The sequence below is a fragment of the Catharus ustulatus genome, chromosome 37 (genome assembly GCF_009819885.2).
Source record: "Catharus ustulatus isolate bCatUst1 chromosome 37, bCatUst1.pri.v2, whole genome shotgun sequence".
Classification (NCBI taxonomy): domain Eukaryota; kingdom Metazoa; phylum Chordata; class Aves; order Passeriformes; family Turdidae; genus Catharus; species Catharus ustulatus.
In genome coordinates, this window is record NC_046257.1 from 542399 (window position 1) to 681478 (window position 139080).

General features: G+C 59.3%; 7 protein-coding genes and 1 long non-coding RNA gene across 14 annotated transcripts in view; 3 read left to right on the plus strand and 5 right to left on the minus strand.

Moving 5' to 3' along the window:
- The window catches only part of LOC117009894 (galactose-3-O-sulfotransferase 4-like), a 2679-nt gene extending 23 nt beyond the window's left edge, over nt 1-2656 (plus strand). The window contains exons 1-3 of the mRNA XM_033084248.1: nt 1-12; nt 165-411; nt 1727-2656. The exon at nt 1-12 is cut by the window's left edge and continues 23 nt beyond it. Of these exons, the coding sequence (XP_032940139.1) occupies nt 1-12; nt 165-411; nt 1727-2512 (1045 nt within the window). The 3' untranslated portion in view covers nt 2513-2656. The remainder of the gene's footprint in view (nt 13-164; nt 412-1726) is intronic.
- A 5268-nt stretch (nt 2657-7924) lies between these two features.
- On the plus strand, nt 7925-21662 carry TRAPPC14 (trafficking protein particle complex subunit 14). Of its 5 annotated transcripts, XM_033084280.2 has the most exons (13): nt 7925-9088; nt 10748-10843; nt 11510-11550; nt 11634-11644; nt 11682-11759; nt 12743-12829; nt 13411-13531; nt 15722-15869; nt 16957-17039; nt 18245-18405; nt 19713-19840; nt 20730-20911; nt 21378-21662. In XM_033084280.2, the coding sequence occupies exons 1-13, from the start codon at nt 8132-8134 to the stop codon at nt 21532-21534; spliced, it is 2250 nt and encodes a 749-aa protein (XP_032940171.1). In that variant the 5' UTR covers nt 7925-8131; the 3' UTR covers nt 21535-21662. The 5 variants fall into 5 exon arrangements, with proteins under 5 accessions (XP_032940171.1, XP_032940167.1, XP_032940169.1 ...); XM_033084276.2 differs by lacking the exons at nt 7925-9088; nt 10748-10843; nt 11510-11550; nt 11634-11644; nt 11682-11759 and adding an exon at nt 11832-11902 and having other exon boundaries at nt 21378-21652; XM_033084278.1 differs by lacking the exons at nt 7925-9088; nt 10748-10843; nt 11510-11550; nt 11634-11644; nt 11682-11759 and adding an exon at nt 12023-12036 and having other exon boundaries at nt 21378-21652.
- A 751-nt stretch (nt 21663-22413) lies between these two features.
- On the minus strand, nt 22414-25001 carry LAMTOR4 (late endosomal/lysosomal adaptor, MAPK and MTOR activator 4). The gene is made up of 4 exons (XM_033084285.1): nt 24895-25001; nt 24519-24599; nt 23492-23609; nt 22414-22638 (listed from the first exon to the last, which is right to left on the minus strand). The coding sequence occupies exons 1-4, from the start codon at nt 24895-24897 to the stop codon at nt 22541-22543; spliced, it is 300 nt and encodes a 99-aa protein (XP_032940176.1). The 5' UTR covers nt 24898-25001; the 3' UTR covers nt 22414-22540.
- A 1082-nt stretch (nt 25002-26083) lies between these two features.
- CHD3 (chromodomain helicase DNA binding protein 3) lies at nt 26084-85807 on the minus strand. Of its 3 annotated transcripts, XM_033084274.1 has the most exons (41): nt 85733-85807; nt 80823-80941; nt 78633-78821; nt 78009-78133; nt 75684-75922; nt 74796-74926; nt 73307-73442; nt 71962-72140; nt 71164-71394; nt 69317-69514; nt 67260-67474; nt 64633-64764; nt 63599-63698; nt 62674-62865; nt 60332-60532; nt 59236-59373; nt 57394-57515; nt 55897-56070; nt 55671-55812; nt 54433-54564; nt 53506-53623; nt 52132-52256; nt 50326-50557; nt 48997-49163; nt 46691-46868; nt 45087-45152; nt 44889-44974; nt 44019-44152; nt 41100-41244; nt 38934-39096; nt 38133-38245; nt 37146-37281; nt 35628-35726; nt 35408-35492; nt 34139-34167; nt 33889-33997; nt 32488-32620; nt 30006-30201; nt 28223-28386; nt 26872-27001; nt 26084-26223 (listed from the first exon to the last, which is right to left on the minus strand). In XM_033084274.1, the coding sequence occupies exons 1-41, from the start codon at nt 85782-85784 to the stop codon at nt 26123-26125; spliced, it is 5856 nt and encodes a 1951-aa protein (XP_032940165.1). In that variant the 5' UTR covers nt 85785-85807; the 3' UTR covers nt 26084-26122. The 3 variants fall into 3 exon arrangements, with proteins under 3 accessions (XP_032940165.1, XP_032940166.1, XP_032940164.1); XM_033084275.1 differs by lacking the exon at nt 34139-34167 and having other exon boundaries at nt 26084-26220; nt 35379-35492; XM_033084273.1 differs by lacking the exon at nt 34139-34167 and having other exon boundaries at nt 35379-35492.
- Nucleotides 85808-97510: 11703 nt separating this feature from the next.
- NAA38 (N-alpha-acetyltransferase 38, NatC auxiliary subunit) lies at nt 97511-100179 on the plus strand. The gene is made up of 4 exons (XM_033084249.1): nt 97511-97515; nt 97700-98045; nt 98925-99102; nt 99993-100179. Exons 1-4 carry the CDS (start codon nt 97511-97513, stop codon nt 100085-100087), a joined length of 624 nt encoding a protein of 207 aa, XP_032940140.1. The 3' UTR covers nt 100088-100179.
- Nucleotides 100180-102280: 2101 nt separating this feature from the next.
- KDM6B (lysine demethylase 6B) lies at nt 102281-122156 on the minus strand. The gene is made up of 17 exons (XM_033084250.2): nt 122127-122156; nt 120973-121098; nt 119288-119476; nt 117928-118109; nt 116330-117049; nt 115632-115758; nt 114774-114879; nt 113435-113640; nt 111921-111985; nt 111060-111128; nt 110079-110227; nt 108773-108887; nt 107249-107436; nt 106047-106188; nt 105118-105244; nt 103529-103699; nt 102281-102549 (listed from the first exon to the last, which is right to left on the minus strand). The coding sequence occupies exons 1-17, from the start codon at nt 122154-122156 to the stop codon at nt 102526-102528; spliced, it is 2736 nt and encodes a 911-aa protein (XP_032940141.1). The 3' UTR covers nt 102281-102525.
- Nucleotides 122157-122326: 170 nt separating this feature from the next.
- LOC117009897 (lysine-specific demethylase 6B-like) lies at nt 122327-125114 on the minus strand. Its single transcript, XM_033084251.1, has 5 exons — nt 125071-125114; nt 123893-124178; nt 122980-123075; nt 122387-122463; nt 122327-122345 (listed from the first exon to the last, which is right to left on the minus strand). Exons 1-5 carry the CDS (start codon nt 125112-125114, stop codon nt 122327-122329), a joined length of 522 nt encoding a protein of 173 aa, XP_032940142.1.
- Nucleotides 125115-127252: 2138 nt separating this feature from the next.
- Nucleotides 127253-139080, minus strand: part of LOC117009955 — a 13584-nt gene continuing 1756 nt past the window's right edge. Inside the window, exons 2-4 of the long non-coding RNA XR_004420567.1 lie at nt 135718-135773; nt 128117-128206; nt 127253-127339 (exon numbers count right to left, since the gene is read on the minus strand). This is a non-coding gene — a long non-coding RNA (uncharacterized LOC117009955). The remainder of the gene's footprint in view (nt 127340-128116; nt 128207-135717; nt 135774-139080) is intronic.

The following is a 139080-nucleotide window of genomic DNA, read 5'->3' on the forward strand; positions in this document are numbered from 1 at the left end:
CGCGATACAGAGGCAAAACACCCGGATTGAGGTGTGATTTAGGGTGCAACTATCGCGATACAGAGGCCCAACACTGGGATTTCAGTAGGATTGGGTGCAGCTATCGCGATACAGACACGCCCTGTCTGGCTCCTATCGCGACACTCAGTCTGTCCCTCCCCCAGCCCGCCCTCGGCCCCGCCGTGCCGGCCCCGCTCCCACGTGGTGTTCCTGAAGACGCACAAGACGGGCGGCAGCAGCCTGGTGAACCTCCTGTCGCGATACGGGGAGTCGCGACGGCTGCGCTTCGCCCTCCCGCACCGGTACCAGTTCGGGTACCCGGCGCCGTTCCGCGCCGAGCGCGTGCGCGGCTTCGGGCCCGGGGCGCGCTTCGACATCCTGTGCCACCACATGCGCTTCCACCTGGCCGAGGTGAGATTTTGGGAAAATTAAAATTTGGGGATTTGGGGAATTTTTGGGATTTTTTTCACATTTTTTTGGGGGATTTTTTGGGGATTTTTTTGGAATTTTGAGTGATTTTTGGGGGATTTTTTAAATCATTTTTTTGAGAATTTTTGAAGATTTTTGGGGGATTTTTGAAGTTTTTTTGATGATTTTTTGAGGATTTGGGGACTTTTTTTGTGGCTTTTTAAAGGATTTTTTGGTGATTTTTAGATTTTTTTGGGGGGATTTTTTGAGGATTTTTTTGCAATTTTGGGGATTTTTGGGAGATTTTTTGAGGATTTTTTGGGTGATTTTTTGAGGATTTTTGGGGGGTTTTGGGGAATTTTTTGAGGATTTCTTGGCAATTTTTGGATGATTTTTTGGGATTTTTTGAGGATTTTTTTGAGGATTTTTGGGGATTTTTTTGGATTTTTTTAAGGATGTTTTGGTGATTTTTAGATGATTTTTGGGGGATTTTTTGAGGATTTTTGGGGATTTTTTTGGATTTTTTTGACGATTTTAGGGGTTTTTGGGGATTTTTTGGGGGTTTGGGTTCTGGCCCGGGGCGCGCTTCGACATCCTGTGCCACCACATGCGCTTCCACCTGGCCGAGGTGAGAACGGGGTGGAAAATCGGGATTTTGGGAAAATTAAATTTTGGGGGATTTTTTTTGGAATTTTGGGGAGTATTTTGGGGGATATTTAAAGGAGTTTTAGGGATTTTTTGAGAATTTTAAATGGTTTTTAGGGGGGTTATTTTGACAAGAAACAGGAAAAAATCTGAAAAAAATTTCTACAAAAAAAAAATAAAAACCAGGAAAAAATCTGAAAAAAAAAAAAAGAATCCCAAAAAAACCTGAAAAAACCCGGAAAAAACTGAAAAAAAGGTCAAAAAAAAGGAAAAAAAATTTTTAAAGGGAAAACCCCCAAAAAGTCCGAAAAAACCCAGGAAAAAATCTGGAAAAAAATCCTAAAAAAAAAAAGGAAAAAAAAAAACCCAAGAAAGCTGAAAAAAATTTTAATAAGCCTTTAAAAAGTAAAAAAAAAGAAACCCTAAAAACTCCCAAAAGATCTGAAAAAAACAGGAAAAAAACTGGAAAAAAACATAAAAGAAGCAAAAAAAAAATCAGAAAAAAAGGGAAAAAATCCCCCAAAATCTGAAAAAAACCAGGAAAAAACCTTAAAAAAATCCAAAAAAACCCCTAAAAAAATCAGAAAAAAACCAGAAAAAAAACCTTTAAAAAACCTTTAAAAAACCCCAAAAAATTCCCAAAATTCTCCTACAACTCCTTCTCCCCCCCCAGGTCCAACGAGTGATGCCCAACGACAGCTTCTACTTCTCCATCGTGCGCGACCCCGGCACTTTGGGCGAATCCGCCTTTTCCTATTTCCGCGCCGCCGCTCCGGCTTTCCGCAACTCCCCCTCCCTGGACGCTTTCCTGGCTTCCCCTTCCAGATTTTTCCGCCCCGGAATCCGCGGGAATCACTACGCCCGGAACCTGCAGTGGTTTGATTTTGGGCTTCCCGAGCCGACAAATCCCGAGGAAATCCCGAAAATTTTGGCGCGCCTGGAGCGCGTTTTCCCGCTGGTGCTGCTGGCCGAGAGCTTCGACGAATCCTTGGTGCTGCTGCGGCACCGCCTGTGCTGGCCCCGCGATTCCGTGGATTTATTCCCTCACAACTCCCGCGGATCCCGCCAGGTTTCCCCCGCTCAGATCCGGCGTCTCCGCGCTTGGAATTCCTTGGATTGGGCTCTTTATTCCCATTTCAACCGCACCTTCTGGCGCCAGGCCGAGGAGTTCGGCTTGGAGCGGTTGAGCCGCGAGGTCGCCGAGATCCGGCGGCGCCGGCGGTTCCTGGCGGGGAAATGTTTGAGGGGAGGGGGTCCAGTCCCAGCTCAAGCCATTCCCGATGGGAATTTGAGGCCGTTCCAACCTCCTGGAGGGGGGAAAATTTTGGGATTCGCGCTCAAGGAAGGGTTGGGAGAGGAGGAGCGCGAGCTCTGCGGGCGTTTGGCGATGCCCGAGCTGCCCTACAAGGATCTGCTGGAGCGGCGCCAGTTCGGGGCTCAGAACGGCACCGCCAGGTGAAATTCCCAAATTTTTTGTGGAATTCCCAGTTTGGGGGGAAAAAAAGGAAAAATCCCCAGGAAATTCTGTTGGGAATTGAGGATTTTGGGGGTGGGAGCGTCCCCTGGGCTTCGGTTTTTTGTTGGAGGAGAGCTGGAAAATTCCGGGGGATTTGGGGGATTTTTCCATGGATTCAATCCTTTTGTACCCCCCAAAAAATTGGGATAGGATTCCCAGAATTTGGGGGATTTTCCTATGGATTCAATCCTATTGTCCCCCCAAAATTGGGATAAGAGCCCCAGAATTCCAGGAATTTGAGGAATTTTTCTTTGGATTTGATCCTTTTATCCCCTCAGAAAATTGGGATAAGAGCCCCAGGATTCCAGGATTTGGGGAATTGTTCCATGGATTTGGTCCTTTTCTACCCCCCAAAAAATTGGGATAGGAGCCCCAGAATTCCAGGAATTTGGGGAATTTTCCTGTGGAATCACTTCAGTGCCTCAGTTTCCCAGGATTCTCTAATTTCTGGAAATTAGGAGATTTTTCCTATGGATTCAATCCTTTTGTACCCCAAAAAAATTGGGATAAGAGCCCCAGAATTCCAGGAATTTGGGGAATTTTTTGCTGGATTCAATCCTTTTATCCCCACAAAAAATTGGAACAGGATCCCCAGAATTTGGGGAATTTGGGGGATTTTTCCATGGATTTGATCCTTTTATTCTCGGAAATATTGGAGTAGGAGCCCCAGAATTCCAGGAATTTGGGGAATTTTTCCATGGATTTGATCCTTTTGTCCCCCCAAAAAATTGGGATAAGAGCCCCAGAATTTGGGGAATTTTTCCTTGGAGTTGATCCTTTTGTACCCCCAAAAAACTGGGATAGCACTCCCAGAATTCCAGGAATTTGGGGAATTTTTCCATGGATTTGATCCTTTTGTCCCCCTGAAAAATTGGGATAGGACTCCCAGAATTCCAGGATTTGGGGGATTTTTCCATGGATTTTATCCTTTTGTCCCCCAAAAAAATTAGGATAAGAGCCCTAGACGTTGGGGAATTTTTCCATGGATTTAATCCTTTTATCCCCACAAAAAATTGGAACAGGATCCCCAGAACTTGGGGAATTTGGGGAATTTTTCCTTGGATTCAATCATTTTATCCCCCCAAAAAACTGGGATAAGAGCCCCAGAATTCCAGGATTTGGGGAATTTTTCCATGGATTTAATCCTTTTATCCCCACAAAAAATTGGAACAGGATCCCCAGAATTTGGGGAATTTTTTCTTGGATTCAATCATTTTATCCCCCCAAAAAATTGGGATAAGAGCCCCAGAACTCCAGGGATTTGGGGGATTTTTACATGGATTTGGTCCTTTTGTACCCCCAAAAAAATTGAGATAGGACTCCCAGAATTCCAGGAATTTGGGGAATTTTCCTGTGGAATCACTCCAGTGCCTCAGTTTCCCAGGATTCTCTAATTTCTGGAAATTAGGAGATTTTTCCTATGGATTCAATCCTTTTGTCCCCCCAAAAAATTGGGATAAGAGCCCCAGAATTCCAGGAATTTGTGAAATTTTCCATGGATTTGGTCCTTTTGTCCCCCCAAGAAATTGGGATAAGAGCCCCAGAATTTGGGGAATTTTTCCATGGTTTTAATCCTTTTGTCCCCACAAAAAATTGGAACAGGATCCCCAGAATTTGGGGAATTTGGGGAATTTTTCCATGGATTCAATCCTTTTGTACCCCAAAAAAATTGGGATAAGAGCCCCAGAATTCCAGGGATTTGGGGGATTTTTCCATGGATTTGGTCCTTTTGTACCCCCAAAAAATTGAGATAGGACTCCCAGAATTTGGGGAATTTTTCCATGGATTTGGTCCTTTTATCTCCCAAAAAATTGAGATCGGACTCCCAGAATTCCAGGAATTTGGGGAATTTTCCTGTGGAATCACTCCAGTGCCTCAGTTTCCCAGGATTCTCTAATTTCTGGGAATTAGGAGATTTTGCTATGGATTCAATCCTTTTGTCCCTCCAAAAAAATTGGGATAAGAGCCCCAGAATTTGGGAGATTTTACCATGGATTTGATCCTTTTGTACCCCCCAAAAAAATTGGGATAAGAGCCCCAGAATTTGGGGGATTTTCCTACGGATTCAATCCTTTTGTACCCCAAAAAAATTGGGATAAGAGTCCCAGAATTCCAGGAATTTGGGGAATTTTTCCTTGGATTCAATCATTTTATCCCCCCAAAAAATTGGAATAGGAGCCCCAGAATTCCAGGGATTTGGGGGATTTTTCCATGGATTTGATCCTTTTGTCCCTCAAAAAAATTAGGATAAGAGCCCTAGACTTTGGGGAATTTTTCCATGGATTCAATCCTTTTGCACCCCAAAAAAATTGGGATAAGAGCCCCAGAATTCCAGGGATTTGGGGGATTTTTCCATGGATTCAATCCTTTTGTCCCCCCAAAAAATTGGGATAGGAGCCCCAGAATTTGGAGAATTTGGGGATTTTTTCCTTGGATTCAATCATTTTATCCCCCCCGAAAAAAATTGGAACAGTATCCCTAGAATTTGGGGAATTTTTCCATGGATTTGATCCTTTTGTCACATAAAAAAATTTGGATAGGAGCCCCAGAATTCCAAGAATTTTGGGGAATTTTCCTGTGGAATCACTCCAGTGCCTCAGTATCTCACAATTGTCTAAATTCCAAGAATTTGGGGAGTTTTCCTGTGGATTCAATCTTTTAAACACCCCCAAAAAATGGATCCCCAGAATTCCAGGAATTTGGGGAATTCTCCTGTGGACTAATCTTGTGCCTTGATTTCTCAAAAATCCTGGGGATTGCAGGAATTTTCCCCCAAAATTCCAGGAATTTGGGGAATTTTCCCTTGGATTTGATCCTTTTATACCCAAAAAAATTGGGATAAGAGCCCCAGAATTCCAGGAATTTTGGGGAATTTTCCTATGGATCCAATCCTTTTATTCTCCCAATAATTGGGATAGTATCCCCAGAATTCCAGGAATTTTGGGGAATTTTCCTGTGGAATCACTCCAGTGCCTCACTTTACCTCTGGAAAGTACAAAACCCCTCCCAAAATTCCAGGAATTTGGGAATTTTGGAAATTTTTCTCATCACGAATCCTTTCCGTGCCTCAGTTTCCCCCACAAAATCATGGTAGAACCCCCAAAATTTCAGGAATTTGGGGAATTTTCCTGTGGAATCACTCCAGTGCCTCAGTTTACCTCTGAAAGGTACGAACCACCCCAAAATTCCAGGAATTTTAGGAATTTTCTCTTCAGGAATCCTCCCTGTTCCCTCAGTTTACCCCCCAAGATCACGGTACAACCCCCAGAATTCCAGGAATTTTGGGAATGTTTTTAATGGAACCACTCCGTGCCTCAGTTTCCCCTCTCCGGGATAGGTACGACCCCTTTATTTTAATTTTTTTTTTGTTTTTTTTCCCTTAAATCCCGGCGGGAATTTCGCGAAATTTCGGAAATTCTCGCTGTGGAATCGCTGCTTTACGTTGTATATAGCTATATATAAACCAATACACGTGCTCTGATTGGCTCTGCCGGATGTCAATCATTTCTCTAAAGCCTCTGATTGGTTCATCGTGCTGTCGATCATAGTTCTAAGCTTTGTTGGCATTTGATTGGTCCAGAGGTAAGGAAGGGCGGGGCGCCGGCGCGATGGTCCCACCTCTGGCTCCCTGCGCATGCGCAGTCACCAGGCCGCACCCGGAAGCGCCGAACGGGCCCGGACCGGAGCCGGGACCCCCCCCCCGGTAGCCCCGGGACCCCCCCGGGACTCCCCCAGGACTCCCCGGGACCCCTCCCCGGTGACCCCGGGATCCTTCACGATCCCCCCCGGTAACCCCCGACCGGAGCTGGGACCCCTCAGGACCCTCCCCGATACACCCGGAGCAGGCCCGGGACCCCTCAGGACCCTCCCGGTAACCCCCGGCCGGAGCTGAGACCCCTCACGACCCTCCCGGGACCCCTCAGGACCCTCCCGGTACCCTCAGACCAGGCCCGGGACCCCTCAGGACCCCCCCGGTACCCCCAGATCCCCCCGGGACCCCTCAGGACCCCCCTGGTACCCTCAGACCAGGCCCGGGACCCCCCGTTATCCTCCCGGTATTCCCAGAATTTTCCTGCGATTGAATCCCCAAAATTTTGGGGATTTCACCCCCGTTATCCTCCCGGTATTCCCGGAATTTCCTCGGGATTTAACCCCAAAATTCCCCCCCAAAAATCCCAAAATTCCCTCGGGATTTAACCTCAAAATTCCCCTAAAATCTCAGAATTCTCCTGGGATTTAAACCCAAAATTTCCCCCAAAATCCCGAAATTCCCTCGGGATTTAACCCCAAAATTCCCCCAAAAATTTCCGATATTCCCTCCATATTTAACCCCAAAATTCCCCCCCAAAATCCAGGAATTCTCCTGGGATTTAACCCCAAAATCCGCCCAAAATTTCCGATATTCCCTCCATATTTAACCCCAAAATTCCCCCCCACAATCCAGGAATTCTCCTGGGATTTAACCCCAAAATTCCCCCCAAATCCCGGATTTTTTTTCGGGATTTAACCTCAAAATTCCCGAATATTCCCTGGATTTAGCCCCCCAAAATTCCCGAAATTCCTTCAGGATTGAACCCCTCAATTCCCAGATATTTTCCCCATTTTCCTTCCTGTTTTCCCCATTTTTTTCCCCATTTTTCCCTCAATTTTTTTCCCCATTTCTTACCCAATTTTCCCTTTTTTCCCCATTTTTTTCTTCATTTTTCCCAAGTTTTTTACTCCTATTTTTCCTGAGTTTTTCCCAAACTTTTCCCAATTTTTCCTGAATTTTTTCCCAAGCTTCTCCTGAATTTTTCCCAAATTTTCCCCAAATTTCCCCCAAACTTTCCCAAATTTTCCCCAAATTTCTCCCAAGTTTTTCCTGATTTTTTTCCCAAACTTTCCCTGAACTGTCCCCAAATTTTTCCCAAACTTTCCCTGAATTTTCCCCGAATTTTTCCCAAACTTTTCCCAGATTTTTCCCAAATTTTTCCCAGATTTTACCTGAATTTTCCCCAAACTTTCCCTGAATTTTCCCCAAACTTTTCCCAAACTTTTCCTGAACTTCCCCAAATTTTCTCCAAATTTTCTCCAAACTTTCCCCAAACTTTCCCTGATTTTTTCCCAAACTTTCCCAAACTTTTCCCAAACTTTCCCTGATTTTTTCCCAAACTTTCCCAAACTTTCCCTGAATTTTTCCCAAACTTCTCCCAAATTTTCCCCAAATTATCCTTGAATTTTTCCCAAACTTTCCCCAAACTTTCCCTGAATTTTTCCCAAACTTTTCCCAAACTTTCCCAAACTTTTCCTGAATTTTTCCCAAACTTCTCCCAAATTTTCCCAAACTTTCCCCAAACTTTCTCTGAATTTTCCCCAAACTTTCCCAAACTTTCCCTGAATTTTTCCCAAACTTTCCCAAACTTTCCCTGAACTGTCCCCAAATTTTCGCCAAACTTTTCCCAAATTTTTCCCGAACTTTCCCTGAATTTCTCTGAAACTTTTCCTGAATTTTTCCCTGATTTTTCCCTGAATTTTCCCCAAATTTTCCCCAATTTTTTCCCGAATTTTCTGGAATTTTCCCCCATGGAATCGCAGTGCGATTACTCCATGTACTTCCCGGCCGTTCCTTTCCCTCCCCGCGAGTTCCTGGCCGGGGAATCCTCGGGGTATCGATCCCTGCCCCGCCGCAACCACCTGTACCTGGGCGAGACCGTGCGCTTCCTGCTGGTCCTGCGCAAAAATCCCGGGAGTTCTGACAGGAATTCTGGGAATTCTGAGAGGAATTCTGGGAGTTCTGACAGGAATTCTGGGAATGCAGAGAGGAATGCTGGGAATGCAGACAGGAATGCTGGGAATGCAGAGAGGAATGCTGGGAATGCAGAAAGGAATGCTGGGAATGCAGAAAGGAATGCTGGGAATGCCGAAAGGAATGCTGGGAATGCAGAGAGGAATGCTGGGAGTTCCAACAGGAATGCTGGGAATGCAGAGAGGAATGCTGGGAATGCAGAGAGGAATGCTGGGATTGCAGAAAGGAATGCTGGGATTGCAGACAGGAATGCTGGGAATGCAGAGAGGAATGCTGGGAGTTCCGACAGAAATGCCGCGAATTCCGACGGAAATGCTGAGAATTTGGACAAAAATTCCCTGAACTTGGACAAAAATCTTGGGAATTTGGATAAAAATCCCCTCAGTTTGGACAGAAGTCTTGGGAATTCCGACAGAAATGCTGAGAATTTGGACAAAAATCTTGGGAATTCGGACAGAAATCTTGGGAATTTGGACAGAAATGCCGGGAATTCGGACAGAAATCTTGGGAATTCCGACAAAAATGTTAGGAATTCTGCCGTGAAAACGCCCTGGATGCAGCTGGCCTCGTCCCTGTCCGCCCTGGCCACGGTGACGAGCGGGGACAGCGCCGGGAGGGCCCGGGAGGAGCAGGAAATCCCCGGGAATTCTTCGGGGAATTCGGAGGAGCCGCCGCTGTTCCGCGAGTGCCGAGCGCTGCTGACGCATTCCCGCGGCGCGCCGGGCCCTGCCGGGGTGAGACGGGGAAAAATCTGAATTTTGGGGATGTTTGGGGTGAAAATCTGAATTTTGAGGATGTTTGGGGTGAAAATCTGAATTTTGGGGTGGGAGGGTTGTGGATTTATGGGATTTTTCTGGGTTTTTCCTGGTTTTGCTGTTTTTTTTCCCATTTTTCCTGGTTTTTTCCTCATATTTTGCGGTTTTTTTTCCCTCATTTTTTCTTGTTTTTTTCCTATTTTTCCTGGGTTTTTTCCTCACTTTTTGGTGTTTTTTTAATGGTTTGTCCTGGGTTTTGTCTAAGATTTTTTTCCTGGGTTTTTTATGGGTTTTTTTCATGGATTTGTCCTGGATTTTTTTTCCTGGTTTTTCCTGGATTTTTTCCTGGTTTTCCCCATTTTTTTCCTGGTTTTTCCCATTTTCCTGGTTTTTTTCCCCATTTTTCCTGTTTTTTTCCCCCATTTTTCCCGTTTTTTCCCATTTTTCTTTGGTTTTTCCTTGGTTTTTCCCATTATTCCCCATTTTTCCTGTTTTGTTCCCCATTTTTCCTGGTTTCTTTCCCCATTTTTCCTGGTTTTTTTCCAATTTTTCTTTGGTTTTTCCCATTATTCCCCATTTTTCCTGGTTTTTGCCCCATTTTACCTGGTTTTTTCCCATTTTTCTTTGGTTTTTCGTGTTTTTTTCCCATTTTTCTTTGGTTTTTCCTTGGTTTTCCCATTTTTCCTCATTTTTCCCATTTTTACCCCCATTTTTCCCAGTTTTTTTCCCCATTTTTCCTGCTTTTTCCCCATTTTTCTCATTTTTGTCCCATTTCTTCCCATTTCTCATTATTTTTGTCCCATTTTCTCCATTTTCCCCATCTCAGCTCCCTGTGGATGACCCCATCGTGTCCCAGGACCATTTTTGTCCCGTTTTTTTCCCATTTTTGTCCCATTTTTTCCCATTTTCTCCATTTTTAACCCCATTTTTTCCCATTTCTGTTGTTTTTTTCCCCATTTCTGCTGTTTTTTCCCCATCCCAACTCCCTGTGGATGACCCCATCGTGTCCCAGGATGAGCTCATTCCCCATTTCTTTCCCATTTTTTCCCATTTTTATCCCATTTTCCCGCTGTTTTTTCCCATTTTTGTCCCATTTTCCCCCCGTTTTTTCCCATTTTTTCCATTTTTAATCCCATTTTTTCCCATTTCTGCTGTTTTTTCCCATTCCCAGCTCCCTGTGGATGACCCCATCGTGTCCCAGGACCAGCTCATTTCCCATTTCTTTCCCATTTTCCCATTTTTACCCCATTGTCCCGCTGTTTTTTCCCATTTTTATCCCATTTTTATCCCATTTTTTCCCATTTTCTCCATTTTTAATCCCATTTTTTCCCATTTCTGATGTTTTTTTCCCAATTTCTGCTGTTTTTTCCCCATCCCAGCTCCCTGTGGATGACCCCATCGTGTCCCAGGACCATTTCTGTCCCATTTTTTCCCATTTTTACCCCATTTTTAATCCCATTTTCTCCATTTTAATCCCATTTTTTCCCATTTCTGATGTTTTTTTTTCCCAATTCTGATGTTTTTTTCCCATTTCTGCTGTTTTTTCCCCAATCAGCTCCCCGTGGATGACCCCATCGTGTCCCAGGACCATTTTTAATCCCATTTTTTCCCATTTCTGATATTTTTTTCCCCAATCAGCTCCCCGTGGATGACCCCATCGTGTCCCAGGACGAGGTGATTTTCCCTCTCACCGTGGCCCTGGATCGGCTCCCGCCCGGCACCGCCAAGGCCAAGGTGGGGACATTTGGGGACAGTTTGGGGACATTTGGGGATACATGGGGACAATCTGGGGAAAGTTGGGGACAACCTGGGGAAAACCTGGGGACAATTTGGGGACACTTGGGGACAATTTGAGGACAGCCTGGGGACACCTGGAGACAGTTGGGGACACCTGGGAAGATTTTGGGGACATCTGGGGACAATCTGGGGACAGCTGGGGACATTTTGGGGACAATCTGGGGACAGTTGGGGACACCTGGACATAATCTGGGGACATTTTGGGGACCTTTGGGGACACCTGGGGACAACCTGGGGACACCTGGGGACACTTTGGGGACAATCTGGGGACAGCTGGGGACATTTGGGGAAGGTTTGGGGACATTTGGGTCACTTTGGGGACTCTGGGGACATCCTGGGGACACCCTGGGGATACCTCTGGACACCTTGGGGACATTTGGGGGCATTGAGGACACTCTGGGGACACCCTGGGGTCACTGGGAATGGGTGGGGACATTGGGGACACTTTTGGGGACACTGGGAACGGGGATGGGGAGGGATTTTGGGGACACTTTGGGGACACTTTGGTGACACTGGGGATGGGGGGATGGAAGGGGAGGGGACCTTGGGGACACTTTTGGGGCCACCTGGGGTGACCTGGAGGCCACCTCTGTGTGTCCCCAGATCGTGGTGACCGTGTGGCAGCGCGACACCGAGCCACCAGAGCTGCAGGAGGGGACAGGGCCAGCACAGGGGACAGGGACAGGGACAGCACAAGGGACAGGGCCAGCACAGGGGACAATGGCAGGGCCAGGACAGGTGACAATGACAGGGACAGGGACAGGGACAGGGCCAGGGGGGTACCTGAGGCTGCTCCAGGGCCGCGCCCCCGGCCAGGTGTTCCGGCAGCAGCACGGCGCCTTCAAGGCTCAAGGTAATGTCCCCAAGTGTCCCCAAAGTGTCACCTCCCCCCCTCTGCCACCCCCAAGTGTCCCTGAGTGTCACCTCCCCACCCCAAGTGTCCCCAAGTGCCACCCCAGGTGTTCCGGCAGCAGCACGGCGCCTTCAAGGCTCAAGGTAATGTCCCCAAGTGTCCCCAAAGTGTCACCTCCCCCTCTCTGCTATCCCTGAGTGTCCCCTGAGTGTCACATCCCCTGTGGTGCCACCCCCAAGTGTCCCCAAGTGTCCCTACGGCGCCTTCAAGGCTCAAGGTGAGGTCTCCAAGTGTCCCCAAGGTGTCACCTCCCCCCCTCTGCCACCCCCAAGTGTCCCTGAGTGTCCCCTGAGTGTCACATCCCCTGTGGTGCCACCCCCAGATGTCCCCTCGGTGCCACCCCAGGTGTCCCCATGGCGCCTTCAAGGCTCAAGGTAATGTCCTCAAGTGTCACCTCAGTGTCACCTCCCCTCCTCTGCTGTCCCCGAGTGTCCCTGAGTGTCCCCTGAGTGTCACCTCCCCACCCCTGAGTGTCCCCAAGTGTCCCCTCAGTGCCACCCCAGGTGTCCCCACGGCACCTTCAAGGCACAAGGTGAGGTCCTAAAGTGTCACCTCAGTGTCACCTCCCCTCCTCTGCTGTCCCCAAGTGTCCCTGATGTCCCCAAGTGTCCCTGCTGTCCCCACAGTGTCCCTGATGTCTCCAATGTCCCCACAATGTCCCTTGATGTCCCCAATGTTCCCACAGTGTCCCCACAGTGTCCCTGCTGTCCCCAATGTCCCTGATGTCCCACAGTGTCCCCACAGTGTCCCCAATGTCCCCAATGTCCTCACAATGTCCCTGATGTCCCACAGTGTCCCTGATGTCCCCAATGTCCCTGATGTCCCCAATGTCCCCAATGTCCCCAAGTGTCCCTGATGTCCCCACAGTGTCCCTGATGTCCCCGATGTCCCCAATGTCCCCAATGTCCCCAATGTCCCCACAGTGTCCACGCTGCTGACGGTGCTGCCACCCCCCCGTGTCCGGTGCCGCCAGGTGACCGTGTCCGGCAAATACCTGACCGTGCTCAAAGGTGACACCTGGGGACAGTGGGGACAAAGGGGGAGACAGGGCAGGGGACAAAGTGGGGGACAGGGTGGGGGGACAAAAGGGGGGAGGGTCACCCCAGTGATGTCCCCCATGTCCCCATTGATGTCCCCAATGTCCCCAGTGCTCAATGGCAGTTCCCAGGAGGAGCTGTCCCTCTGGGACGTTCAGATCCTGCCCAGTGTCCCCAATGTCCCCATGTCCCCAATGTCCCCAATGTCCCCAATGTCCCCATGTCCCCAGTGTCCCCATGTCCCCAGTGTCCCCAATGTCCCCAATGTCCCCATTGATGTCCCCAATGTCCCCAGTGCTCAATGGCAGTTCCCAGGAGGAGCTCTCTCTCTGGGACGTTCAGATCCTGCCCAATGTCCCCAATGTCCCCATGTCCCTGATGGTGTCCCCAGTGTCCCCAATGTCCCCAATGTCCCCATTGATGTCCCCAATGTCCCCAATGTCCCCAATGTCCCCAATGTCCCCAGTGCTCAATGGCAGTTCCCAGGAGGAGCTCTCTCTCTGGGACGTTCAGATCCTGCCCAATGTCCCCATTGATGTCCCCAATGTCCCCAGTGCTCAATGGCAGCTCTCAGGAGGAGCTCTCTCTCTGGGACGTTCAGATCCTGCCCAATTTCAACGCCAGTTACCTGCCCGTGATGCCCGACGGCTCCGTGCTGCTGGTGGATGATGTGTGGTGAGTGAGGGGACACTGGGGACATCTGGGGACATTGGGGACACTGGGGACATTGGGGACACTGGGGACATTGGGGACATTGGGGACACAGGGGACATCAAGGAGATTGGGGAAACTGGGGACATTGGGGACATTTAGGGGATTGGGGACATTGAGGACACTGGAGGGATTGGCAACATCTGGGGACATTGGGGACACTGAGGACATTTTGGGGATTGGGGACACTGGGGGCATTGGGGACACTGGAGGGATTGGCGACATCTGGGGACATTTTGGGGATTGGGGACACTGGGGACATTGGGGACACTGGGGACAGGGGGACATTGAGGGGGATTGGGAACACTGGGGACACTGGAGACAAGGGACACTGGGGACACTGGGGGGGACTGGGGACAGTGGGGACAGAAAGGACACTGGGGACATGTAGGGGATTGGGGACATTGAGGACACTGGAGGAATTGGCGACATCTGGGGACATTGGGGACACTGAGGACATTTTGGGGATTGGGGACATTGGGACACTGGAGACATTGGGGATATGGGGGATGGGGGAGACACTGGAGACATCGAGGAGATTGGGGAAACTGGGGACATTAGGGACACTGGAGGCACTGGGGACATTTAGGGGATTGGGGACATTGAGGGACATTGGGGATACTGGAGGGATTGGCGACATCTGGGGACATTGGGGACACTGGGGACATTTTGGGGATTGGGGACATTGGGGACAATGTGGGAACATTGAGGTCAGGATGGAGACCTTGGGGACAATGTGGGGACCTTGGGAACAATGAGGGGACCTTGGGGACAATGTGGGGACATTGGGGACAATGAGGGAACCTTGGGGACAATGTGGGGACATTGGGGACAATGAGGGAACCTTGGGGACAGAGGACACTGCGGACATTGAGGGACATTGGGGGTACTGGGGACATTTTGGGGATTGGGGACCTTGGGGACAATGTGGGAACCTTGGGGACAGGATGGAGACCTTGGGGACACTGTGGGGACCTTGGGGACAATGAGGGGACCTTGGGGACAATGTGGGGACCTTGGGGACAATGAGGGAACTTTGGGGACAGAGAGGACACTGGGGACATTGAGGGACATTGGGGACACTGGGGACATTTTGGGGATTGGGGACACTGGGAACAATGAGGGAACCTTGGGGACAGGGTGGAGACCTTGGGGACACTGTGAGGACCTTGGGGACAATGTGAGGACCTTGGGGACAATGTGGGGACATTGGGGACAATGAGGGAACCTTGGGGACAGAGAGGACACTAGGGACATTGAGGGACATTGGGGATACTGGGGACATTTTGGGGATTGGGGACATTGGGGACAATGTGGGAACCTTGGGGACAGGGTGAAGACCTTGGGGACAATGTGAGGACCTTGGGGACAATGTGGAGACCTTGGGGACAATGAGAGGACCTTGGGGACAGGGTGGAGACCTTGGGGGCAATGTAGGAACCTTGGGACAATGTGGGGACCTTGGGGACAATGAGGGAACCTTGGGGACAGAGAGGACACTGGGGACACTGTGAGGACCTTGGGGACACTGTGAGGACCTTGGGGACAATGTGGGGACCTTGGGGACAATGTGAGGATCTTGGGGACAATGTGGGGACCTTGGGGACAGAGTGGAGACCTTGGGGACAATGTGAGGACCTTGGGGACACTGTGGGGACCTTGGGGACACTGTGAGGACCTTGGGGAAAATGTGGGAACCTTGGGGACAATGTGGAGACTTTGGGGACAATGTGGGAACCTTGGGGACAGGATGGAGACCTTGGGGACAATGTGGGGACCTTGGGGACATGGTGGAGACATTGGGGACAATGTGAGGACCTTGGGGACACTGTGAGGACCTTGGGGACAATGAGGGGACTGTGGGGACAGTGTGAAGACCTTGGGGACAGAGTGGAGACGTTGGGGACACTGTGAGGACCTTGGGGACACTGTGAGGACCTTGGGGACAATGAGGGGACTGTGGGGACAGTGTGAAGACCTTGGGGACAGAGTGGAGACGTTGGGGACACTGTGAGGACCTTGGGGACACTGTGAGGACCTTGGGGACAATGTGAGGACATTGGGGACAATGTGGGAATGGCACCCATCCCCTGATTGTCCCCACTGTCCCGAGTGTCCCCTGAGTGTCCCCAATGTCCCCAATGTCCCCTGCAGCCACCACTCCGGGGAGGTCCCCGTGGGCGCCTTCTGCCGTGTCCCCGGGTGCCACTCGCGGTGGCCCTGTCCCCTGAGCGCCCTGGAGGAGCAGAACTTCCTGTTCCAGCTGCAGGCGCCAGAGCGGCCACCCCGCGACGCCAAGGAGGTGAGGGGACATCTGGGGACACTTGGGGACACTTGGGGACACCTGGGGACACCTGGGGACACCTGGGGATACCTGGGGACACTTGGGGACGACCGTTGAGGGCCACCAAGGGGACTCGTCCCAGCTTGGTGGCACCAAAAGTGTCCCCAAGTTGGGGTTGGGGACAATCCCTGGGGGTGCCTGAGGGCTTGGGGACACCTGGGTGGCCTTGGGGACACCTGGGGACACCTGGGTGGCTTTGGGGACAACCATTGAGGGCCACCAAGGGGACTCGTCCCAGCTTGGTGGCACCAAAAGTGTCCCCAGGTTGGGGTTGGGGACAATCCCTGGGGGTGCCTGAGGGCTTTGGGGACACTGGGATGGCCTTGGGGACACCTGGAGACACCTAGGGACACTTGGGGACACTTGGGGACAATAATCAGGGGCCACCAAGGGGACTCGTCCCACCTTGGTGGCACCAGAAGTGTCCCCAAGTTGGGGTTGGGGACAATCCCTGGAGGTGCCTGAGGGCGTTGGGACACTGGGATGGCCTTGGGGACACTTGGGGACACCTGGGGACATCTGGGGACACTTGGGGACACCTGAGGACACTTGGGGATAACCATCGAGGGCCACCAAGGGGACTCGTCCCAGCTTGGTGACACCAAAAGTGTCCCCAAGTTGGGGTTGGGGACAATCCCTGGGGGTGCCCGAGGGTCTGGGGACACTTTGGGGACACTAGGATGGCCTTTGGGACACCTGGGGACAACCATCAAGGGCCACCAAGGGGACTCGTCCCAGCTTGGTGGCACCAAAAGTGTCCCCAGGTTGGGGTTGGGGACAATCCCTGGGGGTGCCTGAGGGCTTGGGGACACTGGGATGGCCTTGGGGACACTGGGATGGCCTTGGGGACACTCAGGGGACATTTGGGGACAACAATCAAAGGCCACCAACCCCATCCAACCCCCCCGAGATGCCACCAACCGCCCCTCGGCCGCCACGTCCCCAGGCTTGGTGACAATCCCCGCTGTCCCCGCTGTCCCCGGGGCCGTTGGGGACGCGGTGGCACGGCGGTGGCACCGAGGGTGACAGCGCTGTCCCCAAGCAGGGCCTGGAGGTGCCGCTGGTGGCCGTGGTGCGATGGTCGACGCCCAAGCTGCCCTTCACCGACAGCATCGTCACCCACTACCGGTGAGTGTCACCTCAGTGTCACCTGGTGTCACCTCGATGTCACCTCGGTGTCCCCAAGGCTTCCAGACCTTCCTGTGCTGCCACCGCCTCATTGTCACCTCATTGTCACCTTGTAGTCACCATGTCACCGCTCTGTGGGGCTCCTCTGGGTGTCCCTGTGGTGTCACCCAATGTCACCTCAGTGTCACCTGGTGTCATCTCAGTGTCACCTCAGTATCACCTCGGTGTCCCCAAGGCTCCCAGAACCTCCTGTGGTGCCACCACCTCATTGTCACCTCGTTGTCCCTTCATTGTCACCGTGTCATGACTCTGTGGGGTTCCTCTGGGTGTCCCTTTGGTGTCACCTCTGTGTCACCTGGTGTCACCTCAGTGTCACCTCGGTGTACCCAAGGCTCCCAGAACCTCCTGTGGTGCCGCCACCTCATTGTCACCTCGTTGTCCTGGCATTGTCCCCATGTCCCTCCATTCTCAGAGCCTCTGGAGCACCTCTGGGGCTGTCCCTGCGATGCCACCTCGATGTCCCTGTGATGTCCCCAATGTCCCCATGATGTCCCCAAGCCCTCCAGACCCTCCTGGCTTGTTCTGTGTGTGCCACCACCTCCTGTCCCCTCATTGTCCCAGTGCCACCCCATCCCCAGAACTCTCTGTGCCCTGTCTGGAGCTGTCCCCGTGATGTCACCTCGATGTCCCCATGGTGTCCTTGATGTCCCCATGATGTCCCCAAGCCCTCCAGACCCTCCTGGTTGCCCAGGGCCACCTCTGAATGTGCCACCACCTCCTGTCCCAGTGCCACCACCTCCTGTCCCAGTGCCACATCCCCAGAACTCTCTCATCCCCACGATGCCACCACCGTGTCCCCGATGTCCCCATGATGTCCCCAAACCCCCTGGACCCTCCTGGATGCTCAGGGCCACCTCTGAATGTGCCACCACCTCCTGTCCCCGTGCCACCTCGTCCCCAGAACTCTCTGTACCTTGTCTGGGCTGTCCCTGTGATGCCACCATGATGTCCCCTTGATGTCCCCATGATGTCCCCAAGCCCTCCAGACCCCAAGGCCACCTCTCCATGTGCCACCACCTCCTGTCCCCTCATTGTCCCAGTGCCACCCCATCCCCAGAACTCTCTGTGCCCTCTCTGAGGCTGTCCCCGTGATGTCCCCACGATGTCCCCTCAGTGTCCCCAATGTCCCCACGATGTCCCCGCAGGTTGCCCAGCATCCGGCTGGAGCGGCCGCGCTTTGTCATGACGGCCACCTGCGAGTCGCCGGTGGTGGCCCTGCAGCGCTTCACTGTCACCTACACCCTGCTCAACGACCTGCAGGACTTCCTGGCCGTCAGGCTCGTCTGGACACCCGAGGCCACCGCTGGTGGGGACACTGGGGACACCTGGGACATCTGGGACACTGGGGACACCTGGGGACATCTGGGGACATCTGGGACATTGGGGACATTGGGAGGATTTGGGGACAGTGGAGACATTGGGGACATTGAGGGGATATTGGGATATTGGGGATATTTGGGACATTGGGGACATTGGGGACATTGGGGACACTGGGGACACCTGGGGGGATTTGGGGACATTGGGGACACTGGGGGGATTGGGGACATTGAGGGGATATTGGGATATTGGGGATATTGGGGACATTGGGGACATTGGGGAGATTTGGGACATTGGGGTGTTGGGGACACTGGGGACACTGAGGGGATTTGGGACACTGGGGACACTGGGGATATTGGGGACACTGAGGGGACATTGGGATATTGGGGACATTGGGGACACTGGGGATACCAGGGACACAGGGGACACCTGGGGGGATTTGGAGGACTGGGGACACTGGGGACAGTGGGGACATTGAGGAGATTGGGGACAGTGGGGATGTTGGGGACACCTGGGGACACTGGGGGGATTGGGGACATTGGGGACACTGAGGGGACACTGGGGGGACGTTGAGGGACATTGAGGGGACATTGGGGACATTGGGGACACTGGGGACATTGAGGGGATATTGGGATATTGGGGATATTGGGGACATTGGGGACATTGGGGGGATTGGGGACATTTGAGACATTTGGGATCCCCCCAAAAAATCCCCAAAATAATGGAAAAAATCCCCCCAAAAAAAAAAAAAAAATCCCAAAAAGTCCCCAAAAAGTAAAAAAAAATCCCAAAAAATCCCCCCAAAAAATCCCAAAAAAACCTCCAAAAAATCCCCCAAAAATAAAAAAAGAATCCCCCAAAAATCCCCAAAAAATCCAAAAAAAATCCCAAAAAAATCCCCCAAAAAATCCAAAAAAATTCCCCAAAAAAATCCCAAAAAAATCCCAAAAATCCCCAAAAAATCCAAAAAAAATCCCCAAAATATCCCCAAAATAATGAAAATAAACCCCAAAAAATCAAAAAAATCCCCAAAAAATCCCCCCAAAACCCCAAAAAATCCCAGAAAATCAAAAAAAAAATCCCAGAAAATCCCCAAAAAATCCCAAAAAAATTCCCCAAAAATCCAAAAAAATCTCGAAAAAAATCCCCAAAAAATCTCGAAAAAAATCCCCAAAAAATCCCAAAAAAATCCCAAAAAATCCCAAAAAAATCCCAAAAAAATCCCAACCACCCCCAAAACCAACCAACCAACCAAAAAATAAAATAAAAAATCCCAAACCCCGCTGTTCTCCGCAGGGAAGGCGCGGGGAGCTCTGGATTCCGTCGTTTGCCACACGCCCCTGACCAACCTGGGCTACTCCCGCAAGGGCAGCGCCAGAACCTTCAGGGTGGCCTTCCAGGCCCTCAGGGCCGGGCTCTTCGAGGTCAGTGCCACCCCTGTGTCACCTCAGTGTCACCTTCAGTGTCACCATTGTCACACCAGTGCCACTCCTGTCCCCGTTATTCCCATTTTTATCCCATTCCCAGTATCCCCAGTATGCCCAGTATCCCCTTCCAGGCCCTCAGGGCCGGGCTCTTCGAGGTCAGTGCCACCCCTGTGTCACCCTCAGTGTCACCTGTGTCACCCTCAGTGTCACCTGTGTCACCCTCAGTGTCACCTGTGTCACCCCCATCCCCGTTATTCCCATTTTTATCCCATTCCCAGTATCCCCAGTATGCCCAGTATCCCCTTCCAGGCCCTCAGGGCCGGGCTCTTCGAGGTCAGTGCCACCCCTGTGTCACCCTCAGTGTCACCTGTGTCACCCTCAGTGTCACCTGTGTCACCCCCATCCCCGTTATTCCCGTTTTTATCCCATTCCCAGTATGCCCAGTATGCCCAGTATGCCTGTTCAGTCTGTTCCCAGTGCTCCCAGTGCCACCATTGTCACTCCCAGTGTCACCAGTGCCAACTCAGTGGCTCCCAGTCCCTCCCAGTACATCCCAGTTCCCCCAAATCCCATCCCAGTCCCTCCCAGTTCCCCCAAATCTCCTCCCAGTCTCTCCCAGTCCATCCCAGTCCCTCCCAGTCTCCCCAGATCCCCTCCCAGTCCTTCCCAGTCCCTCCCAGTGCCTCCTAAATCCCCTCCCAGTCCCTCCCAGTCCCCCCAGATCCCCTCCCCGTCCCTCCCAGTACATCCCAGTGCCCCCCAAGCCCATCCCAGTTCCCCCAGATCCCCTCCCAGTCCCTCCCAGTTCCTCCAAATCCCCTCCCAGTCCATCCCAGTCCCCCAGACCCCCTCCCAGTCCCTCCCAGTAAGTCCCAGTGTGTCCCAGCTGTCCCAGCACATGAAGCTGAAGCTCCAGTTCACGGCCAGTGTGACCAGTGCCCCCCCCGAGGCCCGCCCAGTTTCCCGCAAGAGCAGTCCCAGTTCCCCGGCCGTGCGGGAACTGGTGGCCGGGCTGGGCCGCTCCCAGTCCTTCTCCCACCAGCAGCCGGCCAGGAGCCACCTCATGAGGTACTGGGAGCACTGGGAGCCACTGGGAGGGCATTGGGAGGGACTGGGAGGGGATTTGAGGGCACTGGGAGTTACTGGGGGGCACTGGTGGGGACTGGGAGGGAACTGGGAGGCACTGGGATGTGACAAAGTGACACTGGGGGTGACACGGGGCGGTGCCAGCACTGCCTGGGGTGACACAGGGGACACACAGGTGACACTGAGGTGACACAGGGACACTGCAGGGTGACAGTAGGTGACACAGGGACGCTGTAGGTGACACAGGTGACACAGGTGACACACAGGTGACACTGAGGTGACACAGGTGACACTGAGGTCACTGTCCCCAAGTCTGGCAGTGTCATGGAGCGCCGTGCCATCACCCTGGGGTGACACAGGGACACTGTAGGGTGACTGTAGGTGACACAGGGACACTGTAGGTGACACTGAGGTGACACTGAGGTGACACAGGTGTCATTGTCCCCAGGTCTGGCAGTGTCATGGAGCGCCGTGCCATCACCCCCCCCGTGGGGTCCCCCGTGGGACGTCCCCTGTACCTCCCCGCGGGTGACAAAGCCGTGCTGGCCCTGGACAAGATCGCCAAGAGGGAGTGCAAGGTGCTGGTGGTGCCACCTGTCAAGTGACACTGGGGACACTGGGACAGCAAGGGGACACTGGGGACACCATGGGGACATCATGGGGACAGCACCAAGATGGCGCTGGGGTGACACAGACTGTGCTGGGACAGTGGGGACAACTTGGGGACAGCTTGGGGACAGCGTGGGGACACTGTGGGGACAGCTTTGGGACACTGGGGACAGCTTGGGGACACAACTGGGACAGTGGAGATGGCAGGACAGTGGGGACATCTCTGGGACAGTGGGGACAGCTTGGGGACATTGTGGGGACATCGCTGGGGTGGCAGGGACAGCTTGGGGACATTGCCAGGGAGGTGGGGACAGTGGGGACAATGGGGACAGTGCCACCCCCAGTGTCCCCAGAGCCACTTCCAGGACATTGGGGACACTGGGGACAAGGGACCAAGGGGACAAAGCCACCTCCAGTGCCACCTTCAGGACCTTGGGGACAATGGGGACAGGGCCACCCCCGGTGTCCCCATGGGACAGGGACCAAGGGGACACCCCCAGAGCCTTGGGGACAAAGGGGACAGGGCCAGCACTGAAGTGTCCCCAAAGCCAGGTGACAATGGGGGGGTCACTGTCACTGCCACGTGCCATGGAGGGGACCTTGGCGACACCTTGGGGACACCTTGGGGACCTTGGGGACACGGCCTGGAGCCGTGCCCGCGTTTGGGGTTGGGATTTGGGGACATTTGGGGACATTTGGGGAAGTATCCCCGAGCCAAAGTGGGAGTTGGGGACATTGGGGACAAGGGTGGCACCTCTGTCCCTGTTATTTATTGCCAATAAAGAGACCTGGATGTCACCTGGTGTCACCTGGATGTCCCCAGGGGTGACCTGGTGTCACCTGATGTCCCCAAGGAAGTCACAAAGCACCAGAGCCACCCTCAGACACCGTTTATTGTCCCCACGGTGGGGGGGATTTGGGGACACTTTGGGGACAGCAGAAGGCGGCCAGGGGCAGTGCCACCTCCTCTGGGGACAGCTTGGGGACATTTGGGGACATTTGTCACACGGCCACCGGCTCCTGGACGTGGTGGTGGCGCTTGACCACGAAGAGTTTCTGTCCCGAGACGGTGACGAGGAGGGAGTGCTCGCCAAACACCACTGGGGACAAGGGGACAGTGCCACCCCCGTGTCCCCAAGGCCATCAGGGACAGGGGGACAAGGGGACAGTGCCACCCCTGTGTCCCCAGTGCCACCCTCTGTGTCCCAGGGCCATCAGGGACAGGGGGACAAAGGGACAGTGCCACCCCCGTGTCCCCAGGGCCATCAGGGACAGGGGGACAAGGGGACAGGGCCACCCCTGTGTCCCCAAGGCCACCCTGGTGTCCCCAGGGCCATCAGGGATGGGGGGACAAAGGGACAGGGCCACCCTGGTGTCCCCAATGTCCCCAGGGCCATCTGGGATGGGGGGACAACGGGGACAGGGCCACCTCCAGAACCCTGGGGACAGTTCTGGGTGGCCTTGGGGACACCCTGGGAACACTTGGGGACACCTTGGGGACACCCTGGGGACAATTCTGGGGACACTGGAGAGCTCAGAACCCCCTAAAACCCCCTGGGGACCCTTTAGTGCCACTGATGACCTGGGGACACCCTGGGGACACTTGAGGACACCCTGGGGACACCTTGGGGACATCTGGAGAGCTCAGAACCCCCTAAAACCCCCCTGGGGATCCTTTTGGTGTCACTTTGTGACCCTTTAGTGCCACTTTAGTGCCACTTGATGACTTTGGGGACACCCTGGGGACATTTGAGGACACCTTGGGGACACCCTGGGGACAATTCTGGGGACATGGAGAGCTCAGAACCCCAAAATTCCCCCCCGGGGACCCTTTTGGTGCCACTTGGTGACCCTTCAGTGCCACTTTAGTGCCACTGATGACCCTGGGGACACCCTGGGGACCCCCTGGTGCCACTTGGTGGCACTTGGTGGCCCTTGGGGACAGTCCCTCACCCGAGAGGCGGCGGAAGGGCGGCTCGTGGCCGCGGGGCAGCCGCAGCCCCAGCGCCGTGGCCACCAGGCCCTGCAGGACGGTGGCCGTGTGCTCGTCGTTCTCCAGGTCCCCCGAGGACTGAGGGGGGGAATTCGGGATTCAGGGAACCCCAAAATTTGGGAATTGTCACTCAAAGATCCCCCAAAAAATCGGGAGAACACAAAGGGGAAAAATTCCCCCAAAAATCTCCCCCAAAAAATCACCTGAGCTGAGAATCCTCCCCCACACACAAAAAAAAAACAACCCCAAAAAACACCTGAGGATGTTCCCAAAATTCCAAAAATTTTGGGAATTCTCACTCAGAGATCCCTAAAAAAATTGGAAGAACCCATAGGGAAAAAAGTCCCAAAAACATCACCTGGAAATCTCTAAAACTGAGCTGAGAATCCTCCCCCACCAAAAAAAACCCAAAAAATTCCCCAAAATTGTTGGGAATTCTCAGGTGAAAAATCCCCCAAAAAATCAAGAGAACCCAAAGGGAAAAATCCCAAAAAAAATCCCCAAAAAAATCACCTGGAAATCTTAAAAAAACACCTGAGGATGTTCCTGAAAATCCCCAAAATTTTTGGGAATTCTCGTTCAAAGATCCCAAAAAAATCGGGAGAGCTCAGGTGGGGAAAGATCCAAAAAAAACGGCACCAAAATGCAGCAAAATCACCCCAAAAATGACCTGAGCACCCCCAAAACCTCACGGGACCCTCCCCCAAAATTTCTCCTCCCCCTTCCCCAATTTTTTTAGGGACTCCTCCCCAACTTTTCCTCTCCCCTTCCCCAATTTTGGGACCCAACCCCTCCTCCAAATTCTGGGGACCTCCTCCCAATTTTGGGGACCCCTCCTCAGTTTTGGGGACCCCCTCCCAATTTTGGGGACCCCTCCCCAATTCCCCCCTCCTCCTAATTTTGGGGACCCCCCCCCAGTTTTGGGGACCCCCCCCAATTTGGAGACCCCTCCCCATTTTGGGGACCCCTCCCCATTTCCCCCCTCACGGCCAGCACGGCGCCGTCGCTGATGACGAGGTACCCGGCCTGAGCCGGGACCCGCTCCAGGCCTTGCGTCAGCGCCGACGTCTGCAACCAGTACGGACCAGTAAAAACCAGTACGGACCAGTAGAAACCAGTACGGACCACCAGAAACCAGTACGGACCGCTACAAACCAGTGCGGACCAGCATCATCCCAGTAAACAACACCCGGTATCCCCCAGTCTCCCCCAGTCCATCCCAGTCTCTCCCAGTCCATCCCAGTCCCCCCCAGTCCATCCCAGTTCCCCCCAGTCCATCCCAGTCTCTCCCAGTCCCCCCCAGTCCATCCCAGTCCCTCCCAGTCTCTCCCAGTCTCTCCCAGTTCCCCATCCCAGTTCTCACCATAGCGACGCTCCCGCTTCCCTTCCGGTCACGTGGCTTTGTCACATGACTTAACGTGATGCGTCACGCGACCCGCCCTCAGTGCCCGCCCCGCGCTCTCATTGGTTCAGATCTTCTCTCGTCACTGGCCCATTCTCCAATCACAAACTGGTTCAGGATCACGTGTTTAGGGGCGTGGCGAACTCGATGGTTCGGCGGACCGGAAGTGACGCTCAACATCCGACCAGCGTCTCGGTGGTTCCGCCATTAAACCGGAAGTTCCGCTCAGTCCTCCGCCGTTTCTCTCTATGGTTTCCCCGCAGCCGCTCAGTCCTCCAGGCCCCGTCTCTATCGTCCCGCAGTCCTCCAGCTCTCCCCCTACCCGCGCCGCGCGCTCCCAAAACGCCGAAATTTGGGCGAAACGCCCCAAAAAAAACTTTAAAAATTGGGGAACCTCCCCGGGGCGGTGCCCCCGACCCCGGCTCTGGGCAGCGCCTTCCACACAGGTGACCACAACCACAACCTGGGGTGGCCACGACCACGGTAGCCACGACCACCCCCATGGTAGCCACAACTCCCATGGAATGAATCCACGACCATCTCCATGGTAGCCACGAACACCCCCATGGTAGCCACACCCATGTCCCGCCAGTAGCCAAACTCCTGACTCCGGCGACCACCAACCCCAGGTGAGCTTGCCATGGTAGCCACAACCACTCCCACGGTAGCCATGACCGTCCCCACGGTAGCCACACCCACCCCCACCAGTGGCCAAACCCTGACTCCCACTAGCCACCCCCCCACCCTGGTGGCCACGCCGCCCCCCCCGCTCGCCCCGAGGCCAGCGCGGAGCCGGGTGCGGTAGCCAAGGAAGGATCCGGGGTTTATTCGCTGCGGTTAAACAAGTGCCCGAGCCCGGGGGGGGGAGGGGAGGGGCGGGGGGGGCCCCGGGGACACCCCGGGGTGGGGGAGGGGAGGGGGGAACCCCCGAGGGGACCCCGGCCCCCCCCGCCCCGCCCGGGATAAATTCATATTTATATAATTTCATATTTATAATCGCAGTGGTCCTCGCCCCCCGCCCCCCCCCCCCCAAGAAAAAAAAAAAACAACAAAAAAAACCAAAAATCCGCCCCCACCCCCAACTCGGGGGCGCTGCCCCTCCCCCCCAGCCCCGTTTTGGGGTGAAATTCTGGCAATTTGGGGGGGGGGGGAGGGGAGGGGTGGTGGGGGGCCCCCCCCAGGCCCCCCCTCAGTCGTCGATGCAGATCACCTCCCCCCCCCGCGGCTCCTTCTTCTCCAGCGCCTCGGCCTCGCGCTCCCGCTTCACCAGCACCGGGGGCCCGTTGGCTGCTGGGGAGGGGGCACAGGGGGGGTCAGACCCCACCCATGGGACCCCCACCTATGGGAACCCCCCCTGTGACAGCCCCAGGGACCTCTCCCCAAATCACCCCCCCAAAGATCCCCCTGTGACCCCCCCAGGGTCACCCCCTCCCCACCCAATGACACCCTCAGACCCCCCCCCCCACACCCACAGAGCAGAGACCCCCCAGATCCCAAATTTGGGGACCCCCCCCCATGGCTGTCCCATTTTGGGGACCCCCCCTCAATATCCCCAGGTTTTTGGGCCCCCCATGGCTGTCCCTTATTTTGGGGACCCCCCCTCAATATCCCCAGGTTTTTTGCCCCCCCCACAGCTGTCTCCATTTTAGGGACCCCCACCCCAAATGTCCCCATTTTTGGGGACCCCCCCTCAATATCCCCAGGTTTTTGGGACCCCCCACATGGCTGTCCCCTATTTTGGGGACCCCCCCCCCAAATGTCCCCAGGTTTTTGGCCCCCCCCCCAGCTGTCCCCTATTTTGGGGACCCCCCTCAATATCCCCAGGTTTTTGGGACCCCACCTATGGCTGTCCCCTATTTTGGGGACCCCCCCCCCCAGCTGTCCCCTATTTTGGGGACCCCCCCACCCCCCCGTGTCCCCGTTTCTGGGGTCCCTCACCCGAGATGAAGGAGCCTGGTGGCATCTGGCTGTAGTTGGCCCCCCCGGGGGGGGGGAGGGCTCCGGCCGGGGGGGTCCCAAAGGTGCCCCCGTAGCTCGGGGGGGTGGCGTAGGGCCCCGGCGGGAAGGTCTGGGGACAAGGGGACACGGCTGTCACCTCCCACAGGTGGCACCAGGGATAGCCCCGGCGCCAGGGGTGTCCCCAGGGTGTCCTCGGGGTGTCCCCAAGGTGAGGAGTGTCCCCAGGGTGTCCCCAAGGTGGTGGGAGGATGTCACCAACACGGTGGGGATGTCCCCAGAGCACAGCTGGTGTCCCCAAGGGGGTGGGCGATGTCCCCAAGGTCATGAGGGACATCCCACGGTGGCAAGGGACATCTCCAGGTCAGGGTGGCAATGTCCCCAGGACATCAGGGGGTGACAGTGTCCCCGGGGCAAGGCTGAGAGATGTCAGGATGTCACCAGAGCAAGGTGACAATGCCAATGTCTCCAGGGTGGGGGTGACAGGGTGACAATGCAAATGTCCCCAGGGCAGAGTGACAAGGTGAACAGGGTGACAATGCTAATGTCCCCAGGGTGAGGGTGACAAAGTGACAATGTCAATGTCCCCAGGACAGGGTGAACAGGGTGACAATGCCAGTGTCCCCAGGACAGGGTGACAAGGTGATCAGGGTGACAACGGCAATGTCCCCAGGGTGGGGGTGACAGGGTGACAATGACAGTGTCCCCAGGGTGACTCACAGGCAGGGGGGTGGCTCTCGGTGCCCTTGCTGACCAGGCACTGAGGATGCTGTGGTGTCCCCAGGGGAGGGTGACAATGACAATAACAATGTCCCGAGCACAGGGTGACAATGACAATGTCCCCAGGACAGGGTGACAATGCCAATGTCCCCAAGGTGGAGGTGACAAGGTGACAATGGCGATGTCCCCAGGGTGACAGGGTGACACGGTGGCAGTGACTCACGGGCGGGGGGTGGCTCTCGGTGCCCTTGCTGGCCAGGCACTGAGGGTGGCAATGTCCCCAGAGCAGAGTAACAATGGCAATGTCCCCATGGTGACAGGGTGACACGGTGACACTGACAGTGTCCCCAGGGTGACTCACGGGCGGGGGGTGGCTCTCGGTGCCCTTGCTGGCCAGGCACTGAGGGTGGCAATGTCCCCAGAGCAGGGTGACAATAACAATGTCCCCAGGGTGACAGGGTGACACGGTGACAGTGACTCACGGGCGGGGGGTGGCTCTCGGTGCCCTTGCTGGCCAGGCACTGAGGATGCCGTGGTGTCCCCAGCACAGGGTGACAATGGCAATGTCCCCATGGTGACAGGGTGACACGGTGACAAGGTGACAGTGACTCACGGGCGGGGGGTGGCTCTCGGTGCCCTTGCTGGCCAGCCGGCTCAGGATGCTGCGCTCGGACATCTGCAGGCGCGCGGCGATGGGGGGGATGCGGGACAGCGTGGCCGGCAGGCGCGTCACGTCCGCCTTCATGTCGCTGAGCAGCTCCTCCAGCTGGTTCAGCACTGCCGGGGGCACAGAGACACAAAAACAGGGCCGGGGGGGGCCCGTCAGCGCCGGGGGGCCGTCCCGCACCTACTCACAGGTTACTCACAGGTTACTCACAGGTTACTCACAGGTTACTCATGGGTTACTCATGGGTTACTCGCAGGTTGGTCATGGGGGAGGGTGGGAGATACTCACGTGAGAGTGTGGGGTGGGGAGAGGAAGAGCTGGGAGTTACTCAGGGGATACTCAGCGCTTACTCAGGGGTGCATGCTCAGGGGGGAGGGGCTCTGAGTAGGCTGGGAGTACTCAGGGGGTGCTCTGGAGTTACTCTGGGGATGCTCCTGACTTGCTCCAGGTGTGCTCTGGAGTTACTCTGGGGATGCTCCTGACTTGCTCCAGGTGTGCTCCTGACTTACTCAGCATTTACTCCTGACTTACTCCAGGTGTGCCTCACCCACACTGGAGATACTCCAACTCTTTACTCTGAGTATCCAGATACTCCAGAGATACTCCAGGGTTACTCTTTATGCTCCTCAGCTGCCCCAGAGATGCTCCAGGGTTACTCCTGCCTTACTGCAGGCCTGCACACACAGGGCTACTCCGTGGCTACTCCGTGGCTACTCCTCAGACACACTGGAGGTGACTCCAGGTGTTCTCTCCCTTTACTCCAGGTCTGCTCTGGAGTTACTCCAGGAATACTCCAGACTTACTCCCTGTGTATTGTGCAGAGCTACACCGGGTGTAACGACTGGAGGCACCGGGGCTACTCCGGGTTTACTCCTCAGTCCCCCGGGCCTGCTCCTCAGATACTCTGGGTTTACCCCTTGGCCACACTAAAGCTACTCCTGGGATACTCCACAGCCACACCAGAGCTACACTGGGCATCCTCATCCTTTACTCTGGGGTTACTCCTTCCACGGGCCCCAAGGCCTCGGATACTCCTCGCTTACTCTGGAGATACTCCAGGTTTTAAACACTCTGGAGATACTCCAGGTTTTAAACACTCTGGGGATACTCCCTGCTTACTCCAGGGATACTCCTGGCTTTAAATACACCAGGGATACTCTGGGTTTACTCAGCTCATTCCCCCCCGAGTCCTCCAGGCTTTACTCATTAACTACACCAGAGATACTCCAGGCTTACACCAGGGTGCTCCGGCGCTACTCCGGCCTTACTCCCAGCATGCACCGCGCGGCTACTCCGAGGATACTCCCCGACAACACCCCCAGGTGAGGAGGGAGGGAGGCAGGGAAGGAGGGAGAGGGAGCATCAAGACGTAAACTACTCCAGAGATACACACAGGACGGCACTACAGACATACTCCAGCTTTACACCACATCTACTCAGCAGAACCCCGCCCTCAGCGCCAAGCCGCACCCCGCAAACCCCTCAGCGCACCCCCCCTTACTCCGAGCTTACTCCGAGTTTACTCCGACTTTACTCCGACTTTACTCCGACCCCAAAACCCCGCTCCCCGGCGTCCCCCCGCCCCCCAGAAAGCGCACGCAGAGCAAGGATACACCGGGAGGCGGCGGTTGGGAGCAGAACCCCTCTTTAATGGTTGCACACGCGTACAGAGGCGCCGCGAGCTACACGGGGCGTCCGCGCCGGGCGCGCCGGCCCTGCCGCCTCTTACCCTTGTGCAGCACCGCGTTGGCCGGCTTGTTGCCCGCCAGCGACTCCTTGGACAAGTGCTGGTGGCTCTCGGCCAGGCACTCGACCTCGGCGAAGCGCGTGTTGAGGGCCATGGCGGGGTGGCTGGGGTCCTGCGTCATGTTCAGGTAGGCGGCGCGGCGCAGCTGCTCCTCGATCACCAGCGCCTGCTCCAGGAGCTGCGGGGAGCGCGGAGGGTTACAGGGGTCACGGGGGGTAACGGGGGTGGGGGTGCAACAGCTGGAGTTGGGGGGTGGAGGTGGGAGTGGCTGCAACAGCTGGAGGGGGCGGGTGGTGGTGTCACCTAAAGCTCAGAAGATCCAGGTGTTGGTGGGGCTAACACTGAGCTCATCAACATCTGGAGGGGGCAGGTGTTGGGCCCAACCCAGGTATCACCTAAAGCTCAGAGGATCCAGGTGTTTAACATCTGGAGGGTCCAGGTGTTTGTGGGTTCACATTTGACCAAACCCAACATCTGGAGGGGGCAGCTGTTGATGGGCCCAACCCAGGTATCACCTAAAGCTCAGAGGATCCAGTGTTTAACATCTGGAGGGGGCAGGTGTTGGTGTCACCTAAAGCCCAGAGGATCCAGGTGTTGGATGGTCTAACTCTGATCTCATCAACATCTGGAGGGGACAGGTGTTGTGTTCACAATCAAGTGAACCCAACATCTGGTGGGTGCAGGTGTTGGTGTCACCTAAAACTCAGAGGATCCAGGTGTTGGAGGGTCTAACCCTGATCTCATCAACATCTGGAGGGGGCAGGTGTTGGGCCCAACTCAGGTATCACCTAAAGCTCAGAGCATCCAGGTGTTGGAGGGTCTAACCCTGATCTCACCAACATCTGGAAGGTCCAGGTGTTTGTGGGTTCACATTTGAGTGAATCCAACACCTGGAGGGTCCAGGTGTTGCTGGGCCCAACCCAGGTATCACCTAAAGCTCAGAGGATCCAGGTGTTGGTGGGTCTAACTCTGATCTCACTCAACATCTGGAGGGTCCAGGTGTTGGTGGGTTCACATTTGAGTGAATCCAACATCTGGAGGGGCAGGTGTTGGTGGGTGCAGCCCTGATCTCATCAACATCTGGAGGGTCCAGGTGTTGTTGGGCCCAACCCGGCTATCACCTAAAGCTCAGAGGATCCAGGTGTTGGTGGGTCTAACTCTGATCTCATCAACATCTGGAGGGGGCAGGTGTTGTGTTCACAATCAAGTGAACCCAACATCTGGAGGGTCCAGGTGTTTGTGGGTTCACATTTGAGTGAATCCAACAGCTGGAGGGGCAGGTGTTGGTGGGTGCAGCCCTGATCTCATCAACATCTGGAGGGTTCAGGTCTTGTGTTCACAATCAAGTGAACCCAACATCTGGTGGGTCCAGGTGTTGGTGGGGCCCAACCCAGGTATCACCTAAAGCTCAGAGGATCCAGGTGTTTAACATCTGGAGGGGGCAGGTGTTGGTGTCACCAAAAGCTCAGAGGATCCAGGTGTTGGTGGGTCTAACTCTGATCTCACTCAACATCTGGAGGGGGCAGGTGTTGTGTTCACCATCAAGTGACTCCAACATCTGGGGAGTCCAGGTGTTGGTGGGTCCAGGTGTCAGCAAACCCAAAATCTGGAAGGTCCAGGTGTTTGTGGGTGCAACTCTGATCTCATCAACATCTGGATGACACAGATGTCCAGGTGTCCAACCCTGACCTGATCAACATCTGGACATTCCAGGTGCCCAGATGTGACCGCACCCAACACCTGGACAGTCCAGATGTCCAAGCACCCTTGGCCTCCTTCCTGCTCCTCCCACGCGAGCGTGACCCTCGTGCCACCCTCACTGTCACCCCGGTGTCACCCTTGGTGTCACCCCAGTATTACCCTCATTGTCACCTCGATGCCACCCTTGTTACCCCAGTGTGACCCTCATTGTCACCCCAGTGTCACCCTCATTGTCACCCCGATGTTACCCTCATTGTCACCCTAGTGTCACCCTCGTTGTCACCCCAGTGTTACCCTCGTTGTTACCCTGATTGTCACCCCGGTGCCACCCTGATGTCACCCTGATGTCACCCTCATTGCCACCCTCGTCGTCACCCTGATTGTCACCCCGGTGTCGCCCTCATTGTCACCCCAGTGCCACCCTCACTGTCACCCCTGTGTCACCCTCATTGTCACCCCAATGCCACCTTCATTGTCACCCCGGTGTCACCCTCACTGTCAACCTCGTTGTCACCCTGGTGTCATCCTCATTGTCACCCCAGTGTCACCCCAGTGCCACCCTCATTGTCACCCCAGTGTCACCCTCATTGTCACCCCAGTGTCATCCTCATTGTCACCCCAGTGTCACCCTCATTGTGACCCTCATTGTCACCCTCGTTGTCACTCCGGTTCCACCCTGATGTCACCCTCACTGTCACCCCGGTGTCATCCCGGTGTCACCCTCATTGTCACCCGGTGTCCCCGCGGTGCCGCGGGCGCTGACCTTGAAGCGGCGCGCCAGGAATTTGTTCTTCATCTCCAGGAAGTTCCCCTTGGAGGCCTCGCCCTTGAAGGGTTCGTTGATGACCCCGAAGGCGCCGTCGTTCTGGATGTCGGTCCAGCGCGCGTAGCCGTGGCTGAGGGCTAAGGACTGTCACACTGTCACCGTGTCACCATGTGCCATTGTCACACTGTCACCCTGTCACTGTGTCACACTGTCACCCTGTCCCCAACATCCCCCCAGTCCAGCGCGCATAGCCGTGGCTGAGGGCTAAGGACTGTCACTATGTCACACTGTCACCCTGTCACCGTGTGACATTGTCACACTGTCACCGTGTCACTGTGTGACATCATCACTGTGTCACACTGTCACCCAGTCCCCAACATCCCCCCAGTCCAGCGCGCATAGCCGTGGCTGAGGGCTAAGGACTGTCACACTGTCACCGTGTCACTGTGTCCCCAACATCCCCCCAGTTCAGTGCGCCTAGCCATGGCTGAGGGCTAAGGACTGGCACCGTGTCACTGTGTCACCTTGTCACCGTGTGACATTGTCACCATGTCACACTGTCACTGTGTCACACTGTCACCGTGTCACTGTGTGCCATTGTCACTGTGTCACCCTGTCCCCAACATCCCCCCAGTCCAGCGCACGTAGCCGTAGCTGAGGGCTAAGGACTGGCACTGTGTCACACTGTCACCGTGTCACCTTGTCACCCTGTCACCGTGTCACCCTGTCACCGTGTCCCCAACAACCCCCCAGTCCAGCACACGTAGCCGTAGCTGAGGGCTAAGGACTGGCACCGTGTCACCGTGTCACATTGCCACCCTGTCACACTGTCACCATGTGACATTGTCACCCTGTCATCGTGTCACTGTGTGACATTGTCACCATGTCACCGTGTCACACTGTCACCCTGTCCCCAACATCCCCCCAGTCCAGCGTGCGTAGCCGCGGCTGAGGGCTAAGGACTGGCACCGTGTCACTGTGTGACATTGTCACTGTGTCACTGGTCACCATGTGACATTGTCACTGAGTCACTGTGTCATATTGTTACTGTGGGACCCTGTCACCGTGTCACACTGTCACTGTGTCACTGCACGCCACATCATCCAAATCCCAACATACCAAATCACCCCAAACCCCCCTGGGGACACCCCAAACCCCCCTGGGGACACCCCAAACCCCCCTGGGGACACCCCAAACCCCCGAGGATACAGCACGATGCCGGCCAGCAGCCCAGTGTCAGTGCCACCAGTGCCACCTTTACCATGCCACCAGTGCCACCCTCACCGTGCTGTCCCTGTCCCCTGCCCTGGGGACACCCCAAACCCCCCTGGGGACACCCCAGACCCCCCTGGGGACACCCCAGACCCCACAGTGACACCCCAAACCCCCCAAGGATACAGCACGATGCCGGCCAGCAGCCAGTAGTCGTGGCGCCGGTGCCAGATCTCGTTGAGCTTGCCCGAGGAGATGGCGGCGCGCTCCTCGTTCTGCCACAGCGTGTGCAGCTCTGCCGAGGGGCCAGCTCGGTGTCACCTCGGTGTCACCTCAGTGTCACACCTCAGTGTCACACCTCAGTGTCCCCTGGTGGCCCCTCAATGTCCTCCAGTTGTCCCCTCAGTGTCCCCTCAGTGTCCCCTGTGTCCCTCACCCGTGAAGCCGCCGTCGGCGATGTTGAACATGAACCGCGGTTTCCCTGCTGTCCCCTCTGTCCCTGCTGTCCCCTCAGTGTCCCCTCAGTGTTCCTGCTGTCCCCTCAGTGTCCCCACTGTCCCCTCAGTGTCCCCATTGTCCCCTCAGTGTCCCCTGTGTCCCTCACCCGTGAAGCCGCCGTCGGCGATGTTGAACATGAACCGTGGTTTCCCTGCTGTCCCCTCTGTCCCTGCTGTCCCCTCAGTGTCCCCTCAGTGTCCCCCCTGTCCCTCGCCCGTGAAGCCGCCGTCGGCGATGTTGAACATGAACCACGGTTTCCCTGCTGTCCCCAGCTATCCCCTCTGTCCCTGCTGCCCCCTCAGTGTCCCCTCAGTGTCCCAGCTGTCCCCTCAGTGTCCCCTCAGTGTCCCTGCTGTCCCCTCAGTGTCCCCTCAGTGTCCCAGCTGTCCCCTCAGTGTCCCAGCTGTCCCCTCAGTGTCCCCTCTGTCCCCCCTGTCCCTCACCCGTGAAGCCGCCGTCGGCGATGCTGAACACGAACCGCTGTTTCCCTGCTGTCCCCTCTGTCCCCTCAGTGTCCCTGCTGTCCCCTCAGTGTCCCTGCTGTCCCCTCAGTGTCCCAGCTGTCCCTTCAGTGTCCCCTGTGTCCCTCACCCGTGAAGCCGTCGTCGGCGATGTTGAACATGAACCGCGGTTTCCCTGCTGTCCCCTCTGTCCCCTCAGTGTCCCTGCTGTCCCCTCAGTGTCCCTGCTGTCCCCTCAGTGTCCCAGCTGTCCCTTCAGTGTCCCCTGTGTCCCTCACCCGTGAAGCCGTCGTCGGCGATGTTGAACATGAACCGCGGTTTCCCTGCTGTCCCGGTTGTCCCCTCTGTCCCTGCTGTCCCCTCAGTGTCCCTGCTGCCCCCTCAGTGTCCCCTCAGTGTCCCTTGGGGGTCCCCTAATGTCTCCTGGGTGTCCCTGCTGCCCCTTCAATGTCCCGGCTGTCCCCTCACTGTCCCCTCAGTGTCCCCTCAATGTCCCAGCTGTCCCCTCACTGTCCCGTCAGTGTCCCCTGTGTCCCTCACCCGTGAAGCCGCCGTCAGCAATGTTGAACATGAACTGCGGTTTCCCTGCTGTCTCGGCTGTCCCCTCTGTCCCTGCTGTCCCCTCAGTGTCCCCTCTGTCCCCTCAATGTCCCTGCTGTCCCCTCAGTGTCCCCTCAGTGTCCCAGCTGTCCCCTCAGTGTCCCCTGTGTCCCTCACCCGTGAAGCCACCATCAGCGATGTTGAACATGAACCGCGGTTTCTCGGCGCGCTCGTCCCGGCGCCCGTTGGGCCGAGGGTCCGGCCTGGGCTCCTTCTCGGCCTTGGCCTCCTCTGGGGGGACAGGGACACGTTGGGGGGACAGGGACACATTGAGGGGACAGGGACACATTTAGAGGGGACAGGGACAGGTTTGAGCCCCCCCAAACACCCCCAGCCCCCCCAAACCCCCCCAGCCCCCCCCTGCACCTCTTTTGGGGTCGGGGTCCCCCGGGCGCTCCTTGGGCTCCTCCTCCGGGGTTTTCTCGTCCCCTTTGTCACCCCCCGGGCCCTTCTCGGCCTCGGCTCCTGCAGGGGGGGATTGGGGTCAGGGATTTGGGGTGCTCCCAGGATTTGGGGTGCTGGGATTTGGGGTGCTGGGATTTGGTGTTCCCAATATTTGGGGTTCTGGGATTTGGGGTGCTGGATTTTGGTGTTCCCCAAGATTTGAGGTTCTCAGGATTTGGGGCTCCCAGGATTTGGGGCTCTGGATTTTGGGTTCTCAGGATTTGGGGCTCTGGGATTTGCTGTTCCCCAGGACTTGGGGCTCTGGGATTTGTGGTTCCCAGGATTTGGGGTTCTGGGATTCTGGGATTTGGGGCTCCCCAGGATTTGGGTTTCTGGGATTTGGTGTCCCCAAGATTTGGTGTTCCCAGGATTTAGGATTCCCAGGATTTGGGGCTCTGGGATTTGGTGTTCCCCAGGATTTGGTGTCCCCAGGATTTGGGTTTCTGGGTTTTGGCATTCCCAGGATTTGGGGCTCCCAAGATCTGGGGCTCTGGATTTTGGAGTTCCCAGAATTTGGGGTTCCCAGGATTTGGGGCTCTGGGATTTGGGACATTTGGGGGATTTGGGTTTCTGGGATTTGGTGTCCCTGGGATTTGGGGTTTCCAGGATTTGGTGTCCCCAGGATTTAGGATTCCCAGAATTCGGGGCTCTGGGATTTAGGACATTTGGGGCTCTGGGATTTGGTGTTCCCCAGGATTTGGGGCTCCCAGGATTTGACGTTCTGGATTTTGGTGTTCCCCAGGATTTGGGGTTCTCAGGATTTGGGTTTCTGGGTTTTGGCATTCCCAGGATTTGGTGTTCCCAGGATTTGGGGTTCTGGGATTTGGTGTCCCCAGGATTTGGGGCTCCCCAGGATTTGGTGTCCCCAGAATTTAGGATTCCCAGGGTTTAGGGCTCTGGGATTTGGGACATTTGGGTTTCTGGGTTTTGGCATTCCCAGGATTTGGTGTTCCCAGGATTTTGGGTTCCCAGGATTTGGGGCTCTGGAATCTGGGGGATTTGGGGCTCTGGGATTTGGTGTCCACAGGATTTGGGGCTCTGGGATTCTGAGATTTGGGGGATTTGGGATTCTGGGATTCGGGCATTTGGGGAATCTGGGGCTCTGGGATTCGGGGATTTGGGGTTCCCAGGATTTGGGGAATTTGGGAGCTCTGGGATTTGGGGGATTTGGGATTCTGGGATTTGGGGCTCTGGGATTCTGAGATTTGGGGGCTCTGGGATTCTGGGATTTGGGGAATTTGGGGGCTCTGGGATTTGGGGAATTTGAGGGATTTGGGATTCTGGGATTTGGGGGATCTGGGATTCTGGGATTTGGGGCTCTGGGATTCTGGGATTTGGGGGATTTGAGGATCTGGGATTTGGGGGATTTGGGGGCTCTGGGATTTGGGACATTTGGAGGCTCTGGGATTTGGGGGATTTGGAGGATCTGGGGGGTCTCACCTGGCCGCTCCTCGCGGGCCGGGGTCCCCTCGGCCTCGGGGTCCCTGTGGCCGGGCCCCTCCTCCTCGTCCCCCTTGCGCGGCCCCTCGGCCTCGCTGCCATCGCCCGGGGACAGTGGCACCTCGGGGACAGGAGCCTGTGGGGACAAGGAGGGGCTGTCACCCTCGGTGTGACACCAGGACATCACCCCCCCGCTGTGAGGAGGGGACACGGGGACAGGGTTGGGGACAGTGAGGGGATGGGATGGGGACAAGGATGGGGACAGGGACAGGATTGTGGACAGTGAGGGGACAGCTGGGGACAGAGTTTGGGACAGGGACAGGGTTGGGGACAGGGACAGGGATGGCGACAGTGAGGGGATGGAGGGTGGGGACACAGGGGACAGGGACAGGGTTGGGGACAGTGAGGGGATGGGATGGGGACAGGGATGGGGACAGGGATGGGGACAGGGACGAGGATGGAGGGTGGGGACAGAGGGGACAGGGATAGGGTTGGGGACAGGGAGGGGACAGGGAGGGGACAGCTGGGGACAGGGAGGGGGACAGGGACGAGGAGGGAGGGTGGGGACAGAGGGGACAGGGACAGGGTTGGGGACAGGGAGGGGATGGGATGGGGACAAGGATGGGGACAGGGACAGGGTTGGGGACAGTGAGTGGACAGTTGGGGACAGGGACAGGGTTGGGGACCATGAGGGGACAGTTGGGGACAGGGACAGGGTTGGGGACAGTGAGTGGACAGTTGGGGACAGGGACAGGGTTGGGGACCATGAAGGAACAGTTGGGGACAGGGAGGGGATGGGATGAGGACAGAACTGGGGACAGGGACAGGGGTGGGGACAGTGAGGGGACAGTTGGGGACATGGATGGGGACAGGGACAGGGCTGGGGACAAGGATGGGGACAGCCAGGACACAGCTGGGGACAGAACGGGATGGAACTGGGGACAAGGACATGCTGGGGACAGGCTTGGGGACAGCAGTGTCACTCACATCTGTCTCCATCTTCTCGGGGCCCTTGGGCTCCTTCTCGTCCCTGGTGTCCCCGTCCTCCCTGTCCGGGGGTGGCCCTGGCCCGTCCCCGCGCTCGCTGGGCGCCGGCGTGGCTGGGGACAGGGACAGCAGGACATCTGTCCCCATCCTGTCCCCATCAGGACATCTGTCCCCATCCTGTCCCCATGTCCCCTGGGTGTCCCTCTCCTGTCCCCTGGATCTTCCCAATCCCTGTCACCATCTCCTGTCCCTCTGTCCCCATCCCAATGTCCCCTGTGCCCCCACACCATGCCCCATCCCACCCCTGTGTCCCCAGCCCTGTCCCCATGTCCCAGGCCGTGTCACCAGCCCTGTCCCCATGTCCCCAGCCTTGTCCCCAGCCCTGTCCCTGTGTCCCCGTCCATGTCCCCAGCCATGTCCCCAGCCATGTCCCTGTGTCCCCAGCCCTGTCCCCATGTCCCCAGTTGTGTCCCCAGCCGTGTCCCCGTGTCCCCAGCCATGTCCCCGTGTCCCCAGCCATGTCTCCAGCCGTGTCCCCAGCCGTGTCCCCAGCCCTGTCCCTGTGTCCCCATCCATGTCCCCAGCCGTGTCCCCGTGTCCCCAGCCCTATCCCCATGTCCCCAGCCCTGTCCCCAGCCATGTCCCCGTGTCCTCAGTCGTGTCCCCGTGTCCCCAGCCCTGTCCCTGTGTCCCCAGCCGTGTCCCCAGCCGTGTCCCCGTGTCCCCAGCCGTGTCCCCAGCCGTGTCCCCGTGTCCCCAGCCATGTCCCCGTGTCCCCAGCCATGTCCCCGTGGCCGGTACCGGGCGTGGGGGGCTCGGGGCTGGGGGGGCCGCTCTGCTCGGGGCTGGGGGGTCCGGTCTTGGCGGGGGAGGAGGCGCGGGACGAGCGCTTGGAGTCGGCGCTGGGCTCCGGGGCCAGCTCGGGCAGGGACCAGCGCCCGTTGATGTGCTCGAACTCCTGCACCTGAGAGGGAAACCAGGGTCAGGGGACCCCAAAAATCCCAAAAACCCACCCTAAAAATCCCCAAATCCACCACAAAACCGACCCTAAAACCCCCAAATCCCCCCAGAGTGCCCAGCTCAGGCAGGGACCAGCGCCCGTTGATGTGCTCCAACTCCTGCACCTGAGAGGGACACAGAGGGGTCAGGGGACCCCAAAAACCCCCAAAACCGACCCTAAAACCCCCACAGGTCCCAGCTCGGGCAGGGACCAGCGCCCGTTGATGTGCTCGAACTCCTGCACCTGAGAGGGGGAAATGAGGGTCAGGGGACCCCAAAAACCCCCAAAACCGACCCTAAAACCCCAAAAACCCTCCAAACCGACTCCAAAAACCCCAAAAATCCCAAAACCCGACCCCAAAACCAACCCTAAACCCCCAAATCCCCCCACAGGCCCCAGCTCGGGCAGGGCCCAGCGCCCGTTGATGTGCTCGAACTCCTGCACCTGGGGAGAGGGAAACCAGGGTCAGGGGACCCCAAAAACCACAAAAACCGACCCTAAAAATCCCAAAAACCGACCCCAAAACCGACCCTAAACCCCAAAATCCCCCCACAGGCCCCAGCTCGGGCAGGGCCCAGCGGCCATTGATGTGGTCCAACTCGAGGGACACACTCCAGGTGTCCCTGGCTGTCCCCAGGTGTGTCCTGGGGATGTCCCCAGGTGCTCAGGGTGTCCCCAGGTGTGTCCCCAGGTGTTCAGACTGTCCCCAGGCCTGTCCCCAGGTGCTCAGGGTGTCTCTAGGCCTGTCCCCAAGTGTGTCCCCGGGTGCTCAGACTGTCCTCAGGTATTCAGATTGTCCCCAGGTGTGTCCCCAGGTGCTCAGACTGTCCCCAGGGGTGTTCCTGGCTGTCCCCAGGCGTGTCCCCAGGTGCTCAGGGTGTCCCCAGGCCTGTCCCCAGGTGCTCAGGGTGTCTCTAGGGGTGTCCCTGGCTGTCCCCAGGTGCTCAGGGTGTCCCCTGATGTGTCCTTGGCTGTTCCCAAGTGCTCAGGGTGTCCCCAGGTGACCCCCCAGGTGCTCAGGGTATCTCCAGGTGTGTCCCCAGGTGTTCAGACTGTCCCCAGGTGTGTCCCCAGGCCTGTCCCCAGGTGCTCAGGGCGTCTCTAGGGGTGTCCCTGGCTGTTCCCAGGTATTCAAACTGTCCCCAGGTGTGTCCCCAGGTGCTCAGACTGTCCCCAGGTGTGTCCCCAGGCCTGTCCCCAGGTGCTCAGGGCGTCTCTAGGGGTGTCCCTGGCTGTTCCCAGGTATTCAAACTGTCCCCAGATGTGTCCTCAGGTTCTCAGGGTGTCCCCAGGTGTTCAGCCTGTCCCCAGGTGTGTCCCCAGGTGCTCAGGGTGTCCCCAGGGGTATTCCTGGCTGTCCCCAGGCCTGTCCCCAGGTGCTCAGGGTGTCTCCAGGTGTATCCCCAGGTATTCAGATTGTCCCCAGGTATGTCTCCAGGTGCTCAGGGTGTCCCTAGATGTGTCCTCAGGTATTCAGACTGTCCCCAGGCCTGTCCCCAGGTGTTCAGCCTGTTCCCAGGTGTGTCCTCAGGTGCTCAGGGTGTCCCCCAGGTGTTCAGCCTGTCCCCAGGGGTGTTCCTGGCTGTCCCCAGGCCTGTCCCCAGGTGCTCAGGGTGTCTCTAGGGGTGTCCCCGGTTGTCCCCAGGTGCTCAGGGTGTCCCCAGACCTGTCCCCAGGTGCTCAGGGTGTCCCCAGGCCTGTCCCCGGGTGCTCAGGGTGTCCCTAGACCTGTCCCCAGGTGCTCAGGGTGTCTCTAGGGGTGTTCCTGGTTGTCCCCAGGTGTTCAGCCTGTCCCCAGCCCTGTCCCCAGGTGTCCCCAGGTGCTCAGGGTGTTCCCAGGGGTGTTCCTGGCTGTCCCCAGGCCTGTCCCCAGGTGTTCAGCCTGTCCCCAGGTGTGTCCCCAGATATTCAGCCTGTCCCCAGCCCTGTCCCCAGGTGTCCCCAGGTGTCCCCAGGCGCGCAGGTACCTTTTTCTTGACGAGGGACATGACTCCGATGCGGGTCAGCACCTGCTGCCGGGACAGCCCCTCCCTGGGGACGCCGTCCGCGAACGTCTCGGAGCCGTCGGCGCCCGGCTCGCACAGGTGGCGCATGAACAGGGACACGTAGGCCCTGGGGACAGCGCTCAGGGCCACCACCCGCCCGCCGGGAGCGAGGGGCAGTGCCACCAACCTGCCCCGGGGTCACTGCCACCACCCAGTGCCACTGTCACCACCCTGCCCTGGTCACTGCCACCACCCTGCCACGGGGCCACTGCCACCACCCGCCGGGAGCAGCTGGCAGCGCCACCACCCTGCCCTGGGGACACTGCCACCACCCAGTGCCACCACTGACTGCCACCACCCGCTGGGAGCGACTGGCAGTGCCACCACCCTGCCCCGGGGACACTGCCACCACCTGCTGCCACCACCCACTGACACCACTCTGCCTTGGAGTCAATGCCACCACCCAGTGCCACCACTGACTGCCACCACCCTGTCCCAGGTCACTGCCACTGCCCTGCCCCAGGGTCCTTGTCCCCATAGATCCTGTCCCCAGTGTCCCTTGTCCTCCTGGTCCCTTGTCCGCATGGATCCTGTCCTCATAGTCCTTTGTCCCCATGGATGTTGTCCCCAGGGACAAGGTCCCCACTGTCCCCAATGTTCCTGATGTCCCCAATGTCTCCAATGTCCCTACAGTGTCCCCAATGTCCCTAATGTCCTCAATGTCCCCAATGTCCCTAATGTCCCCAGTGTCCCTGATGTCCCCAATGTCCCCAATGTCCTCAATGTCCTCAATGTCCCCAGTGTCCCCAATGTCCCTAATGTCCCCAATGTCCCCAATGTCCCTGATGTCCCCAGTGTCCCTGATGCTCTCAATGTCCCCACTGTCTCCAATGTCCCCAGTGTCCCTGATGTCCCCACTGTCCCCAATATCCCCAGTGTCCCTGATGTCCAATGTCCCCAATGTCTCTACAGTGCCCCAATATCCCCAGTGTCCCCAGTGTCCCTGATGCTCCCAATGTCCTCAATGTCCCTACAGTGTCCCCAATGTCCCTGATGTCCCCAATGTCCCTACAGTGTCCCCAATGTCCTCAATGTCCCTACAGTGTCCCTGATGTCCCCAGTGTCCCAAATATCCCCAGTGTCCCTCATGTCCCTAATGTCCCCACTGTCCCCAATGTCTCTACAGTGTCCCCAGTGTCTCTGATGTCCCCAATGTCCCAGTGTCCCTGATGTCCCCAATGTCCCCAATGTCCCCAATGCCCCCAATGTCCCCAGCGTCCCCACTGTCCCCGTGTCCCCGCACCATCAGCCCGTCCCCTCGTCACGGCGCCGTTGGGGCTGTGCCGGTCACGGCGGGGTCCTGCCACCGCTCTGGCGTCCCCTGGGCCAGACCCGGCCCCCCGAGGGGACACGGGGACATCGGGGGTGGCTTTGTGTCGGGCTGAGGGGGACACGGCCTCGTCCGGTCCCCAGGAACACCGACAGCGGCGGCGCTCGGCTGAGTAAGGGCTCATCACGTGGCACGGGGACATTTGGGGACATTGGGGACATCGGGGACAATGGAGGGCACAGGGACACACAGGAAGATGAGGGGACATGGGGACACACGGACATCTCACTATCCTGCCACCTGCCTGTCCCCAGTGCCACCACCTGTCCTTGACACCACCCATCCCTGTCCCCAATGCCACCACTTGCCACCAATGCCACCACCTGTCCCTGGTGTCCCCAGTGTCCCCAGCTGCCCCATCCCCTCTGTCCCCAGTTGTGCCATCCCAGCTGTCCCTGGTGTCCCCAGCTGTCCCTGGTGTCCCCAGCTGTCCTCAGCTGTCCCATCCCCAGCTGTCCCCTCTGTCTCTGGTGTCCCCAGCTGTCCCATCCCCTCTGTCCCCAGTGTCCCCTCTGTCCTCAGTGTCCCCAGTGTCTCCTCTGTCCCCAGCTGTCCCCAGGTGTCCCCAGCTGTCCCTGGTGTCCCCAGCTGTCCCATCCCCAGCTGTCCCCGGTGTCCCCATCTGTCCCATCCCTGCTGTCCCCTCTGTCCCCAGCTGTCCCACCCCCAGTTGTCCCTGGTGTCCCCAGTGTCACCACCTGTCCCATCCCCGGTGTCCCCAGCTGTCCCAGCTGTCCCCAGCCACCCCCTCTGTCCCACCCCCAGTGTCCCCAGCTGTCCCCAGTGTCACCTACATGAACTCCTTCTCGGTTTTCCCGCGCAGGTCCCTCACGAGTCACTGTCCCCAGTGTCCCCTCTGTCCCCAGCTGTCCCCAGTGTCCCCACTGTCCCACCCCAGCTGTCCCCAGCTGTCCCCAGTGTCACCTACTTGAACTCCTTCTCGGTTTTCCCGCGCAGGTCCCTCACGAGCCACTGTCCCCTCTGTCCCCAGCTGTCCCTGGTGTCCCCAACTGTCCCCAGCCATCCCCAATGTCCCCAGCTGTCCCATCCCCTCTGTCCCCAGCTGTCCCCAGCTGTCCCCAGTGTCACCTACTTGAACTCCTTCTCGGTTTTTCTACGCAGGTCCCTCATGAGCCACTGTCCCATCCCCAGCTGTCCCTGGTGTCCCCAGCTGTCCCATCCCCAGCTGTCCCCAGCTGTCCCCAGTGTCCCCAGTGTCACCTACTTGAACTCCTTCTCGGTTTTCCCGCGCAGGTCCCTCATGAGCCACTGTCCCCTCTGTCCCCAGCTGTCCCCTCTGTCCCCAGCTGTCCCCGCTGTCCCTGCTGCACCCAGCTGTCCCCAGTGTCCCCAGTTGTCCCATCTCCAGCTGTCCCCAGCTGTCCCCAGTGTCACCTACTTGAACTCCTTCTCGGTTTTCCCACGCAGGTCCCTCACTATCACTGTCCCCTCTGTCCCCAGCTGTCCCTGGCTGTCCCCAGCTGTCCCCAGCTGTCCCCAGTGTCACCTACTTGAACTCCTTCTCGGTTTTCCCGCGCAGGTCCCTCACGAGCCACTGGGAGGTGAAGGCGTCCTGGGGCGGCATCCCCCAGCGCATGACGGCGTTGAGGAACGCCTTGCGCTGCCGCGTGTTGAACCCCAGCACCTGGGACACGGGGACACATTGGGGACATTGGGGACATTGGGGGGACATCAGGGACATTGGGGGGATTGGGGACATTGGGGACATTGAGGGGGATAGGGGGGATTGAGGGGATTTGGGACATTGGGGACAGTGAGGGGATTGGGGCATCAGGGGGACATCAGGGACATCGGGGGGGATTGGGGACATTGGGGACATTGGGGGGGATAGAGGGGATTTGGGACATTGGGGACATTGGGGACATGGGTGTCCAGAGATCCCAATTCCCAACAGTGTCCCCTCACCCCGGGGGTGTCCCCTTGCCCTGTCAGTGTCCCCAAGCCCTGTCCGTGTCCCCAAGTCCTGTCAGTGTCCCCAGTCCTCATGGATGTCCCCAAGCCCCGTCAGTGTCCCCAAGTGCCGTCAGTGTCCCCTCACCCCAGGGATGTCCCCAAGCCCTGTCAGTGTCCCCAAGTCCCGTCCGTGTCCCCAATCCTCATGGATGTCCCCAAGCCCTGTCAGTGTCCCCAAGTCGAGTCTGTGCCCCCATGTCCCATCAGTGTCCCCAGGTCCCATCACCCCAGGAATGTCCCCGTGTCCCATCAGTGTCCCCGTGTCCCATCAGTGTCCCCAGGTCCCATCACCCCAGGAATGTCCCCGTGTCCCATCAGTGTCCCCCTGTCCCCTCCATGTCCCCTCACCCCAGGAATGTCCCCGTGTCCCATCAGTGTCCCCGTGTCCCCTGTCAGTGTCCCCTCACCTCGATGTTTCCGCCCACCCGGGCCAGCAGTGGGGGGAGGGGTTTGTCCTTCTCGTTCCGCAGCTGCCGCTTGGACTGGCGCCGGCCTGGGGGAGGGGAGGGGAGGGGTCAGTGTCCCCAACCCCCCTTGGGCCACCCTGACCCTCCTTGGGCCACAGAAAGGACACAGGTGACACAGGTGACAGGTGTGCCGCTCACCCTCGGGCCGCTCGTCGAAGTCCTCGTCCTCCTCCTCGGAGCCCACCGAGTACTCGGACTGGTTATCTGGGGACACGGCCACGTTGGGGACACCGCGCTGCCAGTGTGTCCCAGCATGTCCCAGTGTGTCCCAGTCCATCCCAGTCCATCCCAGTCCATCCCAGTGTGTCCCAATCCCATCCCAGTCCATCCCAGTCTGTCCCAGTGCCCACCTTGGTCCTCCTGGGCGGCGTCGTTGTAGTTGACCTGCTTGCGCACGCGCTTGCCCTTGCCCAGGTTCCATCCCAGTCCCTCCCAGTGTGTCCCAGTCCCATCCCAGTCCCTCCCAGTCTGTCCCAGTCCATCCCAGTGTGTCCCAATCCCATCCCAGTCTGTCCCAGTCCCTCCCAGTGTGTCCCAGTCCCATCCCAGTCTGTCCCAGTCCCTCCCAGTGCCCACCTTGGTCCTCCTGGGCGGCGTCGTTGAAGTTGACCTGCTTGCGCACGAGCTTGCCCTTGCCCAGGTTCCATCCCAGTCCCTCCCAGTCCCATCCCAGTCCCTCCCAGTCCAATCCCAGTGCCATCCCAGTCCCTCCCAGTGCCCACCTTGGTCCTCCTGGGCGGCGTCGTTGAAGTTGACCTGCTTGCGCACGTGCTTGCCCTTGCCCAGGTTCCATCCCAGTCCCATCCCAGTCCCATCCCAGTCCCTCCCAGTGTGTCCCAGTCCATCCCAGTGTTCCAGTGCCATCTCAGTCCCTCCCAGTCCGTCCCAGTGCCCACCTTGGTCCTCCTGGGCGGCGTCGTTGTAGTTGACCTGCTTGCGCACGCGCTTGCCCTTGCCCAGGTTCCATCCCAGTCCATCCCAGTCCCATCCCAGTCCCTCCCAGTGTGTCCCAGTCCCATCCCAGTCTGTCCCAGTCCCTCCCAGTGCCCACCTTGGTCCTCCTGGGCGGCGTCGTTGTAGTTGACCTGCTTGCGCACGCGCTTGCCCTTGCCCAGGTTCCATCCCAGTCCATCCCAGTCCCATCCCAGTCCCTCCCAGTGTGTCCCAGTCCCTCCCAGTCCATCCCAGTGCCATCCCAGTCCCTCCCAGTGCCCACCTTGGTCCTCCTGGGCGGCGTCGTTGTAGTTGACCTGCTTGCGCACGCGCTTGCCCTTGCCCAGGTTCCATCCCAGTGTGTCCCAGTGTGTCCCAGTCCCTCCCAGTGTGTCCCAATCCCATCCCAGTCTGTCCCAGTCCCTCCCAGTGTGTCCCAGTGCCATCCCAGTCCATCCCAGTCCCTCCCAGTGCCCACCTTGGTCCTCCTGGGCGGCGTCGTTTTGGCTGACCTGCTTGCGCACGCGCTTGCCCTTGCCCAGGTTCCATCCCAGTCTGTCCCAGTCCCATCCCAGTCCCTCCCAGTGTGTCCCAGTCCCTCCCAGTCCATCCCAGTGCCATCCCAGTCCCTCCCAGTGCCCACCTTGGTCCTCCTGGGCGGCGTCACTGTAGTTGACCTGCTTGTGCACGCGCTTGCCCTTGCCCAGGTTCCATCCCAGTGCCATCCCAGTGTGACCCAATCCCATCCCAGTCCATCCCAGTCCATCCCAGTCCCTCCCAGTCCCATCCCAGTCCGTCCCAGTGCCCACCTTGGTCCTCCTGGGCGGCGTCGTTGTAGTTGACCTGCTTGCGCACACGCTTGCCCTTGCCCAGGTTGCGGGCCAGGTCCTCCTGCTGCTGCTCGTAGTGGTGCCGCAGCAGCTTCTCCCAGTAGTCGGGGTCCACGTTCTCCTCCTGCTTGATGATCTCCCGCTCGATCTCCTCGATCTGCCGGACACACCCGCGGTCACTCGGGGTCACCCGGGGTCACTAAGGGTCACCTGGGGTCACTCGGGGTCACCCGGGGTCACCCAGGGTCACCCAGGTCACCGCCGGGTCAGGGGTCAGCGCTGGGCACAGTGTCCCTGAGTTTGTTGTTTCCTTCATGGTCATCATCATCAATCACATCTTCATTGTCATCATCATCATCATCATCAATCCCATCATCATCATCCCCATCTTCATTGTCATCATCATCACCATCCTCATCATCATCCCTATACCTCATCTCCATCATCATCAAACCCATCTCCATCTCCACCATCATCATCACCATCATCATCCCTATCTTCATGCTCATCATCATCAATCCCATCTCCATCATCATCATCATCGTCTCTATCTTCATCCTCATCATCATCTTCATCTTCATCATTGTCATCCCCATCATCCCTATCTTCATGCTCATAATCATCAATCCCATCTTCATTATCATCATCACCACCATCATCATCCCTATCTTCACCCTCATCATCCCCATCTCCATCATTGTCATCATCATAAATTCCATCTTCATCATCATCATCCCCATCTCCATCATCATCATTATCATCATCCCCATCATCCTTATCTTCATCATCATCATCACCATCATCAATCCCACCTCCATTGTCACCATCGTCATCATCATCCTCATCCCCATCTCCATCATCGTCATCATCAAGCCCATCTTCATCTTCATCATCATCCCTATCTTCATGCTCATCATCATCAATCCCATCTCCATCGTCATCATCATCATTCCTATCTTCATCATCATCGCCATCTCCATCATCGTCATCCTCATCAATCCCATCTTCATCATCCTCACCATCATCCCTATCGTCATCCTCATCATCCCCATCTCCATCATCATCATCATCAATCCCATCTTCATCCTCATCATCATCCCCATCATCGTCATCCTCATCAATCACATCTCCATCATCATTATCATCATCATCATCCCTATCACCTCCATCCTCATCCTCATCTCCATCATCATCATGCCCATCTTCATCATCACTGTCATCCTCACCTTCATCCTCATCCTCATCAATCCCATCTCCATCGTCACCATCACTATCACCCCTATCCTCATCATCATCATCATCTCCACCATCCTCATCCTCACCATCTCCACTGTCCCATCATCCCCATGCTCATGTCCACCATCATCATCCTCATCATCACCTTCATCTCCATTGTCCCATCATCCTCATCATCCTCACCTCCACTGTCCCATCACCTTCATCTCCATTGTCCCATCATCCTCATCATCTCCACCATCCTCATCATCATCATCCTCACCTCCACTGTCCCATCACCTTCATCTCCATTGTCCCATCATCCTCATCATCTCCACCATCATCATCATCGTCATCGTCCTCATCATCTCCATCCTCTCCAGGGTCCCCAGTTCCATCATCCCATTGTCCCCAATGTCCCCAGTGCCTCCAGTGTCCCCAGTGTCCTCGATGTCCCCAACATCCCCAGTGTCCTCAGCGTCCCCAGTGTCCCCGATGTCCCCAATGTCCTGGATGTCCCCAGTGTCCCCAGTGACCGCAATGTCCCCAACATCCCCAACGTCCTGGATGTCCCTGATGTCCCCGATGTCCCCAATGTCCCCAATGTCCCCAATGTCTCCAGTGTCCCCAATGTCCCCGATATCCCCAATCTCCCCAATGTCCCCGACATCCCCAATGTCTCCGATATCCTCGATGTCCCCACTGTCCCCAGTGTCCCCAATGTCCCGAGTGTCCCAAATCCCCTGGATGCCCCCGATGTCCCCCAGTGTCCCCAGTGTCCCCACTGTCCCCAACATCCCCAGTGTCCCTGATGTTCCCAATGTCCCCGATGTCCTCACTGTCTCCAATGTCCCCAGTGTCCCTACAGTGTCCCCACTGTCCCCGACATCCCCAATGTCCCCAATGTCCGTGATGTCCCCAGTGTCCCCAGTGTCCCCAATGTCCCCAATCCCCTGGATGTCCCCAGTGTCCCCAATGTCCCCACTGTCCCCAATGTCCCCAGTGTCCCCAATGATCCCAATGTCCCCAGTGTCCCTGATGTCCCCAATGTCCCCAGTGTCCCTGCTCACCTTGTCCTCCTCCCTGACCACGTACTGGGCCACCTTGAAGGAGCTCAGGTACTCGTTCATGTTCTGCACGTCGGCGTCGTCGGTGGCGTCCTGGTTCCGGTCCAGCAGCCGCGCGATGGCCTCGTTGTCGTAGTGGATGACGCTGCTGTCCTCCTCCTTGTTGTCCCCTGCGGGTGACAAGTGACCGAGGGACACGCTGGGACATGGCCACACCGAGGGACACGCTGGGACACGCTGGGACACGGCTGGACACGGCTGGACATGCTCCGGCGTGATGTGACACGGCTTTGTCACACTCCAGCATGGCCCAGCATGGCCCAGTCCAGCCCAGCACAGCTCAGTCCAGCCCAGCACAGCCCAGTCCACCCCAGTTCAGCCCAGTATGGCCCAGTTCAGCCCAGTATGGCCCAGTTCATCCCAGCACAGCCCAGTCCACCCCACATGGCCCAGTCCAGCACAGCTCAGTCCAGTCCAGCCCAGCATGGTCCAGTCTAGCCCAGCACAGCCCAGTTCATCCCAATATGGCCCAGTCCAGCTCAGTTCAGATCAGTATGACCCAGTCCAGTCCAGCCCAGTATGACCCAGCCCACCCCAACACAGCCCAGTTCATCCCAGCACAGCCCAGCACAGCTCAGTCCAGCCCAGTTCATCCCAGTCCAGTCCAGTATGGCCAAGTCCAGCCCAGTATGTCCCAGTTCATTCCAGTCCAGCCCAGTATGGCCCAGTCCAGCCCAGTCTAGCCTGGTATGACCCAGTACAGCCCAGCACATCCCAGTATGACCCAGTCCAGCCCAGTATGTCCCAGTTCATCCCAGTCCACCCCAGCACAGCCCAGTATGGCCCAGTCCAGCCCAGTATGACCCAGTCTCGCCCAGTATGTCCCAGTTCATCCCAGTCCAGCCCAATATGGCCCAGTCCACCCCAACACAGCCCGCACAGCCCAGTATGACCCAGTCCAGCCCAGCACAGCCCAGTATGGCCCAGTCCAGCCCAGCACAGCCCAGTCCAGCCCAGACCACCCCAGTTCATCCCAGTCCACCCCAGCACAGCCCAGTATGACCCAGTCCAGCCCAGCACAGCCCAGTATGGCCCAGCACAACCCAGTATTGCCCAGTCCAGCCCAGTCCAATCCAATCCATCACTGTCCAGTCCAGCCCAGTATGGCCCAGCCCACCCCAGCCCAGCCCAGTATGTCCCAGTTCATCCCAGCCCAGCCCAGTATGGCCCAGTCCAGCCCAGTATGGCCCAGTCCAGCCCAGTACAGCCCAGTATGACCCAGTCCACCCCAGTCCAGCCCAGTATGACCCAGCCCAGTATGACCCAGCCCACCCTCGTTCTCGTCCTTGAAGAGCTCCTCGGTGCCGAACTTGAGGATGTCGTCGAGCTCCTGCTTGGACATGGAGCCGGCCTTGGAGCCCAGCCCCGGGCGCACCACCAGGTGCGTCAGCATCATCTTCCTCTTGGCCACCTGCGTGATCCGCTCCTCCACCGAGGCCCGCGTCACAAAGCGGTAAATCATCACCTTGTTGGCCTGGCCGATGCGGTGCGCGCGGCTGAAGGCCTGCGGGGACGGCGGGGACGCGTCAGGGACATGGGGGGAGATGGGGGGACACGGGGGGACATGAGGGGACAGGTCAGGGACACGGGGGGACAGGCAGGGACAGCGGGGACGCGTCAGGGACACAGGGGGACATCATGGAGACACCTTGGGGACAGGGCAGGGATGTGGGGGGGACAGGGCAGGGACGGCGGGGACGCGTCAGGGACACGGGGGGACACGGGGGGACACGGGGGGACAGGGCAGGGACACGGGGGGACAGGTCAGGGACGTGGGGGGACAGGCAGGGACAGCAGGGATGCGTCAGGGACACGGGGGGACACCCTGGGGACAGGTCAGGGACATGGGGGGACATCGTGGAGACACCCTGGGGACAGGGTAGGGACGTGGGGGGACAGGCAGGGACAGCAGGGACGCGTCAGGGACATGGGGGGCAGGCTGGGGACGGGGCAGGGACAGGGCAGGGATACGGGGGGACATGGGGGGACGTGTCAGGGACATGGGGGGACAGGCTGGGGACAGGCAGGGACATTGGGGGACATCGTGGAGACATCTTGGGGACAGGTCAGGAACATGGGGGCACAGGGCAGGGACATGGGGGGACACCCTGGGGACAGGGCAGGGACATGGGGGGACAAGCTGGGGACAGGGCAGAGACATGGGGGGACATCGTGTGCGGGGACAGCGGGGACACATCAGGGACACGGGGGGACAGGCTGGGGACAGGGCAGGGACATCATGGGGACAGGGCAGGGACACCTTGGGGACAGGGCAGGGACATGAGGGGACACCCTGGGGACATCGTGGCAACATCGTGGGGACAGGGCAGGGACAGGACAGGGACATGGGGGGACATAGTGGGGACACCTTGGGAACATGGGGGGACAGGTTGGGGACAGATCAGGAACATGGGACATGGGGGGACATTGTGGCGACACCCTGGGGACAGATCAGGGACATGGGGGAACACCCTGGGGACATGGCGGGGGCATCGTGGGGACATCATGGGAACAGGTCAGGATAGGTCAGGTGGCACAGGTGACACCAGCCAGGTGACACTGCACAGGTGACAGGTATCAGGGGCTGGTGTGTGACACTGACCAGGTGACACTGCACAGGTGACACTGCACAGGTGCCAGGGGTTGGTGTGTGACACTGCACAGGTGACACTGCACAGGTAACACCGACCAGGTGACACCGCACAGGTGCCAGGAGATGGCACTGCACAGGTGACACTGCAGAGGTGACACTGGCCAGGTGCCAGGGGCTGGTGTGTGACACTGACCAGGTGACACTGCACAGCTGACACTGCACAGGTGCCAGGAGTTGGTGTGTGACACTGCACAGGTGACACTGACCAGGTGACACTGCACAGGTGACACTGCACAGGTGACACCGACCAGGTGACACTGCACAGCTGCCAGGGGATGGTGTGTGACACTGCACAGGTGACACTGACCAGGTGCCAGGGGATGGTGTGTGACACTGCACAGGTGACACTGCACAGGTGGCACTGACCAAGTGACACTGCAGAGGTGACACTGCACAGGTGCCACTGTCAGGTGCCCGGTGCCCACCTGGATGTCGTTGTGGGGGTTCCAGTCCGAGTCGAAGATCACCACCGTGTCGGCCGTCGCCAGGTTGATGCCGAGGCCCCCGGCCCGCGTCGACAGCAGGAAACAGAACTGCTGCGCCCCCGGCGCTGCCCCCCCGGCGTCAGGGGGGATCCAACACCCCAAAATATCCAAAATTCACCCCAAAACCCCCCTGAAACATCCCTGAACATCCCCTGAAACCATCCCCACTGCTGCGCCCCCGGCGCTGCCCCCCCGGCGTCAGGGGGGATCAAAAATCCCCAAATTCACCCCAAAAATACCCCCTGAACACCCCCTGATCCCATCCCCACTGCTGCGCCCCCGGCGCTGCCCCCCCGGCGTCAGTGGGGACCCAACACCCCAAAACCACCCCAAAACCAACCCAAAAACACCCCCTGAACCCATCCCCACTGCTGCGCCCCCGGCGCTGCCCCCCCGGCGTCAGGGGGTACCCAACACCCCAAAATATCCAAAATTCACCCCAAAAACATCCCCTGAAACATCCCTGAAACACCCCTGAACCCACCCTGCCACTGCTGCGCCCCTGGCGTCAGGGGGGACCAAACCCCAAAATATCCAAAATTCACCCCAAATTTCCCCAAATTCACCCCAAAACCAACTGAACTCCCTCTGGGCATCTCTGTCTGTCCCTGTCCCTTATCGGCTGTCTCATCTGTTGTTCCTTGTCCCTGTTCATGTCCCCCATCCCTGTCCCCTGTCCCCTCTGATGTCCCCTCTGATGTCCCCTCTGATGTCCCTGTCCCCTCTGATGTCCCTGTCCCCATCCCTGTCCCTGTCCCCTGTCCCCTGATGTCCCCTGTCCCTACCGTTGAAGCGGTCGATGGCCTCCTGCTGCAGCGCCCCTGTCCCTGTCCCCATCCCTGTCCCCTGTGTGTCCCTGTCCCCTGATGTCCCCTGTGTGTCCCCTGTCCCCTGATGTCCCCTGATGTCCCCTCTGATGTCCCTGTCCCCTGATGTCCCCTGTCCCTACCGTTGAAGCGGTCGATGGCCTCCTGCCGCAGCGCCCCTGTCCCTGTCCCCTGTCCCTGTGTGTCCCTGTCCCCTGTGATGTCCCCTGATGTCCCCTGTCCCCTGATGTCCCCTGCTGTCCCCTGTCCCTACCGTTGAAGCGGTCGATGGCCTCCTGCCGCAGCGTCCCTGTCCCCTGTCCCTGTGTGTCCCCTGTCCCCTGATGTCCCCTGATGTCCCCTGTCCCCTGATGTCCCCTGTCCCTACCGTTGAAGCGGTCGATGGCCTCCTGCCGCAGCACCCCTGTCCCTGTCCCCATCCCTGTCCCCTGTGTGTCCCCTGATGTCCCCCGATGTCCCCCCGATGTCCCCTGTCCCCATCCCTTACCGTTGAAGCGGTCGATGGCCTCCTGCCGCAGCGCCCCGGTGATGCCGCCGTCGATGCGCTCGTACTTGTAACCCTCGTAGTCCAGGAAATCCTCCAGCAGGTCCAGCATCTTGGTCATCTGCACGGACTGGTCAGACTGGGGGCACTGGGGGGGACTGGGGGGGACTGGGGAACCTGTGCTGGGAGTGCTGGGAGGGACTGGGAGGGACTGGGGGCAGGATTTGGAGGGACTGGGAGGGACTGGGAGGGACTGGGATGGGACTGGGATGGGACTGGGATGGACTGGGAGGGACTGGGAGGGACTGGGATGGAATTGGGAGGGACTGGGAGGGACTGGGATGGACTGGGGAGCCTGTGCTGGGCACACTGGGAGGGACTGGGGAACCTGTGCTGGGCACACTGGGAGTGCTGGGAGGGACTGGGGGGGACTGGGAGCCTGTACTGGGCACACTGGGGGATTCTGGGGTCATTTTGGGATATTTTTGGGGGTTTTTGGGGTCTCCCACCTGTGAGAAGATGAGCACCCGGTGGTTCTGGGGGGATTTCAGGGATATCTTGGGATATCTCAGGGATATTTTGGGATATCTCAGGAATAGCTCAGGGATATCTCAGGGATATTTTGGGATGTTTTTTGTGTCCCACCTGAGAGAAGATGAGCACCCTGTGGTTCTGGGGGGATTTCAGGGATATCTCAGGGATATTTTGGGGGTTTTTGGGATATTTTTTGGTGTTTTTGGGGTGTCCCACCTGAGAGAAGATGAGCACCCGGTGGTTCTGGGGGTGGTTTTGGGATATCTCAGGGATATTTTGGGATATCTCAGGGATATTTTGGGGGATCTCAGGGATATTTTGGGATATCTCAGGGATATTTTGGGATATCTCAGGGATATTTCAGGGATATTTTTTGGTGTTTTTGGGGTCTCTCACCTGGGAGAAGATGAGCACGCGGTGGTTCTGCTCCTTGAGCTTGCGCAGCATCTTCTGCAGCAGCAGCAGCTTCCCCGAGGCCTTGATGAGCGCCCCGCCCTCGTACGCCCCGCTGGGCAGCTTCGGCGACTCCTGGGGACAGGGACAGGGGTGGCACCACGGGGACAGAGGGGTTGCACCTTGGGGACAGCAGGGTGGCACCTTGGGGACAGCGGGGATGGTGCCACAGGGACACTGAGATGGCACCACGGGGACACTGAGATGGCACCACGGGGACACTGAGATGGCACCATGGGGACAGTACCCACAAGGACGTGTCCCCCCAAACTCCCCGTGTCCCCAATCCCCCAAATGTTCCCCATGTCCCCAAATGTCCCCAACATCCCCAATGTCCCCAATCCCCACCAATGTCCCCAATGTCCCCAACATCCCCTATCTCTTCAATCCTTCCAATGTCCCCAACAACCCCAGTACCCCCAATGTCCCCAACGCCCCCAGTGTCCCCATGTCCCCAAATGTCCCCCCATGTCCCCAGTGTCCCCACTGTCCCCAACATCCCCAATGTCCCCAACATCGCCAGTGTCCCCAATGTCCTCAGTGTCTCCAATCCCCCCAATGTCCCCAACATCCCCAATGTCCTCATGTCCCCAAAAACCACAGTGTTCCCATGTCCCCAGTGTCCCCATGTCCCCAACGTCCCCATTGCCTCCATGTCCCCAGCATCCCCAGTGTCCCCATGTCCCCAACATCCTCAGTGTCCCCAACATCCCCAGTGTCCCCAATCCCCCCAGCATCCCCAATGATCCCAGTACCCCCAATTCCCCAGTGTCCCCAACATCCTCAGTGTCCCCATGTCCCCAGTGTCCCCAACATCCTCAGTGTCCCCATGTCCCCAGTGTCCCCAACATCCTCAGTGTCCCCATGTCCCCAACGTCCCCATGTCCCCAACATCCCCAGTGTTCCCATGTCCCCAATGTCCCCAACATCCCCAATGTCCCCAATGCCCCCAATCCCTCCAATGTCCCCGTTGTCCCAATGTCCCCAACATCCCCACTGTCCCCATGTCCCCAACATCCCCAACCCCCCCCGATGTCCCCATGTCCCCAATCTCCCCACTGTCCCCACTGTCCCCATGTCCCCAACCCCCCTGTTGTCCCCGTTGTCCCAATGTCCCCAACCCCCCTGTTGTCCCCATTGTCCCCATGTCCCCAACGCCCCCGCTGTCCCCATGTCCCCACCATGGCAGCCACGGGGAACAGGTAGGGGTGGTTGCAGCACTTCTTGAGGTCCATCATGATGTTGAGCAGCGACACCTGGTTCCCCCCGCCCCGCGAGTTCAGCGCCTCGAAGTTGCGCGTCAGGATGTACTTGTAGTACTTCCTGCGGGGACAGCGGTGACACCGGCGGCTCTGGGGACACCAGGAGGGGGTGGCAGGGCTGGGGACGGTCCCCAGGGTGACGTACTTCTGCATGGGGCTGAGCTCCACGCGCACGATGAGCTCGGTCTTGGCCGGCATGTTCTTGAAGACGTCGGCCTTGAGGCGCCGCAGCATGTGGGGGCCCAGCAGGTCGTGGAGCTTCTTGATCTGATCCTCCTTGGAGATGTCGGCAAACTCCTCCAGGAACCCCTCCAGGTTACTGGGGACAGGGGGACAGGGTCAGCTTGGGGACATGGGGACATGGAAGGGACACAGAAACTCCTCCAGGAACCCCTCCAGGTTACTGGGGACACGGGGACAGGGTCAGTTTGGGGACACAGGGACACAGGAACCCCTCCAGGTTACTGGGGACAGGGACAGGGTCAGCTTGGGGACACAGGGACACAGGAACCCCTCCAGGTTACTGGGGACATGGGGACAGGGTCAGTTTGGGGACATGGGGACACAGGAACCCCTCCAGGTTACTGGGGACAGGGACAGGGGGACAGGGTCAGCTCGGGGACACAGGGACACAGGAACCCCTCCAGGTTACTGGGGACAGGGACAGGGGGACAGGGTCAGCTTGGGGACACAGGAACCCCTCCAGGTTACTGGGGACAGGGACAGGGGGACAGGGTCAGCTTGGGGACACAGGAACCCCTCCAGGTTACTGGGGACACAGGGGGACAGGGACAGGGTCAGCTTGGGGACACAGGGACATGGAGGGGACATGGGGACATGGGGACGGGGTCAGCTTGGGGACACAGGAAGCCCTCCAGGTTACTGGGGACACGGGGACAGGGTCAGCTTGGGGACATAGGGACATGGGGGGGACAGAGAAACTCCTCCAGGAACCCCTCCAGGTTACTGGGGACATGGGGACAGGGTCAGCTTGGGGACATGGGGACATGGGGGAGACACACAGGAACCCCTCCAGGTTACTGGGGACACGGGGACACGGGGACAGGGTCAGCTTGGGGACACAGGAACCCCTCCAGGTTACCTTGGGGACAGGGACATGGGGACAGGGTCAACTTGGGGACAGGGGGACATGGGGGGGACACAGGAACCCCTCCAGGTTACTGGGGACAGGGGACAGGGTCACCTTGGGGACAGAGGGACCCCTCCAGGTTACTGGGGACACAGGGGGACATGGGGACAGGGTCAGCTTGGGGACATGGAGGGGACACAGGGACACAGGAACCCCCCCAAGTTACTGGGGACAGGGTCAGCTTGGGGACATGGAGGGACAGAGGGGACAGCAGGTGACACAGGACACAGGCGACACACAGGTGAGGTGACCCAGGTGACACAGGTGACCCAGGTGACACAGCTCCCACAGGAACACAGGTGAGGTGACACAGTGACACCCAGGTGAGGCCCAGGTGTAACCCAGGCGACCCAGGTGACAAAATTCCCCCCCAGGTGACACAAACCCCCCCCCAGGTGACACAGGTGACACCCAGGTGACCCAAATCACCCCCCGGTGAGGCCCAGGTGACCCCCAGGTGACACAGGTGACACAGGTGGCCCAGGGACGCACTTGAAGCGCTCAGGTGTCAGGAAGTTGAGCAGGTGGAACAGCTCCTCCAGGTTGTTCTGCAGCGGCGTCCCCGTCAGCAGCAGCTTGTGCTCGATCTTGTACCCGTTCAGCACCCGGAAAAACTGCGGGGACACCCCAAAATACAAAATACATCCCAAAATGTACCAGGGATACCCCAAAATACAGCAGGGACACCCCAGAAAACTGCGGGGACACCCGGAAAAACTGCGGGGACACCCCAAAATGTACCAGGGATACCCCAAAATGCACCTGGGACAGCCCAAAAAACTGCGGGGACACCGAGATGGCACCAAAAATACACCTGGGACAGCCCAAAATACACCTGGGACACCCCAAAATACACCTGGGACAGCCCAAAATACACCTGGGACAGCCCAAAATACACCTGGGACACCCCAAAACACTGCGGGGACACCGAGATGGCACCAAAAATACACCTGGGACAGCCCAAAATACACCTGGGACACCCCAAAATGTACCTGGAGCATCCCAAAATGTACCTGGGACACCCCAAAAAACTGCAGGGAAACTGAGATGGCACCAAAAATGCACCTGGGACAGCCCAAAATGTACCTGGGACAGCCCAAAGTACAGCAGGGACACCCCAAAATACACCTGGGACAGCCCAAAATACAACTGGGATACCCGAAATGTACCTGGGACACCCCAAAATACACCTGGGACACCCCAAAATGTACCTGGCCATCCCAAAATACACATGGGACAGCCCAAAAAACTGTGGGGACACGGAGCTGGCACCTCAAAATACAGCAGGGACTCCAAAATACACCTGGGACACCCCAAAATGTACCTGGGACACCCCAAAATACAGCAGGGACAGCCCTGGTCCATCCACAGAGCACACTTAGAGACCCCCAAATGAGGGAGAGACCCCCCTGATCCCCCCACCCAGAGGTCCCTCACGTCCCCCAACCCCATCCCCAGGTTTTGGGGTGCCTCCCCTCACACCCCAGGTTTTTGGGGTGCCCCCCACCTTGGACTAGTTGTTTTTGGGGTGCCCCCCACTCACACCCCAGGTTTTTGGGGTGCCCCCCATGCCCATACTCGGGTTTTTGGGGTGCCCCCACCTTGCCCTGGTTGTTTTTGGGGTGCCCCCACCTTGCCCTGGTTGTTTTTGAGGCTCTGGGCCTCGTCCACCACCAGGCAGGTACCCAACACCCCCCACACCATCCTCACATTTTTGGGGCACCCCCGACTGACACCCAAAGTTTTTGAGGTGCCCCCCACCCCCATCACCACATTTTTGGGGTGCCCCCCACTCACACCCCAGGTTTTTGGGGTGCCCCCACCTTGCCCTGGTTGTTTTTGAGGCTCTGGGCCTTGTCCACCACCAGGCAGGTACCCAACACCCCCTATCCCCATACCCACATTTTTGGGGTGCCCCCCATGCCCATGCTGAGATTTTTGGGGTACCCCCCAGCCCATCACCACATTTTTGGGGTGCCCCCACCTTGCTCTGGTTGTTTTTCAGCCGGTGGGCCTCGTCCACCACCAGGCAGGTACCCAACACCCCCTATCCCCATCCCCAGGTTTTTGGGGTGCCCCCCACCCCCATGCTCGGTTTTTGGGGTGCCCCCACCTTGCCCTGGCTGTTTTTGGGATGTCCCCACCTTGCTCTGGTTGTTTTTCAGCCGGTGGGCCTCGTCCACCACCAGGTAGGTACCCAACACCCCCTATCCCCATCTCTGGGTTTTGGGGTGCCCAACAGCCCCATCCCCAGGTTTTGGGGTGCCCCCCACCCCCATGCTCGGTTTTTGGGGTGCCCCTCACTCACACCCCGGGTTTTTGGGGTGCCCCCACCTTGCTCTGGTTGTTTTTCAGCCGGTGGGCCTCGTCCACCACCAGGCAGGCCCAGCGGATGGAGCCCAGCGCGGCCTGGTCGATGGTGATGAGCTCGTAGGACGTGAGCAGGACGTGGAACTTCACCTGAGCCTCGCGCTGGGGGGGCAGGGGCAGGGCTCAGAGGGGACCCCAGAGCCACAAAATGTGGGAAATCCCATACAGAACCACCCAAAATATGGAAAATCCCATACAGAACAAACCAAAACATGGAAAAACCCAACACAGTACACCCCCCAGCACCCCAGAATATGGAAAACACCATACAGAACACCCCAAAACATGGAAAATCCCATACAGAATGACTCCCAGTGCCCCAAAATATGGGGAATCCAACACAGAACACCCCAAAATAAGGAAAACCCAACACAGAATCACTCCCAGAGCCCCAAAATATGGGAAATCCAACACAGAACAGCCCAAAATATGGAAAATCCCATACAGAACATCCCCCAGCATCCCAAAATATGGGAAATCCCATCCAAAACCCACCCCCAGTGCCCCAAAATATGGGAAATCCCAACACAGAACACCCCAAAATATGGAAAATCCCATACAGAACATCCCCCAGCATCCCAAAATATGGAAAATCCCAACACAGAACACCCCAAAACACAGAAAAAACCCCATCCAGAACATCCCAGAATATGGAAAAACCCAACACAGAACACCCCAGCACCCCCATCCCTTGTCCCCAAATGACCAACACCCAGATGCCACCCCCTTGTCCCCAAACAATCCACATGTCCAACTGCCACCCCCTTGTCCCCTTGACCCCAGGTGTCCAAGTGCCACCCTGTTGTCCCCTTGATCCCAAACAATCCAGGTGCCCAAGTGCCACCCCTTTGTCCCTCAGGTGTCCAGCTGCCACCCCACTGTCCCCTTGTCCCCAGGTGTCTAGCTGCCACCACCCTTTTATCCCCACATGTCCAAGTGCCACCCCCTGTCCCCACATGTCCAAGTGCCACTCCCTTGTCCCCTTTGACCCCAAACAATCCAGGTATCCAGGTGCCACCCCCTTGTCCCCTTTGTCCCCAGGTGTCCCCTGCCCCCCGACCTTCATCTTGAAGGCCTTCTTGCCGCCCTTCATGGCGTTGTCATCGAAGGAGAACTCGTTCTCGCGGATGATGGCCCTGCTGTCCTTGTCCCCGGTGTAGGTGACCACGTAGAAGGCCGGGGCCCACATCTGGAACTCGCGCTCCCAGTTGATGATGGTGGAGAGCGGGGCACTGACGAGGAACGGGCCCTTGGTGTGGCCCTGGGGGACAGCGCGTCACAGGGGGACACGGGGACACCCTGGGGACATGGGGACACCCTGGGGACACCCTGGGGATACCCTGGGGACACGGGGACACCCTGGGGACACCCTGGGGACATGGGGACACCCTGGGGACACCCTGGGGACACTGTCACATGGGGACAGCCCTGGGGACACCCTGGGGACACCGTGTCACACAGGGACAGCCCTGGGGACACCCTGGGGACATGGGAACAGCCCTGGGGACAGCCCTGGGGACACCCTGGGGACACCCTGGGGACACTGTCACATGGGGACAGCCCCAGAGACACCCTGAGGACAGCCCTTGGTGTGGCCCTGGGGACAGCACGTCACAGGGGGACACGGGGACACCCTGGGGACAGCCCTGGGGACAGCCTGGGGACACCCTGGGGACACTGTCACAGGGGGACAGCCCTGGGGACAGCCCTGGGGACACCCTGGGGACAGTCACACAGGGACAGCCTGGGGACAGCCCTTAGTGTGGCCCTGGGGGACAGTGCGTCACAGGGGGACACGGGGACACCCTGGGGACACCCTGGGGACACCGTGGGGACAGTCACACAGGGACAGCCCTGGGGACATGGGGACAGCCCTGGGGACAGTCACACAGGGACAGCCCTGGGGGACAGCGCGTCACAGGGGGACACGGGGACAGCCCTGGGGACACCGTGGGGACATGGGGACAGCCCTGGGGGTGGCCCAGGTGTGGTGGCACTGTGGGACAGGACCTTGGCAAACTCAGGGACAGGGGACAGGTGTGTGACAACAAGGGACCAGGCAGGTGTCCCCATAAAGCTGCTGACCCCAGTGACCACGTGGGTGACCCCAGTGACCAGGCAGGTGACCCCAAGCCTCTGTGGATGACCCCAGTGACCACATGGGTGCCCCCAGGGCCCTGTGGGTGACCCCAGTGACCACATGGGTGCCCCCAGGGCCCTGTGGGTGACCCCAGTGACCACATGGGTGACCCCAGTGACCCGGCAGGTGACCCCAGGGCCATGCAGGTGACCCCAGTGACCAGGCAGGTGACCCCAGGCCTCTGTGGGTGACCTCAGTGACCACGTGGGTGACCCCAGTGTCCATGTGGGTGACCCCAGTGACCAGGCAGGTGACCCCAAGCCTCTGTGGGTGACCTCAGTGACCACATGGTTGACCCCACTGACCAGGCAGGTGACCCCAGGCCTCTGTGGGTGACCCCACTGACCAGGCAGGTGACCCAGTGACCATGTGGGTGACCCCAGGTCTCTGTGGGTGACCCCAGTGACCACATGGGTGCCCCCAAGCCTCTGTGGGTGAGCTCAGTGACCAAGCATGTGACCCCAGGGCCATGTGGGTGACCACAGTGACCAGGCAGGTCACCCCAAGCCTCTGTGGGTGACCCTAGGTGACCTGACAGGTGTCCCCAGCCCCACCAGGTACCCCTGTGGGTGACCCCAGCGACCATGTGGGTGACCCCACTGACCATGCAGGTGACCCAGTGACCACGTGGGTGACCCCAGGCCCATGTGGGTGACCCCAGTGACCAGGCAGGTGACCCCAGGTGCCTCTGTGGGTGACCCCAGTGACCACATGGGTGACCCCAGGCCCCTGTGGGTGACCTCAATGACCACGTGGGTGACCCAGTGACCATGCAGGTGACTCCTGTGACCATGTGGGTAACCCAGTGACCATGTGGGTGACCCCAGGGCCACATGGGTGACCCCAGTGACCATGCAGGTGACCCCAGTGACCATGTGGGTGCCCCCAGCCCCATCCCTGTACCCCCAGCCCCCATGGGTGCCCCTGTGGGTGACCTCAGTGACCCAGTAGGTGACCCCAAGCCTCTGTGGGTGACCCCAGTGACCATGTCGGTGACCCCAGTGACCACGTAGGTGACCCCAGGGCTACATGGGTGACCCCAGTGACCATGCAGGTGACCCCAGGCGCCCCTGTGGGTGCCCCCAGCCCCATGCCCTTACCCCCAGCCCCCTCAGGTGCCCCCATGGGTGCTCCCAGCCCCATCCCTGCCCCCCCAGCCCCCGTGGGTGCCCCCATGGGTGCCCCCAGCCCCACGCCTGCCTCCCCAGCCCCCGTGGGTGCCCCCGTGGGTGCCCCCAGCCCCCGTGGGCGCCCAGGCTCACCTCCTTGTAGAGGGAGTAGAGGAAGACGATGGTCTGGATGGTCTTGCCCAGCCCCATCTCGTCGGCCAGGATGGTGTCGGTGCTCTGGGCCCAGGAGAAGCGCAGCCAGTTGAGCCCCTCCAGCTGGTACAGGTGCAGTGTCCCGCCCGTGGCCGTGATGAAGCGCGGCTGCGTCTCGTACTTCACCGTGGGCTGGGGGAAAAGGGGGTCTGAGCCAGGGGAGGGGCACCCCAAATCACAAAGGGGGTGGGAATGATGTGTAGGGGGTCAGGGGGGTCAGAGCCAGGGGATGGGAACCCCCAAATCACAAAGGGGGTGGGGAGGATGTGGGGGTGTCAGGGGGGTCAGGGGGATCAGGTTTGGGGGGTCCAGGGCACCCCAAAAACCCTCAGGGGGGTAGGAAGGATGTGGGGGTGTCACAAGTATCAGGGGGATCAGGTGTGGGTAGACTGGGGGGATTCAGGGGTTCAGGGCACTCCAAAAACCCCCAGAGGAGGGGCAACCATGTGGGGGTGTCAGGGGTGGGGGGATTCAGGTGCTCAGGGCACCCCAAAAACCCTCAGGCATGGGAACCATGTGGGGGTGTCAGGGAGGTCAGGGGGATCAGGTTTGGGGGATTCAGGGCACCCCAAAAACCCTCAGGGGATGGGAATGATGTGGGGGGGGTCACAGGGATCAGGGGTGGGGGGATTCAGGGGCTCAGGTTTGGGTTCCCCCAGGTTTGGGGTGCCAGGTTTAGGGATGCCCCAGATTTTGGGGTGCCCCAGAGTTTTGGGGTGCCCAGGTTTTGGGTTCCCCAGAGTTTTGGGGTGCCAGGTTTGGGGTGCCCAGGTTTGGGTTCCCCCAGAGTTTTGGGGTGCCAGGTTTGGGTTCAGGTTTGGGTTCCCCCAGAGCTTTGGGGTTCCCCAGTTTTGGGGACACTCACATCGTTGGTGGGGGACTCGGGGGGTCCCTCCCCCGGCGTCTCCTTCTTCTTCTTCTTGTAACGCCGGGGCTGGGCCGGGTCCTCCCCCATGAACACCTCCCTGGGGACATCAGGGGACACAGGGGACATCAGGGGACACCAGGGGACAGAGAGGGACACCAGGGGACATCAGGGGACAGAGAGGGACACCAGGGGACATCAGGGGACACCAGGGGGACATCAGGGGACACAGGGGACATCAGGGTGTTTCCAGTAGGCACATCCCTGTACGCCCCAGTGTCCCAAATATTCTCAATGTCCCCATGTCCCCAATGTCCCCAATGTCCCCATGGTCCCCATGTCCCTCACCGGTGTTTCCAGTACGCACATTCCTGTACCCCTAGTGTCCCCAATGTCCCCAGTGTCCCAATGTCCCCATGTCCCCAATGTCCCCATGTCCCCAGTGTCCCCATGTCCTCAATGTCCCCAGTGTCCCCATGTCCCTGAATGTCCCCAGTGTTCCCATGTCCCCATGTCCCTGAATGTCCCCAATGTCCCCAGTGTTCCCACGTCCCCATGTCCCCGAATGTCCCCAATGTCCCCATGTCCCTCACCGGTGTTTCCAGTAGGCACATCCCTGTATCCCCAGTGTCCCCAGTGTCCCCAGTGTCCCCAATGTCTCAATGTCCCCAATGTCCCTCACCGGTGTTTCCAGTAGGCACATCCCTGTACCCCCAGTGTCCCCAGTGTCCCACTGTCCCCAATGTCCCAGTGTCCCCAATGTCCCTCACCGGTGTTTCCAGTAGGCACATCCCTGTACTCCCCAATGTCCCCAATGTCCCCAATGTCCCCAATGTCCCCAGTGTCCCAATGTCCCCAGTGTCCCTCACTGGTGTTTCCAGCAGGCACATCCCTGTACCCCTAGTGTCCCCAATGTCCCCAATGTCCCCAATGTCCCCATGTCCCTGTCCCCTCACCGGTGTTTCTAGTAGGCACATCCCTGTACCCCCAATGTCCCCAATGTCCCCAATGTCCCCATGTCCCTGTCCCCTCACCGGTGTTTCCAGTAGGCCAGCTTGTGCAGGTCGTAGTCGGGGATGGGCATCTCGTCCTCCTCCCAGGTGGCCTGGTCGTAGGGCAGGTCCCGCCACTTCACCAGGTAGTGGTACTGCCCCTTCCGGTCCACGCTGCGCGGCACCGCGTCACCCGGGGCAGGGGACATGGGGACACCCAGGGACACCCAGGGAATGGGGACATCCAGGGCATGGGGACACCCAGGGACACCCAGGGACATGGGGACAGGGACACCCAGGGACACCCAGGGACACCCCAGGACATCCACGGGCACCTCGTCACCCGGGTCAGGGACACGGGGACACCCAGGGCACAGGGACACACAGGGACACCCAGGACACCCACCGCGTCACCTGGGGCAGGGGACGGCGGGGACACCCCGAGCATGGGGACAGTAGGGACACCCAGGGCATAGGGACACCCAGGGACACCCACAGGCACTGAGTCACTCTGGGCACAGGGACAGCAGGGACACCCACGGGCATGGGGACAGCAGGGACACCCAGGGCATGGGGACACCCACAGGCACTGAGTCACTCTGGGCACAGGGACAGCAGGGACACCCAGGGCATGGGGACACCCACAGGCACTGAGTCACTCTGGGCACAGGGACAGCAGGGACACCCAGGGCATGGGGACACCCACAGGCACTGAGTCACCCTGGGCACGGGGACAGCAGGGACACCCACGGGCATGGGGTCACCTGGGGACATGAGGTCACTTGGGGACAGGGACACAGGGACAGGACACGGGGTCACCTGAGGACAGGGGGTCACCCAGGGACAGGGACACTGGGACAGGACACAGGGACAGGACACGGGGTCACCTGAGGACAGGGACACAGGGACAGGGACACAGGGACAGGGACACAGGGTCACCTGGGGACACGGGGTCACCCAGGGACACAGGGACAGGGACAGGACACAGGGCCACCCAGGGACACAGGGACAGGACACGGGGTCACCTGGGGACACAGGGACACCTCGTGACAGGGAGGGGATAAAGGGTCACACGGACAGGACACGAGGTCACCCAGGGACAATGACACAGGGACACAAGGACAGGACACAGGGTCACCTGGGGACACAGGGACACACAGGGACAGGACACGGGGTCAGCTGGGGACACGGGGTCAACTGGGGACAGGGACACAGGGACAGGACACAAGGTCACCCAGGGACAGGGACACAGGGACAGGACATGAGGTCAGCTGGGGACAGGGGGACAGGACATGAGGTCACCTGGGGACACAGGGACACACAGGGACAGGATACGGGGATTCAGGGTGCCCCTGTGGATTTTGGGTGGCCCCCCAGGATTTTGGGGTGCCCACCTGTGGTTGATGATGCCCCTGTGGATTTTGGGGTGTCCCTGTGGATTTTGGGGTGCCCCTATGGATTTGGGCTGTGGATTTGGGGTGTCCCTGCAGATTTGAGGTGCCCACCTGTGGTTGATGATGTCCCTGTGTATTTTAGGGTGTCCCTACAGATTTTAGGGTCCCCCCTGCAGATTTGGGGTGCCCACCTGTGGTTGATGATGCCCCTGTGGATTTGGGCTGTGGATTCTGGGTGTCCCTGTGTATTTTAGGGTGTCCCTGTGTATTTCAGGGTCCCCCCTGCAGATTTTGGGTGCCCACCTGTGGTTGATGATGCCCCAGCAGATTTTAGGGTGTCCCTGTGTATTTTAGGGTCCCTCCCTGCAGATTTTGGGGTGTCCCTTTGGTTTTTGGGGTGCCCACCTGTGGTTGATGATGCCCCTGTGGATTTGGGCTGCGGATTTGGGGTGTCCCTGTGTATTTTAGGGTCCCCCCCTGCAGATTTTGGGGTGTCCCTGTGGATTTGGGCTGTGGATTTGGGGTCCCCCCCAGGATTTTTGGGTGCCCACCTGTGGTTGATGATGCCCCAGCAGATTTTAGGGTGTCCCTGTGTATTTTAGGGTCCCCCCTGCAGTTTTTGGGTGCCCACCTGTGGTTGATGATGCCCCTGTGGATTTTGGGTGTCCCTGTGGATTTTAGGGTGTCCCTGTGTTTTTGGGGTGCCCACCTGTGGTTGATGATGCCCCAGCAGATTTTAGGGTGTCCCTGTGTATTTTAGGGTCCCCCCCTGCAGATTTTGGGGTGTCCCTGTGGATTTTAGGGTGTCCCTGTGTATTTTAGGGTGTCCCTGTGTATTTTAGGGTGTCTCTGTGTTTTTGGGGTGCCCACCTGTGGTTGATGATGCCCCAGCAGATTTTAGGGTGTCCCTGTGGATTTTAGGGTCCCCCCCAGGATTTTGGGGTGCCCACCTGTGGTCGATGATGTCCCTATGGATTTGGGCTGTGGATTTGGGGTGTCCCTGTGGATTTTAGGGTGTCCCTGTGTATTTTGGGGTGTCCCTGTGTTTTTGGGGTGCCCACCTGTGGTTGATGATGCCCCAGCAGATTTTGGGGTGTCCCTGTGGATTTGGGCTGTGGATTTGGGGTGTCCCTGTGTATTTTAGGGTTCCCCCCTGCAGATTTTGGGGTGTCCCTGTGTATTTTGGGGTGTCCCTGTGTTTTTGGGGTGCCCACCTGTGGTTGATGATGCCCCAGCAGATTTTGGGGTGCCCCCCCGTGTTTTTGGGGTGCCCACCTGTGGTTGATGATGCGGTGCACCGTCATCCACTCGGGTTTGATGCCGTAGCGGTAAAACCTCTCCTCCATGCCCCCGAACAGGGGGTCCCCCCCCGCCCCCCTCTTCTCGCTCTTGGGGTCGTCGTCCCCGGAGCCGTAATCCAGGGGAGGGGGCTCGTCCATGTCGTTCTTGCGCTGGTAGTTCCGGTACATCACCAGGTGGAAGATCTCCAGCTGCGGCCCAGGGCAGAGGGGAGAGCCCAGAGTTAGAGAGAATCACCCCAGAGTTAGAGAAAATCACCCCAAAGTCAGAGGGGAGACCCCAGAGTTAGAGAGAATCACCCCAGAGTTAGAGGGGAGAGCCCAGAGTTAGAGACAATCATCCCAAAGTTAGAGGGGAGACCCCAGAGTTAGAGAGAATCACCCCAGAGTTAGAGGGGAGAGCCCAGAGTTAGAGACAATCATCCCAAAGTCAGAGAAAATCATCCCAGAGTTAGAGAGAATCACCCCAGAGTTAGAGAAAATCACCCCAGAGTTAGAGAAAATCACAACAAAGTTAGAGAGAATCACCCCAGAGTTAGAGAAAATCACCCCAGAGTCAGAGGGGAGACCCCAGAGTTGGAGGGGAGACCCCAGAGTTAGAGAAAATCACAACAAAGTTAGAGGGGAGACCCCAGAGTTAGAGGGGAGACCCCAGAGTCAGAGAAAATCACCCCAGAGTTAGAGGGGAACACCCCAAAGTTAGAGAAAATAATCCCAGAGTTAGAGGGGAACACCCCAAAGTTAGAGAAAATCACCCCAGAGTTAGAGGGGAACACCCCAGAGTTAGAGACAATCACCCCAGAGTTAGAGAGGAGACCCCAGAGCCAGAGAAAATCATCCCAAAGTCAGAGGGGAGACCCCAGAGTTACAGGGGAGAACCCAAAGTCAGAGGGGAGACCCCAAAGTTAGAGAAAATCACCCCAGAGTCAGAGGGGAGACCCCAAGTTAGAGGGGAGACCCCAAAATTACAGCATCCTAAAGTTGGAGAGGGTACCCCAAAGTTAGAGGGGATAATCCCAAAATTTCAGCATCCCAAAGTCAGAGGGGAGACCCCAAAATTAGAGGGAATCACCCCAAAATTTCAGAATCCCAAAGTTAGATCACCCCGAAATTAGAGAGGATCAACCCTCCTGAGCCCCCCAGGTGTCCCTGCACACTTTGGGGTGTTCCCCTCCGATATTTTGGGTTCCCCCCCGATATTTTGGGGTGCCCCAGGGGTACCTGCAGCTCCTTGATCCAGGAGCAGTGCCAGTAGGACAGCCCCACCCCCTGAGCCCCCCAGGTGTCCCCCCATTCCCTGGGATGTCCCCCCACACTTTGGGGTCCCTCCATGGATATTTTGGGGTCCCCCCTCGGATATTTTGGGGTCTCCCCCAATATTTTGGGGTGCTCCAGGTGTACCTGCAGCTCCTTGATCCAGGAGCAGTGCCAGTAGGACAGCCCCACCCCCAGGTGTCCCCCCATTCTCTGGGGTGTTTCCCCAGGTTTTTGGGGTTCCCCGCGGATATTTTGGGGTGCCCAGGGGTACCTGCAGCTCCTTGATCCAGGAGCAGTGCCAGTAGAACATCCCCACTCCCTGAGCCCCCCCAGGTTTCCAGGTGTTCTCCAGGATATTTTGGGGTCCCTCCATGGATATTTTGGGGTCCCCCCGGATATTTTGGGGTGCCCCAGGCGTCCCTGCAGCTCCTTGATCCAGGAGCAGTGCCGGTAGGACAGCCCCACCCCCAGGTGTCCCCCCACACTTTGGGGTGTCCCCCCATTCTCTGGGGTGTCCCCCCATTCTCTGGGGTGTTCCCCCCGGATATTTTGGGGTGCCCCCCGATATTTTGGGGTGCCCCAGGGGTACCTGCAGCTCCTTGATCCAGGAGCAGTGCCAGTAGGACAGCCCCACCCCCAGGTGTCCCCCCATTCTCTGGGGTGTCCCCCATTCTCTGGGATGCCCCCCCCGGATATTTTGGGGTCCCCCCGGATATTTTGGGGTTCCCCCAGGATATTTTGGGGTGCCCCCCGATATTTTGGGGTGCCCCAGGGTACCTGCAGCTCCTTGATCCAGGAGCAGTGCCAGTAGGACAGCCCCACCCACTTGACGAAGAACTCTCTCTCGGAGCGGCCCTGCAGGGCCTGGGGCGGCCCCTCCTGGGCCTGGGGGGTCCCCGGGGGGGCCACGGGGGCGGGGGGCTCCCCCCAGCGCCAGTACAGGATCTTCTGCACCCGCCCCTTCAGCACCGGGCACTGCGGGGACACCAGGGGACAGTCAGGGGACAGTGGAGACAGAGGGGACACGGGACATCAGGGGACAGAGGGGACAGAGGGGACACAGGGACAGTGGGGACATGGGGCATCAGGGGACAGCGGGGACAGCAGGGACAGCGGGGACACGGGGCATCAGGGACAGCGGGGACACGGGACATCAGGGGACAGCAGGGACAGAGGGGATATCAGAGGGAGAGCGGGGACATTGGGGACAGCGGGGACATGGGGACAGTCAGGGGACAGTGGGGATGTTGGGGACACTGGGGACAGCGGGGACATGGGGACAGTCAGGGGACAGTGGGGATGTTGGGGACACTGGGGACATTGGGGACAATGGGGACGTTGGGGACACTGGGGACAGCGGGGACATTGGGGACAGCGGGGACATCAGGAACAGTGGGGATGTTGGGGATGTTTGGGACACTGGGGACATCAGGGACATGGGGGACAGCGGGGACATGGGGACATTGAGGGGACATCAGGGACATTGGGGACATCCGGGACGTTGGGGATGTTGGGGACAGCAGGAACACTGGGGACAGCGGGGACACGGGGACATTGGGGGGCATTGGGGACAGCGGGGACACCGGGGACAATGGGGACATTGGGGGGATTGGGGATGTTGGGGACATTTGGGACATCGAGAGGATGGGGGCAGGGTTGTGCCCCAAGGTGGGGTCTGTCCCCGTGTGGCCTCAGTGTCCCCTCCATGTCCCACTTTGTCCCCGTGTCCCCTGCTTCCCTCCATGACCCCTGATGTCCCCAGGTCCCCAAACCCCTCCATGTCCCCACATGCCCCCAAACCCCGCCATGTCCCCATACCCCCCCATGTCCTCATGTCCCCCCAAACTCCCCCATGTCCCTAAATCCCCCCATATCCCCATGTCCCCCCATGTCCCCAAACCCCTCCGATGTCCCCAAACCCCCTCCATGTCCCCAAACCCCTCTGATGTCCCCAAAGCCCCTCCATGTCCCCAAACCCCCCATGTCCCCAAACCCCTCCACGTCCCCAAATCCCTCCATGTCCCCACATCCCCCCAAACCTCCCCATGTCCCTGTGTCCCCAAACCCCCTCATGTCCCTTCATGTCCCCAAACCCTCCCATGTCCCCCCAAACCCCCTCATGTCCCCATGTCCCCCCATGTCCCCCCCATATCCCCATGTCCCCAAACCCTTCCATGTCCCCAAAACCCCCCAAGTCCCCATGTCCCCAAACCCCCTCATGTCCCATGTCCCCATGTCCCCAAACCCCCAATGTCCCCCTCATGTCTCCATGTCCCCCCATGTCCCCAAACCCCCCCATGTCCCCTCATGTCTCCCCATGTCCCCACATCCTCCCACACCCCCCCATGTCCCTCCATTGTTCCCATGTCCCCAAACCCCTCCATGTCCCCAAACCTCCCCATGTCCCCATATCACCCCATGTCCCCCCATGTCCCCAAATCCCTCAATGTCCCCAAACCCCTCCACGTCCCCCCATGTCCCCAAACACCCCCATGTCCCCAAACCCCCCCATATCCCCATATCCCTCAGATATCCCCATGTCCCCCCATGTCCCCACATCCTCCCACATCCCCCCATGTCCCTCCATTGTCCCCATGTCCCCCCCGTGTCCCCTGGGGCCGCACCGTGCAGCGGGGACAGAGCCACTCCCCGTTGGGGACCTCGGGCAGGGGCGGGTTCAGGCAGTGGATGTGGTACGAGGACACGCAGGCGTCGCAGCACAGCAGCTCCCCGCCGTCCTTGCACACCCGGCAGTACTCCATGTGGTCATCTTCCTCCTCCTTCTCACCCTCCTCCTCCTCCTCTTCCTCCTCCTCCTCCTCCTCCTTGGCCTCCCACTGCACGCCCTCCTTCTCCTGGGGACGGTTTGGGGTCAGTGAGGGGGCAAAACTCCAGGGGAGGGACACAAAAGAGACCCCAAAAATCCAGGGGAGGAACACGAAAGAGACCCAAAACTCCAGGGGATGGACCCAAAAGAGACCCAAAACTGCAGGGGATGGCCCCAAAATAGACCCAAAACTCCAGGGAATGGCCCCAAAACAGAGCCCAAAACTCCAGGGGAGGGCCCCAAAATAGACCCTAAAACTGCAGGGGATGGCCCCAAAACAGAGCCCAAACCAACAGGGAATGGCCCCAAATTAGACCCCAAAACTGCAGGGGAGGGCCCCAAAATAGACCCCAAAAATCCAGGGAATGGCCCCAAAACCTCCAGGGGATGGTCCCAAAACCTCCAGGGAATGGCCCCAAAATAGACCCCAAAACTGCAGGGGATGGCCCCAAAACAGGTCAGGATGCCTCTAGAGTCCCCCAGAATGCCCCGAGACCCCCCAGGATGCCCCCAGCCCCATTTCAGCCCCACTCACGCAGTGGGGGTAGCTCCAGCCCCCCCAGGACTCCCCCAGCCCCATCCCAGCCCCACTCACGCAGTGGGGGCAGCTCCAGCGGCCCTCGGGGGCGCGGTCCAGCTCGGGGTCCAGGCACACCAGGTGATAGGCTCGGGGACAGGTGTCACACAGGATGATCTCCCCGCCCTGCTGGCACACCTCGCAGTAGTCCTGGTGATCTGTCTCGTAGCCATCGCCCTCCTCCTCCGGGCCGGGCCCTGCGGGGGTGGTGGCACTGCTGTCACCGCTGGCACCGGGCCAGCAGGGGGCAATGGGGACAGTGGGGACAGGGATGGGGACGTGGGGACAATGGGGACAGGGAGGTGAGGGGATGGGGACACTGGGGACAATGGGGACATGGGAACACTGGGGACAGGGGCATGGGGACCTGGGGACAGCGATGGGGACAACGAGGTGAGGGGATGGGGACACTGGGGACAGGGATGGGGATGTGGGGACACTGGGAACAGGGATGGGGACATGCGGACATGGGGACAGAGGCATGGGGACACTGGGGACACTGGGGACAAGGAGGTGAGGGGATGGGGACATGGGGACACTGGGAACAGGGATGGGGACATGGGGACACTGGGAACAGGGATGGGGACACTGGGGACAGGGATGGGGACAAGGAGGTGAGGGGGTGGGGACACTGGGGATGGGGACACTGGGGTCAGGGATGGGGACAGGGATGGGGATGTGGGGACACTGGGGATGGGGACGTGGGGACACTGGGGATGGGGACACTGGCAGCAGAGGGATGTAGACATTTGGGACAGGGTTGAGGACATGGGGACAGGGCTGGGGACACAGGGACATGGATGGTGACACAGGGACAGGGCTGGGGACATGGGGACAGATCTGGGGACACAGTGACATGAATGGTGACACAGGGACAGGACTGGGGACATGGAGACGGGGCTGGGGACACAGGGACATGGATGGTGACACAGTGACATGGATGGTGACACAGTGGCATGGTTGGGGACATGGATGGTGACACAGTGACAGGGTTAGGGACACTGTTGGGGACACGGCCACACCCCTCAGAGGCCACCAAGAGCTGGGCACCCCCCCCTGGCCGCCACCACCAGGGGTGCACACACAGCACCGCGCTCCCCTCTCACAGGGGACACCCGAGGGGGGCTCGGGGACCCCGGTGACACCTTGGGGACACTTGGGGACACTCGGGGGGGTCTCACCGTGCGCGGGCACCGCGCCCGTCCCCACGGGGCCGCGCTCCCGGCCCGGGCCGGCGCCGGGGGCTGCAAGGAGAGACGGGAGCGGGGGGAGGGGACACGGGGACGTCACCCGGCCGTGTCCCCATCGGTGCTGGCACCTGGGGACGCTCTGGGGACATCTGGGGACACCTGGGGACGCTCACCTTTCTTCTTCTTGCGGCCGGGGCGGCCCCGTTTGAGTTTCTTGAGGCGCGTGGTGGGGTCGGGCCGGGGCGCGGCCCCGAGCACCCCCGGGCTCTCCGCGTCCGACTCCTCCTCCGCCTCACCCGCGTCCTCGCTCTGCGCGGGGACATGGGCACGTTGGGGACATCCGGGACATTGGGGACATCCGGGGCATTGGGGACATCTGGGGGATTGGGGACAGTGGGGACACTGGGGACATCCGGGGGATTGGGGACAGTGGGGACACTGGGGACATCGGGGACATCCGGGGGATTGGGGACATCGGGGACATCCGGGGGATTGGGGACATTGGGGACATCTGGGACTTTGGGGACATTGGGGACATCCGGGACTTTGGGGACATTGGGGACATCAGGGACATCCGGGGCATTGGGGACAGTGGGGACACTGGGGACATCCGGGGGATTGGGGACAGTGGGGACACTGGGGACATCGGGGACATCCGGGGGATTGGGGACATCGGGGACATCCGGGGGATTGGGGACATCGGGGACATCAGGGACATCCGGGGCATTGGGGACAGTGGGGACATTGGGGACATCCGGGGGATTGAGGACATTGGGGACATCTGGGGCACTGGGGACATCCAAGGAATTGGGGACATCCAAGGGATTTGAGGACACTGGGGACACTGGGGACATCCAGGGGCATTGGGGACATCTGGGGGATTGGGGACACTGGGACATTGGGGACATCCAGGGGACATCCCGGGGCATTGAGGACATTGGGGACAGTGGGGACATCTGGGGCATTGGGGACATCTGGGGACATCTGGGGGATTGGGGACATTGGGGACAAGTGTCCCACCCTGTGCGTCCATCCTCAGTGTCCCTGGGTGTCCCCACTCCCAGTATCCCCCAGTGCCTCCCTACCCTGTCCCTCAGTGTCCCCCAGTGTCCCCCAGTGCTCCCCACCCTGTCCCCCAGTGTCCCCCAGTATCTCCCAGTCCCCCCAGTATCCCCCAGTGTTCCCAGTGTCCCCCAGTGCTCCCAGTATCCCCCAGTGTTCCCAGTCCCCCCAGTATCCCCCAGTGTTCCCAGTGTCCCCCAGTATCCCCCAGTCCCCCCAGTGTCCCCTCACCGAGCTGCTCTTCTTGCGTTTCCCGCCCAGCACTCCAGTGTCCCCCAGTGTCCCCCAGTATCCCCCAGTATCTCCCAGTGTCCCCCAGTATCCCCCAGTGTCCCCCAGTGTCCCCCAGTATCTCCCAGTGTCCCCCAGTATCCCCCAGTGTCCCCCAGTCCCCCCAGTACCCCTCACCGAGCTGCTCTTCTTGCATTTCCCGCCCAGCACTCCAGTGTCCCCCAGTGTCCCCCAGTGTTCCCAGTCCCCCCAGTCCCCCCAGTGTCCCCTCACCGAGCTGCTCTTTTTGCGTTTCCCGCCCAGCACTCCAGTGTCCCCCAGTGTCCCCCAGTGTTCCCAGTCCCCCCAGTCCCCCCAGTGTCCCCTCACCGAGCTGCTCTTCTTGCGTTTTCCCCCCAGCACTCCCAGTTTGATTTTCAGCGGCGCCATTTTCCTGCCCTTCATCTTCCTCTTGAGCTCGGGCACCCGCGGGCTCTTGCTGCGCTTCTTGTGCCCGGGGCCTGGGGGGGGGGGACCCCAAAATCAACACAGGGACACCCCCCAAAATTACACAGGGACCCCAAATCAACACAGGGACCCCAAAATTACACAGGGACCACCCCAAAATCAACACAGGGACCCCAAATCAACACAGGGACCCCCCCCAAATCATCACAGGGACCCCAAATCAACACAGGGACACCCCCAAATTATCCCAGGGACACCCCAAAATTACCACAGGGACCCCTAGATCATCCCAGGGACGCCCAAATTACCCCAGAGACCGCCCCCCCCATATCATCACAGGGACCCCCAGATCACCACAGGGACACCCAAATCAACACAGGGACCCCCCACATTACCCCAGGGACCCCCAAAACTCCACAGGGGACCCCCAAATCACCCCAGTGACCCCCCCCAAACCACCCCGGGGACCCCTCAATACCCCCGAAAATCCCTCAGGACTCCCCCTCCCAATCTCCACCAGTGACCCCCAAATCTCCAACCCCCACCAAACCACCTCAGTGACACCCTAAACCACCTCAGGGACCCCTCAAACCACCTCAGTGACCCCCCCAAACCATCCCAGGGACCCCCCCAAACCATCCCAAGGACCCCCAAATCACCCCAGTGACCCCTCAAAATCCCACAAAAACTCCCCAGAGACCCCTCAGCACCCCCCAAAATCCCTCAGGACCCCCCTCCCAATCTCCACCAGTGACCCCCAAACCCCCCTCACCCCCCAAACCCCCTCCCAGTGTGGGGAGGGGTCCCCACCTTTGCCCTCCTTGGTCTTGGCCTTGCGCAGGGGCGGCGGCGGCGCCTCGGGGGCCACGGCGGCCACGGCTGCCGACACCTGCTCGGCCACGGCCGCCGCTGCTGCCGCTGCTGCCGCTGCCACGGCGGCTGCCGAGCCCTTGAAGGGGTTGTTGGCGCTGAACTCCCTCCACTTGGCCCCCAGGATGGTCATCATCTTGGACATGGGGATTTTGGGGTTCTTCTTGGCGATCAGGGGTCTGCAAGGGGGGTGGGGGGGGGGTGGGGGTTTAGAATCCCTGGGGTCACTCAGGATCCCAGGGGTCACTCAGGATCCCAGGATGGCCCTGGGGTCACTCAGGATCCCTGGGGTCACTCAGGATCCTCAGGGTCACTCTGGATCCCCGAGGTCACTCTGGATCCCCGGGGGTCACTGAGGATCCCAGGATGGTCCTGGGGTCACTCAGGATGGCCCTGGGGTCACTCAGGATCCCCAGGGTCACTCTGGATCCCCGAGGTCACTCAGGATCCTGAGATGGTCCTGGGGTCACTCAGGTTCTCAGGGGTCACTAAGGATCCCTGGAGATCACTCAGGATCTCAGGGGTCACTCAGGATCCCCAGGGTCACTCAGGATCCTGGGATGATCCCATGGTCATTCAGGATCCCAGGGGTCACTCAGGATCCCAGGATGGCACTGGGGTGACTCAGGATCTCTGGGGTCACTCAGGATTCCAGATGTCACTCAGGATCCCAGGATGGTCTTGGGGTCACTGAGGATTCCTGGGGTCACTCAGGATCCCTGGGGTCACTCAGGATCCTGAGATGGCCCTGGGGTCACTGAGGATTCCTGGGGTCACTCTGGACCCTGGGGTCACTCTGGAACCTGAGATACTCCTGGGGTCACTGAGGATCCCTGGGGTCACACAGGATCTCAGGGGTCACTCAGGATCCCAGGATAGCCCTGGGGTCACTCAGGATGGCCCTGGGGTCACTCAAGATCCCTGGGGTCACTCAGGATCCCAGGATGGTCACTCAGGATCCCCATGGTCACTCAGGATCCCGGGATGATCCCATGGTCACTCAAGATCTCAGGGGTCACTCAGGATCCCCATGGTCACTCAGGATCCCTGGGGTCACTGAGGATACCAGGATGGCCCCATGGTCACTCAGGATCCCTGGGGTCACTCAAGATCCCAGGATGTTCCCATGGTCATTCAGGATCCCTGAGGTCACTCAGGATCCCAGAATGGTCACTCAGGATCCCAAGATGATCCCATGGTCACTCAGGATCTCTGGGGTCACTCAGGATCCCAGGATGGCCCTGGGGTCACTGAGGATTCCTGGGGTCACTCAGGATCCTGAGATGGCCCTAGAGTCACTGAGGATTCCTGGGGTCACTGAGGATTCCTGGGGTCACTGAGGATCCCAAGACGATCCCATGGTCATTCAGGATCTCAGGGGTCACTCAAGATCCCTGGGGCCACTCAGGATCCCAGGGGTCACTCAGGATCCCAAGATGATCCCATGGTCATTCAGGATCCCTGGGGTCACTCAGGATTCCTGGGGTCACTCAGGACTCCAGGATGGTCCTGGGGTCACTCAGGATCCCTGGGGTCACTCAGGATCCTGAGATGGCCCTGGAGTCACTGAGGATTCCTGGGGTCACTCAAGATCCCAAGATGATCCCATGGTCATTCAGGATCTCAGGGGTCACTCAGGATGGCCCTGGGGTCACTCAGGATCCCGGGATGATCCCATGGTCATTCAGGATCTCAGGGGTCACTCAAGATCCCTGGGGTCACTGAGGATCCCAGGGGTCACTCAAGATCCCTGGGGCCACTCAGGATCCCAGGGGTCACACAGGATCCCAGGATGATCCCATGGTCATTCAGGATCTCAGGGATCACTCAGGATCTCAGGGGTCACTCAGGATCTCAGGGGTCACTCAGGATCCTGGGATGATCCCATGGTCACTCAGGATGGTCCTGAGGTCACTCAGGATCCCAGGGGTCACTCAGGATGGCCCTGGGGTCACTCTGGATCCTCCCAAAACTCCGAGGTGCCCCCAGACACCCAGAGTGACCCCTCAGGGTGCCCCCAAACACCCAGAGTGACCCTCCAGGGTGGCCCCAAACACCCATGGGGACCCTCCATGACCCCCCAGACACCCCCAGGACCCCCAAACACCCAGAGTGACCCTCCAGGACCCCCCAGACACCCATGGGGACCCTCCAGGACGCCCCCAGACACCCAGAGTGACCCTCCAGGACCCCCCCAAACACCCAGAGTGACCCCCCCAGGACCCCCCCAGACCCCCCCAGGCCCCCGGGGCGCCCCAGCCCCACCTCATGAACTGGCTGAAGGCCTTGTAGTTGGTGAGGGTGTGATAATCCTCCTCGGTGAACACGTGATCCACGTCCTCCAGCCCCCAGGCCCCCAGCAGCTGCGCCGAGGATTTCTGCTCCACCGCCTGCGGGGACAGGGGGACATGGGGGACAGGGGGGGGGACACAGGGGACAGGGGGGGACAGGGCGGGGACACAGGGGACAGGGGGGGACACAGGGACAGAGAGGAGGAGAAGCAAACACATCCCAGCTGTCAGCACAGTTGCACATCCCAACGGGGGTAACGGGACCCCCATGGGGACCAGGGGGGACATGAGACCCCCAAAAGGTTTTGGGATCACCACAGGGAGCTGGGATGGGACCCCCCTGGGACCCTCACACAGGTATTGGGACCACCATGGGACCCCACACAGGTGACAAAACCCCACAGAGTCACAGAACCTTCCAGGGACCCCCACACAGGTGACAGAACCCCACACAGGTGACAGGACCCCACAGGGACAGAGCCCCCCCAGCTGTCAGGACCCCACAGAATCCCCAATTCCCTGCACTGAGGGAGCCCCCAGTGCCCCCCCCACACCTTTGGGTGCCTCCCCCACCTTTGGGTGCCCCCCCAGGCCGTACCTTGACCTTCTGCCCCCCCTCATCATCGGCCTTTTTCCTCCTCTTGGTTTTCTTCTCCTTCTTCTCGCGGTGCTTCCTGCGCCGCTTCCGCGCGGCCCCGCCCGAGTCGCTGCCGCCGCTCTCCGACTTCTCCCGGTACTCCTCCCGGGGGTACTCGTCCCGTTCTGACTCCAGCTCATCCTCGCTCACCTGGGCACCCCAAAAAATCCATCAGGAACCCTGAGATCCCTCAGCCACACCAGGACCCCATAAATCACAGCAGGGCCCCATAAATCACAGCAGGACCCCATAAATCACAGCAGGAATCCCAATCTCTGTACTCCTCCCGGGGGTACTCGTCCCGTTCTGACTCCAGCTCATCCTCGCTCACCTGGGCACCCAAAAAATCCATCAGGAACCCTGAGATCCCTCAGCCACAGCAGGACCCCATAAATCACAGCAGGAACCCCAATCCCAGTGCTCCTCCCGGGGGTACTCGTCCCGTTCTGACTCCAGCTCATCCTCGCTCACCTGGGCACCCCAAAAAATATCCCAAAACCTGTCAGGCACCCTGAGATTCCTCAGCCACAGCAGGACCCCATAAATCACACCAGGACCCCATAAATCACACCAGGAATCCCAATCCTGGTACTCCTCCCGGGGGTACTCATCCCGTTCTGACTCCAGCTCATCCTCACTCACCTGGGCACCCCAAAAAATATCCCAAAACCTGTCAGGAACCCTGAGACCCCTGAGCCACACCAGGACCCCATAAATCACAGCAGGAATCCCAATCCCAGTACTCCACCCCTGGGTACTCATCCCGTTCTGATTCCTCACTCACCTGGGCACCCCAAAAACACCCTAAAAAAAACCCCAAAACTTGTCAGGAACCCTGAGACCCCTTCTCTCAGTGACCCTGAGACCTCTAAACCACACCAGGACTCCCTGAGCCACACCAGGACCCCATAAACCACACCAGGACCCCCATCCATGCACTCCTCTCAGGGGTTCTCATCCCCTTCTGATTCCAGCTCATCCTTGCTCACCTGGACACCCCAAAGCACCCTAAAAAAAAACCCCAAAACCTGTCAGGCACCCTGAGACCCCTCCTCTCAGTGACTCTGAGACCCCTGAGCCACACCAGGACCCCACACCAGGACCCCACACAAGGACCCTCATCTCAGGACTCCACCCCTGGGTTTTCATCCCGTTCTGACTCCAGCTCATCCTCGCTCACCTGGGCACCCCAAAAACACCCGAAACCACCCCAAAACCTGTCAGGCACCCTGAGACCCCTGAGCCACACCAGGAATCCCTAAACCACACCAGGAATCCCCTAAACCACACCAGGACCCCATAAATCACACCAGGACCCCATAAATCACACCAAGACCCCCTGAGCCACACCAGGAATCCCAATCCCAGTGCTCCTCCCCTGGATACTTGTCCTGTTCTGATTCCAGCTCATCCTCGCTCACCTGGACACCCCAAAACATCCTAAAAAAACCCCAAAACCTGTCAGGCACCCTGAGATCCCTCCTCTCAGTGACCCTGAGACCCCTGAGCCACACCAGGACCCCCTGAGCCACAGCAGGACCCCATAAATCACAGCAGGAATCCCAATCCCAGAACTCCTCCCGGGGGTACTCATCCCGTTCTGACTCCAGCTCATCCTCGCTCACCTGGGCACCCCAAAAACACCACAGACACCCCAAAACCTGTCAGGCACCCTGAGACCCCTGAGCCACACCAGGACCCCATAAATCACACCAGGACTCCCTGAGCCACACCAGGAATCCCAATCCCAGTGCTCCTCCCCTGGGTACTCATCCCGTTCTGACTCCAGTTCATCCTCGCTCACCTGGGTACCCTAAAACATCCCAAAAAAACCCCAAAACCTGTCAGGCACCCTGAGACCCCTGAGCCACACCAGGAATCCCTAAACCACACCAGGACCCCCTGAGCCACACCAGGACCTCACACCAGGACCCCCATCCCAGAACTCCACCCCTGGGTACTCATCCTGTTCTGATTCCAGCTCATCCTCGCTCACCTGGGCACCCCAAACCACCCCAAAAACCACCCCAAAACCACCCCAAAACCACCCCCAAACACCCCAAACCCACCCCAAAAACACCCCAAAGCCCCCCCAAACCCCTCAGGCACGCAGAGAGCCCTGAACCCAGCAGCAGCCCCAGCAGCACTCACCAGCTTTTTCCTTTTCCGGGGTTTTCCAGGTTTGTTTTCCTTCTGTTTGCGGGGGCCCCTCTTCTTCTTCTTCACCCCCAGCGCCCCCTCCAGGCCCCGCAGCAGCTCCTCGTCACCGTCTGGGGACACGGGGACATCGGCTGTCAGTGGGGACAGGGACAGGATGGGGACAGCCAGGGGATGGGGACAGGGATGGGGACACGGGGACATCGGGTGTCAGTGGGGACAGCCAGGGGGTGGGGACACGGGGACATCGGGTGTCAGTGGGGACAGTCAGGGGGTGGGGACACAGGGACACCAGGTGTCAGTGGGGACAGCCAGGGGGTGGGGACAGCCAGGGGATGGGGACACGGGGACATCAGCCATGGGGACAGGGACAGGATGGGGACAGTCAGGGGATGGGGACATGGGGACATCAGCCATGGGGACAGGGACAGGATGGGGACACGGGGACATCAGCCATGGGGACAGTCAGGGGGTGGTGATGGGACAGGGACAGGATGGGGACACGGGGACATCAGCCATGGGGACAGGGACAGGATGGGGACACGGGGACATCAGCCATGGGGACAGTCAGGGGGTGGTGATGGGACAGGGACAGGATGGGGACACGGGGACATCAGCCATGGGGACAGGGACAGGATGGGGACATGGGGACATCAGCCATCGGTGGGGACAGACAGGGGGTGGGGACAGGATGGGGACAAGGGATGGGGACAAGGATGAGGACAGGGACAAGGGATGGGGACAGGGACACAAAACAGTTACAGGGGACAGGGACAGGGATGGGGGACAGGAATGGGGACAGGAACAGGGAACAGGGATGGGGACAGGGACGGGATGGGGACAGGGACAGAGACAAAGACAGGGACAGAGATAAGGACAGGGACAGAGATAAGGACAGGGATGGGGACAGGGAGGACAGGAATGGGGACAGGGACAGGATGGGGACAGAGACAGGGAAAGGGACAGAATGGGGACAGGGACAGATGGCTGTGCCAGAGCTCCTCCACAGCCACAAGGATGGTGACACACACGGGGACAGGGACAGGTGAGCACACTGAGGTCCCCAGGATGGTGACACACACGGGGACAGGGACAGGTGAGCACACTGAGGTCCCCAGGATGGTGACACACACGGGGACAGGGACAGGTGAGCACACTGAGGTCCCCAGGATGGTGACACACACGGGGATACACATGGGGACAGGTGGCCACACTGAGGTGACCCACAGGTGACAGGGATGCCCCCTCCCAAAAAGGGACAGGACCCTCAGAGCCCCAGTGACCTTTAACCCCTCCCAAAAAGGGACAGGACCCTCAGAGCCCCAGTGACCTTTAACCCCTCCCAAAAAGGGACAGGACCCTCACAGCCCCAGTGACCTTTAACCCCTCCCAAAAAGGGACAGGACCCTCACAGCCCCAGTGACCTTTAACCCCATTTTTCACCCCAAACCAACCGGCCCTGGGTCGGATTTAAAGGAACATTTGGGGACAAATCCCAACTTTTTTTTTTTGTTTTTCCACAAGAAAAATCCCTTTTTCCTCCTTTTTATTCCCAAAACAACGAGGGATCAACTGCTCAGAGGGGGAAGCTGTCACTGTGGGGACAGCAGTGACCAAACACTGTGACACTGACCAAACACCGGTGACAAAGTGACAGTGACCAAACACCGGTGACAAAGTGACAGCGACCAAATGATGGCAGAGAATTTCCCAGTCACTGGGCCCAGGGGACAGCAGTGTCACCGTGACAGTGACCAGGTGATGGCAGAGGACTCCCTGACACTCCCATGGGGACAGCAGTGTCACCAATGCCAGCAGAGGATTCCCTGACCCTCACTCTGGGGACTCTGGGGACAGCAGTGTCATCAGTGCCAGCAGAGCAGAGGATTCCCTGACCCTCACTCTGGGGACTCTGGGGACAGCAGTGTCACCAATGCCAGCAGAGCAGAGGATTCCCCAACCCTCACATGGGGACAGCAGTGTCACTGTGACAGTGGCCCTGTGATAACAGAGGATTCCCTGACTCTGGGGACACCGGCGTCACTATGAGGGTGACACTCACTGCCAGCAGAGAATTCCCTCACTCTGGGGACTCTGGGGACAGCAGTGTCACCATGACAGTGACCAAATGACGGCAGAGGATTCCCTGACCCTCACATGGGGACAGTAATGTCACCGTGACGGTGACCAAACACCCTGCCTCTCACTCTGGGGACTCTGGGGACAGCAGTGTCACCGTAACAGTGAGCAAGTGATAACAGAGGGTTCTCAAACCCTCCCATGGGGACAGCAGTGTCACCAGTGCCAGCAGAGCAGAGGATTCCCCAACCCTCCCATGGGGACACTGGTGTCACCATGACAGTGACCCAGTGATAACACAGGATTCCCTGACCCTCACATGGGGACAGCAGTGTCACCAATGCCAGCACAGCAGAGCATTCCCTGACCCTGACATGGGGACAGCAGTGTCACCAGCGCCAGCAAAGGATTCCCTGTCTCTCACTCTGGGGACTCTGGGGACAGCAGTGTCACCGTGACAGTGACCAAATGATGGCAGAGGACTCCCTGCCTCTCACTCTGGGGACAGCAGTGTCACCAATGCCAGCAGAGCAGAGGATTCCCTGCCTCTCATGGGGACAGCAGTGTCACCACGAGGGTGACACTCACTGCCAGCAGAGGATTCCCCAGCTCTCACTCTGGGGACAGCAGTGTCACCAATGCCAGCAGAGCAGAGCATTTCCTGACCCTCACATGGGGACAGCAGTGTCACCAATGCCAGCAGAGCAGTGGATTCCCCAGCCCTCGTGTGGGGACAGCAATGCCACCGTGACAGTGACCAAGTGATGACAGAGCACTCCCTGACCCTCCCACGGGGACAGCAGCGTCACCAATGCCAGCAGAGGATTCCCTACCTCTCACTCTGGGGACAGCAGTGTCACTGTGACAGGGACCCAGGTGATGACAGAGGATTCCCTGACCCTGACTCTGGGGACACCGGTGTCACTACGAGAGTGACACCGCCAGCAGAGCATTCCCTCACTCTGGGGACAGCAGTGTCACCAGTGCCAGTACAGCAGAGGATTCCCTGACCCTCACATGGGGACAGCAGTGTCACCAGTGCCAGCAAAGGATTCCCTGACCCTCACTCTGGGGACTCTGGGGACAGCAGTGTCACTGTGACAGTGACCAAATGACGGCAGAGGATTCCCTGACCCTCACTCTGGGGACAGCAGTGTCACCAATGCCAGCACAGCAGAGCATTCCCTGACCCTCACATGGGGACAGCAGTGTCACCAATGCCAGCAGAGTAGAGGATTCCCCAACCCCTCCCATGGGGACAGCAGTGTCACTGTGACAGTGACCAAGTGATAACAGAGGATTCCCTGACTCTGGGGACACCGGTGTCACTACGAGGGTGACACTCACTGCCAGCAGAGCATTCCCTCACTCTGGGGACAGCAGTGTCACCGTGACAGTGACCCAGGTGATGACAGAGCATTCCCTGACCCTCCCATGGGGGACAGCAGCGTCACCAATGCCAGTAGAGTATTCCCCAGCTCTCACACGGGGACAGCAGTGTCACCAATGCCAGCAGAGCACTCCCCAGCTCTCACTCTGGGGACTCTGGGGACAGCAGTGTCACCAATGCCAGCACAGCAGAGCATTCCCTGACCCTCACATGGGGACAGCAGTGTCACCAATGCCAGCAGAGGATTCCCTGACCCTCACTCTGGGGACAGCAGTGTCACCGTGACAGTGACCAAACACCACTAGAGCATTCCCCAGCTCTCACTCTGGGGACAGCAGTGTCACCAATGCCAGCACAGCAGAGCATTCCCTGACCCTCCCATGGGGACAGCAGTGTCACTGTGACAGTGACCAAGTGACAGCAGAGGATGCCCCAGCTCTCACTCTGGGGACTCTGGGGACAGCAGTGTCACCATGAGGGTGACACTCTGTCTGCCAGCAGAGCATTCCCCAGCTCTCACTCTGGGGACAGCAGTGTCACCAATGCCAGCAGAGCAGAGCATTCCCCGACCCCTCACTCTGGGGACAGCAGTGTCACCACGAGGGTGACACTCTCACTGCCAGCAGAGGATTCCCCAACCCCTCACTCTGGGGACAGCAGTGTCACCAATGCCAGCACAGCAGAGCATTCCCTGACCCTCACACTGGGGACTCTGGGGACAGCAGTGTCACCACGAGGGTGACACTCACTGCCAGCAGAGGATTCCCCAACCCCTCCCATGGGGACACCGGTGTCACGGTGACGGTGACCAACCGCCAGCAGAGGATTTCCCAAGCCCTTGGCCGAGGGCCACCGGCATCCCCGAGCTGTGACAGTGACAGAGCCACCAGCGGGCTGTGACAGAGCCACCACCGCGCTGTGACAGAGCCACCACCGAGCCCTGCCCGGGCTGTCCCCAGGCGGTGACACCGCATCCGTGTCACGGCCCCGGGCTGTCCCCGCGGCTTTGGCGACAGCGAGGTGTCACATCTGTCACCGGGGGAGGAGCCGCGGTGTCCCCAGGGGGACACCCAGAGCCACAGGCGGGGGGTGACAGCGGTGCCAAGGCTGGCGTGGGGACAGGAAGCGACACCGGGGTCACATTCCAGCCTTAATCCCTTGGCAGCGCCGCCTGCCAGCCCGGCCGGGCGCGGGGACCACCGGCGGCGCGGGGGAAAAATCAAAATAAATACAAAATTAAATTAAAAAATAAAAAATTAAAATTAAATTTAAATTAAAATTTAAATTAAACCCCCCAAGCTCCCTTTTTCCGCCCCGTTTTTACCATGGCGGCAGCGCCCAGGCCCAGCCCGCCCCGTTCCCTCCCCCTCCCGTTTCTCGCTGGTTTTTTTTCCCAATTTCCCTTTTTTGTTGTTTTTTCACCCCAACCCTTCACCTGGGGGTGCTGCCGGGGACACGCGGCCGCTGCCGGGGAGCGCTCCTGCCATTTTTTGGGGTTTTTTTGGGGGTTTTTTTGGGGTTTTTTTGGGGTTTTTTGGTGCCCCCCCCCTCCCCAATTCCGACCCCCCCCGTCCCACCGGACATGCGCGGGGCGCGCTGGAAAAGCATCAACCAGAATTTTCCACACACGTGACGCTCCCACACCTCGAGAAAAAAGGGGAGAAAAAGGGAAAAAAGGGTGAAAAATTCAAATATAGAACATCCCAGGGGAAGGGGAGGGGGGAGAGGGATTGAAGTGAGAGCGGGAGTGGGGAAATGAGGGGGGGAAATGAGAAAGGAGAAGGGGGGGATAGGTGGAAAAATGGAAAATATGTAGAGAAAACCACAATAAAAAAAAAAGAAAAAAAAAAAGGGGGAGTGATTCCGGCAAAGGGGAGGAAGGAGTTGGAACAAAGAAAGAGGGAGGGGAGCTCCAAAATGGGGGGAAAAGGGAAAAAAAAAAAGCGGGGAAAAGGCGCAGAGGGGAGGGAGGCGCTGCAAAAATCCCAAATTTCCGATTTTTTGGGGTGGTTTTCCCTCGGTTTTCCCGGCAGGTCGGGCCTGGGCTCCCAAAAATCCTGGAAAATCTCGAGTTTAGCTTTGATTTTTGGGGTGGTTTGGGTTTTTTTGGGTTTTTTTGGGTTTTTTTAAGGAAAATTTGGGCGGTTTTGGTGCTTTTTCCCCCCCCCGTTCTCGCCATTGTTCTGCGCTGAAAACGGAAAAAATGGAAAAAAAGGATAAAAAAGGATTAAAAAAAACCTAAACCAACAAGTTTGGGCTGTGGAGGAGGGGGAGGAGTTGAAAATGGGGGAAAAAAGAAAAATTTCACCTCAAATCCAGGGGAAAAAAGGGGAATTTGGGTAAAACTTCTGCTCCAGGGAGAGAAAATTTAATAAAAATCGGGATTTTGGGGGGGTTGGGGAGGAAAAAGTTTTAAAAAATGGGGGTTGAGAGGGGAAAATATAAAATAAATGAGGATTGGAGGGGTTGGAGGGAGGAAAAATGGGTAAAAAATGGGATTTGGGTTTGGTTTTTTCGGAGGAAAAGTTTTAAAAAGTGAATTTCGGGTTGGTTTGGGGGTGTCTCTGTGGCCCACGTGGGGATCAGAGGGAAAATAATTCAGGAATTGGCCAAAAAGTGCAAAAAAAAGCAAAGGAAAAGCGGCTGAGGGGAAAAAAAGAAAATTAAAATCCAAATTTTTCTCATTTTTGGAACAATCCTCGGGAAAAGCAGGAGTTGGAAATTTAAAATCATTTATTTCTAAGCTTTTCCAGAAACAGGAATTGTTCTAAAATCTGAATTCATTCGTTCTTGGGAGCCCCTAAAATCCACATTTACCCATTTCTGAGCTTTTGGGGGCAAAAATAAATTAAAATATAAATTTAACAATTTTAAAAAAAGATTAAAATATAAATTTACCAATTTTAAAAAAGATTTAAATATAAATTTACCAATTTCTGGGGACTTCTGGCCCACATTTAACACATTTCTAAGCATTTTTTTGGGAAATAAATCCCATTTTGACTCATTTTTAATCTTTTTCAGAAAAACCAAGTGTTTAAAATCTGAATTTATCCATTTCTGAGCCTTTTCAAAGTGAGTGGTTTCACTTTAAAGTTGATTTTTTAAACCAAACCGACCCCTCTGGGTTTTTTCTCCTCATCAGCTGGAGGCCAAACTAGGAAAAAAATTCCAAGAAATTTAATTCAGAATGGGAAAAAGTTTTAATTTTAGTCAAAAATTGTGAATTTGAATGGAAAAACAGCAGGGAGGGGGAAATCAAAGCTGGTCAATAAAATAAATAAAATAAATAAATAAAATAAATAAAATAAACCCCGATAAAAGAGGATAAAATGCAATAAAACAATCAAATAATGATAAAACAATAAAACCCTGTGAGCTCCTGGCACTGATCAGAGGGGAATTGGCAGGTCCTGGAAGGTCACACCTGAGGGCACTGGCACCCAAACAGCTCAGAAAGGGGTAAAACAGGTCCTGGAAGGGGAGAAATGAACTCCAGACAGCTCAAAAATGGGTGATTCAGGTCCTGGAAGGAGAGAAATGACCCTCAAACAGCTCAATATGGGGTAAAACAATCATTTCAGGGTCCTGGAAGGGGAAAAATTAACTCCAGACACCTCAAAAATGGGGTAAAAACAATCAATTCAGGGTCCTGGAAGGGGAAAAAAGAACCTCCAAGAGCTCAGTATGGGGTGCAACAGCTGAGCCGGGTCCTGTCAGGTACCCACAGCCCCCAACGCCCCATAAAACAGCTCTGGGTCCTGGCAGATGCACAGCAACACCCGTTACCCACAGGGGTTCAACAGGTCCTGGCAGGGCAACACCGGCCCCCATCACCCACAGGATGGGGTTCAACTCCCACTTTAGGTCCTGGCAGGGCATCACCAGCCCCCATCACCCACAGGATGGGGTTCAACTCCCACTTTAGGTCCTGGCAGGGCAACACCGGCCCCCATCACCCACAGGATGGGGTTCAACTCCCACTTTAGGTCCTGGCAGGGGATCTGCAGCCCCCATCACCCACAGGATGGGGTTCAACACCAACTTTAGGTCCTGGCAGAGACATCATGCCACTCCACAGCGTTAAACTCCTACTTTAGGTCCTGGCAGGGCACCACTGGCCCCCATCACCCACAGGATGGAGTTCAACAACCACTTCAGGTCCTGGCAGGGGCGTCATCCACATGATGGGGTCAGCACCCACTTTAGGTCCTGGCAGGGGACCTGAAGCCCCCATCACCCACAGGATGGGGTCAGCACCCACTTTGGGTCCTGGCAGGGACATCATCCCACTCCACAGCATTCAACACCCACTTTAGGTCCTGGCAGGGCACCACTGCCCCCATCATCCACATCATGGTGTCTGTACCCACTTTGGGTCCTGGCAGGGGCATCACCAGCCCCCATCACCCACAGGATGGGGTCTATACCGGGTCCTGGCAGGGCACCACCAGCTCCCGTCACCCCAGAGCCACCTCAGGTGTCCCCTCAGGTGTCCCCTCTCCTCCTGCCACCACCGCGTCCCCTCAGGCAGCGTGCACTGGGAGGTGTCCCCACACAGCGGTGGCCGCACGGCGACACTGACGGCGACACTCACGGCGACACCGGCGCTTGTTTACAAACACCTCCCTCCCCTCACACCCCACCCGCTGCGGCCGGGAGCGCTGAGGGCACCGGGGGAGGCCGAGGAGCTGTGGGGAGCTCCGGGGATCGGGGGAGGCCGAGGAGCTGTGGGGAGCTCCGGGGATCGGGGGAGGCCAAGGAGCTGTGGGGAGCTCCGGGGATCGGGGGAGGCCGAGGAGCTGTGGGGAGCTCCGGGGATCGGGGGAGGCCGAGGAGCTGTGGGGAGCTCCGGGGATCGGGGGAGGCCAAGGAGCTGTGGGGAGATCGGGGGAGGCCAAGGAGCTGTGGGGAACTCCGGGGATCGGGGGGTTCAAGGAGCTGTGGGGAACTCCGGGGATCGGGGGGTTCAAGGAGCTGTGGGGAACTCCGGGGATCGGGGGGTTCAAGGAGCTGTGGGGAGCTCCGAGGATTGGGGGAGGCCAAGGACCCGTGGGGAGCTCCGGGAGCGCTGAGGGGAGCTCCGGGGACCGGGGGAGGCCAAGGAGCTGTGGGGAGCTCCGGGGATCGGGGGGTGCCGGGACCTGTGGGGAGCTCCGGGGATCGGGGGGTTCAGGGACCTGTGGGGAGCTCCGGGGATCGGGGGGTTCAGGGACCTGTGGGGAGCTCCGGGGATCGGGAGAGGCCAAGGAGCTGTGGGGAGCTCCGGGGATCAGGGGGTTCAGGGAGCTGTGGGGAGCTCCGGGAGGAGCTGAGGGGATCGGGGGGTTCAGGGACCTGTGGGGAGCTCCGGGGATCCTGGGGTTCAGGGGTCTGTGGGGAGCTCCGGGAGGAGCTGAGGGGATCGGGGGGTTCAGGGGCCTGTGGGGAGCTCTGGGAGCGCTGAGGGGATCGGGGGGTTCAGGGAGCTGTGGGGAGCTCCGGGGATCGGGGGGTTCAGGGACCTGTGGGGAGCTCTGGGAGCGCTGAGGGGATCGGGGGGTTCAGGGACCTGTGGGGACCTCCGGGAAGAGCTGAGGGGACCGCAGGACGGAATCAGAGTGGACAGCGGGGCTCGGTGCCGCCGGGAGGAGCTGAGGGGACACAGGTGAGCATCGGGGGGGGCCTCGGTACCTCAGGGCGCCCCCGGGAAGCGGCAGCTCGGGGAGAGGCCCCGGCAAGCTCTGAGGGGCTCGGGGGTCCCGGTAACTGCGGGAATCGCTGAGGGGATCGAGGGTGAGGGGGCACTCGGGGGGTCCCGGTAACTGCGGGAATCTCTGAGGGGATCGAGGGTGAGGGGGCACTCGGGGGGTCCCGGTAACTGCGGGAATCTCTGAGGGGATCGAGGGTGAGGGGGCACTCGGGGGGTCCCGGTAACTGCGGGAATCTCTGAGGGGATCGAGGGTGAGGGGGTACTCGGGGGGTCCCGGTAACTGCGGGAATCTCTGAGGGCTCTGAGGGGGCACTCGGGGGGTCCCAGCGGATCCTCCGGGAAGCTCTGAGGACTCGGGGTGGTCACTTGAGGGGTCCCGGTGGTTTCTCCGGGAATCTCTGAGGGAATCGGGGGCAGCTCTGAGGGGTCACTCGCGGGGTCCCGGCGGTTCCTCCATGAATTTCTGAGGGAGATTCATGAGGGAGATTCTGAGGCAATCTGGGGTAGCCCTGAGGGGTCACTCGGGGGTCCAGGCGATTTCTCAGGGAATCTCTGAGGGGATCTGGGGGAGCTCTGAGGGGTCACTCGGGGGGTCCCGGTGGTTTCTCCGGGGAGCCCTGAGGGGTCACTCGGGGGGTCCCGGCTGTTTCTCCGGGGAGCCCTGAGGGGTCAGTCGGGGGGTCCCGGTGGTTTCTCCGGGGAGCCCTGAGGGGTCACTCGGGGGGTCCCGGTGGTTTCTCCGGGGAGCCCTGAGGGGTCACTCGGGGGGTCCCGGTGGTTTCTCCGGGGAGCCCTGAGTGGTCACTCGGGGGATTCCCGGTAACTGCGGGAATCTCTTAGGGCTCTGAGGGGTCACTCGGGGGGTCCCAGCGGTACCTGCGGGCGCCTCCGGCGGCCCAGGCGCGGCGGGAGCGGGGGGCGGCGGCGGCGGCGGCGGGAGCGGGGCCGGGGCCGGCCCGGCGAAGATGTCGGGGGCCCCTCGGTGGCCGGCTAAGAGCGCGGCGGCAGCGGCGGCAGCGGCGACGTCTTCCTCCTCCTCTTCCTCGTCGTCCTCCTCGTCGTCGTCCTCCTCGTCCCCCTCGGACACCGCCATCTCCTCCTCCTCCTCCTCGTCCTCCCTCAGCGGGGACGCCATGGCGGGGTGAGGGGCGGGGGGCCCGGACCGCTCCCACCGCCCCAAACCGCCCCCGCCGCTGAGGGGTGAGGGGGGCTCGGTGAAAATTGAGGGGAGGGGGGAAAGAAAGAGGGAGAGAGGCGGGACGGGGCGACCCCCCCCGGGCCGGGCCCGGCGGGGCCGCGCGGGGGGCGCGGGGGGGGCGGCGGGATTGGGTTGAAAAGCGGCCGGATCGGTTAAAATCGCCTCAGGGCGCGGGAGGCGGCGGGCGGCGGGACGGCGCCGGCAGCGAAAATGGCCGCCCCGGGTGTAATTTTAAAATAAAACACCCCCCCCTTCCCGCACACACACACACACAAAAAGAGAAAAGAAAAAAAAAATAATAATAATGATGATGATAAAAAACACACCCCGGTAAAGAAAAGGGGGGGGGTGTAAAAAAATATGGAGGAGGGAGGGGTTAAAAATGAGGGAAAATGGGGGGGTGCCCCCCCCCCTCCTTCGTGAGGGGAAAAAAAAAAAAAAAAAGCGCAAAATGGCCGAATGAGGTTTTTTTTTTTTAAAGTTGCCCCACACACACCTTGGGGGAGGAAGGAGGGTGAAAAAGAGGCGAAAAAAGCCTCAAAAATACACGCGCGCACAAAAAAAAAAAAAAAAAGCGACAAAACCCAGCCCGCCAAAGGGGGAGGGGAATTGAGGAAAAAAAATTAAATTAATATTTTTTAAAAAATAATAATAATAATAATAAGGAGGAAAGGGAAGCGTTCGGGGGGAAGAATGGAAGAAATAAAGGCGAGAATTGGAAAGGAGTTAAATTGGAGGGGAAAGGAAGGGTGAAATGAAAAAATGGGGTGGAAAAATGGGAAAAGGGAGGAAGGGAAGGCAAAAAGGGGTAAAAATGGGCATTAAAATTTCAAAAGGGGAAGGAAAAGGGGGGAAATCGACCTTAAAACTGATGTGGCAAAGGAAGAGAGTCAAAAATAAACGTTACAATTTCAAAAGGCGAGGGAATGAAAAAAAAGGTTAAAAATAAACAAAAGATGGAAAGGAGCTGAAAAGGGTAAAAATCAAAATTAAAAAAAAAAAATAAAAAGCCGCCAAAAAAAACCTTAAAAATCAACCGTGCGAGGTAAAAACAACAACAAAAAAAATAAAAAAACAAGACCCACGGAAAAAACACCGATCCTTAAAAACACATTTAAAAAAAAAAATTAAAAAATAAAAAAAAACCCTAAAAAATAATCAACCCCAAAGCTCCCCCCACCCCACCCTCCCCCCCCAGCGATCGCCGCTACAGCCCGAGCAGGCGAACAATCCCCAATTTGTTCATTTTCGGGTATTTTTGGTGCCTTGGGGGGCTTCATTCATGATCATTTTTTTTGGTTTTTTCCCCCTCCCGCAGGTCCCGGCTCGGCGAGGGATAAAATTTTTTGTGCGGCCCCAGGCGGGGGGGACCCGAATCCGGAGATTTTTCTGCATAAAACAAAGATGGCTGCGGTAAATTATTTCTTTCTTTTTTTTTTTTTTTTTTTCTTCTCTCTCTGCTTTTTTTTTTTTTTTTTCTTCTCTTTCTCCTTATTCTTCTCCCCCCCCTCTCTCACTCCCATAAAAATATTTCGGGGGGGGGATTAATCAGTACTCATGCTCAGTGTGACATCAGCATAAATTGTTAAAGGTTAACTAGTTCCATACTCGGCACGCTTCCCTTTTTCTTTTTTTTTATTTTTTTAAGCGATTTTTACCCGTTTCCCCCCCTTTTTCGCCCAATTTCCCCCTCCCCTCAGTGATTTTAAACACGCACTAAAAAAAAAATATATAAAAAAAACCATTTTTTAAATTTTTTTTTGTTCTTTCTCCCTCCCTCCTCGACTTTGAAATACTTGGGAAGGGAGTGGTTTGGTGGGTTGGGTTTTGGGGTTGTTGGGTTGTTTTTTTTTTTTTCTTTTGGGTGTTTTTTTATTCTTTTTTTGGAGTTTCTTTAAGGCTGCAGGGAGAAAGAACAAAAAAAAAAACGGGGGGGTTTAAGGATTTAAAAAAAAAAAAAGGTTGAGGAAGGGGCTGGAAAAATGGAGGTGGGATTAAAAAAGGTTGGGAAAGGGGGAGATTGGAAAAGGAATAAAAAAGATTGAAAAGGAATTTAAAAGGTTGAGAAGGAATGGAAAAGATTTTAAAGGGGAAAAGACTGAAAATGGGGAAAAAAATTGGAAAAGGGAAAAGAAAAAAGGGGGAAATATTGGAAAAGGGAAAAGATTGAAAAAGGAAAAATTATTGAAAAGTTAAAAATTGGAAAAGGGAAAAGAAAAAAGGGGAAAATATTGGAAAAGGGAAAAGATTGAAAAAGGAAAAAAAAGATTGAAAAGTTAAAAATTGGAAAAGGGAAAAGAAAAAAGGGGAAAATATTGGAAAAGGAAAAAGATTGAAAAAGGAAAAAAATTGAAAAGTTAAAAATTGGAAAAGGGAAAAAAAATTGAAAAATGACAAAAAATATTGGAAAAGGATTTTAAAAGATGAAAGAAGAAAAATGTTGAGAAAAAAAATAGAAAAGGTTGAAAGAAAAATGTTTTTTAAAAGATTGGGAAAGGGAAAATGATTGAAAAAGAATGGGAAGAGGTAAAAAAGATGGAAAAAGGAAAAATCTGTGAAGGGAAAATTTGGAAAAGGAAAAAAATCCTCAAAAAAGGTGAAAATGGAAAAATATTTTAAAATATGGAGGTTCTAAAAATGCTCAGATTGAGAAAAATATTCAAAAAGGGATAAAAGTTACTAAAATATTGAAAAATGGAGAAATATTAAAAAGGAAAAAAGGATGGAAAGGGAAAAAAGTTTGAAATAGAGGAAGAAGAATCAAAGGGGAAAAAGGATGAAAAGAGGGGGAAAGGAAAGACTGAAAAATGTAAAAATCATAAAAGATCTAAAAACTGAAAAAAGAAAGAAAAGATTTTAAAAAGGAGAAAAAATGTTGAAAGAAGAGAAAAAAATATTCAAGGGAGGAGATTAAAAAATGGGAAAAAAAGATTTTAAAGTGGGAAAAATACTAAAGACAGGAAAATATTTTGAAAAGTGGGCAGGAATCAAAAATGGGGGAAAGATTCTAGAAGAGTTGAAGAGGTGGAAAAAGATTTTAAAAAAATAAAAATAAAGAGTTAAAGAAAGAGGGAAAAAGATTCATAAAGGGGGGAAATAACAAAAAAGGAAGGAAAAAAGATGAAAAAATAATAAATATTGAAAAAAAGGTGGAAATAACTGAAAAAAATGAGAAAGAAAATATTAAAAAATGAGGAAAAAAAGTTTAAAGTTCCTTAAATCCTCCCCCAAACCCCCAGGCTGTGCCTGCCCCTCCTCCACTCCTGCAGATTTATTTTTATTTTTTTTTCCTTCCCATTCCTTTTTGGGGCCTTTTTTGCCCCAAATCTCTGAGGTTGATATTGGGGGCAGCAGATTTTACCCCAAAATGATGGAAAATGGGTGGAAACCACTGAAAGTTTGGGAGTTTTATCCTGTTTGGGTTTTTTTTAATCCAAAAGCTGCTCCTGGTTGGTTCAGCCAGCACCAGGAACCCCCAAAATTCCCCAAAATCTGCCCAAATTCTTGTGGGACACCCCAAGAATCCCCAAATTCTCCCCAAATTCTTGTGGGATATCCCAAGAAACCCCAAATTCTTCCCAAAATCCCCCCCAAACCATCATGAGAATCCCAAAATCCCCCAAATTCTCCCCAAAACCCTCATGTGACACCATGAGAACCCAAAAAAAACCCCCCAAAAAATCCCAAATCCTCCCCAAATCCTCCTGTGACACCATGAGAACCCAAAAATCCCCAAAATTCTCCCCAGATTCTCCCCAAAACCCTCATGTGACACCATGAGAACCCCAAAATCCCCCAAATATTCCCCAAAACCCTCATGTGACACCATGAGAACCCCAAAATCTCCCAAATTCTCCCCAAAACCCTCATGTGACACCATGAGAACCCCAAAATCTCCCAAATTCTCCCCAAAATCCTCATGGGACACCCCAAAAACCCCCAAATTCTCCCTCAAACTCTCATGTGACACCATGAGAACCCCAAAATCCCCAAAATTTCCCTCAAACTTTTGTGGGACACCCCAAGAACCCCAAAATTCTCCCCAAAACTGTCATGTGACACCATGAGAACCCCAAAATTTCCCCCAAATTCCCCTCAAACTCTCATGGGACACCATGAGAACCCAAAAAAACCCCAAAAAAACCCCCCAAAAAACCCCCAAATCCCCCCCAAACCCTCCTGTGACACCATGAGAACCCCAAAATCCCCAAAATTTCCCTCAAACTTTTGTGGGACATCCCAAAATCCCCCAAAATTCTCCCCAAAACTCTCATAGGACACTACAAAAACCCCAAAATCCCCAAAATTCTCCCCAAAACCCTCATGTGACACCATGAGAACCCCAAAATCCCCAAAATTTCCCTCAAACTTTTGTGGGACACCCCAAAATCCCCCAAATTCTCCCCAAAATCCTCATGGGCCACCCCAAGGTGACATTCCTGGGGCTGTTGGTGGCTTTTGTCACCCTGACCCTTTCCCCAGGGAGGATTTTTTGGTTTTTTTTTCCCTTTTTTCCCCATTTTCCCTCTGTTTGGTGGCTCTGCTGCTCCTCAGGGCCACCCCTGTGTCACCCAGGGTGTCACTGTGTCACCGTGTCAGTGTCACCCGGTGTCACTCGGCCATCCCGGGCTGTGTCCAGCCCTCTGTCACTGTCACACCCCGCCCAGTGACACCCCGTGGCTCCAGGAGGGTGGCACTGTCACACTGGGTGTCACCACGGTGTCACCATCAGGTGTGGCAGTGTCAGCCACCTGCAGGTCGTGGTCACTGCCACCACCTGGGACAGGGACAGAGGATTGAGACAGGGGACAGGGAGGGGACAGGGACAGGGACAGGGAGGGGACAGGGACAGGGAGGGGACAGGAACAGAAACAGGGATGGGGACAGGGACAGGGAAGAGGGGACAGGGATGGGGACAGGGGACAGGGACAGAGGATAGAGACAAGGGGACAGGGGATGGGGACAGGGACAGGGGAGAGGGGACAGGGGACAGATAGAGAGGAGGGACAGGGAGCACAGGGACAGGTGACACAGACAGACAGATATAGGTGACACAGACAGGTGACAGACACAGGGACAGGTGGCACAGGGACAGACAGACACAGGGGCAGGTGACACAGGGACAGACACAAAGACAGGTGACATAGACACAGGGACAGGTGACACAGACACAGGGACAGGTGGCACAGGGACAGACACAAAGACAGGTGACATAGACACAGGGACAGGTGACACAGACACAGGGACAGGTGACACAGACAGACACAGGTGACACGGACACAGGGACAGGTGACACAGACACACAGGGACATGTGACATAGGGTCAGGGACAGGTGACACAGGGACAGGTGGCACAGGGACAGACAGACACAAGGACAGGTGACACAGGGACAGACAGACACAGGGACAGGTGACAAAGGTACAGGTGACACAGACAGACAGACATAGGTGACACAGGAACAGGTAACATAGGGACAGACACAGGGACAGGTGACACAGACACAGGGACAGGTGACAGACACAGAGACAGGTGACACAGACAGACACAGAGACAGGTGTCACAGACAGGTGACAGCCGTGGGGACACCATGAACCCTCCCAGTGTCACCGTGCCACAGGTGACAGCGCCAGGGCCTGGCAGCCACCCATGGGGACAAACAGCGAGTGCCACCCACCCAGCCGGTGTCACCTGGGGACAAACAGCGAGTGCCACCCACCCAGCCGGTGTCACCTGGGGACAAACAGCGAGTGCCACACGCCCAGCCGGTGTCACCTGCTGTCACCCATGGGGACAGCAAACCACCCCTGGAGAGGGGGTGGCACAGGGTGATGGACCTGACTGTCACCCCTCGGCTGGGGACTGTCCCCAGCTGTCCCCAGGTGTGTCCCCAGATGTCCCCAGATGTGTCCCCAGGTGTGTCCCCAGATGTGTCCCCAGGTGTGTCCCATGTGTGTGTCCCCAGATGTCCCCACATGTGTCCCCAGGTGTGTCCCCATATGTGTCCCCAGGTGTGTCCCCAGCTGTCCCCAGGTGTGTCCCCATGTGTGTCCCCTCCCCGAGGCCCCGCCGTGCCTTGTCCTGCCACAATCCGATTTATTTTGGCTCCAAGGAATCGCCATTTGCCCCCAGACCTGGGGGGGATCCCCCTGGGGACCCCAGAATTGATGAGGGACCCCCATGGGGACAGGAGAGACCCCTCCCCAAAAGGGAGACAAGGGGGGACCCCCTAATTTGGGGGGGGGGTCTTGGTGACCCCCGATGTGTGGGGGGGCCGTGAGCACCTAATTTGGGGGGGTCGGCGACCCTTGACCCCCCTCTGGCGATGACGTCATTACCCGCGGCCTGCAGGAGGGGGGCTCCGGGGTCACGGGGGGTTCACGGAAGGGAAACCCCTCCCCAAAAAAAGGGGACCCCCGCCCCCCCCATATCCCCACGACCCTCCCACTGCCCCCAGCCCCTCCTGAGCCTCCCCAGCCCCTCAGGGCCCCCCCCGCACCTCGGGGCCCCTCAGGCCGGGCCCGGGGTCGCCGCCGAGCCCGCGCCGCCCGTCGCCGTGGCAACGCCACCGGAAATCCCCGCCCTGTGCGTCGCAGGGTGTGCTGGGAAACGTAGTCCTCTGCCACGTGGCCCGCTATTACCGCGCGGTGCACGCTGGGAAATGTAGTCACGGGTTCAGCACCCGTTATGGTGGCAGCGGCGCGCGGTGCACGCTGGGAAATGTAGTCACGGGATCAAGTACCCACTATGGGTTCAAGCGGCGCGCGGTGCACGCCGGGAGTTGTAGTGCGTGGCTCCGCCCCCTGGGCCGCGGCGCCATCATGGCGGATCCGCCTGAGGAGGCGGGGAGCGGCCCGGCCGTGAGTGAGAGGGCCTGGGGGGGCTGTAGGGGATTTGGGGGGTCCTGTAGGGGATTTGGGGGGACCTGGGGGGCTGCAGGGGATTTGGGGGGGCTGTAGGGGCGGTACAGCCGCCGTATGGATCCTAGGGAGAGCGGAGGTGGGGAGATCCAGAGCCCACAGGGGTTCGTGGGGGGCGGTTCCGAGGCCGTGAGGGGAGATACCGGGGGGCTGAGGGGGCTGAGGGGAGGTTTGGGGGTGCACAGGGCTGGGAGGAGATTTGGGGGGTCCATAAGGGCTGGAGAAGGTTTTGGGGGGTCCACAAGGGCTGGAAAAGCTTTGGGGGGGGTCCATAAGAACCAGAGAAGGTTTTGAGGGGTCCATAAGAACCAGGAAAGATTTGGGGGGTCCATAAGGGTTGGAGAAGGTTTGGGGATCCATAAGAACCGAGGAAGGTTTTGGGGGTCCAGAAGAACCAGGAAAAGTTTTGGGGGGTCCAGAAGGGTTGGGAAAGGTTTGGGAGGTCCATAAGAACCAGGGAAAATTTGGGGGGCCCATAAGAACCAGGAAATGTTTTGGGGGTCCATAAGAACCAGGGAAGGATTTTGGGGTCCATAAAGGCTGGAGAAGGTTTTGGGGTTCCATAAGAACCAGAGAAGGTTTGGGGGGTCCATAAGAACCGGGGAAGGTTTTTGGGGGTCCATAAGAACCAGGGAAGGTTTTGGGGGGTCCATAAGAACCAGGGAAGGTTTTGGGGGGTCCATAAGAACCAGGAAAGTTTTGGGGAGTCCATAAGAACCACGAAAAGTTTTGGGGTTCCATAAGAACCGCGCTTCCCCCAACCCTCCCAACCCCACCCGGGGGTTTCGGGGGTCTCACCCCTTCCCCGTGCCCCGCCAGGAGCCCGGCCCGGGGGTCTCGGGGCCCCCCCGGGGGCGGCAGCGGCTCGAGGCGCTGCTCAACCGCAGCCTCCGCATCCGCATGTCGGACGGGCGGACCCTGGTGGGCGCGTTCCTGTGCACGGACCGCCAGAGCAACGTGATCCTGGGCTCGGCGCAGGAGTTCCTGAAAGCTGCGGGTGAGGGGGGTCCGGGGGGAGTTTGGGGAGTTCTGGGGGCAGTTTGGGGGGTCCTGGGGGGAGTTTGGGGGTCCTGGGGGGAATTTGGGGGGTCCTGGGGGGAGTTTGGGGGGTCCTGGAGGGGTTTTGGGGGTCCTGGGTGCTGTTTGGGGGGTCCTGGAGGAGTTTTGGGGGGTCCTGGAGGAGTTTTGGGGGTCTGAGGGGTTTTGGGGGTCCTGGGGGGAATTTGGGGAGTTCTGGGGGGGTCCCGGGGGGAGTTTGGGGGGTCTGAGGGGGAGTTCTGGGGGGTCCTGAAGGAGTTTTGGGGGTCCTGGGGGGGTCCTGGAGGAGTTTTGGGGGTCCTGGGGGGGTCCTGGAGGAGTTTTGGGGGTCCTGGGGGAGTTTGGGGGGAGTTTTGGGGGTCCTGGGGGAGTTTTTGGGGGATCCTGATGGAGTTTTGGGGGGTTCTGGGGGGTCCTGGAGGAGTTTGGGGGGTCTGAGGGGGGAGTTTGAGGGGTTCTGGGGGAATTTGGGGGGAGTCCCAGGGGTATTTGGGGGGTTCTGGGGGGTCCTGAAGGAGTTTTGGGGGGTCTGAGGGGGAATTTGGGGGCAGTTTGGGGGGTCTTGGGGGAGTTCGGGACCCTGGGATTGGCCCAGGAATTCCTGAGGGTTTTGGGATTTTTTGGGGGGTTTTTTTTAGGGTTTTTTTTGGGGGGTGGCAGCGTCCTGTCCCAGCAGTGTCCCCCTGGGTGGGGTGAAGGGACCTGGGGGGGTTTTGGGGTCCGGCCTCCCCCTTTTGGGGTGTCTGAGCCCCCGTTTGGGGTGTCTGAGCCCCTTTTTGGGGTGTCTGATCCCCTTTTGGGGTATCTGAGCCCCCTTTTGGGGTGTCTGATCCCTTCTCCTCCCCCCAGACGCGTTCCCGGGCAGCGAGCCCCGAGTGCTGGGGCTGGCCATGGTCCCCGGGCACCACATCGTGTCCATCGAGGTGGAGCCCCCCTACCCCTGAGGGGCCCCGAAAACCGCGGGGGGACCCCAGAAACAACGGGGGGACCCCAAAAACCACCCTGAGGAACCCCAAAAAACACCCTGAGGAACCCCTGAGGAACCCCAAAAACAATGGGGGGACCCCTGGGAGACCCCAAAACCACCCAGAGGAACCCCAAAAACCACCTGAGCCCCCCCCCAGCACCTGAATGGACCCTCTGGATGGACCCCAAACCCTGAGGGAACCCCCAGGATTGTATGGACATCCCCCCAAATCCATGTGGGACCCCCCCCAAATGTTCCTCGGGGGTTTGGGGGTCCCCAAGGTGCCATTAAAGCCCCCCCAAGTGACATTTGTGTGTCCCCGTGTGACGTTTGTGTGTCCCCCCCTCTGTGTGACAGGAGAGCCCCCCCAAATTTCTGAGACTCCTCCCAAAATTTCTGAGACCCCCCCTCAATTCCTGAGACCCCCCCTCAATTCCTGAACACCCCAGATTTCTTAGACCCCCCCCCAATTCCTGACCCCCCCCAAATTCCTGACACCCCTCCCCAATTCCTGAACCTCCCCAAATTCCTGAGACCCCCCTGAAAATTTCTGAGCCCCTTCCAAATTCCTGAGACCCCTCCCCAAATTTCTGAAGCTCCCAAATTCCTGAGACCCCTCCCCAAATTCCTGAGCCCCCCCCCCCAATTAATTTCCATCACTTCCTGTCCCCCTCCTTTTCCTGAGCCCCCCCCCAAATTCCTTCTCCCAAAATTCCTGATCCCCCCAAATTTCTGAGACCCCTCCCCAAATTTCTGAACCTCCCCAAATTCCTGAGACCCCTCCCCCCAATTCCTGAGACCCCCTCCCAAAATTCCTGAATCCCCCCAAATTCCTGAGAACCCCCTGAAAATTTCGGAGCCCCTCCCAAATTCCTGAGCCCCCCCCAATTAATTTCCCTCAATTCCTGTCCCTGTTTTCCTGAGACCCCCCCCAAATTCCTTCTCTCAAAATTCCTGATCCCCCCCAAATTTTTGAGACCCCTCCCCAAATTTCTGAGCCCCCCACCCAAATTCCCGCCCCCCCCTCCCCCCCCAATCGCGCCCCTCCCCCACGGAGCCGTCGGGCTTTGCCATTAATTTAATCTCAGGTACAAAATAGCTTCTGGGGGGGGGAGGGGAGGGAGGGGGAGCACCCGCCCCTCCCCCACCCCCAAATCCACCGGGGGGGCCCGGCGAGGGGGGAGGGGCAGGGGGGGAGGGGCACACGGAGGGGGGGGAGGGGGCGGGGCGGCCGCAGGGCCCAGCACCATGATGGGGGTGGGGGCGGGGGTCAGAGGTCACCGGGGGTCAAGGGGGGAGGGGTCACCGGGGTCACGGTGACCAAAACCCCCCCCCCTCCCCCACAGCAGACCCCTCCCCTCCCCCCCCCGGGAGTCGGGGACCCCCGGCCCGACCCCCCCAATAAATAACGCGACCCCTCCCCCCCCCCTCCCCGCGTATAAATTAAAAAAGAGGAAAAATAAAAGAAAAAAATAAAGAAAAAAAAGAAGAAAAAAAAACCAAAAAATCATTTACAAAAAAAACCCAAAAAAACCAAAACCCAAAAGGAGGCTCGGGGAGGGGGGGAGGGGCACCCCAAGGCCCCTCCCCCCGCGGGGGGGCTCCGGCCGCCCCCCCCGGGTTTTTTTTTTGGGGGGGAGGGGGTAGCACAGGCCCCTCCCCCCTTTGCACCATGGATTGGGGGGGAGCCCCTCCCCCCCTTTAGAGACCTGAGCCCCACCCGGGCGGGGGGAGGGGCGGAGGGGGGGGAGGGGCACACCTCACCCAACCCCCCCCTCCCCAAAAAAAATAAAAATCCCCTCCCCCACCCCTCGGACCCGTATGGGGGGGGAGGGGCGCTGCTCGTGGGGGTGGGGGGCGAGTTTTTGGTTGAATCTTGGCAAGGGGGTGGGACCCCCCCCCAATAAAAGTGCCCCTCCCCCCTGCCCCTCCCCCCTTTTTAATGCTGGGGGAGGGGCGGGGACCCCCCCCGGGCCCCCCTTTGTGTTGGGGGAGGGGCACAAACTCCCCCAAAAGTTTTTTTTTTGGGGGGGGGAGGGGCCGCAGCAGAGCTCCCCCGACCCCCTCTGAGTTCAGAGACCCCCCCAAAATTTGGGGGTGGGGGAGGCGAGGAGCAGAGAGACCCCCCCCACACACACCCCGCGGGGGGAGGGGCGGTGGGGGAGGGGCTGTGTGAATTCCTATAAATCGGGATTTTTGTATAAAATCGGAGTTTTCCCACCCGAACCCCTCCCCCCCCACCCCCCCGCGGTGGGGGAGGGGCGTCCTGGCCGTCCAGGCGGATTTTGGGGCGATTTCTCCGGGAATAAATAAAAAGTGTTCGTGGGGGGAGGGGCGAGAGGACCCCCCTGTCCCCTCGTGTCCCCTCGTGTCCCCTCCCCCGCCGGGGTGGCCCCTGGGGGGGGCTCGGGGGTCTCATCTGGGGGTCGGCGGCGTCACCTGGAGGGGGGAGGGGACAGCTCAGCACCGCCACCCTGGGGACACCGGGGAGGGGACAGTGCCCACACAGGTGTCCCCAGGTGTGCTGGGTGTGTCCCCAGAGCGGGGTGGCACTGTCCCCAGCTGTCCTCAGGTGTGTCGTTGTGTCCCCAGCTGTCCCCAGAGCAGGGCTATCACTGTCCCCAGCTGTCCCTAGGTGCTCCCTGGTGTCCCCAGGTGTGTCCCTGTGCCCCCAGCCATCCCCAGGTGTGTCCCCAGGTATGTTCACAGGTGTCCCCAGGTGTGTCCCCAGCCGTCCCCAGCTGTCCCACGTGTCACCAGGTACATTCACAGCTGCCCCCAGCTGTCCTCAGGTGTGTCCCTTTGTCCCCAGCTGTCCCAGGTGTCCCCAGCTGTCCCCAGGTGTGTCCACAGCCCCCCCAGGTGTGTCCCCAGGTACATTCACATCTGTCCCCTGGTGTCCCCAGGTGTCCCAGGTGTGTCCCTGTGTCCCCAGCTGTCCCCAGGTGCATCCTCAGCCATCCCCAGATGTGTCCCCAGCTGTCCCCAGCTTTTCCCGGCATGTCCCTGTGTCCCCAGCTGTCCCTAGCCCTCCCCAGCTGTCCCCAGGTGTGTCCCTGTGTCCCCAGCCATCCCCAGTTGTCCCCAGCCGTCCCCAGCTATCCCAGGTGTGTCCCCAGGTCTCCCCAGGTGTGTCCCCAGCCATCCCCAGCTTTCCCAGGCATGTCCCTGTGCCCCCAGGTGTGTCCCCAGCCCTTCCCAGCTATGTCCCCAGCTGTCCCCAGGTGTGTCCCTGTGCCTCCAGGTGTCCCCAGCCATCCCCAGCTGTCCCCAGCCATCTCAGGTGTGTCCCTGTGTCCCCAGTCGTCCCCAGGTGCCCCCAGGTGTATCCTCAGCCATCCCCAGGTGTGTCCCCAGCTGTCCCCAGCTGTCCCAGGTGTGTCCCTGTGTCCCCAGGTGTGTCCCCAGGTGTCCTGACCAGGGTGAAGCCGTCGTAGATCTGCATCAGCTCCTCGGTCTTGTACTGCTCGAGGACGATGACGCCGGCCAGGCCGCCGGCGCGGCGCCGCGCGCAGCCCTCGCAGTGCACCAGGTACGTGTTGCGCCCGCCCGTCTCGCTGGTCACAAACAGGATGTTGAACACCTCCACCTGCGGGGCAGAGGTCAGGGCAGGGGTCAGGGGTCATGGTAATGGTCAGTGGTGTGGGCAGGGGTCAGGGTAATGGTCAGTGGTGTGGTCAGGGCAGGGTCAGGTCACAAACAGGATGTTGAACACCTCCACCTGCGGGGTCAGAGGTCATGGTAATGGTCAGTGGTGTGGGCAGGGGTCAGGGTAATGGTCAGTGGTGTGGTCAGGGCAGGGTCAGGTCACAAACAGGATGTTGAACACCTCCTGTGGGGTCAGGGGTCATGGTAATGGTCAGCACAGGGGTCAGGGTAATGGTCAGTGGTGTGGTCAGGTCACAAACAGGATGTTGAACACCTCCACCTGCGGGGGTAGAGGTCAGGGGTCAGAGTAGGGGTCAGGGCAGGGTCAGTGGTGTGGTCATGGTAATGGTCAGTGGTGTGGTCAGGGCAGGGGTCAGGGCAAGGTCAGGTCACAAACAGGATGGTGAACACCTCCACCTGCGGGGGCAGGGGTCATGGTAATGGTCAGTGGTGTGGGCAGGGGTCAGGGCAGGGTCAGGGTAATGGTCGGTGGTGTGGGCAGGGGTCAGGGTAATGGTCAGCACAGGAGTCAGGTCACAAACAGGATGTTGAACACCTCCACCTGTGGGGGCAGGGGTCATGGTAATGGTCAGTGGTGTGGGCAGGGGTCAGGGCAGGGTCATGGTCAGGGCAAGGTCAGGGCACAAACAGGATGTTGAACACCTCCACCTGCGGGGGCAGGGGTCAGGGCAGGGTCAGGGCAATGGTCAGAGGTGTGGCCAGGGCAGGGGTCAGCAGCGTGGCCAAAGATGCCCCATGGCCACAGCAATGGTCAGAGGCACGGCCAAGGACAGCCCATGGCCATGGCAATGGTCAGTGGTGTGGCCATGGCAATGGTCAGTGGTGTGGCCATGGCAATGGTCAGTGGCATGGCCGAGGATAGCCCACGGCCACCAGCAGTGTGACAGTGACACAGCCAAGGACCCCCCGATTGTCCCCAGGACCAAGGACAAGGACAGGGCCACCCCAAGGCCACAGTCAATGGGGTGACAATGACACGGCCAAGGACAAGGCCACCCCATGTCCCCATGTCCCCTGGCTGTCCCCATGTCCCCTGGCTGTCCCCTGGCTGTCCCCATGTCCCCTGGCTGTCCCTGTGTCCCCTGGCTGTCCCCGTGTCCCCTGGCTGTCCCCTGGCTGTCCCCATGTCCCCTGGCTGTCCCCATGTCCCCTGTGCTGTCCCCTGTCCCCGTCACTCACGTCACACTCGTTGCAGTAGTACGCCGGCTCGTCCTTGACGCGCCCCTGGTACAGCCCTGTGTCCCTGCTGTCCCCATGTCCCCTGGCTGTCCCCATGTCCCCTGGCTGTCCCCTGGCTGTCCCCATGTCCCCTGGCTGTCCCCTGTCCGTGTCACTCACGTCACACTCGTTGCAGTAGTACGCTGGCTCGTCCTTGACGCGTCCCTGGTAGGCGATTTTCTTGCCCGCGCGCACCAGGCTCTCGCGCTGCACCTGGCAGTGCTTGATGGACTGCAGCAGGCAGTACCTGCGGGAGGGGACAGGGACACACGGGTCAGTGGGGTCACCGGGGTCACTGGGGTCACCAGGGTCACCAGCATTGGGGACAGGGACACACGGGTCACCAGGGTCACCCATGTCACCAGGGTCAGGGACAGGGACACCCATGCCACCAGGGTGACCTGTGTCACCCACCATTGGGGACACCCACGTCACTGTGTCACCAATGTCACAACCATCAGGGACAGGGACACACGTGTCACCAGGGTCACCAGCATTGGGGACAGGGACACCTATCACCCATGTCATGACCATCACTGTCACCAGTGTCACCCGCCATCAGGGACAGGGACACCCACGTCACCAGTGTCACCAGTGTCACCCACCATTAGGGACAGGGACACCCATGTCACTAGGGTCACCACCATTGGGGACAGGGACTGCTGTCACCAGTGTCACCGTGTCACCAGGGTCACCAGTGTCACCAGCATTGGGGACAGGGACACCTGTGTCACCCATGTCATGACCATCACTGTCACCAGTGTCACCCACCATTAGGGACAGGGACACCCATGTCACCAGTGTCACCTGCTGTCACCAGTGTCACCACCATCAGGGACAGGGACACTTGTGTCACTTGTCACCTATCACTGCTGTCACCCACGAGGACACCATCACTGGGGACACTGCCATCTGCTGTCACCCACCATGGGCCAGCCAAGCCACCAAATCCCCATCCCAGGTGTCCCCAGCTGTCCCCAGGCATCCCCAGGCGTCCCCAGCTGTCCCCAGGGGTGTCCCCAGGTGTCCCCAGGTGTCCCCAAACCCACTTGATCATCTTGTAGAGGTCGGGGTCGCTGATCTTGACGGTCCTGGCCACGTTCCAGGACACGTGGATCATGGGCACGATGGACTTGACGTTCTTCACCTCGTTCCACTCGTAGCGCTCCAGGGCCAGCTGGTACTGGTACGCTGGGGACATCGGGGACATCGGGGACATTGGGGACAATGGGGACAATGGGGATGTTGGGGACATTGGGGGGGATTAGGGACATTGAGGGGATTGGGGACATTGGGGACGTTGGGGGTGTCATGGCCACCCTGACCCCCCCAGGACTCTCTGTGGTCCCCATGTGGCAGTGCCACATCCAGGGTGTGTCCCCAGTGTCCCCAATGTCCCTGCACTGCTGTCCTCATAGCCCCATGTCCCCACTGTGTCCCCATGTCCCTGTGTCCCTTCATGTCCCCATGTCCCTGTACCCATGATCAGCCCCAGTTCCAGGCGATGTTGTTGTCCCCTCAATGTCCCCAATGTCCCCAATGTCCTCTCAGTGTCCCCAATGTCCCCAGTGTTCCCAATGTCCCCTCAGTGTACCCTCACCGGTGAGCGGCCCCACATTCCAGGTGATGTTGTTGTCCCCCCAGTGTCCCCCCAATGTCCCCAGTGTCCCCTCACCAGTCAGTGGCCCCATGTTCCAGGTGATGTTGTCCCCCCAATGTCCCCAACTTCCCCCCAGTGTCCCCTCACTGGTGAGCGGCCCCACGTTCCAGGCGATGTTGTTGTCCCCCCAGTGTCCCCAATGTCCCCAGTGTCCCCTCAGTGTCCCCATGTCCCCTCACCGGTCAGCGGCCCCACGTTCCAGGCGATGTTGTTGCACCAGCCCAGTGTCCCCAATGTCCCCAATGTCCCCTCAGTGTCCCCCTGTCCCCTCACCAGTGAGTGGCCCCACGTTCCAGGCGATGTTGTTGCACCAGCCCAATGTCCCCAATGTCCCCTGTCCCCAATGTCCCCAATGTCCCCAATGTCCCCAATGTCCCCTCACCGGTGAGCGGCCCCACGTTCCAGGCGATGTTGTTGTCCCCCAATGTCCCCAATGTCCCCAATGTCCCCAATGTCCCCCCTGTCCCCTCACCGGTGAGCGGCCCCACGTTCCAGGCGATGTTGTTGCACCAGCCCAGTGTCCCCAATGTCCCCAATGTCCCCAGTGTCCCCACTGTCCCCAATGTCCCCAATGTCCCCCTGTCCCCTCACCGGTGAGCGGCCCCACGTTCCAGGCGATGTTGTTGCACCAGCCCGTGGCCTGCACCCAGTGCACGGTGCCGGCGTTGATCCACACCAGGTCGCCGGGGCGCTGCACGAAGCGGTACACCGGGATGTTGGAGCGGTACAGGTCCTCCAGGATGGGCCACCACGAGCCCGTCAGGTAATCCACGCCGTGCCTGCGCCGGGGGCGTGGTCAGCGACAGCCCCGCCCACTGCTGGGCACGCCCACTGAGCCCCACCCCCTCCTTCCCAACCGAAAATCCTCCCCCATTGGTGGGAAGGGAGAGTTGGCCACGCCCCCTTGTGGTATCAGGCCACGCCCCATGTGTGGCCACGCCCCCGTGTGGAGCCACGCCCATGTGATATCAGGCCACACACAGTGACTCCACCCAGGCCACACCCCATGTGTAGCCACGCCCCTGTGTGACATCAGGCCACATCCAGTGACTCCACCCAAGCCACGCCCACTTGTGTAGCCACGCCCCCACGTGACATCAGGTCACACTGACTCCACCCAGGCCACGCCCCCATGTGTGGCCACACCCATGTGACATCAGGCCACACCCAGTGACTCCACCCAGGCCACGCCCCCACTAATTAACGCTAATTATGCTGCGTCAGCTCCTTTATGAAAGCCCCTCCCCTTTCCCTAAGCCCCACCCATTTTAGCCCCTCCCACTTAAGCCCCTCCCCTTTCCCAGTCTCATTTCCCTTCCCTAGGCCCCTCCCCTTTTATCTCAGCCCCTCAGACCCCCCCAATTCCTGAGACCCCCCCCTAAATTCCTGCCCCCCAATTCCTCAGACCCCCCCCCCCAAACTCCCTTTCCCAAATTTCTGAGGCCCCCCCAAATTCCTGCCCCCTCATTTCCTCAGCTCCCCAATTTTCTGAACCCCAAAATTCCTTCTCCTCAAATTTCTGAGCCCCCCTCCCAATTCCTACACCCCCATTTCCTCAGCCCCCTCAAATTCCTGAACCCCAAAATCCTTTTCCCTCAGTTCCTGTCCCCATTTTCCTGAGTTCCCCCCCAATTCCTGAGCCCCACTAAATTCCTGAGCCCCTCCATTTCCTCAGCTCCCCAAATTTCTGAACCCCAAAATTCCTTTTCCCTCAATTCCTGTCCCCCGTTTTCCTGAGCACCCCAAATTTTTTCTCCCCAAATTTCTGAGCACCCCAGCACCCAATTCCTGCTCCCCCAATTCCTGGCCCCTTCCAAGCAAACCACGCCCTCTTTTGTACAAACCACGCCCCCTTTTAGGCAAACCACACCTTCTTTAACAAACCACACCCCTTTACATAAGCCACACCCCTTTGTGCAAACCACGCCTCCTTTTGTTCAGACCAAACCTCTTTTTTCTCAGACCACGCCCCCTTTATACAAACCACACCTCCTTTATGCAAACCACACCCCTTTAGACAAACCACGCCCCTTTTAGACAAACCACACCCCTTTTTGTACAGGCCCAGCCCCCTTTCGTGCAGGCCACGCCCCCTTTCGTGCAGGCCCCGCCCACCTGTCGCAGAAGGCGGAGATGGTTTCCCAGTAGTGCTCGTGCACCGCGAACCACTCGCAGTCGCCGGGGCCGATGTTGATGTTCACCGAGCAGAAGTTGTTGTTCTCCTGGTGGCCTGCGGGGGACGCTGGCACTGTCACTGTCACCGTCACCTCCTGTCACCTCCTGTCACCTTCACTGAGGTGTGCCCACCACTGTCACTGTCACCTCCTGTCACCCCCACTGGGCTGTGCTCAGTGCTAGCACTATCACTGTCACCATCACTGTCACATCCTGTCACCTCCTGTCACTCCCACTGGGCTTTGCCCACCACTGTCACTGTCACTGTCACTGTCACCCCAGCTGGGGTGTGCTCAGTGCTGGCACTGTCACTGTCACCGTCACTGTCACCATCACTGTCACCTCCTGTCATCCTCACTAGGCTTTGCCCACCACTGTCACTGTCACTGTCACTGTCACCCCAGCTGGGGTGTGCTCAGTGCTGTCACCGTTACTGTCACCATCACTGTCACCCCCTGTCACTTCCTGTCACCCTCACTGGGCTGTGCACACTACTGGCACTGTCACCATCACTGTCACATCCTGTCACCTCCTGTCACCGCTGCTGCGCTGTCCCCACCGCTGTCATCGTCACTGTCACCTCCTGTCACCCCCGCTGGGGTGTGCTCACTGCTGGCACCGTCACTGTCACCGTCACTGTCACCTCCTGTCACCCTCACTGGGCTGTCCCCACCACTGTCACCCCCACTGGGATTCGCCCACCACTGTCACTGTCACCGTCACTGTCACCCCAGCTGGGGTGTGCTCAGTGCTGGCACTGTCACTGTCACCTCCTGTCACCCCCACTGGGCTGTGCCCACTGCTGGCACCGTCACTGTCACCGTCACTGTCACCTCCTGTCACCTTCACTGGGCTGTCCCCACCGGTGTCCCCACCACTGTCACCCCCAAAGTTGTCCCCATGTCCCTTCCCACTCCCCAGATGTTGCTGCCATCACAGTGTGATGTCCAAGGTGTGCCCAGCTGTCCCCAGGTGTCCCCAGGTGTGCCCAGATGTCCCTAGGTGTCCCCAGGCGTCCCCAGCTGTCCCCAGGTGCACCCAGCTGTCCCCATGTACCCCCAGGTGTCCCCAGGTATCCCCAGCTGTCCCCATGTGTCCCCAGCTGTCCCCAGGTGTGTCCCAGCTGTCCCCAGCTGTCCCCATCATCCCCATGTGCCCCCATGTGTCCCCAGGTATCCCCAGCTGTCCCCAGGTACCCCCAGCTGTCCCCAGCTGTCCCCAGCTGTCCCCACCGTCCGGAGCTCACCGGGGGTGCGGCTGCCGGGCACTTTCATGTAGAGCTGCACGGTGTTCATGCCCAGGATGGTGTGGCCCACGTGGCTCAGCATGTTGCCGGTGGAGGAGACGCGCATGAACGCCGGCAGCTTCAGCAGCTCCTGCAGCTGCGGCTTCCACCTGCAGGGACAGGGACAGGGACGGGCTGGCACTGGGGGTGGCACCTGGGGGGTGGCATCTGAGGGGGTGGCACCCACCTGGGGGCACGGCCTGCCCCGGGGGGAGCCACGCCCTGTCACCTGGGAGTGGCCCTGAGCCCCAAACTCAGCCCCCCAGGTGTCCCCACTGTCACCCAGGGGTGACCCTGACCCCCCCATTGTCACCCGGGAGTGACCCTGACCCCCCCACTGTCACCCAGGTGTCCCCTCCCCACCCCCCATTGTCCCTGCAGCACCCAGGGGTGACCCTGACTCCCCCACTGTCACCTAAGAGTGGCCCTGACCCCCCCCCATTGTCACCCAGGTGTCCCCATTGTCACCCAGGGGTGACCCTGACTCCCCCACTGTCACCTAAGAGTGGCCCTGACCCCCCCCCACTGTCACCCAGGTGTCCCCACTGTCACCCAGGGGTGACCCTGATCCCCCCATTGTCACCTGAGAGTGACCCTGACCCCCGCATTGTCACCTGAGAGTGACTCTGACCCCCCTCATTGTCACCCAGGTGTCCCCTCCCCACCCTCCATTGTCACCCCGGTGTCCCCATTGTCACCCAGTTGTCCCCCACCCCCCATTGTCACCCTGGTGTCCCCAGTGTCACCCGGGTGTTCCCGCTGTCACCCAGGTGTCCCCCACCCCGCCAGTGTCACCCCAGTGTCCCCAGTGTCACCCAGCTGTCCCCCACCGCCCATTGTCACCCAGGTGTCCCCCAGCTGTCCCCATTGTCACCCAGGTGTCCCCCACCGCCCATTGTCACCCCGGTGTCCCCACTGTCACCCGGCTGTCCCTGCTGTCACCTCTTGGCGTCCGACAGGTCGATGTTGGTCCCGAACTTGATGATCTGGTGGGATTTCTGGTCGGGGGGGCTGGGGGGGACACGGGGTCACGGGGGGGCGGGGACGGGGTCCCCAAGGGGGACATGTCACCCCTGCAGGCTTTGGGGACAAAGTGACAGCCTGGGGGTACTCTGGGGACATTGGGACACCACCCCAGTGACACAGTGACACCCTGGGGACATTGGGACACCACCCCCGTGACACCTTGGGGACATTGGGACCCCCTCAGTGACACCCTGGGGACATTGGGACATCCCCAGTGACACCTTGGGGACATTGGGACCCCCCTCAGTGACACCTTGGGGACATTGGGACCCCCCCCAGTGACACCCTGGGGACATTGGGACCCCCCCAGTGACACCCTGGGGACATTGGGACACCCCCAGTGACACCTTGGGGACATTGGGACCCCCCCAGTGACACAGTGACACCTTGGGGACATTGGGACCCCCCCCAGTGACACCCTGGGGACATTGGGACCCCCCAGTGACACTCTGGGGACATTGGGACCCCCCCAGTGACACCCTGGGGACATTGGGACCCTCCCCAGTGACACTCTGGGGACATTGGGACACCACCCCAGTGACACCGTGGGGACATTGGGACACCACCCCAGTGACACCCTGGGGACATTGGGACCCCCCCAGTGACACCGTGGGGACATTGGGACCCCCCCAGTGACACAGTGACACCTTGGGGACATTGGGACCCCTCAAAGGACACCAGGACCCCTTGGGGACAGCAGTGGTGGCCCGGGCTGGGGAGGGGGTGGCACTGTGTCCCCCCCAGGATGTCCCCAAAGGGGACCGGGGGTGTCCCCACCTGGGCGGGGTCTCGGTGGTGCTGTCGGGCTCCTCGGCCTCCTCATCCTCGCTGTCCTTGTCCTCCTGTGGGGACAGTGCCACCTCCTGTCACCCCCAGCTGTCACCTCAGCCCTTCTGCACGCTGGGGACACTTGGGGACACTCCAGAGACAGCCAAGAATTGTAGGGGACATTCTGGGGACATTCTGGGGGCTCCAGGATGCACATCCAGCACACCAAGGGACACTCAGGGACAGCAGGGGACACTTGGGGACACTCCAGAGACAGCCAAGAATTCCAGGGGACATTCTGGGGGCTCCAGGACACACATCCAGCACACCAAGGGACACTTGGGGACATCTCAGGGATACTTGGGGACACTCTGGGGACACCTCAGGGACACCAGGGGACACTTGGGGACACCAGGGAACACTTGGGGACACCTCAGGGACACCTCAGGGACAGCAGGGGACACTTGAGGATACCCTAGGGACACTTCGGGACACCTCAGGGACAGCAGGGGACACCAAGGGACACTTGGGGACACCTCAGGGACACTTGAGGACACCCTGGGGACACTTGGGGACACGAGTCCCTGCATGCCCCGTGTCCCCCTGTCCCGTTCCCACCGTGTCCCCTGTCCCTGTGTCCCCTCCCTGGTCACCTGCAGGGACTCCTGGAAGGACGAGGCCTGGTACTGGGTGTACTGGGAGACACTGGGGTGGGGTCCCTGCAGTGTCCCCTGTGTGTCCCCCTGTCCCTGAGGTGTGTCCCCTGTGTGTCCCCATGTCCTGTAGGTGTCCCCCTCGTGTCCCCAACATGTCCCCTCACCTGCAGGGACTCCTGGAAGGACGAGGCCTAGTACTGGGTAAACTGGGAGATGCTGGTGTGGGATCCCTGCACTGTCCCCTGTCCCTGAGGTGTGTCCCCTGTGTGTCCCCTGTCTCTGAGGTGTGTCCCCCATGTCCCCAATATGTCCCCTGTGTCCCCAACATGTCCCCTATGTCCCCCCCTCACCTGCAGGGACTCCTGGAAGGACGAGGCCTGGTACTGGGCGTACTGGGAGATGCTGGTGTGGGATCCCTACTGTGTCCCCTGTCCCTGGGGTGTGTCCCCTGTGTGTCCCCTGTCCCTGAGGTGTGTCCCCTGTGTGTCCCCATGTCCTGTAGGTGTCCCCAACATGTCCCCTCACCTGCAGGGACTCCTGGAAGGACGAGGCCTGGTACTGGGCAAACTGGGAGACACTGAGGTGGGATCCCTGCTGTGTCCCCTGTCCCTGAGGCGTGTCCCCCGTGTGTCCCCATGTCCTATACGTGTCCCCAACATGTCCCCAACACGTCCCCTCACCTGCAGGGACTCCTGGAAGGACGAGGCCTGGTACTGGGCGTACTTGGCGATGGTGGTGTGGGATCACTACTGTGTCCCCTGTCCCTGAGGAGTGTCACCTGTGTGTCCCCCATGTCCCCAACATGTGCCCTGTGTCCCCCCCACGTCCTGTAAGTGTCCCCAACATGTCCCCACCATGTCCCCTCACCTGCAGGGACTCCTGGAAGGACGAGGCCTGGTACTGGGCGTACTTGGCGATGGTGGTGTGGGAGCGGCTGCTCTCGCAGGGCCACACCTGGCGCGTCCCCGACAGGTCCCAGTTCTGGTCCGAGGGCTGCTGCACCTGCGTGCGCACCTCGACCGCGTGCTCGCCGCTGGCCTCCACCAGGGTCTTGGTGCTGAACAGCCCCAGGTCTGCCAAAAACGGGGGGTTTGGGTCACTTTGGGGTCACCAGGGGGGCTGGCATGGGGACAGGGACAGGGACAGGGACAGGGATGGGGACAGGGACAAGGGCAGGGACAGGGAGGCTCTATTGGGGTCTTGGTGCTGAACAGCCCCAGGTCTGCCAAAAACGGGGGCTTGGGTCACCTGGGGGTCACCAGGGGGGCTGGAGTGGGGACAAGGACAGGGACAGGGACAGGGACAAGGAGGTTCTACTGGGGTCTTGGTGCTGAACAGCCCCAGGTCTGCCAAAAACGGGGGGTTTGGTCATTTTGGGGTCACCAGGGGGGCTGTCATGGGGACAGGGACAGGGACAAGGGCAGGGACAGGGACAGGGAGGCTCTAACGGTGTCTTGGTGCTGAACAGCCCCAGGTCTGCCAAAAACGGGGGCTTGGGTCATTTTGGGGTCACCGGGGGGGCTGGCATGGGGACAGGGACAGGGACAAGGGCTGGGACAAGGGCAGGGACAGTGACAAGGACAGGGACAGGGCCAGCCTTGGATGACGGTGATGGGGTGATCCATGGGGGTAGATTTGTGGGATTTTGGGGTGTTTTGGGGTATTTTAGGGTGCTTGGGGTGACTCACTGAGGCGCAGGGACCCTGCCAGCCCCCGGATGACGGTGATGGGGGGATCCATGAGGGCAGGTTTTGGGGTCCCTGTCAGGTTTTGGGGTGTTTTAGGGTGTTTTGGGGTATTTTAAGGTGACTCACTGAGGCGCAGGGACCCCGCCAGCCCCCGGATGACGGCGATGGGGTGATCCATGGGGGTAGGTTTGTGGGATTTTGGGGTGTTTTAGGGTGTTTTGGGGTGTTTTAGGGTGTTTTGGAGGTTTTGGGGTGACTCACTGAGGCGCAGGGACCCCGCCAGCCCCCGGATGACGGTGATGGGGGGGTCCCTGTCAGGTTTTGGGGTCCCCTGTGGGATTTTGGGGTGTTTTAGGGTGTTTGGAGTATTTTAAGGTGACTCACTGAGGCGCAGGGAGCCCGCCAGCCCCCGGATGACGGTGATGGGGTGATCCATGAGGGCAGGTTTTGGGGTCCCTGTCAGGTTTTGGGGTCCCTGTGGGATTTTAGGGTGTTTTGGAGGTTTTAGGGTGACTCACTGAGGCGCAGGGAGCCCGCCAGCCCCCGGATGACGGTGATGGGGTTCTTGGGGTCGGTGCAGAACTGCAGCAGGACGGGCGAGAAGGCGTCGCGCTTGCTCTCCAGCTGGGCGGGAACAGCGGCGGCCAATCAGCGACCGGCGCCCCACAAAGGGACCAATCACAGCCCGCCGCCCTCAGGAAGGAGCCAATCAGCACGCGGCACCCGGCGAAAGGGCCAATCACAGCACAGCGCCCTCACGCAGGGGCCAATCACAGCACAGCGCCCTCACGCAGGGGCCAATCACAGCACAGCGCCCTCACGCACAGGCCAATCAGGGCTCAGCGCCCTCACGGAGGGGCCAATCACGGCACAGCGCCCTCACGCACGGGCCAGTCACAGCCTGACACCTCCCCCCAACAACCAGGCGAGCAGCCAATCAGGATGGAGATGGTTTGGGGCAACAGCCAATCAGTATTGAAAGGCCACGACCTGGCAGCCAATCAACAAAGAGCTGCCCATGATGGACCAATCAGGAGAGCAGGGATCCAGCCAAGGGCCAATCAGCAGAGAGATGGAATCTGCCAAGGAGCCAATCAGCAGCAAGGATTCCCAGGATCTTTCCCACCAGCCAATCAGGAGAGGGGACACCCTGGGATCCCCAGCAGGGAGCCAATCAGGAGGCAGGGGACTCATCCAGGCAGCCAATCAGCAATCATGGGACCCATCCAGGGAGCCAATCAGCAATCAAGGGACCCATCCAGGGAGCCAATCAGCAATCAGGGGACCCATCCAAGGAGCCAATCAGCAATCAAGGGACCCATTCAGGGAGCCAATCAGCAGCCAGGGGATCTGGGCAGCAGCCAATGAGCACTCACGTAGATGCTGGGCGTGGGGGGGTTGAGTTTGTCCCTCGGGAGCTGCTCCCGAGCGTCGATGCGGGGCTTGACGGACTGGGCGGGGCACAGGTAGGACTCGCGGAACGGCCCCTTCAGCCGCGCCTGCCTGCGGGGGGACGGCAGTGGGACCCCAAAAATGCCCCAGATCCCCGTCCCAGAAATGCCCAAATCCCCTGGAATCACCCAAATCCCCCTGGAATCATCCAAATCCTACTCGGACACCCCAAATCCTGTTCACACCCCCCAAAAATCCCCCAGATCTCCACCCCAGAAATGCCCAAATTCCCTGGAATCACCCAAATCCCCCTGGAATCATACAAATTCTGCTCAGATCCCCCAAAAACCCCCCAGATCCCTGTCCCAGAAATGTCCAAATTCCCCGGAATCATCCTAGAACCCCATAAATTAACCCCATGACCTCTCAAATCCCCCAAACCCACCTGGAACCCCATAAATGAACCCCATGACCCCCCCAAATCCCACCTGGAACCCCATAAATGAACTCCATGATCCCCCTGTGACCCCCAAATCCCTCAAATCATCCTAGAACCCCAAAAATGAACCCCATGATCCCCCCTGGGTGTCCCCAAATCCCCCAAATCCCACCTGGAACCCCATAAACAAACCCCATAACCCCCCAAACCCCCCCAAACCCCCCCAGCCCATCCCCCACTCACTTGCTGGCTCGCACCACCTCGGCGGCGCTGTGCCGGATCGTCAGCTGCGCCAGCGGCAACCCCCGGGGCTCCCCGGCTTCCGAGGCCACCAAAGCGTCACCGCCGGTGCCACCGCCGCCGCCACCGGTGCCACCCCCGAGCCCGGGGATCCCCGCGGCCCCCCCAGCGCCGCTCTCCACCTTGATCAGGCGGATCTTGAGCTCTTTGGGGGGCCCCTCCCCGAGCGAGCGCAGCTTGAGGAGGTCGGCGGAGCTGACGAACGCCGCCGGGGGTCCCGCCGCCGCCGGGGGGGCCGAGGGGGGGTTTGGGGGACCCCCTCCTTTCGTTTCCAGCCTGGGGGGGGGTCCCCCTTTTTCCTGCACGCCGGAGCTCTGCAGGTCGAGCGTGGCCAGCACGGGCCGGTCGCGTTGTTGCTGTTGTTGTTGTTGTTGTTGTTGTTGTTGTTGTTCCCGCTCCTCTTTCCGCGGGTGCCGGCGCCGGGGGGGTCCCCGGCGGAGATCGCGGTGACGCGAGGGGGGGACGCGGCGGTGCCGGCGACCCCCAGCCCCCAATTTCGGGGGGGTATCCGGGGAGGGGGGGCTGGGCCGGCCGGCCTGCTCGGCCAAGGTCTCACAAGCGCGGCTGATCTCCTCCAGAGCCTCGGACTCGCTGCGGGCCGGGGCGGGGGGGTGCGACCCCCAGCCGGGGGGTGAGGTAGCGAGTTGGGGGGGCGTGGGGGGGCTGGGGGAGGGGGGGGTGGGTTTGGGGGTGCTGCCCCCCACTCCCGAGGGTTTTTCTGCAGGAGGAGGAGGAGGAGGAGGAGGAGCAGGGGGGGGTTTGCTGTAAAACGGGGAAGTTTTGGGGTCATCCCGTTTGCCGAAGGGGTAAAGGCGAGGGGGGTCCGGGGGGTCCCCGTGGCCTGGGGGGGTCCCGAAGGGGGGAGGGGCTTTGGGGCGGGCCAGGAGGGGGGGGGCGGGTGGGGGGGGGTGGGGGAGGGGGTGGGGGAGGCGGTGGGGGAGGGGTGACCCCCCCCTCATCCTCCTCCTGCCGGATGGACTCGTCCAACATCTTCATGATGTTGGCCAGGCCGTCGGGTAAAATTTTGGCAAATTCGGGGGGCTCCTCGAATTGATCGTCCAAGGGGGGGGCCCCGAAATCGAAGAGGCGGGGGGGGACCCCCGGGGGGTCGGAGGAGGGCGGGGGAGGGGGGGGTAAAGGAGGGGGAGGGGGCTCGGGGTGCGGGGGGGTGGGGGGAGGGGCGGGGGTGCTCTTTGGAAAGGAGACCCCCGAAGAAATGGGGGGGCTGGGGGCGGGGGGGGGGCGCGGGGGAGGTTCCTGAGGTGTCGGGGGGGCCCTCGGAGAGGGGGGGCGGCGCTAAGGGGGGGTGGGGAGGGGTCCCCAGCCAGAAATCGCTGGGGGGGGGTTGGTGGTGATGGGGAGGGGGCTCCTCCTCCTCCTCCTCTTCCTCCTTGTCCGGGAAAGGGAAAGGGGGGGTCTGGGGGGCGCCCCCTCCCCCCCCCGTGCTGCTGGTGCTGGTGGGGTCCGGGAAAGATCCCGGGGACCCCCCCAAAGGGGGATCGGCCCCCCCCGGCCCCCCCTTGGGCGGGGGTCCCCCAAACAGGATCTCGTCCAGGGGGTCTCCCCCTCCCGGCTCCTTCAGCCAGGGCAGGGGGGGGGCGGGCAGGGGGTCCGGGGGGGCGCAGCAGGGGGGAGGGGCGGGGGGCAGGTGGGGGGTTGGGACCCCCCCGCTCGCCCCCCCCGGCCCCGGCGGCTCCGGAGGTTGGTAGCGGTGGTCGGGAGCCTGGGGGGACATTTGGGGACAAAGAGGGAGGGGGGGGACTGTGAGTGAGACCCTGGAAATGGGGGGGTGGGACCTTCCTGTGTCCCCCCCACCCCATATCCCTGTACCCCTTTTCCTCCCTGTGTCCCCTCAGCCCTGTGTCCCCTCATGTCCCCGTGTCCCCCCGTGACCTGTCCCCATACCCTCATCCCCTCCATGTCCCCGTGTCCCTCCCATGTCCCCTTCACATCCCCATGTCCCCCCTATGTCCCCATGTCCCCATCCCCCCCCGTGTCCCTGTCCCTGCCATCCCCTCATCCCTCTCATGTCCCCCCGTGTCTCCATGTCCCCATCACCGCCATGTCCCCATGTCCCTATCCCCTCCATCCCCCCCGTGTCTCCCTGTCCCATGTCCCCACGTCCCTATCCCCATCTCCCCCGTGTCCCCCCATGTCCCCCACGCCCCTCCGTGTCCCCATCCCCTCATCCCCCCTGTGTCCCCATGTCCTCATGCCACTCATGTCCCCCCTGTGTCCCCCCATGTCCCCATCCCCCCGTGTCCCCATGTCCCCTGTGTCCCCCTCATCCCCACCGTGTCCCCCCCCATGTCCCCCATGCCCCTCCCTGTCCCCATCCCCACATCCCCCTTGTGTCCCCATGTCCCCATTCCCCCCGTGTCCCCATCCCCTCATCCCCCCCATGTCCCAACCATGTCCCCATGTCCCCATCCCCTCATTCACCGCCCCATGTCCCCTCATCTCCATTCCCCCCATGTCCCCCCATCCCCCCATGTCCCCCCCATGTCCCCCCCATGTCCCCATCTCCCCCGTGTCCCCACACCCCCTGTGGCCCCTCTGTGTCGCCCACCTCCCCATCCCCCCGTGTCCCCATCTCCCCCACATCCCCCCTGTGTCCCTGTCCCCCCATGTCCCCATTCCCCCCTCATCCCCCCCGTGTCCTCCCATGTCCCCATCCCCACCGTGTCCCCATCCCCTCCATGTCCCCATGTCCCCATCCCCTCATCCCTCCCATGTCCCCATGTCCCCCCTGTGTCCCCCCCCATGTCCCCCACGCCCCCCTCGTGTCCCCATGTCCCCATCCCCGCCGTGTCCCCATGTCCCCATCCCCCCCATGTCCCCCCATGTCCCTCATCCCCCCCATGTCCCCACCCCCCCCATGTCCCCAATGTCCCCACTCACGGCGCGGGGGGGGCGGCTGCTGGTGGCGGGGGGCCGGGGGGGTGCCCGGGGGGGGGCACAAGGCACGCAGGCGGTGGCTGCTGGTGAGCGGCTCGGGGGGGCCCTAAGGTCACTTGGGAGGGGGCCCGGGGGGCCGGCGGGGGAGGGGCGGGGGGGCGGCGGGAACGGGGGGGCCACCAGCCGCTGCTCCTGGGGACAGGGGACAGGGGACAACGTTAGAGAGGGACAGGGGTTAGAGAGGGGACAGGGGGACAGAGAGGGGACACAGGGACAGGGGACAAGGTTAGAGAGGGGACAGAGAGATTAGAGAGGGGACACAGGGACATGGGGACAGAGGGGACAGGGGACAAGGTTAGAGAGGGGACAGGGGGACAGAGAGGGGACACAGGGACAGGGGACAAGGTTAGAGAGGGGACAGAGAGATTAGAGAGGGGACACAGGGACATGGGGACAGAGGGGACAGGGGACAAGGTTAGAGAGGGGACAGGGGGACAGAGAGGGGACACAGGGACAGGGGACAACGTTAGAGAGGGGACAGGGGGGTTAGAGAGGGGACAGGGGGGACAGGGGTTAGAGAGGGGACAGGGGTTAGAGAGGGGACAGGGGAACAGAGGGGGGACAGGGGGGTTAGAGAGGGGACAGGGGGGTTAGAGAGGGGACAGGGGGGTTAGAGAGGGGACAGGGGACAAGGTTAGAGAGGGGACAGGGGTTAGAGAGGGGACAGGGGGACATGGGGACAGAGGGACAGAGGGACAGGGGGTTAGAGAGGGGACATGGGGACAGAGAGGGGACAGAGGGGACAGACAGGTTAGAGAGGGGACAGAGGGACAGGGGACAGAGGTTAGAGAGGGGACGGGGGACAGAGACGGGACAGGGGGACAGAGGGACATGGAGGTGACAAGGAGGGGACGGGGGAGGACAGGGGGACAGAGGTTAGAGAGGGGACAGAGGGGACATGGGGATACAGAGGCTGGGGGGACAGGGGGACGTGGGGACACATGGGGGACATGGGGACACGTGGGGGACATGGGGGTGTGAAGGGGGACACGGGGACAGAGGGACACCAGGGACGTGTAGGGAATACACAGAGAGACACGGGGGGTGGGACACTGGGAGGGGACACACAGGGGACACACAGGTGACACAGGGTTGGTGACACAGGGTTGGTGACACGGGGTTGGTGACACAGGTGACACACAGGTGACACAGGGTTGGTGACACAGGGTTGGTGACACTGAGGGGATGACACTGGGGGGTTGACACAAGGGACACACAGGTGACGCGGGGTTGGTGACACTGGGTCAGGGACACACAGGTGACACAAGGGACACACAGGTGACGCGGGGTTGGTGACACTGGGTCAGGGACACACAGGTGACACAAGGGACACACAGGTGACGCGGGGTTGGTGACACTGGGTCAGGGACACACAGGTGACACACAGGTGACACAGGTGGGTGACACGAGGGGGGTGACACGAGGGGGGTGACACACAGGTGACACAGGGTTGGTGACACAGGGTTGGTGACACACAGGTGACACAGGTGACACTGTGGGTGTGACACAGGGTCGGTGACACACAGGTGACATTGAGGGGGTGACACAGGTGGGTGACACGAGGGGGGTGACACACAGGTGACACAGGTGACACACAGGTGACACAGGTGACACGAGGGAGGTCCCACCTGTCTGTCCGGGGGGGCCCCGTGGCGCCGGGGCGGGGCCCAGGCCTCGCTGTGGGGGAGGGGCAGGGGGCTCCACAGCCCCGGGGGCAGCGGGAACGGGGGAGGGGGCAGCGCCCCACAGCCCCCCTGGGGACAGCGGCGTCAGGGGGGCACGGGGGGACCCCGAGACCCCCCCCAAATATACCTGAGACCCCCGAGATCCCCCCCAAATAACACAGAGACCCCCCCCAAATAACACAGAGACCCCTGAGACCCCCCAGACCCCCCCACAGCCCCCCTGGGGACAGCGGCGTCAGGGGGGGCACGGGGGGACCCCGAGACCCCCCCCAAATAACACAGAGACCCCCGAGACCCCCCCCAATATCCCTGAGACCCCCTGAGACCCCCCCCAAATATCCCTGAGACCCCCGAGACCCCCCCAAATATCCCTGAGACCCCCAAATAACCCAGAGACCCCCTGAGACCCCCCAGTGCCCCCCCAAATATCCCAGTGCCCCCCCCAGACCCCTTTAACGCCCCCAGACCCATTTCAGCCCCCCCAGACCCCTTTAATGCTCCCCCAGACCCATTTCAACCCCCCCAGACCCATTTCAACCCCCCCAGACCCATTTCAGCCCCCCCCAGTTCCCCCCAAGACCTCCCCAGACCCATTTCAGCCCCCAGCCCCATTTCAGCCCCCCCAATTGCCCCCAGACCCATTTCAGCCCCCCCAACCCCCCCATTGCCCCCAGACCCATTTCAACCCCCCCAGCCCCATTTCAGCCCCCCAAGACCCCCCAGCCCCCCCCCAGACCCATTTCAGCCCCCCCAGACCCCTTTAATGCTCCCCCAGACCCATTTCAACCCCCCCAGACCCATTTCAGCCCCCCCCAGTTCCCCCCAAGACCCATTTCAGGCCCCCCAGACCCATTTCAGCCTCCCAATCCCCCCCAAACCCCCCCCAGACCCCTTTAATGTCCCCCCAGACCCCCCCCAGACCCATTTTAGCCCCCCAAACCTCCCTTAGACCCCCCCAGAACTCCCCCATTGCCCCCAGATCCATTTCAGCCCCCCCAGACCCCTTCAATTCTCTCCAGACCCCCCTCATTGCCCCCAGACCCATTTCAGCCCCCCCAACCACCCCCAAAACCCCCCCAGACCCCTTTAATACCCACCCAGATCCCTTTAATAGCCCCCAGCCCCATTTCAGCCCCCCCAATTGCCCCCAGCCCCATTTCAGCCCCCAGCCCCATTTCAGCCCCCCAGACCCATTTCAGCCCCCCCAGACCCCCCATTACCCCCAAACCCTCCCCCACGCCCCCTCCCCAAAATCCCCGCCCCTCCCCCACCTGGGGGCTGCCGCTGCGGCGCCGTTTCAGGGGGGTGGGCGGCTCCTCGGGGGGGGGAGGGGGGGGCTGGGCGGGGGGGAGGGGCTGCCCCGCGGGGGGGTCGGGGGGGGCCGCCCCCCTCTTCAGCTGCGCCCCCCCCCCTTTTGGCCGGGAACGTCCTTTTCTGGGGGGGGAGGGGATTTAGGGGAGGGGGATTTAGCTGTCACCCCCACCCCCCCATTCCCAGTGCTCCCAGTAAGGGCTGGTCCCATTCCCAGTGCCCCCCCACCCTCAAATTCCATCCCCCCATGATCCTCTCAGCCCCCCCTCCAAATTTTCCCCAAAATCTGCCCCCCCAGTCCCCCCCAAAATCCCCTCTAAGCCCCCCCAAAATCCCCCCAGACCCCCCAAAATCCCCTCCCCAGTTCTTTAACTCCCCCAAATTTCCCCAAATTCTCCCCAAAATCCCCTCCCCAGCCCCCCCAAACCCCTCTAAGCCCCCCCAAACACCCCCACAATCCCCCCAGAACCTTTAACCCCCCAAAATCCCCTCCCAGCCCCCCCCAGACCCATTCTAACCCCCCCAGACCCCCCAAAATCTCCTCCCCAGCTCTTTAACCCCCCCAAATTCTCCCCACAATCCCCTCCCCAGCCCCCCAAACCCCCCCAAATCCCCCCCAGCCCCCCAACCCCCCCTCACCTCGGGGTGCAGCAGGCTCCAGACCTGCTGGAGGGGGGGCAGGGCCCGAGCCCGGGGGGGGGACACGGGACCCGGGGGGAAACTCCAGAGCTGGGCCTGGGGACAAAGGGGACACCTCAGGGTCACCTCAGGGACCGGGGGACATCCCCAGGGACAGGGGACACCTCAGGGACACCTCAGGGACACGGGGACATCTCAGGGACAGGGGGACAGCCCCAGGGACACAGGGACACCTCAGGGTCACCCCAAGGGACAGGGGGACACCTCAGTGTCCCCTCCATGTCCTCTCAATGTCCCCTCAGTGTCCCCTCACTGTCCTGTCAGTGTCCCTTCAATGTCCCCTCAATGTCCCCTCAGTGTCCTCTCACTGTCCCCTCCGTGTCCCCTCACTGTCCCCAATGTCCCCTCAGTCTCCCCAATGTCCCTTCAATGTCCCCTCACTGTCCTCTCAGTGTCTCCTCAATGTCCCATCAGTCTCCCATCAATGTCCCCTCAATGTCACTTCAATGTCCCCTCAGTGTCCCCTCAGTGTCCCCAATGTCTCCTCACTGTCCTCTCACTGTCCCTTCATTGTCCCCTCAATGTCCTCTCAGTGCCCCTCAGTATTCCCTCAGTGTCCCCTCAATGTCCCTTCAATGTCCTGTTAGTGTCCATTCAGTGTCCCCTCACTGTCCTTTTAATGTCCCCTCACTGTCCCCTCAATGTCCCCACAATGTCCCCTCAATGTCCTCTCACTGTCCCTTCAATGTCCCCTCAGTGTCCCATCAATGTCCCCTCAATGTCCCCACACTGTCCCCTCAGTGTCCCCAATGTCCCTTCAATGTCCTCTCACTGTCCCCTCCGTGTTCCCTCACTGTCCTCTCAGTGTCCCCTCACTGTCCCCAATGTCCCCTCACTGTCCCCATGTCCCCACCTGCTGCAGGCGCCCGATGCGGGCGGCGATGTCCCCGCGGTGTCCCCCGATGTCCCCGCGGTGTCCCCCGATGGCGTCCCCTCCGTGGCGGTGGCCGATGTCCCCTCGGTGTGGCCCGATGTCCCCGCGGTGTGGCCCGATGTCCCCGCGGTGTGGCCCGATGTCCCCGCGGTGGCCGCGGTGCCGCCCGTGGTGACAGCTCGGTGGCTCCTCCAGCTCGGGGGTGGCCTCGGGGCCGGGCGGGTCCCAGGGCTGCAGCGCCCGGACACAGCCGGGGAGGGGGGCTCTGGGGACACAGGGGACATGGGGACATCGAGGGGGACACAGGGGACATGGGGACAGCTGGGGGGGACATGGGGGGGACATGGGGACATGGGGACAGGGCGGGTCCCAGGGCTGCAGCGCCCGGACACAGCCCGGGAGGGGGGCCCTGGGGACACAGGGGACAGCTGGGGACATGGGGACAGCTGGGGGGGACATGGGGACATCGGGGGGGACATGGGGGGGGACATGGGGACATCGGGGGGGACATGGGGACAGGGCCGGTCCCAGGGCTGCAGCGCCCGGACACAGCCGGGGAGGGGGGCCCTGGGGACACAGGGGACATGGGGACATTGCGGGGGGACATGGGGACAGCTGGGGGGGACAGGAGGGGACAGAGGGGACATGGGGACATCGGGGGGGACATGGGGACAGCTGGGGGGACAGAGGGGACATGGGGACAGCTGGGGGGACATGGGGACAGCTGGGGGGACAGAGGGGACATGGGGACAGCTGGGGGGACATGGGGACAGCTGGGGGGGGGCTTAGCCCCATGGGGACCACCCTGGGACCCCCAAAAATGGGGGGTGTGTGACAAACTTTGGGGTGCAGGTGACACATTTTGGGGGGTGTGACACATTTAGGGGTCTGTGACACATTTGGGGTTCAGGTGACATTTTGGGGGTTCAGGTGACATTTGGGGTTCAGGTGACATTTTGGGGGTTCAGTGACACATTTGGGGTTCAGGTGACACATTTTGAGGTGCAGGTGACACATTTTGGGGTTCAGTGACACATTTAGGGGTGCAGGTGACACATTTTGGGGTCCAGGTGACACATTTGGGGTTCAGGTGACACATTTGGGGTTCAGGTGACATTGGGGGGGGTTCAGGTGACATTGGGGGGGGTCACACTTACCCCGGGGGGTAGAAGGCCTTGTGGGGCAGGGGGGGGCCCCCCATTGCCGCTGGGGGGGGGCACCAGGTGGGGGGGCAGCGGGGCCGGGCCCAGGCTGGAGGAGCACCTGGGGGGGGGAGAGACCCCGAAATTGGGGAGAGGGACCCCAAAAATGGGGAGAGGGACCCTAAAAATGGGGAGAGGGACCCCAAAAATGGGGAGAGGGACCCCGAAATTGGGGGGAGAGAGACCAAAAATGGGGAGAGGGACCCCAAAAATGGGGAGAGAGACCCTTGGGAATGGGGGAGACCCCAAAGATGGGGAGAGGGAACCCAAAATTGGGGAGAGGGACCCCAAAAAATGGGGGGAGGGACCCCAAAAATGGGGAGACCCCAAAAATGGGGAGAGGGACCCCAAAAATGGGGGAGAGAGATCCCAAAATTGGGGAGAGAGATCCCAAAAATGGGGAGAGAGAGCCCAAAAATGGGGAGAGAGACCCCGAAATTGGGGGGAGACCCCCAAAATTGGGGAGAGGGACCCCAAAAATGGGGAGAGGGACCCCAAAAATGGGGAGAGGGAGCCCAAAAATGGGGAGAGGGACCCCAAAATGGGGGTCAGTGAAGGAGTTAATGGGGGGTCATTTGGGGTCAGAGGGGGGGTCAGTGTAGGGGTCAGTTAGGGGTCAGTTAAAGGTCAGTAGGGGTCAGAGGGATCAGTTAAAGGTCAGATGGAGGTCAGAGGGGTCAGTAGGAGTCAGTTAAAGGTCAGCTAAAGGTCAGTTAGGGGTTAGTAGGGGTCAATGTGGGGGGTCAGATGGCGGTCAGAGGGGTCAGTTGGGGGTCAGATGGAGGTCAGAGGGGTCAGTAGGGGTCAGTTAAAGGTCAGTTGGGGGTCCCACCTTGGGGGGGGCAGCCAGGCCCGGGGGGTCAGTGTGGGGTCAGTGTGGGGGTCAGTATGGGGGGTCAGTTGGGGTCAGTTAAAGGTCATTTGGGGGGGATCATACCTTGGGGGGGGCAGCCAGGCCCGGGGGGGCAGTTGAGGATCAGTGTGGGGGGTCAGTGTGGGGGGTCAGTAGGGTTCAGTTGGAGGTCAGAGGGGTCAGTTAAGGGTCAGCAGGGGTCAGTAAGGGTCATACCTTGGGGGGGGCAGCCAGGCCCGGGGGGGGCAGTTGGGGGTCAGATGGAGGTCAGAGGGTCAGTTAAAGGTCAGTTGGAGGTCAGAGGGGTCAGTTAGAGGTCATTTGGGGGGGATCATACCTTGGGGGGGGCAGCCAGGCCCGGGGGGGGCAGCCGGCCCAGCCCCCGCCGCAGCCCAGGCTCCCCACGGCGAAGGGGTCCCGTCCGGCCCGGCCCCCCAGGGGCTCCACGGCGCGATGCATCGGCCTGGGGGGGACAGGGGGGACATGGGGGGGTCAGTCCTGACCCACAGATCCATCTCTGACCCAGGGATCCACCCCTGACCCACAGACCCATCCCTGACCCACAGGTATCCCATAAACAGCCCCAGAACCCCCCAAAATCACCCCTCTGACCCCATAAACAGCCCCAGAGAAACCTCATAACCCCCAAACCAGCCCCATAGACCCCAAAGCCCCCCAAACCAGCCCCAAAACCACCCCCAGGACCCCATAAACCACCCCATACACCCCCAGAGCAGCCCCATAACCCCCAAAACCACCCCTAGGACCCCATAAACAGCCCCATAAACCCCCAAAACCAGACCCATAGAACCTGAAACCCCCCAAACCAGCCCCCAAACCAGCCCAAACCACCCCTGTGACCCCATAAACAGCCCCCTAACCCCCCAAACCAGCCCCAAAACCACCCAAAATCACCCTGTGACCCCATAAACAGCCCCACAGACACCCCAAACCACTCCAGGACCCCATAAACAGCCCCATAACCTCCCAAAACCACCCCATAACCCCCAAAATCAGCCTCACAGACCCCCAAAACCACCCCAGGACCTCATAAACAGCCCCAGACACCCCCATAACCACCCTGTGACCCCATAAACAGCCCCATAACCCCCAAAATCAGCATCACAGACCCCCATAACCACCCTGTGACCCCACAAACAGCCCCACAGACCCCCCCAAACCACCCTGTGTCCCCAAAACCAGCCCCACAGACCCCCCAATCACCCCAGGACCCCCCAACCCGCCCCCCCACGCCCCCCACTCACCACTCGTGGGGCAGGGGAGGGCTGGGTCCCCCCGGGGCCCCCCCGTGGGGGGGGGGAGGGGGCGGCTGCTGGGCGGGGGCGGCCCCTCCCTCACTGCCACATACACCTGGGGACAGCAGGGACACTGAGGGGACAGCAGGGACACCTGGGGACAGCAGGGACACTGAGGGGACAGCAGGGACACTGAGGGGACAGCAGGGACACCTGGGGACAGCAGGGACACTGAGGGGACAGCTGGGACACCTGGGGACAGCAGGGACACTGAGGGGACAGCAGGGACACTGAGGGGACAGGGACACACCTGGGGACAGCAGGGACACTGAGGGGACAGCAGGGACACTGAGGGGACAGCAGGGACACTGAGGGGACAGGGAGGGGCACTCAGGGGACAGCTTTGGGACAATTCTGGGAGCAGCTCCGTGGGAATTTAAGCGCAGTTCTGGGGTAATTTTAGGGGCAGATTTGGAGCAGTTTTGGTAAAAATTCTGGGGAACTTTCAGGGCAGTTTTGGGGCCCTTTTAGGGACAATTCTGGAGCATTTTTAGGGCAGTTTAGGGGCAGTTTTGGGGCACTTTAGGAGCAGTTTAAAGGCAGTTTTAGGGACAATTCTCAGCATTTTTAGGGGCATTTTTAGGGTAGTTTAGGAGCAGTCCAGGAGCACTTTTAGGGCAGTTTCTGGAGCACTTTTAGGGCAGTTTCTGGGGCAGTTTTGGGACATTTTTAGGGCACTTTCTGGGGCAGTTCTGAGGCCCCGCCCCGCCATCACGTGCCATCACGTGCCGCCGTCACGTGGTGCGGAAGTGGGCGGAGCTTCCCCCACGCAGCGCAGGCCCCGCCCCCAGGCCCAGGCCCAGCCCACCGAATCCAGGCCCCGCCCCCTCACCGATGCCGCGACGCTCTCCAGGAACCGGCCAATCACAGCGCGCCTCTCGCCTGGCAGCCAATCATCGCTCCCTTCCGGTTGTGGCTCAGCCTGAGGGCGACCAATGGGGAGAGGGGTCAGGTCGGTGTTGGCCAATGAGGAGAGGGGAGGGCGGGGCAAGGCGGGGGCCACGCCCCCTGTGGGGCTGAATGGGGAGAAGCGCTGGGGGGACTCGGGGGCGATTTGGGGACAATTTGGGGACAATTTGGGGACATTTGGGGACACTTGAACAGTAGGAGACACTGGGGGAAGCAGGGCCTTCCCCCACCCCCCAGCTGTGACGTCACGGCCGCCCCTGAGGGGAGAATGTCGGGGCCTTCCAGTGACGTCACGGATGGGGGCGTGGCCAAGGGGAGCCCGCGACGCCCACGGGGAGCGGGAAGGGGACGGTGACAATCCCGGACACGGCGACAATCCCGGACACGGTGACAATCCCGGACACGGCGACACCCCCGGACACGGCGACACCCCCGGACACGTGACCAGACCCCCAGGACACCCCCGGGGTGACACGGACACGGCACCACGTGACACACGCGTGGGACACAGCAGCAGAGTGACCCCAAACACGCGTGACCAGAACCGGGAGTGACCAACAGCCGGAGTGACCCACGGGCAGAGTGACCAACAGCCAGAGTGACCAACAGCCAGACTGACCCATGGGCAGAGTGACCAACAGCCAGAGTGACCGACAGCCAGAATGACCAACAACCAGACTGACCCACAACTATGAGTGACCAACAACCAATGCGATCCATGGTCACCAGTGACCCACAGCCAGAGTGACCAACAACAAGAGCGACCCACGGTCAGTGTCACACAGCCAGAGTGACCACAGTCACTCACGTGTGACCCCAGACACGAGTGACCACAATCGTGAGTGACCAACAACCAGAGTGACCAACAACCAGAGTGACCCACGGTCACCAGTGACTCACAACCAGAGTGACCCATGGTCAGACTGACCCACAATCAGTGACCCACGGCCACCCGTGACCCACAGCCAGAGTGACCAACAACCAGAGTGACCCACGGTCAGTGACTCACACCCATGAGTGACCAACAAGCAGAGTGACCCATGGTCAGAGTGACCCACAGCCAATGACTCACAGCCAGAGTGACCAACAACAGAGTGACTCAGGGTCAGAGTGACCCACAATCAGTGACCCTTGCTCAGAGTGACCAACAACAGAGTGACCCACGGTCAGAGTGACCCACAGCCAGTGACTCACAGCCAGAGTGACCAACAACCAGAGTGACCCATGGTCACAGTGACACACGGCCAGAGTGACCCACGGTCAGAGTGACCCACAGCCAGTGACTCACACATGAGTGACCAACAACTAGAGTGACCCACGGTCACCAGTGACCCACAACCAGAGTGACCCACAACCAGAGTGACCAACAACCAGAGTGACCCACGGTCACCAGTGACCCACAGTGACCCATGGTCAGACTGACCCACAATCAGTGACCCACAATCAGTGACCAACAACCAGAGTGACCAACAACCAGACTGACCCACGGCCACCAGTGACTCACAGCCAGAGTGACCCATGGTCAGCCTGACCCACAATCAATGTCCAACAACCAGAGTGACCCTTGCTCAGACTGACCCACAGCCAGAGTGACCGTGCTCACCCACGCGTGCCCCCCCCGCCATTGTCACCCCCCCCCATTGTCACCCCCCACGTGTCACCGCGGTCACACACACCCGTCCCTGCCCCCCCCTCCCCTCCCCCACCCCGCCTGACCCCTCACCCCACGGTGACCCCACGGGTGACCCCCCCACGCCGCGTGTCGCCGTCCCCGCGTGTCCCTCACCGGCCCCGCGTGTGTCCCCGGCGCCGCCGGCCCCGCGTGTGCCGTGTCCGTGTCCCCGTCACCGCGTGGTGACACCGCGTGAGTCACCGGCCCCGCGTGGGTGTCCCCTCCCCTCCCCCCCCCGCCACGGTGACGTCACCGGATGCCCGTGACGGAGCGGGGGGAGGGGAGGGGGAATCCCGGCGGGGAGGGGGGGACGGGGAGGGGACACGGAGGGGACATTTGGGGACACGGGATGGGGGGGGGATGCTAAGGGACATTGGGGGGACACAGGAAATGGGACATTGGGGAACATTGGGGACACAGACATTGGGGACATTGAGGGACACAGACATGGGACATGGGAGGGACACGGGGGGACACTGAGGGACATTGGGGACACAGACATTGGGAGGGACATTGGGGGACATTGGGGACACAGACACAGAGGGACACTGGGGGACATTGGGGACACAGACATTGGGGACACTGAGGGACACAGACATGGGGGGACATTGGGGACATGACAGGGACACAGGGGGACACTGAGGGACATTGGGGACACAGACATGGGACACTGGGGGACACGAGGGGACACAGACATTGGGGACACTGAGGGACATTGGGGGGACACAGGAAACAGGACATTGGGGGACATGAGGGGACACTGAGGGACATTGGGGACACTGAGGGACACAGACATTGGGGACATTGGGGACACAGACGGGACACAGGGGACACCGGGGGACAGGTGGGGAGGACACAGGGTGACACGGGGACACGCAGGGAGGTGGCACATGAGAGGAGACAGGGGGCACTTGGGGACACACGGGGACACAGGGAGGGCACTTGGGGACACACAGGGACACGGACAGACGTGGGGACACGGGGAGGGGACACGGGGACACACAGGGACAGCCAGGAAGGACGAGGGGACACAGGGACATGGGGAGGACATGGGGACACCCAGGGCATGTGAGGACACGAGCTGGGGACACGCCAGGACATGGGGACACACGGGGTGACACAGAACACCTGGACACCCACACACGGGGTGACACACAGGTGACACACGGGGTGACACGGGGACAGGGGACACCTGGGGACAGGTGCAACCCCTCCGAGTGACACGGCCGGGACACGCGTGTCACCTCACACGTGACAACGCACAGTCGGACACGCGCGTGTGACACCGGTGCCACCACTGTCCCCTGTCTGGGGACACCGCTTGGGGTGGCCACAGGACAGTGGGGTGACAATGGGGTGACAATGGGGTGACAATAAGGTGACAGTGGGGTGACAATGGGGTGACAATGGGATCTGGGGGAGCCCGAGGAGGGGGAGGGGCAGACGGTGGGGGAGGGGCCGTTGAGTCACCGGTTCCCCGCGGGGGTGGGGGGAGGGGCAGGGGTGTGACGGTGACAGAGCCGTGACGGGGACACGCGGGGGAGGGGGGGACAGTGAAGGGGGGGGGAGAGGGTCCTTGGCATGTGACACCTGTGTGACACCTGTGTGACATGTGTGTGACACTGTCCTAGGGCTGTGACACCTGTGTGACACTGTTCTAGAGGTGTGACACCCGTGTGACACTATTCTAGGGGTGTGACACCTGTGTGACACTGTTCTAGAGAGGTGACACCTGTGTGACACTGTTCTAAGGGTGTGACACCTGTGTGACACTGTTCTAGAGAGGTGACATATGTGTGACACTGTTCTAGGGGTGTGACACCTGTGTGATACTGTTCTAGAGAGGTGACACCTGTGTGACACTGTTCTAGAGAGGTGACACCTGTGTGATACTGTTCTAGAGAGGTGACACCTGTGTGACACTGTTCTAGAGAGGTGACACCTGTGTGACACTGTTCTAAGGGTGTGACACCTGTGTGACACTGTTCTAGAGAGGTGACACCATTCCAGGGGTGTGACACCTGTGTGACACTGTTCTAGAGAAGTGACATATGTGTGACACTGTTCTAGGGCTGTGACACCTGTGTGACACTGTTCTTGGGGTGTGACACCATTCTAGGGATGTGACATGTGTGTGACACAGTTCTAGAGAGGTGACACCTGTGTGACACCATTCTAGGGGTGTGACACCTGTGTGACACCTGTGTGACACCATTCTAGGGGTGTGACACCTGTGTGACACTGTTCTTGGGCTGTGACACCTGTGTGACACTGTTCTTGGGGTGTGACACCATTCTAGGGATGTGACATGTGTGTGACACAGTTCTAGAGAGGTGACACCTGTGTGACACCATTCTAGGGGTGTGACACCTGTGTGACACCTGTGTGACACCATTCTAGGGGTGTGACACCTGTGTGACACTGTTCTTGGGCTGTGACACCTGTGTGACACTGTTCTAGGGGTGTGACACACGTGTGACACTATTCTAGGGGTGTGACACTTGTGTGACACTGTTACAAGGGTGTGACACCTGTGTGACACTGTTACAAGGGTGTGACACCTGTGTGACACTGTTCTAAGGGTGTGACACCTGTGTGACACAGTTCTAGGGGTGTGACACTGCCCTGTGCAGGTGACACCTGTGTGACACTGTTCTAGAAAGGTGACACGAGTGTGACACTGTCCTGTGAAGGTGACACACGTGTGACACTGTTCTAGAAAGACAACACGTGTCTAACATGTGTGTGACACTGTCCTAAAAAGGTGACACGAATTTGACACTGTTCTAGTGAGGTGGCACAGGTGTGACACCGTCCTAAAGAGATGGGTGTGCTTGTGACACTGTCCTGTGAAGGTGACATGAGTGGGACACTGTCCTGTGGAGGTGACACACGTGTGACACTGTCCTGTGGAGGTGACACAGGTGTGACACTGTCCCAGAGCTCTGACACGTGTGTGACACTGTCTTAGAGAGGTGACAAAGGTGTGACATTGTCCTACGGGTGTGACACAGGTGTGACACAGCCCTGTGCAGGTGACACATGAGTGACACTGTCCTAGAAAGGTGACACGAGTGTGACACTGTCCTAGAGAGGTGACGCGCGTCTAACACGTGTGTGACACCGTCCTCTGAAGGTGACAGGGGTGTGACACTGTCCCAGAGCTCTGACACAAGTGTGACACTGTCCTAGAGAGGTGACACCAGTGTGACACTGTCCTAGGGGTGTGACATGGGCGTGACACTGCTCTGTGCAGGTGACACAGGTGTGACACTGTCCTAGAGAGGTGACATCTGTGTGACACTGTTCTGCACACTCCTGGACAGGTGTGCAAACCCCGTGACACACACCTGGACAGACGGGTGACACTGTCACACCCGGTGTCACACACACACACACCTGGACAGATGGGTGACACTGTCACACCCGGTGTCACACACACACACCTGGACAGATGGGTGACACTGTCACACCTGGTGTCACACACACACCTGGACAGACGGGTGACACTGTCACACCTGGTGTCACACACACACACACCTGGACAGATGGGTGACACTGTCACACCCGGTGTCACACACACACCTGGACAGACGGGTGACACTGTCACACCTGGTGTCACACACACACACACCTGGACAGATGGGTGACACTGTCACACCCGGTGTCACACACACACCTGGACAGACGGGTGACACTGTCACACCTGGTGTCACACACACACACACCTGGACAGACGGGTGACACTGTCACACCCGGTGTCACACACACACCTGGACAGACAGGTGACACTGTCACACCCGGTGTCACACACAGCTGGACAGACGGGTGACACTGTCACACCCGGTGTCACACACACACCTGGACAGATGGGTGACACTGTCACACCCGGTGTCACACACACACACACCTGGACAGACGGGTGACACTGTCACACCTGGTGTCACACACACACACACCTGGACAGACGGGTGACACTGTCACACCTGGTGTCACACACACACACCTGGACAGATGAGTGACACTGTCACACACACACACACACACACCTGGACAGACGGGTGACACTGTCACACCCGGTGTCACACACACCTGGACAGACGGGTGACACTGTCACACCCGGTGTCACACACACACACACCTGGACAGACGGGTGACACTGTCACACCCGGTGTCACACACACACACACCTGGACAGACGGGTGACACTGTCACACCTGGTGTCACACACACACACACCTGGACAGACGGGTGACACTGTCACACCTGGTGTCACACACACACACCTGGACAGATGAGTGACACTGTCACACACACACACACACACACCTGGACAGACGGGTGACACTGTCACACCCGGTGTCACACACACCTGGACAGACGGGTGACACTGTCACACCCGGTGTCACACACACACACACCTGGACAGACGGGTGACACTGTCACACCCGGTGTCACACACACACACACCTGGACAGACGGGTGACACTGTCACACCCAGTGTCACACACACACACCTGGACAGACGGGTGACACTGTCACACCCGGTGTCACTCACACACACACCTGGACAGACGGGTGACACTGTCACACCCGGTGTCACACACACACACCTGGACAAATGGGTGACACTGTCACACCCGGTGTCACACACACACACACACCTGGACAGACGGGTGACACTGTCACACCTGGTGTCACACACACACACACCTGGACAGATGGGCGACACTGTCACACCCGGTGTCACACACACACACACCTGGACAGATGGGTGACACTGTCACACCCGGTGTCACACACACCTGGACAGATGGGTGACACTGTCACACCCGGTGTCACACACACACCTGGACAGACAGGTGACACTGTCACACCCGGTGTCACACACACACACCCGGACAGACAGGTGACACTGTCACACCCGGTGTCACACACACACACACCTGGACAGACGGGTGACACTGTCACACCCGGTGTCACACACACACCTGGACAGACGGGTGACACTGCCACACCCGGTGTCACACACACACACCTGGACAGATGGGTGACACTGTCACACCCGGTGTCACACACACACCTGGACAGACGGGTGACACTGCCACACCCGGTGTCACACACACACACACCTGGACAGATGGGTGACACTGTCACACCCGGTGTCACACACACACCTGGACAGACGGGTGACACTGTCACACCCGGTGTCACACACACACACACCTCGACAGACGGGTGACACTGTCACACCCGGTGTCACACACACACCTGGACAGACGGGTGACACTGTCACACCCGGTGTCACACACACACACACCTCGACAGACGGGTGACACTGTCACACCTGATGTCACACACACACCTGGACAGACGGGTGACACTGTCACACCCGCTGTCACACACACACCTGGACACGGGTGACACTGTCACACCCGGTGTCACACACACACACCTGGTGTCACACCTGGTGTCACCCCCAATGTCACACCCGGTGTCACACACACACCTGGACAGACGGGTGACACTGTCACACCCGGTGTCACACACACACACACCTCGACAGACGGGTGACACTGTCACACCCGGTGTCACACACACACACCTGGACAGATGGGTGACACTGTCACACCCAGTGTCACACACACACCTGGACAGATGGGTGACACTGTCACACCCGGTGTCACACACACACACCCGGTGTCACCCCCATTGTCACACCCGGTGTCACCCCCGATGTCACACACACACACCTGATGTCACACCCAGTGTCACACCTGGTGTCACCCCCGGTGTCACCCCCGGTGTCACCCCCGCAGGAGGGGCGGGGCCGTGGGGGGAGGGGCACTCACGTGTCCGAGGGTCCGGTCCGGTGGGGGAGGGGCTACGCTCCAGCCATGGCCTGGGACTGGGGGAGGGGACAGGGCCTTACTGGGAGCACTGGGAGCACTGGGAAACCCCTGTCCCCCAACCAGTGCCATACTGGGATCAGGGTGAGTGTTCCCAGTATTCCCAGTATGACCAGTGCTGGTGTTCCCAGTATCCCCAGTAGCTCCCAGTATGGCCACCTCCATTCCCAGTGCTCCCAGTACAGGCCTCACCCCACTCCCAGTGCTCCCAGTCCCTGCCCTTCCAGTGCTCCCAGTATGCAGCCCCCAGTGCTCCCAGTACAGCCCTCACCCAGCTCCCAGTGCTCCCAGTACAGCCTTTACCCTGCTCCCAGTGCTCCCAGTACAGCCTTTACCCTGCTCCCAGTGCTACCTTCACCTTTGCTCCCAGCCCCCAGTGCTCCCAGTGCTCCCAGTGCAGCCTTTACTCCACTCCCAGTTCTTCCAGTACAGCCCTTACCCTGTTCCCAGTGCTCCCAGTGCAACCTTCACCTTTGCTCCCAGCCCCCAGTGCTCCCAGTACAGTCCTTACTCTGCTCCCAGTGCTCCCAGTACAACTCTTACCCTGCTCCCAGTGTTCCCAGTACAGGCCTCACCCTGCTCCCAGTGCTCCCAGTCCTGCTCTCCCAGTGCTCCCAGTACAGCCCTTATGCAGCTCCCAGTGCTCCCAGTACAGCCCTTACCCAGCTCCCAGTACTCCCAGTACAGCCCTTATGCAGCTCCCAGTGCTCCCAGTACAGCCCTTACCCAGCTCCCAGTACTCCCAGTACAGCCCTTACCCAGCTCCCAGTGTTCCCAGTACAGCCCTTACCCAGCTCCCAGTGCTCCCAGTACAGCCCTTACTCTGCTCCCAGTGCAACCTTCACCTTTGCTCCCAGCCCCCAATGCTCCCAGTACAGTCCTTACCCTGTTTCCAGTGTTCCCAGTATAGCTCTAACCCAGCTCCCAGTGCTCCCAGTGCAACCTTCACCCTCGCTCCCAGCTCCCAGTGCTCCCAGTACAGCCCTCACCCAGCTCCCAGTACAGCCTTTACCCTGTTCCCAGTGCTCCCAGTGCAACCTTCACCTTTGCTCCCAGCCCCCAGTGCTCCCAGCGCTCCCAGTACAGCCCTTACCCAGCTCCCAGTGCTCCCAGTACAGCCCTTACCCAGCTCCCAGTGCTCCCAGTACAGCCCTTACCCAGCTCCCAGTGCTCCCAGTGCTCCCAGCACAGCCCTTACCCTGTTCCCAGTGCTCCAAGCCCCCAGTGCTCCCAGTGCTCCCAGTACAGCCCTTACCCAGTTCCCAGTGCTCCCAGTACAGCCCTTACCCAGCTCCCAGAGTTCCCAGTGCTCCCAGTACAGCCCTTACCCCGTTCCCAGTGCTCCCAGTGCAGTCCTTACCCCACTCCCAGTGCTCCCAGTACAACCTTCACACTCGCTCCCAGCCCCCAGTGCTCCCAGTCCTGCCCTCCCAGTGCTCCCAGTACAGCCCTTACCCAGCTCCCAGTGCTCCCAGTACAATCTTCACCTTTGCTCCCAGCCCCCAGTGCTCCCAGTACAGCCCTTAGCCTGCTCTCAGTGCTCCCAGCCCCCAGTGCTCCCAGTACAGCCCTTACCCTGTTCCCAGTGCTCCCAGTACAGTCCTCACCCAGCTCCCAGTGCTCCCAGTACAACCTTCACCCTGGCTCCCAGTGTTCCCAGTGCTCCCAGTACAACCTTCACCTTTGCTCCCAGCCCCCAGTGCTCCCAGTGCTCCCAGTACAGTCCTCACCCTGCTCCCAGTGCTCCCAGTCCTGCCCTCCCAGTGCTCCCAGTACAGCCCTTACCCAGCTCCCAGCGCTCCCAGTGCAACCTTCACCCTCGCTCCCAGCTCCCAGTGCTCCCAGTACAGCCCTCACCCAGCTCCCAGTACAGCCTTTACCTTGCTCCCAGTGCTCCCAGTGCTCCCAGTACAGCCTTTACCCTGTTCCCAGTGCTCCCAGTGCAACCTTCACCTTTGCTCCCAGCCCCCAGTGCTCCCAGTGCTCCCAGTACAGCCCTTACCCTGCTCCCAGTGCTCCCAGTACAGCCCTTACCCTGCTCCCAGTGATCCCAGTACAACCTTCACCCTGCTCCCAGTGCTCCCAGTACAACCTTCACCCTGCTCCCAGCCCCCAGTGCTCCCAGTGCTCCCAGTCCTGCCATTACCCTGCTCCCAGTGCTCCCAGTACAGCCCTCACCCAGCTCCCAGTGCTTCCAGTACAGCCCTTACCCCGTTCCCAGTGCTCCCAGTCCTGCCCTCCCAGTACAGGCCTTACCCAGCTCCCAGTGCTCCCAGTCCAATCCTTACCCTGTTCCCAGTGTTCCCAGTGCTCCCAGTACAGCCCTTACCCTGTTCCCAGTGCTCCCAGTCCTGCCCTTACCCCGTTCCCAGTGTTCCCAGTACAACGTTCACCCTGGCTCCCAGCCCCCAGTGCTCCCAGTGCTCCCAGTCCTGCCCTCCCAGTGCTCCCAGTACAGGCCTTACCCAGCCCCCAGTGCTCCCAGTACAGCCCTTACCCAGCTCCCAGTGCTCCCAATGCTCCCAGTTCTCCCAGTACAACGTTCACCCTGGCTCCCAGCCCCCAGTGCTCCCAGTGCTGCCCTCCCAGTCTCCACGCCCGCCTTATCAGGAGCCGCGCCCAGCCCGGCCCAGGGCGCCCCGGCGGGGGGGGGGAGGGGCCCACGGGTGTCTGGGGGGGTCCCAGGTATAATTTGGGGACACCCAGGTGTGTTTGGGGGGGTCTCAGGTATTTTTAGGGGACTCTCAGGTGGGTCTGGGGGGGTCTCAGGTGAGTTTGGGAGGGTTCCAGGTGGGTCTGGGGGGGTCTCAGGTGTGTTTGAGGGGTTCTCAGGTGTGTTTCGGGGGGGGGTCCAGGTGTGTTTTTGGGGTCCCAGGTGTGTTTTGGGGTCTCAGGTATTTTTGGGGGGCTCTCAGGTGTGTCTGGGGGGGTCCTAGATGTTATTTTTGGGGTCCCAGGTGTGGTTTTGGAGTCCCAGGTGTGTCTGAGGGGGTCTCAGGTATTTCTGGGAGGGTCCCAGGTGCATTTGGGGGGGGTCCCAGGTGCATTTTGGGACTCCTGGATGTGTTTTGGGGACACCCAGGTGTGTTTTGGGGAGGGCCAGATATAATTTTGGAACACCCAGGTGTGTTTGGGGGGTTTCAGATATGATTTGGGGGGGTCCCAGGTGTGTTTTGGGGGTCCCAGGTGTGTTTAGGCCAGGCCTGACCCCCCCAAACCACAACCAAACCCCTCCAGACACCCCAAAACCCCAAATCCTCTCCTGACACCCCAAAAACACCATAAAACACCCCAAAAACACCTCAA

What these genes read in the sequence shown, in the direction of transcription:
- CHD3 (XM_033084274.1), bottom strand. Translation starts at nt 85,784, where the DNA reads ATGGCAGGAGCGCTCCCCGGCAGCGGCCGCGTGTCCCCGGCAGCACCC. An exon ending in CTTCGACGAGCGGCCCGAGG is followed by an intron (nt 44,975 to 45,086) that starts GTGAGCGGCACA and finishes CCCCTCCCCCAG; the next exon opens with GCCGGCGCCAGTCCAAGCGG. An exon ending in GGACCCCGACCCCAAAAGAG is followed by an intron (nt 35,493 to 35,627) that starts GTGCAGGGGGGG and finishes CTGTCCCCCCAG; the next exon opens with AGGAGGCCAAGGCCGAGAAG.
- TRAPPC14 (XM_033084280.2), top strand. Translation starts at nt 8,132, where the DNA reads ATGGAATCGCAGTGCGATTACTCCATGTACTTCCCGGCCGTTCCTTTC. An exon ending in CCGGCACCGCCAAGGCCAAG is followed by an intron (nt 10,844 to 11,509) that starts GTGGGGACATTT and finishes GTGTGTCCCCAG; the next exon opens with ATCGTGGTGACCGTGTGGCA. An exon ending in AGCATCGTCACCCACTACCG is followed by an intron (nt 17,040 to 18,244) that starts GTGAGTGTCACC and finishes ATGTCCCCGCAG; the next exon opens with GTTGCCCAGCATCCGGCTGG.
- LOC117009897 (XM_033084251.1), bottom strand. Translation starts at nt 125,114, where the DNA reads ATGGGGGGCCCCCCCCTGCCCCACAAGGCCTTCTACCCCCCGGG. An exon ending in GCATCGGGCGCCTGCAGCAG is followed by an intron (nt 123,076 to 123,892) that starts GTGGGGACATGG and finishes CTTTGTCCCCAG; the next exon opens with GCCCAGCTCTGGAGTTTCCC. An exon ending in GGAGCCTGCTGCACCCCGAG is followed by an intron (nt 122,464 to 122,979) that starts GTGAGGGGGGGT and finishes CTCCCCCCCCAG; the next exon opens with AAAAGGACGTTCCCGGCCAA.
- LAMTOR4 (XM_033084285.1), bottom strand. An exon ending in GCGACGGCGCCGTGCTGGCC is followed by an intron (nt 23,610 to 24,518) that starts GTGAGGGGGGAA and finishes TCCCCCCCTCAG; the next exon opens with TCCTCGGGGGACCTGGAGAA. An exon ending in GCCCTTCCGCCGCCTCTCGG is followed by an intron (nt 22,639 to 23,491) that starts GTGAGGGACTGT and finishes CCTTGTCCCCAG; the next exon opens with TGGTGTTTGGCGAGCACTCC.
- NAA38 (XM_033084249.1), top strand. An exon ending in AGGCGGGGAGCGGCCCGGCC is followed by an intron (nt 98,046 to 98,924) that starts GTGAGTGAGAGG and finishes GTGCCCCGCCAG; the next exon opens with GAGCCCGGCCCGGGGGTCTC. An exon ending in GGAGTTCCTGAAAGCTGCGG is followed by an intron (nt 99,103 to 99,992) that starts GTGAGGGGGGTC and finishes TCCTCCCCCCAG; the next exon opens with ACGCGTTCCCGGGCAGCGAG.
- KDM6B (XM_033084250.2), bottom strand. Translation starts at nt 122,156, where the DNA reads ATGGGGCTGGGGGCTATTAAAGGGATCTGG. An exon ending in GGGCCCCCCCGGACAGACAG is followed by an intron (nt 119,477 to 120,972) that starts GTGGGACCTCCC and finishes CCCTGTCCCCAG; the next exon opens with GAGCAGCGGCTGGTGGCCCC. An exon ending in CCTTCCAGGAGTCCCTGCAG is followed by an intron (nt 111,986 to 113,434) that starts GTGAGGGGACAT and finishes CTGTCCCCACAG; the next exon opens with GAGGACAAGGACAGCGAGGA.